Genomic DNA, 125,855 nt, shown 5'->3' with positions numbered 1-125,855 from the left:
TTGTGGTATTTGCTTGTACCTTTGGGAGAAGAAATGTCTGCTTAGATTATATACTTGTCAAATGAGCAATGTCTGCCTGCCAGTGCTAGCTTCCTCCACTGAAAATATCCTAATTAGGGCAAACTGCAGCAATGAGCTCTAATTCCTTCAGACCTGTTCTCAGCAGATGCTGTACACCTCCTGTGAATTGAACAGGAACAGGAACCAACAGCACTCAGTGTTGTACCAGGCTGTGTTCTTTGCTGGCTAAATGAACATGCCATTCAGCATTAAAAAAATAAAAATATTTATATACATTATACTGAATTTGTATCAGTGTCTGATACAAGAGACCTCACATCCTCAGCCAAAAGGGAAAATGGTCAGTGTGTCAGCATGTTCTGATATTGTAAATCCTATGTAAATGTGCTTAACCACCTCTCTAGTCCTCATCACCCTCTGATAATGGTGAGTGATGAAATTCTTCACTAGGCAGAGAAATGTGAGTGGCACTGGTGAACCATTAGTGATTTTACAAGTAAGGTGGTGCTGTTTCCCAGACCGTAATGCCTAAAAGAACAGGATTCTGAGAAAATCTCTGGAAAAAGGTTTGCACTTCCACATGTTCCCTTCTGTTAGCTTATGGGATAAAGCTTGTTTGCAAAACCAACAAGGAGCACAGAGTGACAATGACAGAAGAGGGACCCCAAATAAAATCCTGTCCTGGCTGCTCCCAGGCTCATCCCAGGGCCACCAGGCAATCAAAGGCCCACGGCACAGCCCCCAGGAGCCCAGGAGCAGGATTGCAGGCAGGAACACAAACCGAAGGCTTCCGAGGATTGACCCACCTTGCCCAGGACAGCCCCAGCTGATGCCCAGTGTGAAACCCACCACCAACAGCCAAGGGGTTGAGGTGACCTGGGAAGGAACAGGAGTGGCAAAATGAAGGGCACAGGGGCAAAATGAGCTGGTAGTAGTTGGCTGGTGGGTGCACTTGTATGCCCTATATCCAGCCAGCTCAGCCTGTCCCAACTGCTCACCTGAGTCCATTCTGAGACAGCTCTGTGTGTGCGCACTTGTGGGGTCTGACTGCATCACCTGGGGTCAGAGGTTGTGGGAGAGCCCAGGGGCCAAGGTGCAGTGACCATAGAAGTTTTGGGTGTGCACATGAGTGTGCAAGGGCCAGCAAGGATCATGATGGACTGGGGAAGAGGCTGGGATCCAGCAGGTCTCTGTGGGTGAGGGGACAGGGAGTTTGGCTGTGGGGCAGGAGAGTCCCAGCCAGCTTTGGGGGAGGGGGGCAGGGGGGTTGTACCTTGAGGGCTATATGGGTTGATACCAGCAGCTGGGAAGACTGGGACTGAGGAGTGTCTCCTGGGCAGACTGAGGATCTGAGCCAGTGGCCAGAGGACCCACCTGGTTCACCTGTGGAACTCCATCCTGCTCTGCTGGAGAGGGGAGCAAGGTGAGGCCCTCAGTGCTGCCTGTGTCTGTGTGAGTGCGCTTGGTTTCTGTTTGTGATCTCTGTGCCCAGATATGTGTGTAGGTACATACGTGCTGTTCTCTGTGTGTCTGCCTGCTGAGAATGTGTCTCCTGTCTTGTTGCTGGCTGGACCCAGGGATGTGGAGCTGAGCAACCTCCCCTCTCCCAGACTCTAGGCTCTGGCAGGGTGTATTTTCCCCTTAACGTTCCCAACAGACTTACACTTTTTTTGTTGTTGTAAAAGAAACAGTCAAAGATGCTGAGCACTCCCATCAGTTCTTCTCTGGAGATGGGAAATAACAACATCCTCCAAGAAACACTATTTGCACATCATACTAAAATATGGGTACAAGTAGCTGGATACGATAGAGCAATAATTTTCCCATCACTGTTGTAAGATGTGTTTTGTCCAATGTAAAAATCTATGTCTTCCTTAAACTACAGCAAAAATTACTTTACATTCTTTAGGACTTTTACTTTTTAATTTCTTTCTTGTTTTTTTAATGTTGTAAAGGTAGATTATTATTTATATACTTTTATCTTTCTGCAAGATGTTAGCATTGTCTGCCATCCTGTCCACACTATCATTTTATCAAAGGTAGATATTAATACTTCCTAAAAGTGAGAGTGTCCACTAGGGAAATACCTCTCTGCTGTATTTCCAACTCTGTTCTGCACCACAGATGTGGTTTTAAGCACTGTTCAGGAGCCCAAAACTTGAAGAAACTCTTACGTCTTCCTGCAAGGCACACAATCAAATTGGAAGTTGTTCTTTCCACAAAGAAAATGTGATTTGCAAAGACTATTTCCACAGTACTACACAGACAGCTAAAAATGCAATGTTCCTGTTTAGAGAAGGTAAGTTTATTTTTGTAGGGTGCTGTACTGAACTTCATCTTCACTCCAAGGTAGGTTGTGAAACGTTTTCAAAGAGATATTCTTGATGGTTACTGTATTTTGTTTATGTTGTGTAGCACAAAGAAAGGGGAAAATGAGCCAAATTAACTCAAACTGGACTTGCGTTATGCACTGGAAGCAGCTTATTAAACCCCACATGAACCCCCAGCTGTTGTTAAAACCATTGACCAGAAAACACATCTGTATTGTCTACGTCATAATTTAGCAATTCTGTTACTCTTCTAGATTCAAATTTAATACCATAATACTGGGCTTTTTATTTTCTTTATTTATTGATTTATTTTATTTTTAACTTAAATGTGCAAGTCCCTAAAATGTCAGACTGTTGTAATAAAAGCAGGTTTCTGGATTTGCTGACTGGTACCTATTTCACAAAAGTCCTATGGCTGAGGAGCAGATGGAGGCCTTACAAAAGTTCCCAAAAGAGGACTAGTGGAAGTTCTCCTCCTTGTGACCAAAGGTTGAGAGAGCTGGCATTCTTCAGCAGGGAGAAATCCATTGGAGGGGGGACAAAGGTAAGGGGATATGATTTATCACTGTATATCTACAATCCTGCTGGGAGGGAACAGAGATGAAGGATCCAGGCTCTTCTCCAGAGTTCTCACAACTCACCCTCCACTGGGTAAGAGAGAAGGAGTGGAAGGTGAGCAGTGATGCCTCTGCATGTTTTGCTACTTGTAGAGCTTGGATGATATTCACTGAATAACATCTCTGACAATAGATCCTTATACACAACAGAAATTCTCATAATAGAGAGCCTGTATTATATCTGCATTATAGATCCCATTTTAGTTTATAAATGTGAAGACACCACACCACACCTTTTTTTCTCAGTTATGACATTGTCTCCCTCTTCTGTTACGCTGAAGGTTTGGTCCTTTGTGTCACATTATAATGGCAAGTCCAACAAATACTTTTGCAACAAATTTTGTCTGCTGAATGAGATTTGAACAGCAGTTCTGTTTACAAATCTGTAATCTTTGTCCCCTTTTACTGTCTCTTCCAGGCATACTGTTCATGCAAAAATATATGTGAGATGACAAATATCCTACCCTCTTGCATTTGTCACATTACCATACTGGGTGCACAGCAGATGTTCACAGTTTGTTAGAAACTTCTATAGGCAAAGGTCATCTTTTCCAATCTTTGCATAAAATACTTTTCCCTGCAGTGTAGCACGTGGATAAGGTCCTCTACACTAGGTCTTTAGGACTTCTTAAAAGCGTTCATGAGAATCAGTTTTTGTGGGTAACTCCTGCATCCGACTGCATAGATTTTTGCAGAAACAGCCTTACAGTCGTGCTGTACTGGCTGATATAAGTAAGTCTTTCTCCCATTGAATTAAGTGTATTTATTGACCCTCTACTTGCCTCTGAGAGCTGTTAAGGCTTACTCAAATCTTAAACTTTCATATAGGTGTAAGCTGATGTACCCAGACCTGCCTGAACCTCTGGTACTTGCAGAATGGATGATCTAAGTTCTGCATTCACCACTAGATTTACCACTAAACCACCCAGACAATTTGATAACAGATGTGCAAATTTCATTTCGCTGACACAATCACAAATCATCTCCCTCTAAATTCCATCTCCAGCTTATGCCAAATGTGCTTTTTGGACAAATGTCTTTTTTATCTGGTAAATTCCCTGTGACTCAATAGATGCACTTAGCCTTGTGAGTGCAGTCCTCCAGACAAGCAAAGGTGATTGAAAATGGCTACAAACTGACCCTCCTTTCTCAGAAGCCACTGTTTATTTATCAAGGTGTTAAAGGTTTGTGTAGTCCAGGTAGTGATAATTAATAAAATTGAAAAGCTCTGTATTGGGTTTATGGCTGCTCATGACATGAATGTTCTGTGGTAACATGTTAGAATACTCTGAAACTAATGCTTGCAGTGAACTGTCAAATAGAGATTTTCCTAAATTAGATAGGGATAGGGTAGCAAAAACTAGTATCTGCAGTTTATTCTATTACTCTCTATAAGTCTTCTTACTGGAATTTTAAAGCAAAATATCCTCATTCCATGACAACATACAGGATACTGAACTCCAAACTTTATCTCATAGGAAAAAGAACAAGTCATTTTACAAATTGATTATGGTTTATTTGATCTTTGCCAAGCAGAATACCAAAACTAGATTTAAAATCCAACAAATAACCAAATAAATCTTTAGAAGTTCCTTAAGTGAAGAATATGTTATTATTTAAGCAACTAATCAATAACTTTTTCCCATCTAAAGGCATGTCTACTGACATGGATACAACTGTAAATAGTGTGCACCCACATGAGAGAATGCTGATGGGTTTTATCTTAATTTCTGATGCTTTAAATGATGTCTTTTATCAAAGCTTTTCAAAGTTCAGTGAAACTTCAGTCAGATGAAGATGCAAACTATGGAGATTGCACTGAGATATTACTAATTTTCAAACAAGAAAATACATGATTTCTTGAATGGCAAGCTTTCTGTGGGACTTGGTGAGGTATCTGCTATGTGTATTTGTATATGCTTATATAGACATATATCTATGCATATGAATATCTTTTCAGGTTTTGGTAAGAATCCCTTTCATATCTTCTGTACATGAAGATATGTACATGTCCCTACATGTACACATGTCCCTGATTAACTCCAGCTCCTGGAATTCAGATACACTTGACAAGAAGTGGACTTCTCACCAAATGAGAAACCACAGTTCTGTGTTTGGAAGTCATTACACATCTATTTCTTATATGTGTTACAGCATGACTCAAACAGGGATGCAGAAACTGGTTTTGCAGCTTAAATAATTTTAGATCTCTTTTTTCCTCAAGTCAACCTTATTCTCTTTAATTAAAAAAAACAGCTTTACCTACATTCAGTCTTGCAGTAAAATCAGTGACAGTCAACCAGAAAGGACCTTTTTTTCTCTATTTTAGCTACAGAAGTAAAGCGAAATAGCTAATCTGAAAGAAAATATGACAATTCAGGTTGTGGATGAGGACATGTCTGTCTTCTGATGGGATCTCTGAATTTTTAATTTCTTACACTTGTACAAAAAAAAAAAAAAAAATTATTGAACATCTGACTTTAAACATCTGAGTGTCCCCTATGTATTTTCTCTCAACTCTGAAGTCAAGAAGTGCTGTAGGACTCTGAAGACCTAAACTACACATGGCATAGTGAGGTGATGAGCAGGATTGTTTAAAACTTTAAGACCAAGTGCATCACTACTTAAGTGCATTAGCAACCTTAACATGAGAGCAGTCACCTGTTTGTATTTTCTTTCTTCATGTCTGCTTTTACTCCATAGAAATCAGGGGTTAGGTGAGACCAGGTCTCTATCATTAATGCACTGCACTGACTGCAAGCTCAGAGTGGTGTGGAAGATCTTACTATGGAGTGCAGGAAAACGACCATCTTCAAGATCCAAATTCATGTAGTCAAGGATGAGAAGTCTTCTGCCACGGCCCGATGGAAAGGAATAGGGATGCAACACTGCACAAAAGGTTCTGACAAGGTGGAAGGTCAGGGTGCAATGGCCACTTTATTGAGGGGAAAAAGGACTTATATAGGGTTCGGATGAGGGGAGGTTTGATAACTGGGGCGGAGCATGGGATTGACAGATCTCAGGGCGTCACAGGATTGGGGAATGAGGGAAAGGTGGCAGGAACTTGGGAGGAGTTGAACAGCGGGGACCAATGGGAGCTCACTCCGCACTGCGGCACTCATCGGCCAATCAGTGTGGGATGAGCGGGAAAGCAGGGGAGAACAAGGTGGTAAACAATTTTTGGCAGGAAAACCTGAGGGCAAGTTCAGACAAGCCCTAAACAATACAAACGAAAGTGATTTATACAGGAAGGGTACATAAAACATGGGATGAACTGGGGATTAACACAAAAGTCCATGATTTGTTGTCTTCTCTAAGCTCCATATAAGTCTCTCCAGGCTTGGAACCGTTCCCACTCACTCTGGTGTTCCTCTACAGTCTTCTGTGTTTGTCCTCTCCCAACTGAGATTCTTTCCTATTTCCCTTCCACACTTGTGGCTTTACAATCTCTATAGCTGAAAAGTGTATTGTTTCCAAAGCATTCCTTTTCTCTCTCACTATCTGTCTTTAAACTGGGTCACCTAATCTGTTATGGACAGCCACTACAGCCATAGGAAAAACAAGTATTTAAACCATTATCTGCTTATGTACACTGCGGGGGGGGGAGGGGGGGGGGGGGGGGTCAGGGAAGATAAATTCTCTCACTGTTTTGACTTTCACCAATAATAAAGGATGCTAAAATGACTCTTTTTAGACCTGGTGTATGTTAGGTAAGCCTTGTAAGCCCCACTCTGGCTTTTGTTTTGCTGTCTGACACCTTATTAGCCTAAAGAAGAAAGATGGGATGGCTCCCCAGGCAAGGGAAATGAAGATTAATAATGAGCTCCATTAAAGTTATTCTCTTTCTGTCATTCATATTTTTTTCATTCAATTTTCCTATTAAAAGTGAAAAACAAAGACAAGGGATGTGCACTTCTTAATTTTTTTCCTGCAGTCTCTGTAGATGGCTGGATGTTTCTCAGAAGAAAGATCCTCTGGCATCAAAATATTTGATCTTCCATTTTTATCCTGAATAATTTTCCACATCAGTAGAAGAAATAAAGGCTTCCTATTGCGACTTCAATGCATGCATATCAACTTCTACCAGGGCATGATGTAATAAATCAGAGGCTTTGGGCAAGAAATTCTGTGCCAAATGTCTCAGAGTTCATGTGCTCCCTATGTGGCAAAAAAGCAAGGCAATTCTTCCATAATTCTCTAGTTATTTAAATGGATTAATATGCCAATGTATTTACAATCAGTGCAAGTACTACTTACAAGATTATTTTTTGGTTAACAGCTAGACTTTTAAAGTATGTGTTTAACTCTGCTCATATACAAATTAATGAGTCTTAATTGCTTTTCTGAATTAGCAGGTGAGTAATATGAACTGTGTACTTTAAGTGTACTTTTAGAGTGAAAATTTGTGCCAGGGTCTTGTTATAAATACATTTTAAGTCCTGTAAGCCATAATAATTTTTTTACTAAGCCATGCATTTTTTTATTAAGCCATGATGACACAGCTACTATAATGCAAACTGAAGAAGAGATTACATCACAAATTTAAATAAACTGCCACGGCCCGAGGGGGTAAGGGATAGGGATGCAACACTGCACAAAGGGTTCTGACACAGCAGAAGGACAGGGTGCAATGGCCAGTTTATTGAGGGGAAGAAGGACTTATATAGGGTTTGGGTAAGGGAAGGTCTGATAACTGGGGCAGAGCATGGGATAGACATCTCAGGGGAATACAGGATTGGGGGACACGGAGAAGGTGGGAGGAACTCAGGAGTATCTAGGGAAGGGGACCAAAGGGAGCTCACTGTGCACTGCGGCATCCTTCAGCCAATCAGTGAGGGATGAGTGGGAAACCAGGGGACAGTAAGGGAGTAAACAGCTTTTGACGGGGAAAAACGTGAGGGCAAGTCCAGACAAGCCCTGAACAATACAAACCAAGGGGATTAACATAGAAATATATGTGGGGGTACATTAAACATGGTATGAAACTGGGCAATAACATGAAAGTCCGTGAATTAATAGCTCCTTCAGGCTCCATATAAGTCCCTCCAGGCTTTGACTCTCTCCCAATCACTTTGATGTTCCTCCTCAATAAACTGTGCAGGTAGAGTAGTAATATTAAGAATAATATACCAGGTAAAATTAAGTAGTATCACACAATCAAATATTGTTTGCATAATGACACTAGCAAGCAAAACCTTTTTGAATATTTTCTGGTATTGATATTATATTGGTAGCATTTCTAAATAAGTTGAAAATGTTATCTCCAGTAAGCGGTGACTGAACTAAAATACACCTAAGAACACAGGAGCATTAAGTACTACCCAGGTGGAAAGCCATTTTGTGTGCATATACATTAGAATTGATCATTTGGGTGGATGAGGGGCTGTCCAAGGACAGGGCTCAGTGAAGAAAAGCTCTTACTAAAATCAATGTAACTAATATCTGAAGGTAAATTACAAAGAACTTTTGTTATCCTCTCTGTCTCAAAAGAATGTATACCCCTAGACTGTTTGACAAAGAAATAGAAGGAGAAACTTGTTATTTTGAAGAGAAATTTACTCTTGGTGAATTGTGTCACCTTTGCCAGACATATAAGAGAAGCAGGAACAAAGGGACCTACTGAGAATACAAAATATTAAACCTTTGTTTTTCTTCCACTGGAATAAATTTTAAATTTTGGGGGGTGGTGGGGAGAATCTTATTCATGTTTTCTGTAGGAAAAGTAATATACTGATAATGAAAATACATTCTAACACTGATACTGGCAGTGACCATGGGAGAGGAAGAAAAGGCAAAATAGGAGAGATGTAAGATGTGCCAGAACATATATCTAATCGTGAAAGTGCAGCATGAAGGCTAGTATTTCACCACTTGATGTCACTGTAGCATATGATGTTTGTAATTCCTTCCCCAGCTCTAGTTGCTGTTGTTGCTTCTGTTGCTGCTGGACTAGTTTTCTATTTATTTATTTTTATTGTGGTCATTGCTGCTGTTTTTAATCAAGAGTGAAAGGCAGAAATCAAACCGGCAGGTCCTAATAGCCCTCAAATCTCACAATTAATCTTGTTGAGCATTAAACAAACAGCATAAAGCCTTGGGCACCAAACTGATTTGTGATAAGCTGATTCAGAGATGGGTACAACTTGCACAGTTCAAAGTTTGGAAATCTCTTAAATCTGCTAATGCCAGTACTGGTGAAGTTAGGTTCACAGTCCTCTTCCCTTTACATCTACACCCTTTTCCTTCTTCCTAAAAAAGCTGTCTCCTGAGACAGACACTTCTGTGCACCTCTTTCTCTCAATCACGTAGCATTTCACACAGAAACACTTCCATTTGAAAATTACTCAGACTATAAACTCGTTTCAGGCAGTGATTGTCTCTGTGCTATGGAATGTCAGATAAAGTTCCTACCTTTCCTAATGCCCCCTAGGTATCAGGAAAATGTGCTAAACTTTTAATGAATTGAAGAAATAAACAAAGAAAAATAAGAAAATGCCACTAAACTGAGAATATCCCGAAACTGAGGCTAGCAGATGAGGGTATGCTGTACCACTGATGGAGTAAATGTATCCCTTGATTCCCACATGTAGCCAGCTGCAAAATTACTTATCCAAAGGTTATAGACAGACAAATGTTTAGGAATTATTCTTTAACAGATCTGTCTCAGCTCCTTTCTCTGCTGTCTTTCCATGCCTGTTGTGGTGGGTTGACCTTGGCTTGTAGCCAGGTATTCACCAAGCCCCCTCTCTCACCCCCTCGTTAGCAAGATAGGGGGAGAAAATAAGATTAAAAGTTCACCATCCTCCCCATGCCATCCCCACACTTCAGCATGGACTCTCTCCCATGGGAGACAGTCTGTCATTAACTTCTTGTATGTGGGTCCTTCCCACAGCCTGCAGCTCTTTGAGAACTGCTCCAGTGTGAATCCTCTCCACAAGGTGCAGTCCTTCAGGAGCAAACTACTTCAGCTTGGGTGCCCATGGGCCAGGAGCCCTGCAGGGGTTGCAGCTTCCTTAGGGCACATCCACCTGTTCCAGCATGCGATCCTCCAGGGGCTGCAGAGGCACAGCTGCCTCACCATAGGCCTCACCACGGGCTGCAGTGGAACCTCAGCTCCAGCACCTGGAGCACCTCCTGCTCCTCCTGCCTCATGGACCTTGATCTCTGCAGGGCTGCTTTTCTCACATTTCTCTCACTTCTCCTTCTCACAGCTGCTGTGCAGTGTTTTTTACCCTTTCTCATACCTGCTACCACAGAGCTGACACCAGTGATACCAAGGGGCTGAGCTTTCCCCAGGTAGTCCACTCTGGAGCTGCCTAACACAGGGGCATCCCGTGGTCTTTTCTCACAAAAGCCACCCCTGCAGCCCACTCACTACCAAAACACCACCAGCACATCTGTCTTTCTGGCCTCAATTATTTGCTGAACACATATATCTTTGCACTTCACTCCAGTGGTCTCAAAGTAAGAAATGTAAAACAGAAGGCTGCAGTTAAAATTAATATTACATATATTAAGTGACTCGACTTCCCTAACACATAATTTTCTTGTTTTCAGTTTTGCCTTCAGACTTTGGCAGTTATGTTACATTGCCAAATTTATTTCTATCATCAGCCTGTGCAAGAGAGGCTGAAGTGAGGGATTAGCCATTGGCTTGAAGGCCAGTAAGATGACCAATGTTCAATTAAGTCCAGTTCCTAAATTACATAAATGGATCAATACAGTATTGGCAAAGATACAGCCTCTATGAAACTAATCAAATGGATCACAAACAGAAACAAATAACGCTCCTAATTATCTTATACCGTCATAGTGAGCCAATTAACATACATCCTAAGCCATGTTAATGTGGCTTTGGAGGATGTTAATTATATGCAAATGTTTACATATTTTGATGATTTGGAGAGAATGGATAAAGTAATAAATGAACTGGGGAATCTTCAGCAGGTCTTTACTGTCATTTTCAAACTTCATCCTTTTGCAGGGTGTCCTGACTGTACAACACAGACCCACCTTTGGGCCTGCCCAGCACCAAGGAAACCTACCAAAACCATTGCAACAGTCTGCCTGTGGAAAACAGCCTGGTGCTTTCCAGGACAGCCTGAAGGGCAAGACCCCACTACCCCAGACCGAGAGGCACCCTGGCTGCTTCTAGCAGGCTGCAAGACTTCTATGCAATTATAAGATTAAAAACCTGCCAGTATGCTCTCCTGTGCACCCAGACTCAAAGTGATCCATCATAAAAGCTACACTTTTTTTTTTCCTATCTTTCATAAAGCCCTTTGGATTGCTTGACTCTTCTGGGTGCTGTAAATTATATTAACTGGAGAGCGGAAAGGGAGGCTTTGTGAGATAAGGGTCTAATTCTCTTATTGCAGGATATGGTGCTTTTTCCCTGTTTATTCTTTTATTTCAGGATATGGTGCTTTTTCTGCGTTAGGCCTCTTGAGTCTCTATAGACCAGGAGTACGTGATAATTTAAGATCATACAGGTGCTCATTCAGGAAGCAGCTGACCTAAAAACAGGACTGTTTTTGAAAAGGTACTTGCATCTCCAATCTGTGTTGCTGATAATATTGTGGCAGACTGCAGAGACTGCCTGGGTCTCTTGCCTTGTAGTGAATGTTGGTGGCTGAGCAATAAACTACAAAAGAGACTGTATCCAGGTAGATACAGGAATCCACATTTGTACTCCATCTTAAAAATACCTGTGCTTTATTCAGATCACTGTTTTTTCTTCTCACATGCTGTCTCAAGACAGAGAAGCTAACAAGTTAGATGAAAGGTGCGACTGGTATCTCCTGTACTAAAGAAAATCCTGTGTAAGAAACTTGAAAAGTGCCAGAAAAGTATCCAAACTGCAGCTTTATGAGTAATCTTGTTAATAACAGATGTGAACTATATCATTCATTGACCAAAAATACTTTAGATTTATAGCTTTTCTCTACAACATTGAAATTCCTTCTGAAAAATACAAGATAGGTGGGAATCATATTTTCCCAGCCATTAGATTTATTGAGAAAATGAGCATTAGCTTGGGATTTCTGTCTACATGTTTTGTTTGCTTATTACTAAGAACTTCGTGTGTTTATTATTGTTAAACTTGAGCCCTGGTATTTTGACATAATAGTGATGAATTTTGGCTGTAACTGATCCTCAGGTCCAAATCTTTGCTGTAAGGAGGAGTCGTATGTAGAAAAGATTTGCTTTCAAATGATAACAGATTTGAAACCTGGGAATAGTGTGAAAACTGGGGAAAAGAACCCAAACAGAACAACAACAACAACAAAAAGCTGCTAAAAAAGTGCAACTGATGAATTGATATCTTTTTATTACATTGTTTAAGAACAGAAGAGATAAAGTTGTCTAGCTAAAACAGCGTGTTTATGCCAAACTGTATTTTGTACTTGATTTCAGTTCGCCCACCTTCACACACACATATACATTACTCTCAAACCAAGCAGGCAGCTGGCTGTATATGGAAGAAGATCACATAAGGTCTCTGCTTTGCAGAAAAACCTGGGAACTATACACAGGTTGTGTCCTGAGAGGTGGTATTAGCCTCGTGAGCTAAAGTGGCAGATTTCACTTGCAAAGTTGGATATTAATGTAATCAGTAGACATGGATTTGCAGTAATTTTCTTTGCAACGCTTTGACGTGGACTAAAACTATATCATTTGTCTGTCATGTCCTTTGCTATAAGAAGACATTTAAATACAGGCTTTTGCACTTAACCATGGAGGTTGGAGATTTCCTGTGTCAATACTGTAAACACACTTTGTGCATGGTACTGCTATTTTTTGTCATGTATAACTTTCATAATTCTGGGTCAGTTATCATGAACAATTTTGGTTGAAAAATGTCATCAATCAAACATCTTCTTCAAATTCTTTCGTATTTTTGCTCAGGGAAGTGCCCTACTACTCACAGTGTATTCTTGTCTTATCCAGATCTGAACCATTATTTCATTGTCTTAGATTTGTTCCAAAATGTACATCCTCATGCTCTCCTTCATTCATCAAGAAGCAAACAAAAACTCAGGGAAATTTTTCTGCAGCTTCATAGGGGTATATAAACTCACACTTCGTATTAATATTCATAGGGAACACTTGAGTAAGTAACATGGAGTTGTTCCTCTACTCCTTTTTCATAGAGGCTGAATGGTTTCTTCACTGGATATCAGAATGGCTTTCATATGCAAAAACCTCAGAACACTTTCTAGCTTTGTAGCACTGTCTGCTTGTACTGCCATTTATTCCAGTACTAGGGAGTGCAGTCGCCATAACAGTGCAAAAGCTTCTGGCATGTTTTCACCAGAGGTTCCAAAATCCAGGCCCTGTATGGATGCCAAATTAATGCAAATACTCTCATAAACAAAGAGGACAAGCATAGGCATTGGTGAAATGCAATCCCCAAGAGAAAAAGGTGTAACTATAGTGAGTAAGGGGAATTTGTAGCAGATAAAACATGAGCTAGAAAACTGTAAGCAAATGTATTCATTTAGACAATTTGATACTAAAGTCTTTTTCTCTTGGTAGCTACAAATCTTGTAAGCAGGTTGTGTATTCATTTGCAAGCTGCATAAACATATTAGATAAGCATAGGAATGAATGTTGGGCTGCTTAGTTAAAAAGTGATCATAAGTGCAAAAATATAACTGACTTCTCACCCAGACAAATCTACCTGTATGAGCTGTCACTTCGGCCTCATCTCTCCTCGGAAGAGAACAAAAGTGAAGAAAGGTGTCAGAAAGCAAAGAAGACTCAGGTAATGTAGAGCTCGTGTTGAAATGGAACGTGAATGGCTGTTGGTATCACAAGAAATACATGAAGAGCTTGAGAACATATGGTGTGCCTTAAAACAAGTTTTTGCATCTTTGAGTAGACCTGACCCTGGATTTGGCACCTCTCTTTTATAGATGTTATAATGAACTCCAAAACAGAAGTGTCCTCTTATAAACTGCTCATATTATGAAGCCCAGGTATATGAGAATGCTGTGTAATGCAATAATCAATTCCTTGTTGTAGATTTGCATTCATAAGAAAAATAACATACAAAACTGCTGCAACAGCTAAAAAAACAAGTCTTGGATGCATTTTCTTCTCTAACACTGGCTAGAAAAATGGAAAACTTGTTAAATGAGCAGTAAATAGAGTTCCTGCAGAACCCCCAAGCTTTTAAGGATGCTGGAGGAACCAGCTTCTTTTGTTTTATTACTGAAACACTGATAAAAAGTAGAGAGGTTTGGAGCCTTTCTGGAGGATTAAGGGGTTTTCTGAGGAGAAAGACGCATTGTGCTTGGCTGAGGTTTTTTTTATTCTGGATTGCAGCTCCAGCCACAATTCTCACACAGACTGTATATTCTGTAAACACTCTTTGTGGAAAGTATTACACTTTAATAACTGTTTAGATGTATAGGTGGTGAGAGTACTTTACTTCTAATTTTCCCATTAGCTTAAGGTTGCTTCAACTGCCTCCTTTTCCATATAATTCTTCAGTCATATATGTGAAGCTGTTAAATCATATTTCTGTGTGCAAATCACTGGAACAAGATCTTGACCTATAGCTTTAGTGCTTTTCAGGTAAAATATAAACAGTGCTTTGGTTTTAGATCATCAGCTTGTTGATTAATTTTAACTCAACTAGGAAAAAATAACAATCTTTGTCACAAATATATGAGCACTGCAGAAGTACACAAAGCAGCGGCAGAGAGAGAAAAAATCTTATGCAACAGAAAGTGAAGAGCTGCATTGCACTCCTACACAAATCATGCAGCAGCAGCTATACAAACCTTATTTGGTTTCTGTCCTGCCTTTTACTAGGATAAATTAGGTTTAATGGAGTCCTACTGGCAAGGGCAGGTGGGACATCAGGCTTGAGACCAGAGTCTGGTGAAACCAAGAGAACTTTATCCATTGGTTATTTACATTGGCTGCCTCCTCTGTCTCAAGTCTTTAACAGAAGTAAAAAAAATTTATGAAGAGGTGAACACCTAAAAGGCAGTAGGACAAGTTTTTCTTCTCTCCAACAACTGAAGAGAAATATTTCTATTCTGGTAATCAAACTGTGGATGGCCCAGTAGGTCATGTTATCTTGCTTGAGGTTGAAATATTCTTATTTCTCACTCATGCATTTGAAGTAATTATGCTATTGTTCTTGTAAAAGTGGCAAGATAATGGGACAGCCCATTTATCAAAGCTCTCGTTGTTCTCGTTATAGGGCCAGTTTCAAGCAACATTCACTTCTCCAAGCACACATAATACTCAAAAGATCCAAGATCTTGAAATGAACAAAGCTGCATCCTTTTCCTTTGTTCAGTCATGGTGTTCCGTACAGAGGGACTTCACTTCCAGAGGCCACCAAGACAAGTGAAATCAACATAAATGCACAAGAACACCTCGAGGTGCTGGAGAAGACAGAGCAGGGGAGCTGAACGGCCAGTGCAGATGTGATTTCCTCAAAATGTTTTGTCTTAAAGCTTATCTCAGGGTATGATGAGAACAAGTGGTGGGAAGAAAAAAAGCCTAACAGACACAGTAAATACAGCCATTAGGCCAAATAGTGGCAGTCAGATAACCTTTTAAGGCCAGTTTCTGAGGTGCATTAAAACTGCAACAGGAAAAAGGTAGGACTGGGTCTATGTCTTTGTGTCCAAGGTGTAACATTATGAGCAGTTGGCCTCAAATGTCTTCCAAGAATGTGCTGATTCCCACTGTGAATCTGGAGAGCTTCCTTTGGTGAACTGCAAACTTTCTGAAGACAGACTGTGGCTCTCATTTGTGTTTCAGTGGTTGAAACATCTGGGACACCCAAGGGCCCCTTGCAGCAGAGGAAACCTAAACCTGAATGGGTCCAGTGAACTGTTTCCATCAACCAAATATGGCCATTCCTCCACAATTTTTATGCGGGTATAGCCAAGAGAAAGAGAATTCCTACTCTGAACTTTGTCTTTTCTCTTTAGCAGGCTGTCCGTCTTGCTTTGCTTGAACTTAACTTATTTCTTTTTTTTGTCTTTATGCATTGAAAAATCACCTTTTGCTGTTGCTCCTGCTACATAAAATCAGCAGTGCATGCACAATTAACCATTGTAGGGTTCTCCAAAAGAAGTCTCCCTGGAGATCCCAGTAATGGGAATGGTTTAATAAACACAACAAAACTTTCATTTCTGGATATCTTTGACCAGACAGGCTGATTTTGTTACTGAATGTTACTGATTCTCTGTAGCGAGGATAAAGAAAAAAATTTTGCTTGGGTCAATATATTGTAGTTAGAATTCAGCTCAGTTTAGTTTAGTAGAAAAAAATACATGTTCATTGTTGTTGTTGTTGTTGTTGTTGTCGTCTTTGGAAATATGCCACTACAAAGTAAGATTTCTACCTGGAAAACCAGTAAGAACTCCATTTTTTGCCCCACTTCACTGGGAAAACATTCTTTGAAAAAAAAAGATTTCTTGAAAGGGAACTGAAGGAAGTAAACTGCAAATTTTTCAGTGTATCTCATATTCCTGCTTCAAGATGTTAGAATCTACAGCAGTGAAATGCTGCTCTATTATCCCAGACAGGTTTTTTCTACACGCACTGTAATATCAGCTGTGTAATTGCTATTTCTCAGTGACAAAGTCTCAGCAGACCATTTTTTTTCCCATAATTATGCATTTCAATGACAAAATTTTAACATACCCTTTCATTTGTCCATGGCACTGGAATCGAAAATAAATATGGACATAATGTTTTACCTTCAAGGGACAAAACATTTTTCCTTCATGAAATTGGTTATTTTTCTGTTCCAGAGAGAGAGGACAGTCAAATCCAGGTTCTTCTCAGAGACTCATCTTTTCATGGAATAATTGGATATGTATAACTGGACTTTGTGACTTGGACAGTCTGAAACACTCCCAGCAGTGCAGTACCAGAAGTCCAAGTCAGTACTTACTTTACCAAGAGCAACCTACACAAACCATAATTAAAAACTTCCAAAATTTTCAGGTTCATTTAATTCTTTTACAAGTACTGGAATGCACTGGGGAAAAAAAATGAAATATTTTGGCAATTTTAAATTGGTTTCCTGCTGGACTTCTTTCATCTACATGTGGCACATCTGTGTCACTTCAACTTGGAGAGCATTGTTACAAGTTCTGTTTAATGAATTAATAATTGTCTATTTATTTCCAAGTGCAAACATTTAATCCATAGTTTTAACATGCTACAATGTCTATAATATTGTATCACTCTTAGATAGAGTGACCAGGCTCATTTTTCTTTCCTGCTCACATATTTTTATCAGCTAGAAATTAACCTTCAGTAAGTGCTTTATTGAAACCAAACAATTAGTTGTCATAGTTCATTTGAAATGAAAAAGTATTTCCAGAATATCTTTTGTTTCACAGGACTTTTCAATTAAACTCTTTACTACACAGGCTTTGAGGCTGCTGTCACAAAGCACAGCAATGCTGTGAATAATAATAAAGGAAGTGTTAGGAAGAAAATATTAAATGGAAATAGAAAAGATGACAATTGATGATTAAATGAGCTCTCAATGAGATCGGGATTGAGATTAATTTATGGGGTGGCCCCCCACGTGTTCTATCACTCCCACTCTATAAACAGGACAGGTGAAGAAAATATAATGAAATTATCATGGGTTAAGATAAAGATAGATTACTTATCAATTCCCCTTAGAAGCAAAACAGACTCAATTTGGGGAAATTAATTTAATTTACTGCCAATTAATTGTAACAGAGTAGAAGGGGGGGAGGGCAGGGAAAGAGTAAAGAAAATGCCTACCAAAAAAAAACCAAAAACCCCCAAAAAACCAAACATGAAACAACAATAAAAACAACAACAACAAAAAATAAAACTTCCAATCAAACAAAAAAACCCCACTCACATTAAAACACCTCTACCCCTCTGTGCCTAAAAACCTAAAAGCTCTCCTTATGAAGACCTAGGAGACTGCTTCACGTCTCTTTCTTGAAAAGGTTGTTTCAGTATGGCCTCGGTTGAAGAGCCATGCAATTCTTGTGCCTGTACACTCATGTCTTTCAGTTTATGGCCACTTTAAAGGATTTAATTTTCACTGAGATTTCACAGTTGCATATTGCAAATGCATTGGAAGGGTTCAAGGCCAATACTCAATTTTCACTAACTAGCATCATAAAAGTCCTCTCTTAATGCAGCTATTTATGCTATATTTTTATATATTTGTATGTTTTTAAACTGTTTTGATTAGTTTTACCAACCAAGAATTATTTCATAGAAAAAATCCTGTTGAAAAAGAAAATATAGAAAATGTTCTTTCTGTTCTGTTTTCATATTGAAGATGTGGAGCACTGACACACTGCCTTTAGCTTAGGAATTCATGGCTTTTAAATAGGTATTTGCAGTGCTGAATTTAGAGTAGGATTATGAATACTCATGACATGTAACTGCGATTACCTGAAAAGTTTTTGCACTTCTTCAGGAAAACTAAACCTACACTGGACACATCAGATCATCTTTCATCCAGTGGGAGCACAGATGAAAAGCATCAGGTTACTACACCCCTCCATGAGGTTCGACTCCATCCCAATGAGCAAAAGTATTTCTGAATAATCCCTTTTCCAAATGGACATCCTGTTGGACTGGGATAAGTTGTGCTGCTGAACAGACTGTATAGTCTTACCTCCACAACTGAATTCTTTCCAAAAAATCCTGGAGGAGTCTTTTCTATTGTGAATTCAACTTGTGATGAGGTGAAGAAGCCATGACAACCTCAGTTGCTTTAATTAAACATATGCCATTAAATAAATTTTCTCCATCTCTTTGACTTGCTTATTAGGGCAAGAATGGAAAACAGAATGGATTTCACAAACAAAGCAGCTAATTAGGTGTCTCAGTCTAAAGAGACTAGAATTTTTGCTAAAGAGGATGAGTTATGAAATAGACCAAACTCCTCTCTCTCAGCAATTGTGAATCCAAAATTAAGGGGCTTTAATCGAGGAAGTGTGGAAAAAAACAGAAGAAATAACAACTCTTTATTAAAAGATATATATATATTGGCAACAACAGTAACAAAACACAAAAAAAGTCCTAAGGAATACTTCTCTGTCCCTTAGCGCAGTCCTAATCGCGGCCTGCAGGGGCGCTGTGGGATCGCTGGAGGTGCAGAGCCTGCAGTACCTGTCGTGGTCAGCAGGGGGCGCTGTTGGGCCCCGGCGGTCACCACGTGGGAAAAAGGGGTCTGGAGGGAGCGGTCCTGGACTGCGGGAGAAGCCGAGAAGGAAATGGGGGGCCCCTTTCCTCAATGGAAGGAAGGGATAAGAAAAAAAGTTCACCCCCCCAAGAGGACTCACTGTTCCCAGATGGTAGTGTTCCAAGGCTCTCCCCTCTTTCTCCCAGCAAGCACAGACCTCTCCGATGAAAAGAAGAAGAAACGACTCGTCAGTCCCGGCGGGAGTCACGAGACACTGGTGGCGCAGGGCCGGTGGTCAGGTCTCACCAGGACGAAAGAACCAGGAAAAGAGAGCTGGCTCCCAGGCTTTCCTCTAGAAATGCCTGAAAACAGTCCCCATGCCTGTCCTGGCTAGAGCACTCTGCTGTCTCTCTCCTCCCCCCCCCCCCCCCCCCCCCGAGAGCCCACAACACCATCTGCCCCACCCCCCTCAGAACAGAGCCAGCCCTCCCTTTCTCTCCAGTCTCTCTAAGTGGCCCATCAGCAGAGCCAGGGTACATCTGAGAGGCTGAGGGAGCTGGGGTTGTTTAGCCTGGAGAAGAGGAGGCTCAGAGGTGACCTCATCACCGTCTATAACTACCTGAAAGGAAGTTCTAGCCAGGTGGGGGTTGGTCTCTTCTCTCAGGCACTCAGCAATAGGACAAGGGGGCACGGGCTTAAGCTCCGCCAGGGGAAATTTAAGTTGGATATCAGGAGAAAATTCTTTACAGAGAGAGTAAACAGGCATTGGAATGGGCTGCCCAGAGAGGTGGTGGATTCACCATCCCTGGAGATTTTTAAACACAGATTGGACGTGGCACTGTGTTGGAGGAGACAAGGAGGAGTGGGAGCGCTATGAAGCGTGGAGAAAAATTTATAACCCTTAAATGGACTTTATAATACCGGACTTGACATACAACACCTATTATGACACCCACCGAATACGTCTGTTGTACCCCAGTTACTCCCCAGTTTGTTGTTATGATGTTATACAGTTTTATGTACCCCTGTTGTTGTTTTAAAATTTTGTCCACCATATTGTCCCCTTCTTCTTCCCTCAGGTTTTCCCGCCTTTTCCTTGCTTTCCCGCTCCTCTGCCTGCCATTGGCTAGGTTCTGGTGCAGTGCAGAGGTAGCTCCCATTGGTCCTTTCCCCCGGAGACATCCGAACCCCTCCTCTCCTGATCCCACTACCCAATCACCTTACTTCCCTAGTTGTCAATCCCATGCTCCTCCCTAGCCCAAGTTCCACCCCTTACCGAACCCTATATAAGTTGTTACCCTCCTAATAAACGTTGGCATTGCTTCCCTCACCTTCAATCGTGTGAGAACCCCTTATTGCAGTGCTCAACCCTATCCTTTATCCCTGCGGGTCGCGGCAAGTGGCGCCCAACGTGGGGCACGGTTGAAGGTCCCTTGTATCAAGGGAACTCCCGTGCCTTCACTTGGGATCAGGCAGCGTCAAGAGGGACGACTGTTCCGCCAACCCTCCCTCGAGCAGCAGACGGCTACAGATCCTGACGGTCGTGTGGGTCGCGCGCCAGACAGGTGAGCCTCGAGGGACATCCCTGACACCCACCCTTTACTCCACACCCCATAATTTGTTTTTAAGAGAGGAGTAACATCGGAGAGTGTCCCCACATTACACCATGGGTTTGACACTCTCCACCTCTCAGAAGTTTGTATATAGACGCCTCAAGGACTTCGTCATCGAGCACGGCCACCCGCTCGATAAAAAATCAGCCAAGGCGTTAGCGAGGTGGCTGGACCGCCAGGGCTTTGCCATACATGACAACATCTCAACAGACAAATGGCAAGCCCTAGGATATAATCTATGGCGGGACTCTGACAGAGGCAATAAATTGGCCAAGGAGGCGTTAATTGCTTGGAGGCTCATTCTGATGGTGCTACAGCACCAAATGATGAATGCGAACACCAGCCTCGCAAAGGACACAGTCAAGGACTTGGACACTAAACCCGACTCTAATGACACACAAAATGGCGGGGAGGACATGCACACGGACACCACCTTAGAAGATGGCGGGAGGGAGCGCGGAAGAAGAAAGCGTCGATCTCAAAATGGCGGCGAGGAGGGACCCCAGCAGCACCCAGAGAGAAGGGGGGAGGGTGAAGAGCGCGGAAAACAAGCGCGGGAAAAGAAGAGGCGGGCCCCCGTAGCTCCACCCCGTGGGCCGCCTCCCTCCCCTCCCACTCGTGGCGCGAGAAGTCCCTCCCCCGACACGCCTTCGGACACGCCCACTTCCGCCACCCCAATCTCCTCCCCAGATGCGTCACCTTCCCGGCACCAACAGGAAGTAGTGGGCGGGGCCAGGGCAAAGGCCAAGCCGGTCTTCCGGAAAGATGGCCGTGCCCGTAGGCCCCATAGCACCAGGGCCTACCCCGCTCACCGGGACTCAGATTATGATGATGGGTGGGCGCCGCGTTCCCCGGAGAGGCAATCCTCCGTTCCGGATATCTGGGAGGCCTTCCGGGAGGAAGCGGCGCGAGCCCAGGATGTTGAATTCCTCAGGGCATTTCCGGTCTATTACGAGGAGGGGAAACCCCCCGAGTGGAGACCGGTGTCCTATCCAATGTTGAAGGACATCAAAAAGGCAATCGTGGAATATGGGTTGGGGGCCCCATTCACTATAGGCCTCTTGGAATCCTTCTTCCTTCCATATACATTAATCCCCTATGATATTCGGGCCGTCATAGGAGGTCTTTTCACCACCGTTCAAGCCTCGGTTTTCGAGGCTGAATGGAAAAAAAAAATCGTTGCCTTTGTCAATGAAAAGATGGAAAGAAGGGGGATTCCAACCAGGCAGGCCATTGACATGCTTTATGGCGAAGGGAATTACTCCAACAGGGGGGATCAGACTCAATTAGACCCCAAATTATTAAATACAACCAAAGAATTGGCTTTAGAAGCAGTTAAAAGAGTGGCGGATGCCTACGTGCAAGTGCCCTCTTTTACGCTAATTAATCAGGGAACCAAAGAGCCTTTTGTAGATTTTATTACAAGGCTCAAAGAGGCAATTGCTCGGCAGATCCAACAAAAAGAATCTCAAGAAATTTTATTTAACCGATTAGTGATCGAAAAAGCAAACGAGGACTGCCAGAGGGTTTTAAAAATGCTTAAGGATCCCACCCTGTTGGAGATGATTGAGGCATGTAAAAATGTCTATTCCAACGCTAATAAAGCAAGGGTCATGGCCGCAGCATTTTCAGGGCCCCAACACTGCTTCGAATGTGGGGAAAAAGGGCACTTTAGAAAACATTGCCCAAAATACAGGTCGGAGCCCAACCTGCCAAACACCCTATGTCGCAGGTGTGGGAAGGGGCGCCATTGGACCGCCAATTGTAGGTCTAAGACCAACCTTAATGGCGAACCCCTCTCTCCAAAACCATCTCCCAAACTCCGTAAGAAAGTGACTTTCTCATCAATGCCCAACCTAAGTCACTGTCCCTGCGAGCAGTCGGGAAACGGGGAGCTGAGCGCCAGGGGGGGCGCGATGACACAAGTTGCCCCCCATTCCATCTTGCGCCAGCCACGCCCAGTTACCCCGTAACCCGACTGCCCCCAGCAGACCCTGTTCCCATTCGGGAGCAGTGCAAGACCCTACCATGGATTGTCCTACACGCTATTCATCCATCGACACACTTAAGTTCATACGAACAACTTGCAAGGGTCGTGCCATCTAACCCCGTTGACCCTGATTTAACCTACCTAATAACATCGCACTTTTCAGCAGTTGGCAAGGGAATTGTAGTTGTTCCCACTCTCCTGACGGGCTTGGCACACAACAACATTGCCATTTGTCTAACTGTGCATCTTCCCCCCGTACAGCTGGAGGACCGCTTCCCCGTGGCGAAGATGGTCTCCACCGAAGACTTGCTGTGCGTCTTATCGGCGGATGAGGAGAAGAGGCAGGAAGCAGAAAGGGAGGTCCTATGGACCACCACTGTAAAAACATCTCGCCCACTCCTAACATGTTTTATTTACTATCCACAGCCAAAAAGACCACAGCGAGTCAAGGTGGAAGGCCTACTCGACACGGGGGCGGACGTAACGATCATTGCTTCCAGGGACTGGCCACATGCGTGGCCAGCACAGACAGCTTACGTCCGTGTGAGCGGTGTGGGGGGAACACAGCACCCCGTCAGGAGTCGGGAAGTTTTGACCATCTACGGGCCGGAGGGTAGACCAGCGTCCCTCCAACCATATGTACTGAATATTCTGGTTACTTTGTGGGGACGGGACGCCATGGAGCAGTGGGAGCTCAAATTGGGCACCCTGACTCCAGAACAAAATTTTTAGAGGGGGTCACTGAAGTAAAGCAGCTCCCCAGACTGAGCTGGAAGACTGACACGCCAGTCTGGGTTGATCAGTGGCCCCTACCAACAAAAAAGCTGCAAATTCTGAATAATTTGGTCAATCAGGAACTAGAGAAAGGACACTTGGAGTCTTCCACCAGTCCCTGGAACACTCCAGTGTTCGTAATCCAAAAGTCCTCAGGTTCCTGGAGATTTCTCCAGGACCTGCGCAAAGTAAATGAAGTCCTGGAACCAATGGGAGCCCTCCAGCAGGGAATGCCTTCACCATCCATGCTCCCTGCTGAATGGCCCCTAGTGGTGATTGATATAAAGGACTGCTTTTTTCATATATTTCTTAATCCGGCTGATTCGGCTCGATTCGCTTTTTCAGTCCCTGCGATCAACTCTTGTGAACCTCATCGCAGGTTCCAGTGGCGTGTGCTTCCCCAGGGGATGAAAAATTCCCCAACTCTCTGCCAGATGTTCGTGGCAGAGGTGTTGAGGCCAATTCGGTCCCAATATCCGCAATCAATCATCTTCCACTATATGGACGATGTATTGATTTGCGCAAAAAATCAACTGGCAGTTGATGAAACGCTAAATTCCACAATCTCGGCACTAAAAAATAGCGGATTGGAAATTTCCCCTGAAAAAGTGCAAAGGGAAGCGCCATGGAGGTATCTCGGACTCCAAATTAATGCCAAAAACATTAGACCTCAATCCATAACAATTGATAAGAATGTCCGAACTTTAAATGACCTCCAGAAGCTACTGGGTGCGATCAATTGGATCCGACCTGTGCTGGGGATCACAACAGGAGATCTGCACCCCCTTTTCGAGCTGCTACGAGGTGACGCTGATCTGTCCTCTCCCCGTTGTTTAACATCTAAAGCTCTCGAGTCCCTTGCTACTGTTGAAAAGAAAATCTCCGAAAGACAATCATGCAGGAGGATGGAGGGACTGCCATCCTCCTTAGTAGTCATAAAAGAACAGAGACAGCCGTTGGCCCTCCTGGGCCAGTTCACCGGCGACTATAGAGACTTTTGCTTGTGGGAGTGGATGTTCCTCCCTCATCAATTCGGTAAAACCATCACCACTCTTATTGAAATGATTGGCAAGATAATATCGAAAGGTCGCACTAGGTGTTTGGAACTTAGTGGGAAAGAACCAAATTTTATCTACATCCCACTAACTTCTGAACACCTAGATCAGCTGCTGCAGACCTCCACTGATTTTCAAATAGCCATCGGGGGCTACCCGGGAGAGATTCGGCTGCATCTCCCGGCGTGCCCGTTCTTACAGAGACTAGTCCATCTCCCAATCCGGCTCAAAATTATACAATCTGAAAATCCAATTCCGAATGCAAAGACTATTTTTACCGATGGCTCTGGGAGAACCGGGAACGCCGTAATAGTGTGGAAGGAAAATAATGATTGGCACCAAGATATCCACAAAGTTCAAGGTTCTCCTCAGATAGTGGAACTCTCGGCAGTTGTACGCACCTTCCAAATTTTCAGTGGTGAGCCAATTAACATTGTTTCTGATTCGGCGTATGTAGTGGGTGTGGTGAAAAGAATTGAAAATTCCTACTTAAAAGATGTTACAAATCGGAGTTTATTTCAATTACTAACCAAATTGTTGTCTTTAATAGAAAATCGTGAATTCGGCTATTACATCGTCCACACCCGCTCACACACCACTCTACCCGGTCCTGTGGCGGAGGGGAACCAACTTGCTGATCATCTAGCAGGTATGGTTGTAACCCCCAATTTATTTCAACAGGCGAAACTCTCACATGAATTTTTCCACCAGAATGCGCGATCGCTGCAAAAACAATTCGGACTTAAATTATCTCAAGCGAAAGAAATCTTAAAGGCTTGCGCTGACTGCCAAACATTTGCACCAGTCGTCCCAGACGGAACGAACCCAAGGGGTTTGTCGCCCCTGGAGATCTGGCAGTCAGACGTAACCCATGTGGCCGAATTTGGAAAACTAAAATATGTGCATGTGTCTATTGACACATTTTCTAAAATGATTGTGGCCACCGCGCATCCTGGGGAGAGGAGTAGTCATGTCAAAAAACACTTCCTGTCTGCATTCGCAAGGATGGGAGTCCCAAAGCAGGTTAAGACAGATAATGGGCCCTCCTATGTGTCTGCAGACACGAAGAAGTTTTTTGAACAATGGGGGATACAGCATACCACTGGGATTCCCCACAACCCCACAGGGCAGGGTATCGTGGAACGTGCGCACCAAAACGTTAAGAACATGCTCAAAAAGCAGAAAGGGGGGAGTATTGGCCTCTCCCCCCAAGAAAAATTAGAGAAAGTAATGTATGTTCTTAACTTTCTCAACATGATGGAGGACACGGAAACTCGTGCAAGCAAAAGTCCTGTAGATCGCCATTTCAGGACCACAACATCGGTCCTAACAGACCAGAAAGCCAAGGTGATGTTTCGGGACCCTTTAACAGAGAAGTGGACGGGCCCTTTCCCCTTAATCACCTGGGGGAAGGGCTACGCTTGCGTTGCAGGTCCCGACGGGCCAAAGTGGGTCCCTGCCCGACGAGTAAAGATCTTCCGAGAATCAGCGACGACCACCACCTAAGAAGAGACGCTTTGCAACACGATGCTTCATACATCACCTCTCCAATGGATCCTCCTCGTAACTACGATCATCCATCCCGCGGTTACCATCCCGATTCAAGGATGGATGGAGCAACCATCGCAAAATTTATGAGTAAAGCTGGCCAAGGCTACAGGCACTGACACCTTATGCCTAGCCTTGACCAGCGCAGATAGCCCCTTCAAAACCTGTCTGATTGGGATCCCTGTCACCCCATCCGAATGGCCCGCGTTTGTATCACAAACGCGGGCCCAGGGACCCCTAGAACTAAACTCCCCTAACATGGCGCAAGCTATATCATCACTCACCTTCGCAGACGTCCCTTTTCAAGAAATCGATCTTTTAGGTTCGCTCCCTTCCACCGCATGCATTATTTTCCACCGGTACACCCAACCTGTTCTGTTCACCCCTCTTAATGTCTCAGCCTACAAGCCCATCTATAAAGGGACACACTCTCCGTGGTGCAATGGCTCGGTGGCCACTACCATACCCACCGAGCACATCCCACGGAACATGAGGCTCCCTAAGGGATTTTTCCTACTGTGCGGGGATCGGGCATGGCCAGGAATCAGGGCCTACCCGGAGGGAGGTCCTTGCACAGTAGGAAAACTTGCCCTGTTTAATCCGGCTAAATTTTATTTTGAAAATCAATTAGTGCACCAAAAAGAAAGAGCCAAGAGGTCCCTTTCATTCTCTATGGGCGCTCCCCTCCGTTTTCCTAAACCTGTTGCTCCCAAACCCGCTGCTTCCAAACCAATCGTCGTTTCTAAAACCCTCCCGGAACCTGAACCGATTCGGATGCAAAATTCTCTCCCTGCACCTCATGTGAATCTTGGAAGGCCACAGTATTGGCCAACTCCTCTGCCCTTCCCCGAGGATTGTGACTCCAATATTCACATTTGGTCCAGAGTGAGGAACTTCTGGGCGTCTTTCCCTATCCCTGGGATAGGGACAGCGCATGCCCTCTCTCTCCTCACGCACCTTGGCTGCTGGTTGACCAAGGAGGCGAACGCTACCACCCAGGCGATAGAGGGCCTGCTCGAGGACACCCAGAAGCTAAAAGAGGTATCTTTACAGAATCGAGCCGCCATTGATTTCCTTCTCCTGGCACACGGTCACGGGTGCCAGGAATTTGAAGGCATGTGCTGCATGAATTTCTCGGACCACTCCGAATCTATACATCAAAGTATCAACCAGCTCAAAGGATTGGTCCGGGAGATTCATCAGGACAGAGGGGGCGGTCTCGATAGCCTCTTTGATTGGATTCAGTTGCCAAATTTTCCCCCCTGGACAAAGAAACTTATTATGCTCGCTGTTTTGTTTCTTTTTGGTTCGGTCTCTGTTTGTGTTCTTTTACCTTGTCTAGTGGTCTGTCTGCGGAGGATGTTACTTAAGACCATCGAAGCTAACATAACCGCCGTTGAAAGAAATAAAGAAGGGGGAGATGTTGGAGGAGACAAGGAGGAGTGGGAGCGCTATGAAGCGTGGAGAAAAATTTATAACCCTTAAATGGACTTTATAATACCGGACTTGACATACAACACCTATTATGACACCCACCGAATACGTCTGTTGTACCCCAGTTACTCCCCAGTTTGTTGTTATGATGTTATACAGTTTTATGTACCCCTGTTGTTGTTTTAAAATTTTGTCCACCATATTGTCCCCTTCTTCTTCCCTCAGGTTTTCCCGCCTTTTCCTTGCTTTCCCGCTCCTCTGCCTGCCATTGGCTAGGTTCTGGTGCAGTGCAGAGGTAGCTCCCATTGGTCCTTTCCCCCGGAGACATCCGAACCCCTCCTCTCCTGATCCCACTACCCAATCACCTTACTTCCCTAGTTGTCAATCCCATGCTCCTCCCTAGCCCAAGTTCCACCCCTTACCGAACCCTATATAAGTTGTTACCCTCCTAATAAACGTTGGCATTGCTTCCCTCACCTTCAATCGTGTGAGAACCCCTTATTGCAGTGCTCAACCCTATCCTTTATCCCTGCGGGTTGCGGCAGCACTGAGTGCCATGATCTAGTAAATGGACTGGATTTGGACCAAGGGTTGGACTCGATGATCTCGGAGGTCTTTTCCAACCCAATCAATTCTATGATTCTATGATTCTATGATCTTTTGTGAGGCTAATGACCTCCCTTCCCCCCCTGCTCACTCCGTTTTCCCTTGGAGTGGGGCAGGGGAAGAAAAATTCCCCTGAATTTCTAATCTATAACATTAGGTTACATTTTCTGAAATCTGTGCACACTGTCTACGCAGCCAGTAAATGGTAAACAATGGGCTGTAAACAAGGATTGTCTCGAGGAATCCCAAACAAAGTCACTTATTGCTGCAAGAAGTATGGAACCACCCACTGGAGCAGGGGAGGAGTAATTTCCCACAATTTATGCAACCCAAAATTTAATCAACTTGGTTTAAATAATACTGCACATTTTGTTGTCATAGATATGAAAAGTATTGGCTACAAACTCAGAAAAACTGCAGTGTCATAGAGTAAATTTTCTGCAATCAGAGCTGGCTCTTTTGATCCATCTTTTGAGCCTTATAAGCCTCATCTTTTGAGCCTTATCTGGTCCTACATTGATGAGGCTCCAGTCACATGAGATTGCAGTAATATAGACAGCAGCTACAGTTTGCAGAAAGCAGGATTGTGCTTTGTTCCACTTGATCATATGAGTTTTGGGCATAATTGGAGGCAATATTTTGAAGGTGATATTATGCTCTTTCAAAGGGTGTTTTTAAAGCTTTCTTTGTTAGCTCAGCTGGTTTTGGGAAAGGGAAAACTGAAGATGTGCAAAATAGGACATCAAGGGCACCATGACCGAGATCAGTGTTTAAACAAGAACTTCTCTGTTGATTCTCTACCAGGCACTGTAGGTGCCTACTGTGGTGAGGTGGGAAAACAAAATGTCCTTTACAGCTGAACCTGCATTAAAGATGGAGATGGGAAGACATGTCTCCATACAGAAAATTCATATAGGAAACCCAGATACAAAGTTATGAATAAACTGGCTTTTGTTTTGGGGGGGGGGGTTTGAGTGAACTGTACTGCTATTCGATTTATCTTCTTGGGCCTGTTTCTGGACATTTTATGAAGTGCTTAAATCAACTCCTCTTGTCAAGTGTAAACTGAAAGTTGTGGGGGTTTTTTGCTTTTTTTTCAGTTATGCTCACATAGAGAACTCCTTCATGCAAACTACTGGAAGATTACATCTCCCTTCTGCCACATTTTAAGACTAAGCTTCATTCCAGAAACGCTTTGTAATTCAGATAAATCTGCAGATATGATTTAATTGCAAATATGATGAAAAATGTATCATTAAACTCAATGGGAAATGAGCTGACAACAACACAGGGAAAAAAGCACACTCTGATTTATCTCATTTTCACTAGATCTCTTGAATAATCCTGAAGCACTGCAATAGAAGTGCCATGAGGGATCAGATTAATAATGATGGCAATACAGGGAAGGAGCTTTAACTGTTCCTGGTCTTTCTTTGACTTTGTGCCTATTTTTCTTCCAAGTGTAGACAAGGGGAAATTTAGGGCCAGGAGCGAAATTTTTAAGGAAAGTGGCCATCCAAAGATGCAGAAAAACATCAAGTAGTGTTTTCAAAGGCCTCACTGGGTAATGGATAATGAGGATGGCTGTTTGATAATGACAGCTGGCTTGCAATGATTTTCATTGCAGTGAAGTGTCCAAGCACTGCAAATTAGACCACAAAGAGGATTTAGAATAAGGCACTATAGTCCTGATACTTTGCAGTCCTCAGGTAAGATGATCTAAAATGCATAAAGGAAGAACAGTGTCCTTGAATAGGCTTGTTAAAAGCAAGAGTGAAAAACTGCATCTCCTAAATATGTTAGGTTTTCAGGCCCATGCCACTAAAAGGTTAAATGCTTAGCTGTGATCAGATAAAGATGTATCTCTTCTCAGGAAAATCACACCTGTGTTTGTTTTTTTGGAGTCAAATGCATAAAGATTTTTCCAGTAGGACTAATTTATCCACTATGCTGTTTTATCTTTTAGTAAAATTAACTTATCCAGCAGCTGATATGTGCTCAAGAACTGTGAGATATCTGCCTGCATATTTCTTTTTCTCAATCAGTAATTAATAACAAGGACGCATGTGTCTGTACGTGTTTCTCCCTTGTGTGTGTATGAACATTTGTGGAGGGGGAAGAGTGAATAAACTGAATGCACATAGCAACAGTTGTGACTACAACTGTTTGCTCTTCGCTTTTAGTGGATAGGAAAATATTAAGCAGCTAACAGTAGTCAGTAATGTCTCCATTAGTATTAAAGTACTTCACAGCACAAAAAGAGAATTAGCATAATGCCAAAGAAATTGGTCAGTCTCCAGCAGTCCTTCAGAAACATCTTGTTGAAAAGGTTATTTCTTTGTCTGTAACTTTATTTCAGATATGTGTATTACTACAGATTCACTTCATAATACTTCTACCAGTGTACAGTGAAATACATGAACAGAGCAGATCTTTAAAACCAGGCAGAAATAGCTGTTTAAGCAGGCTTTCTGTCAGATCCAAGGATGCAAATTAATGATGCTTAGGACAGTTTCCTCTTTATTTCTACGGCTCCAGAAGCTGACCTTTGGACCATGAGATGCTGAACCTCACAAGTGGTTTTATTTCTGAAAAATGCTTTCACAGGCAAAAATATAATTGACCCTTTGCAACATGATCTCTGTCCTCTGAAAAACATGCAAAGAACTGCTATAGAACTAGGAAAGAAAAATAAAAACCTCATCTCCTTTTCAAATTGTTCTGATTAACACTTGAGAAGAAAAATATCCCCTATATTTTTTATGTGCTCTCATTCATAACAGAAAGAAAATGTTTAAAAGAAGTGATGGGCCATACGTGAAGTGCTGGAATTCTATGAAGCATTATCATGAGATGCAAAGAACAGCACAGATTTGCCACTAGATGCCTCTCCTTCCTTCTTGGTTCATTCCATTTCCTGTGACAGGCACACATCAGAAAGCTCTTTTGACAAAGGTGAATACCTGCAGACACTGCAGGGTTGGCTGCCATTACAGCAGCTGTTACAAAAATGTTATGTCCATATATCTTTGTCAAAACCAATACTGATGTATTAACTGCCTTAAAACAACAAGCAGTTTAGCAACTAATCTTCAGAATAGGCAGTTGAATACTGTTGTATACTGGGGTGACCTTTATGCTAGAATAATCCTTAAATAATGAATTGCCATCTGAGGTTCAGTGATTTTGCTCATTAAGTCTGATCTCACATTTGCATTTAAGAGGTCCCATCAAAATTCCTTCTCTACTCCACACAAATATGCAGAATGTGGGAGTATCCCTCAAAAGGGACATCTTCTTTAATTGTTCAGTTTTGTCTCATCCTTTGATCTTTCTATAGATGATACACAGACATGCTTATACCTAGGTGTTTAAAATTACTGTGGTTGAACTCTCTGCTATATGATGGATGGATTCCTGAGGCTTTGCTCCAGGAAAAGGAAAGCTTGGTTGTAGTACTCTATTTGACATAGGCTCCTCATTAAGATAAATTCTTCTCACATTTCCTTGGCAAAAGGAAGTTACTCTTTCCTGATATTGCAGAGGTGATGTGGGTGATCCATTACTGGGTGGCAACAGCTTTGAAGTAGGAGAGGAATGTTGATTGGAGAGCTGGTTGTGTTCATTTCATAAACTGGTGTCTGATCACCCCTATAAAGCTGATCCATTTCTATATCACAATGACAAAAGGCTGAGGATTGTATATTAATGTGTGTATACAATGTGTTTATATATATGTGTGTATGCACTTGTGTATAGATTTATATAGAAATGCTATACTTACACATATTTTTTAGAAACAAGGATGACAACAGAATATCATTAAAGACTGTGCTTTGCATTTGATTTTAGAACATTGGAACATCCTGCAGCAATGGGGAAGTATCTCAGTATGTGATGGTGTCCTCGTGATCTCAGAGGAGCTCAGGTTTCTGGGCCAATGATTTACAGGTGATCAGGACTTTTTCTCCTCTGACTCTAGAAAATCTGAATTATGTTGTTCTTTAAAAATTGGCATTCAATTGATTTTAAGAAGGCAAGTAGGAGATTAATCTCAGGGGAACTGCAACTCTGGCTGGTGATGCTGTTGTTTACAGAGAGCTATTTTTTCTGGTATTTTTAAAAGTAATGTTATGCATTCTGTCATCTAGGAAAGCAGCTCTTTAGTGGCCATGAGAGAAATTCTCAAGATTTCCTGCACAAATTGGTTTTGATCATAATCTTCTCTAGTACTTTATGTTCTCACATATTTGTTCTACATGTGAGCATTCGCCTTTCAAACGTCCTCATGTGCTTGGAAAGGCTGTCACCCAACCTATCTCCAACTTAATGGTGGCAGTTCAACTGCATGGAAGCTTGTTGGTTCCTGGATGTCTGAGTCAGCAGTGCCCTGGCAGCCAGGAGGAACAACCTTGTCCTGGGGGGCATCAGGCAAAGCATCACTGGCTGGGCTAGGGAGGGGATTGTCCTGCTCTAACCTGGGATGGCCGCACCTGCAATACTGGGGCAGTTATGGGCACCACAATATAAGAAAGATATTAAGCCATTAGCAAGTGTCTAAAGGAGGGCAGTGAAGATGGGGAAGGGCCTTAAGGGGAAGCTGTGTGAGGAGCGGCTGAGATCATTCAGTGTGTTCAGCTGGAGGAGACTGAGACCTCATTGCAGTTACAGCTTCCCCACAAGGGGAAGAGGAAGGGCAGGCAGTGATCTTTTCTCTGTGGTGACCAGGGACAGGACCCGAGGGAATGGCCTGAAGTTGTGTCGGGAGGCTTCTTCCCTCAACAGCCCGGCTGGGCACTGAACAGGCTCCCCAAGGCAGTGTCACAGCACCACGGCTGACAGAGCTCAAGAATCGTTTGGATGATACTGTCGGGCACATGGTGTGACTTTTGGGGATGGTCCTATGCAGGGCTAGGGACTGGTCTCGATGATCCTTGTGGGTCCCTTCCAACTCGTCGTATTCTGTGATTCTGTGACTAAGGGATGCAGCTGCTGCGTGTACCATATTGAGGTGTCCATTCTTGCTGATCAGGCTTTGAAAGCATATAAAGAACTCACATGAAAGAACACCCTGACTTAAGACAACCTTAATATATATCCCACATTTCGCAACACTCGTGCCGAGGAACCGTGGGCCACACGAGCCGCTGGCTTGGGCTTCCATCCACCGCTGGCCTGTCCCACACGAGCAGACCTGGCGCAAAACGGCGGAATGGCCCGAGACGGGATAACAAACACCCGGAGTATCCCCGCCCCGGATGGACGTCAGGTCCGCCCCGACGCTGCGCTCTGCCCTTCCGCCGGGACATGGCGCTGGAGCCGCGGTGCATGGACGGCGACGTGGAGGACGGAGAGCTGTCCGGCTCGGACTCGGACATGCCCGGCGCCGGCTCCCCCGGGCAGGTGAGCGCGGCGGAGCGGCGGCCGCGGGAGGACTGCGGGAGCGCCGCTCCGGGATGCGCCGGGCGGGGAAAAACCGGGACGGGGCCTGCCATATGGGGAGGCCGCGGAGGCCGGGTAGGGACGGGGGTTTTCCCGGCTGGGAGCGCTTTTGCTGGGCCGGGAACAGGCTGGGGCGGCCGGTGCGTTGCCGGGAAGGCGCTGGGACAGCGGGCGCGGGGACAATGGGGACAATGGGGACGAGCCCCTGTGGACACGCATGAGAGCCCTGAGCGCCGCATCCCCGGGCCCAGCAGACCTCTGGCATCCTTCTGACTCCAAATAGAGGTAGTGGAAGGGATTCCTTCGCCTTCCTGATGTCTCCCGTCGTTTTCACGTTGTGTGCTCCCCACGTGGATCGCTGCATCTAACTCGGGGGGTCCCCAGCGCAGGAGGGACATGGAGCTGCTGGAGACAGTCTAGAGGAGGCACTAAGGTGATCAGAGGGATGGAGCAGCTCTGCTGTGAGGAAAGTATGGGAGAATTGGGGTTGTTCGGTCTGGAAAACAGAAGGCTATGGGGTGACCTAATTACCCTAATTTATAGTGCCTGGAAGGGCTACAAGAACGATGGAGAGAGACTGTTTACAAGAGCATGGAGTAGCAAGACAAGGGGGAATGGCTTCACGTTGACAGAGTGTAGGTTTAGATGATATATTAGGAAGAAGTTCTTACCTGTGGGGGTGGTGAGGCCCTGGCACAGGTTGCCAAGAGAAGCTCTGGCTGCCCCATCCCTGGAAGTGTCCAATGCCAGGTTGGACGGGGCTTGGAGCAACCTGGACTAGGGGAAGGTGTCCCTGCCCATGGCAGGGATTTTGGAACAAGCTGGTCTTTAAGATCTTTTCCAACCCAAACCATTTTGTGATTCTGTGAGGATATGAGGAATATTGTTCAGAAAGTATGAGGTATTTGTGGTGGTGTGCAGGCAGGGAAAGATTTCAAAGTAAGACAGTTCACTGTGTGACACTGTATGTATAAGGAACTTTATTTTCTTCAGTTTTTTTATTTGCAATATACTTGTGAGATCTGAAGCCCAAAAAAAGTTGTTACAGAAGTGTTAGAGGGTTTTCTTGATTTCTTGTGGTGTTAAGGATTTTTGCATTACGTTTGAAGTTAAAGGTTTCTGTTCCATAACATGATAAAATAAGTTGAATACTTCTGTTTTCTGTTTGATAATAGAAGGAAGAAGAAATGGTGCCATAATGTTGACAAAAGCAGTAAGGTTAAAGAATTTTCATTTCACCTGAAAATGAAGGAAGAGATGTTCTCTTTTGTTCTCTCTTTTAGAGAACATTAGATGGCATATAACTTTATGATGGGAAATTAGTTAGAGAATAGCTGGAATTATGTATAAGGAAAATTTTTAGCACAGAAAGCATGGCCTAAAGTTCCAGCAGTTGGGAATAAGAATTCAGGGTTATGTTACCCATGGTGTTTTTGCAAATTGTGCCAATTGCAGCAGGTTTAGCTTTCATGATTTAGTTTAGCTGTGAGAAAACAGCATTTCTTGAATATAGTGTATCAATAGAATGGGGTATTTTTGGGGGGTGTCCTAATTAATAGGCCATAATTAAACTACAGTGTATTGTTGGTTTAAAGGAGAAAAAACCTGTGATTCTGGAAGGTACTGCTGTCCCCAGCTGGATATGTGCTGTCCTGATGGAACCAGGATGACAGTACACAGTTAAATTCACAAAAAAATTCCCAGTGTTTTGGATTTAGTTTTGGGATTTTTTGGTCTTCTCCCTTGAGACTCCAGAGAGAATATTAACTTCTATGCTGTTAAACTTCTGGTAGGTTGCTGTGGTGTTTTGATATTTTACTCTTTCTTAGAGCTGCTGTGCACGTTGTGTCTTTGTCCAGTTTGAGAATATTCATGACTTTTCCAGTCTCGTAATAATTTTCATTCAGCAAAGTTTGCACTAAGCAGATTAGCAACTCCTGGCATGTGTTTCTGTGTCAGCCGTGCTTTCTTTCATATTGATATCCATGCACTCAAAATGCAGGAGTTCCGTAGGATGCCCCTGTCAGCTGCGGTCCAACAGATGCTCACAGAGGACTGCACAGCCACAGGAGTCAGAATTCAGGTTTTTTTAGCTAATCAAACCTTTTCTGATTTACACAAATGGTTAAACTAATGGACATTTGGTTTTTAAATTTCAGAAATCACATGATGGCAGTGATCCGTGCAGGCCATTCCAGAGCAGCATCTCATCCAGTGCACCGAGTGTTCCCTATCGGACAACCAAGAGTGTGGATTCCAGTGAGGAGAGCTGCTCTGACTCTGACGATGACAGCTGCCTGTGGAAACGGAAGCGACAGAAGTGCTTCAACTTCCCTCCTACCAAACCCGAGCCCTTCCAGCTCAGCCAGAGCCACCAAAAACAAACTGCGCTGCATGGCAAGAAGGTCAACAACATCTGGGGTGCAGTGCTCCAGGAACAGAATCAAGATGCGGTAGCCACTGAGCTTGGGATTCTAGGCATGGATGGCAGCATTGACAGGAGCAGGCAGTCTGAGACTTACAACTACCTGTTGGCTAAAAAGCTGATGAAGGAAGCTCAGCAAAAGGAGGCAGAGACTTTGGATAAGGAGCTGGATCAATACATGCATGATGACAAGAAGACATTGCCAACAGAAGGGGAAAACGGGCAAGGCTTTCTCAAAAGGAAGCGCCCCATGAAAGATAGACTGGGTGAAAGGCAAGAAATGAAATACAAAGGAAGGTATGAGATAACAGAAGAAGATTCAGAGGAAAAAGTGGCAGATGAAATTGCTTATCGGTGAGTTTGATAACACTGTGTCTTCACTTCCCTAAGTATTGGTAGTTGATGGAAGAGTGAGGAAAAGCTGCCTTACTGGTAAATTTGTAAGATGTCCTATATTACGTCAGATTACAGAAGGCATGAGTGCCTTATGTGTATTTCCAAATACTGGGATAAAAATGCAGCACTGTGGCTGGTGTCTTGTAAAAACATCCAGTTAATAATGTCTATTTATTTTAATTTTTATATATATTTTTAAAGATCCACAAAAACAGTCTGTTATTTGAGGACAAGAGCAAGGAAAAATATTCCTTCTTGTTATACAGATTTAGTAGTGGAGTTTTTTTTAGGAAATACCCCATGAGCAAAGATGCTTGTTTGGAGTTGGCCACCAGTGCAAACGTGCTGTAGTCACCATGAAAATCTGTCTAAGTTATAAACCTTTAAATCTGTAGATTTAAACCTTTGAATCTGAGATAAACTGCAGTGTTTTAGAAAACACAACTTCTGAAATACATATGTTTTCTACATGGAACATATTTGTCTGAAAAAACCTTTTGCTGCTGTTGTAACCAAGGGCTACACCAGTGTCAGGCACCAGCACTGAAATGAGTCCTGGCCTCTTTCTGCAGTTCTATGCTAATTTATGGTCACCAAGCTCCAGCCATGAGCACACTTACCACCATCCAGTCCTTTTCACAATCCTGCTATTTGGTTACTGTCCACTGAGCTGACTCAGAAAAATTATCTGTCCAGAAGCTTGTTGATTTTTTTTTTTTTTTGAAGAGTTAACTTGTAAACAGATTTGTTTCCTGAACCAATTTGCTGCACCATTTCCTGACAGCAGTGGATTGATGGTGTGAGGGAGGGCCCATGGCTGCAGGTCACTCTTGGTTAGATTGAGTTGAACTCCCACAATCCTTTTTCAGTGGTGCAAGGGAAAAAACGTAAGTTAAATAGGGAACAAGACTTGGAAGATTTACTGACAGTTAGCATGACATTTAAATAAAACCTGGATTTTAAATGGTTTCAAACCATTGTTGTGTTCATACATGTGCTACTTGTTTCAGCAACTGCCATTCCTACAGCAATTAGACAATTATTAATGCTGTTTACAGTTCTTGTTAGGTTCTCATTTATTAATTTGGAAACTTTGAGCATATCTCTTGTAATAAGCTCCTCTTTGCTGTATTGAGATTTGTTAAAATAGGACAGAAAGCTCTTTTTTTTTTAACTGTTTGTAGCAATGGCATTGTATCACTAGTGTTGAAGTTACAGTGTAATTTTTTTCTTATTTGCTTTTTATAGGTTATAGATCAGTCAACAGACTGATTGTTATGTAGGCTTGTCTGAATGGCACATGATACAGGGAAAATTTACACTTCCTGTTTTCTCCAGTTCTTGATTTAACTATAAAAATTAATTTTAACTGTTAAATGCACAACACACTTTTATACTTTAATTTCAGAGGTTTGTACATGTCTTTGCAGTTTCATATTTGGTTTACAGTTTCATGCATCAGTAGAAGAATAATCACTCAATGTATTTCCATTGAAACAAATTTTAAAAATGCATGCTTTAGGGAAAAAAATCCTTCAGAAGCTCAGTATTCTGATTCAATATCTGATTCAATCATATCTGATTCAATAAACCACTGAAACACATTTGAATGTATAGACTCCTGAGCACATTTTTATGTCCCACAGAGTGAATTATTTATTATGGAAGTCCCACAGTCAGTTTTTACTAAGAAAATATCCTGAAAATAAATGTGCCTTTTTTTTTCCCCACTCTGTTCAGACTTTGTGAGCCAAAGAAAGACTTAATTGCTCGAGTGGTGAAAATAATTGGGAAGAGAAAAGCGATTGAGCTGCTTATGGAAACAGCTGAAGTGGAGCAAAATGGTGGACTGTTCATAGTGGTAAGAAAAATGTCACTTTTGGGGTTTGCCAGAGGGCAAGGAGGGCGACAGAACTCTTGACTTGTAGAGCATTTTCACAATGCTGTTTTAGCTCTCTCACACTGGGAGAACCTCTCCCAGAATTTTATGGCCTTCCCTTGCCATGAAACTCCCTCAATAAACACTAATGTAACTGTACAGCAGGTTTTGAGTAAACAATAAGGTGAGTGAACCTGGAAATCACGCAGTTTTTTTGCCGAGAATGGTATCTGATTTGAAGTTCCCTCTCTGGAATGGAAACTGTTGGCTTTATCAGAGAACTATTGGCCTGTTCAACAGTATTGATACGCTGAGTACTGATTGCTGTTACAAATCATGGTAGAAAATCCTATACTCAGTGGTTAGGTTATCAATTTCTTGTTGTGTTTTTGTTCTTGTTAAATAATGAGCTTCAGTGCAGAAGCAAAGAAGGAAAAAAGTGGGTGAGAACTAGTAAATACTTTCAGACACTTGTTTACAATTCACAGCTTTTAAGTTCTGTCACTGGAAGTAGAGAAGAGGGGAAAAATGAGTAGGGGCACACAAAAAAAACTAAACAAATTGAAAAATACCATCACCTCCTCCCCTGAAAAAAAAGGCAACAAATTCCACCTGTCAAATTGTATTAGAAGCTATTCTGTTGTCTTGAAAGAGTAAAGTACTTGTTAATAAGTGTTTACAGAGAAGATGAAAGGACATAGCTCCTAGTGGCACAGGTTCCTTTGGATGCAGATCAGAGTACATTCTTCGAAAGGCAGATCATAAGAGACATCATGAAATGCAGATGATAAAAGGAGGTGGCATCTGCTGTTTCAAGAACCTACTTAAAAATTGACCCTCTCTGTTCTTAGAATTTTTAGATTGTTTTTTGCATTGTTATTTAGCAGAAAAGTATCACATTTTACACAGTATCATCCAGGTTTTACTGGAATAAAGGTTCAACTTTATACTAAAAAATTGTAATTGAATAACAGCATGATAATTACCACTTATAATTTACAGAGGTTTCAAAGCTGAGCCCATTCCGTGATTTATTACAGCACATTGCACATTGCAGTGTTGTAACACTGAAAAGCTGCTTGGAACTAAGATGTGGTGGGAAGAAATTTTGTAGTACATGTTGTGTTTTGTATGCCTTAGGCAGAAATGCAGAATCCTTTGGACGTGCAGATAAGATGTCGCATTGCTGAGCACAATTATTAAAAAACTTGAGATCAACATAATTTTATTAAATTAACTTTTCACTTTTTACTGGGCTTGTGTGTTAGGAATGCTCTGAATATTTAACCTAGTGTGTACACCTTGTTGCAAATAGTGAGAATATTACTCGCATTTTGTTTCTTTACTACCAAAATCAGATTTAGTGTGGAGTTCAACAGTTTGGCATTACATCCTAAAGGAATTTTTTTGTAACTTCAGAGTTTACCTGTCCATATTTTGTCTTTCTCATGACTAGTTCAGTCACAAATAAGACACAGACAGGGCTATTTTTATGTAATTCCTAAAATATCAGAATTTAAATTTGCTTTATTCTGTCTGAATACAGTATTAAGTGTTGCCCTAGAAGCTATTTTTGTCAACACTTAGTACTAATCTTACTGTTTCTAATTTCCTCTCTCCTGTTAAGAATGGCACCAGGAGAAGAACACCTGGGGGTGTTTATTTAAACCTGCTGAAGAACACACCTAGCATCAAAGAAGAACAAATCAAGGTAAAAATATCAAGAGTGCAAAGGAGTTGTCCAAAGTTGGGGATTTTTTTCAACTAGAAATGTTATTATTGAAACTGTCTCTAGCAAATTTAACTCTGTATTCCAAATAAACCAGCCTTTCACATTCAAAATGCAGTCAAAAAAAAGACCCACCTAAAAATTGTTGAATTGCCATTCACACTGGCCAGGGAGAGCTCACTTTTACAGGCTCCCAGTCACAAAAACCTGCTGAGAAAGATGACACTGAAGAGATAAACGTTGGATTTTCCTTAATCTGGATATACCTTATAGCAATATTATTCATGTTTTGTTTCTCCCTTTGGAGCTCTGTTTCATTGTGTATGGTTTGAATGGAGTTCTCTTAACAGAGTATTTTTTTCCTATTTAGCTCCAGCTGTGGCATCAGACAGTATTTCTCATTAAATCAGATAATGGTCTGAACTGCTCACTGGCCTCATTTGTGGTGCTCACCAAATAAGTTATGTAATCATGTAAATATTACTGTCTTTCCTTTTAGGGTATGAAATAGACTGAGATAGTATTTTCTTCATTGAATTAGGAGAACTTCTAGGGTTTTTTCATGGCATTTGCCACTTTCATATGAAGTTTTTTTAGAAGAAAGACTCATTTATTTTGCTTGTAGGTGGCTGCAGCTGATCGCTCTATAAACCATCCTAGCATCTTGTATTTGGAATTGGGAAATAAGTCAACATACATTGTGATTGTCTGGTTTATGTTTGGAGAAAAAAAACGGGGAAAAAAGTACCCACCATCCTTTCATCACTTGCAGTGGTCACAAAAAGTTAAAAAGTTGCAAATTTGATCACTTTATTCCAAAAAAGAGAGGATTGATGCGATTCATAAATTGTTGAGAGTAAAGATCATGAGACGTGGACTCAAATTTCAATTGTGGAGGAAAGTTTTCTCTGGTTGTCTCAGATTCTTTGGTCATATTTTCTTTACAGGTCCCTCTATATGGCAGCACAACCCCCTGGTCTGCCACCCATTCCTCCCAGTCTTGTACCACCAGCAAAATTCAAAATGAAAACTTACCGATACGTATACTCTCAGACTGCTGAGAAGTTATGTAATAAAATTATTTATGGAGAATTTTACCTAAGTGCAGTCTATTCTCATACTTCTATAAATAAAGCATTGTGCTGGTTTAAAAGTTAACCAGCAGGGGAAATGAACTCAACTCAAAAGAGAGATTATAAGTCAGAATAACAATTTAATAAAATAATACAATAAATACGATTATACAGACAAGCAATTTGGTTTTAGCCCAGAAAACCCAAATGTATAACCCAGCACCCTGGGACATGAACAAAGTGGTGTTCCTTGCCCCCCCCCCCCCGAGTCCAAAGTAAAGGGAGAGGGGAAAAAACCTGCTGGTGGGAGAGCTGTTGCAGTCTGGTCAAAAGTGGTGATTGCAGTCCAGTTGAGAGCGGTGAGCTGCAGTCTTCCTCTGGATCCCACGAGATGTAAAAAGGTTCCAAAACTCCGAGTTTATATATTCTCCAGTTCAGGCAGGAGTGCTCAGTCCTTCCCTCAGAGCGGGGAATTCCATAAAAGGGTCTGAGGACAGGAACATCTTCCTATCTCGCAGGCCTCTACTGACAACAGTTTCTGGGAAATGGCATGGAAGGCCATAGAATACACAGTCCTGGGCTGCACCCATCCAGTGATGAATTGGTCCCAACTGTTCTAACTAGGACAAGCATGTAGCTTAGTTAAATATTGACCAGTATTTGTAATAATTTTTTCTTTTTACTTTACATTTAGGAAATACTAGTAAAATGAATGTGCCAAACTTTTTTTTGTTTGCCTTTTTTTTTTCTCTCAAGGAAATATTCTATCTGGAAAACCAAAAGGAGTATGAAAACAAAAAAGCTGCCAAGAAGAGGAGAATGCAAGTTCTAGGGAAGAAGATGAAGAAAGCCATTAAAGGGCTTAACCTGCAGGAATATGATGATGCATCTCGTGAGACTTTTGCTAGTGATACAAATGAGGCTCTGGCTTCCCTGGATGATCTGCAGGAGGGGCATCATGAAGCAAAGATGGAATCTGAAGATATTATTGAAATTGATAACGCTCATGATTTGGAGATCTTCTAGTTGCTAAAGTTCTTGATAACAGTGTCTCTATGAAACATATTAAATGAGCCTTTCTTATAATCCCATGTTTTCATAAGCTGCAGAAACATGGGAAATATTTGATGCTGAAGAGCAGGATATGATTCTTAGCTAAATTTAACAGCATGAAAGACTTTTAATTGTCCTAGTATTTGTTTGCTGAGTCCTCAGAAACTGTTAAGATTTTCCTAGATAAGAGCCCTGCATCACCATGTTTGTTCTTTTGGAAATTTTTTTTAGTCACGTTAGGTTAAGGAATTAAGGCTGTGTTTTAACCAAATACTTCACATTTAATTTGCTGAATCTAACAAAAGTGAATAAGTGAGCAAAGCTGCTCACTACAGTTGAACAGAAAAACACTAATTATAAAGTTAATCTGGATATAAAATATCATATAGTCTTAATGTATTCATGGCTGGGCTTCCCGAACGAAGATTTGGGAAGGCTCTAACCACATTTGTTACAGGCACGTTGGTGACAGACATATCCGATTGCAAAAGGCACAGTAGAAAGACTCCTTAGATGGTGTATTCTGCAGAACGCGGTTCTTTCTGCGTTGCCTTTTCTCCTCGAGAGTGATCCTGCATGTGTTCTCAAAGGAGACAAATCGGGAGGCCTGGAGAAACACCATCTATAACGCAGTCTTAATGTGGCAGTATGTTGACAGAAACAGTATTTATAGGATTAAGACCTGTAAAACAGATTGGTTTGAGAAATACACTTAATTTCAGTGGTCAGTGACCTTTGAATAACAATCTTGTAAATAAGCAATATTGAGCAACGTATGTTTTAGATTTCTACAGCAGTTTTATCCTTTGTATTTTAATAGTGGCTTCAGCTTCCTACTGATTTTGTCTAAACGTTTTCCATGATGAGACATGCAACTCATATGGATCTTTTTGTTTGAGGACAAATCTAACTGAATGCTTTCTGAGTAGTGAGATTTTACTGCACTGTGTTCCCCCCAAGGGTCTGTACACTGCACATGCAGATACAAACCCTTTACCTTGCAATTCTTGTTCCTGTCCTTCTCCCATGTGCTGTAAGATAATGTGCAGCTTTCAGAAGATTTGATGTTTTCTGATGGAGACTCTTAAGAAAACAATACAAAAGGGGATTTTTTTTTTACTTGATTTAGAAGACTCTTGTGTAGGTTGTAAGTTTATTTGAAGACAATTTTTATTGTTGAATGTTGTTTTTAATATAGCCAAACATGTGCAACACTGATATTTATGATGCTTAAAATTCTTTGTCACTAATAAGTTGTGGGTTTTTCGTGACTAGACGCTATTTTCCAGTAAAAAACATTTCTGAAAGATTACTGAATTAATTCACTTTCAACCCTGTCATAGGTTTAAAAAGAGATGTTGGAATTTTTTTTCCTAAGGTCCTGTTTTCCCCACACACACCCCTGCTCCCTTCCCCCCATCTGTTTCTTCCGAGATGGGAGGAGTTGAGGAGGAGGTGGGACGGAGCAATGCTGCACTCCTCACGGGAGTTGGAGGAAGGGGGAGATTCCTTGGAAGAGCAGTTGCCGGGGCATGGCTGGGGAGGTTTTTTTTGTCCAGAGGTTTTCTGGTTTTGTCAGCCGACCGGACAGAGGGGGCCGGGGGGGGCAGTTTCAGCCACCTCCTTTTCTTGAGAAGAAGATTTTTTTTTCCGCACGGGACACCTCACGGAGAACGACTGAGAGAGAGAGACCGACCCATCTCAGACTGAGGTATTCTGCCTTCGGGACTGCCCTTGGGAAAAAGGAGCCTTTCACTGCTGGCTGTGAAGCCTTCGGGTCTGGGCACAGGTGGCTGCGAGCAGCCTTTGAACTGCCGGGACAGTCCTGCCTCCCCCGTTCCCTTCCCTTCCCAAACCTTGCCTTCCCTTCCCAAACCTTCCCTTCCCAAACCTTCCCAAACCTTGCCAGACCTTCCCAAACCTTCCTTTCCCAAACCTTCCCAAACCTTCCCTTCCCAAACCTTCCCTTCCCTTCCCAAACCTTCCCTTCCCAAACCTTCCCTTCCCAAACCTTCCCTTCCCAAACCTTCCCAAACCTTCCCTTCCCAAACCTTCCCAAACCTTCCCTTCCCAAACCTTCCCTTCCTTCCCCTGCCCAAGGTTGCCGCGGGTTTCTTTTCCCACACCATCTGGGGAATTGGGACTTTGTTTTGTTTCTTCTCAAACTTTTGATTGCACTATTTGTCGTTTATTCAGATTTTGTTGATAAAAAGCTGTTCTTTTCCACACTTCCACCTAAAGTTTCTTAATTTCTAAGTTATAATCTTGTTACACTAAGACAAACCCAATTTCTGCACATCAGTTTTGTTCACCTGGAGTACCTGGATTTCAGAAGGAAAGCATAGCACTAAAACAAATAATGAAGTTATAATAGGGAACAATTCAGTACTGTCAAGAGTGGATATTTAAAGGATTGCAGCATTTGAAGAAGGAGTTCTTACACATACAGCACATTCCATTACCTGCTTTACTAATTTAATTAGAATTTTGAATTTTCTGCTTTTTTCTGTTCACATATGAGAGCTCCTAATTTTTAAAGTTACTCATCAGATGAGCAGCATATCTTCACTGGTAGAAGTTGCTCTTGCTGAAATAACAAAGTTTTGTATTTGTTCATGAAATGTCCTGACAAATCTATAATCGTCAGAGTACTAAATGATAACTCATTGTACTGTTTAATTGCTTTAGGACTGCACGATTTTATATTGGTTTAGGGAACTGTGTGTGGGGATGTATTAAACTTTTTCTGGATAGAATCGGCAAATTTTAATGTTGGTTTAAGCAAATTTTTTATTGTTATGTAATTTGCACTGTATATTTTTTTAATGCTAGTACTTTTAATGTTGATTTCCCAGGTAAGGGTTAGCGAAACAATATGTGAAGTGTTCTCTTTAGCAAAAGGAAGATGATGCAGACATTAAGCTATTAGGGAGGGTCCAAAGGAGGGACAGTGAGGATGGGGAAGGGTCTGGAGGGGACGCCTTAAGAGGAGTGGCTAAGAGCACTTGGCATGTTCAGCTGGAGGAGACTGAGAGGAGACCTCATTGCAGTTACAACTTCCTCACAAGGGGAAGAGGAGGGGCAGGCACTGATCTCTGCTCTGTGGGGACCAGGGACAGGACCCGAGGGAATGGCCTGATGTTGTGTCAGTGGAGGGTTAGGTTGGATATCAGGAAAAGGTTCTTCCCCCACAGGCTGGTTGGGCTCTGAACAGGCTCCCCAGGGCAGTGGTCACAGCACCAAGGTTGACAGAGCTCAAGGAGCGTTTGGTGTTACTCTTGGGGATGGTCCTGTGCAGAGCTAAGGGTTGGACTCGATGATCTTTGTGGGTTCCTCCTAACTCAGCATACTCTGTGATTCAGTTTCCTTTCAATGTCTGACCAACCTTTGCTTATCTTGTGTTTTTTCTTTATTTGCCTTTCAGCAGAGTCCTTTTAAAAGTAAGCCAGTTCAAAATGATGAGCAGCTAAATTCTTCATTCCTGTTTTCACCAGCGATTTCCATTTCTTTGGTATTAAAAAGCTTAATTAAGGGCTGGTGCTCCCCTCTCCGTCCTGCAAAGACCCTTGCCCTCCTCCCTGGGATGCAGCTGCAGTGCCCACACCATGGCAGAACTTGGGGCCTGTGTCAGCAGTCTTTGAGCTGGAGCTGAGGAGCCCAGTCTGGTGCCCAGAATTCAGATGAGAAAACAGTGATTTTTTTTTTGTATCGCTACAAAAAATAATTTATTAATGATTTAGTTTTACTGCGGATCTTCAAAGCATTATTTGAAGTATAACTGCAATATTACAGATTTTCCTTCACCTTCCAAATAAGATGATCTCATTAAGATGTTTTTATGTCTTCCAGGCTTATTAAAATTAACTGCTTTTGTCAAAATTCTCAAGCAAGCATGGAATGACCTAGTGCAAGGTGATAGAAAAAGGAGATGATTGCATTAATTATGACGATTCCTGTTATAGAGAAGTCGAATTCCTTGTATTTTGTTAGAATAAAGGTGTAAGGAGTAGACTGGATAATAAAAAAAATAACTGAGTTTTTTAAAAGCTGTTTTTATCTGTCGTGAAACTTCAGTATGACAACCCTCATTACTTATCCCCTCAGCTTGGGCCATCCTACAATTCAGAAGAGTCCATCAAAAGCTCTTTATTTCAATGTACAGAAAAGAATTCATTACTCCTGTGAACACAAGCTTGCTTGGTGTCCCACTCTTATTGGTCAGCAGCACCTCAAAAGATTTCAGAACGTTAGTAGTTTCAGAACCACTGTGGTACTTCAGTGTTTAGAAAGGACATATTTGAAGATTTCTCATCTGTCTATTTGCAGTAGTGAGAGATGCCACTTTTTGAGAACTGTGGGAGCAACACTCAGCTGTGATAGGTTCAATAGGGCCCAGCAAAATACATTTCCAGAATCACAAACATCTTGACCTATATACTGACAAAAATGAGAAATGAGTATCTGAAGTTGTAGCAGGAGACTTACACACAAGTTAGCTATTCTAGTTACTACCTTTTAGGTTGTATTATTATTATTATTATTATTATTATTATTATTATTATTATTATTATTATTTTACTAATATTTTTATTATTTAAAGTTCCTTAAAGAAAAAAAAAGCAACACAACATTTTTTTTACTGTTAAATAAGTACAGAAAATTTTTTCTTGCCATGAAAATTTTCCTCAGAAAAAAAAATGTTTCATTTCTTTTCCCTTGAAAACTTGTTACTGATTCAGAATATCAGAATGGTTTAAAATGTCATCCCTTTGAAAAATATTCTCATTTTTCTGCAGAAGTTGCACTTTTTTTAGTTTGCCACCTGGGTTTTTCATTTGTTCCATTAGATGTTTTTATTGGTTTTTTTTCCAAATAATTGTACTTATTTTACACTTGCTGTTTAGTTACCACTAATGAGTTTTGCACTGACAGCTTTCAACCACTGGAATGTCTTTATTCAGAACTGGGTGAAATACATACTGGGTCTCTGAAACACAGAAGACCATTCCTTCCTGGAGCACCAGGAGAGACCTTGCCATGGAGACAAAAGAAAAGCCTTGGGAAATTTTAATTGCTGATATCCTAGCACGTTCCCATTTTTCCAGATGTTGGGCAACTGTGGTTGTCAGCTGTTCCAGATGTTGGGCAACTGTTTTTTCTTCTTACAAACAACCTGGAACAGAACAGTATGTAATGTTTAAATGCCATCCAAAATTGTACCAAGCTGTTGTGTGGACTATTTGTCCTAGTTAGGACAGCTGAAACCAGTTCATCACTGGATGGGTGTAACCCAAAACTGTGTATTCTGTAGCCTTCCATGCTATTTCCCAGAAACTGTTATCAATGAACCATTTACACCATCTGCACATAGATACTGGGAGTGGTCTGCAGACCACCGGGAGCAGAAATGCATGAAGATCTCTTCCCCTCCCATGCCCACCATAGGAAATGTGGCCCTCAAGCTGGAAGATCAGATTTGTATTGTTGATCCTTGGTTTATTTCACCTTAATTCCTCATCCATGCTGGGGTAGCGAGCTGATTTTTCAGAGAACTTGCTTACTGAATGACAGAGGCAAGAACAAAACATGATTTCAGTCCCTGAAGCTAAATGGAAACAAGCAACTATTAATTTTCTGTGGTTAACTTTAGGGTGTTTCTGCAGGGATGTGGGGAAACTTCAAGTATTATTTTATGAGCCAAATTATTCTATGAAAGGCAGTTATTAATGAAAGTTATCGGGTCAGATCACTCTTGCTGAAGCACTGAGGACCTGTTCAATAAATCTCTGCATCCTACTATAGATTCTTCTTTCCAAAATCATTTGTCCTGTACATACCCATGCAAACTAAGAGATGCATGTGGTTCATCAGAAAGACATTGCTGGTAAGAGAACCCCCCCAGTTCTCCTGAACTGTGGGGCTGCATCAGCACCCCAAAACTCCAATGTCCCCACTAAAACCCTATGCACTGGGGGGCTGCCCTCTTACTTTCTGCTGGCACCCACAAGAAGAATGTTTATAATGATGTTACAGGTAATTTCCAAGGTAACAACCTGCTGTTGGGGTTTTGGAGTGCTGATGCAGCCCCACAGGGCAGAGAGCCCTCTCATTCTCTTCCTCCCCTACTCTAGTCTGGAAGTGGTGTGATTTATACAACTCTAGGAACAGTGTGGTTTATTCACATGCAGTGTTCTTACAGGTATCTGGAGGGTTTAGGGTCTGGGAGGTTTCTAACCTTCCTCTGGAAAACAATTTAGTGGTTTTTTGGTGTGAAAGTGCCTCATTTCCAGCAACCCATGGAGACTGTTATCACCAATTATCAAATAATTATTCTGCAAAAATATTTTTATAGTGTTTGTACCCCAAAAAGAGCAGTTGGGATGGAAGGCCAACCTTCTCCAGGCAGGTCTGGGATACAGGCTGGCCATAGTGGGGCAACTAGGGCCTTAGGGAGACCCCAGATTTTTGCCCCTTACATTAGGGGACATGGAGCTCATCACCTATATAAGCACTCGCCTCAACTTATAGAATCTGGGAAACTCACTGTGCCTGCTATTACCTGTCAGATGCTAGTTTGGACTTGGGACAAGTGTTTCATTTTCTCTCCAGTTTAGATTTAGGGCAAGTGTTTAATTTTTTCTAAGATGTTTAATTTTGCACTGACTCACACAATGGGTATGTTTGGGATTTTTTTCTCTGACTCTAAGGGGAAAAGAATCTATTAACTAAAATGTTGAGTTTGATTGATCAGACAAATCCATATAATTAGTCTTTGAAAACAAAGCCACAGTCTCATAGAACTAATTACGAAGTCACAGAAGTTGGCGACAATTGAGGTATTCACTAACCATGCACTTACAAAGTCAATCGGAGTTGTCCTGTCACCAGCTACAGCAAAGCCCTCTCATGTACTAGTAGGGTTAATATTTCTGTAATTTCCTGTCAAAAAGTTTTTTTACCAAAAACTAGTACTTCTGCATATGCATAAGCCATCTGTGCTAACAACTGGAATCTCAGCAAGGAGATTCTGTATTTGTGGTCTGGTTTGCAGCCTGTTCTGCAGAAATGAAACTTTTCCAGTTTTGCACAGTCTTCTTTAAAGTGAGCTTAATCAGATCTGTGTAATTATGAGTTCCTGCTTCTCCTCTGCCTTCAACTTTCTGTCAGTTTCTTTCTCTGTCTTTTGGGGTTTTGCAATCACTGTGGGAAGCGACCTCAGCTACAACTAACAGCCATATCACTGCACCTCCCCTGTGGGTAGCTCAGCAGAGCAGGTAGATAATTCCCTGAACTATTCTCAGAGAAATAAACCTCCCACCCCATGTGTGCCTTCCTTTAAACTGTGCATCCCTGTGTGGCTTAGGATCTGTCTAAGCAAGGCGAACTGAAGAGTGATGATTTAGATAAGGAAAACCAGTGCAGTGAGGGTCTTGTGATGGTTTTTGTCTGCTTCTCTTTTTCCTACTCTGCTTCTCCTGCCCTTGTTCTCCACAACCTTTCAGCCTCTCACAGGCACATACAGTGCATCCGCACCCCAAATATGTTTATTCATCCTGTTTTGTCTTCTCCTGGAGAAAGATAACCCACAGAACACTAAAAATACCCTTCTAAAAATTTTTTCTGTGCGAAAGGTTCATCGGGAATGAGAAACAGTTTCCATTGTATCCTAACAGTAGTTTTAAAAAAATTGCAGTTTTGGGGGGGGTTTATTTATTTGTTCATTTCCATTTCAAATATGCATTTATTTCAACAATATTGATAGCTCTATTTGGATCCTGGTAATTTAATATTTTAAAAGTATTTTTTTGGGCAAGGCTTCGAGTTATGCATGAGGGAACCTATTAGGTGCAGTGTAGTCATACATGAGTTATTACTACACAGAGCAGCAATTAGAAGCACATGGACCATGCAGCACTTACAGTTATCTAACTGGCACCATTTTTGCATTATTGAAGCCAGAAACCAGGGAGGAGTATTACTATGATCCCATCTGTTCATGTGAGGAGCCTGCAGATTTTGCTGTCTTTCTAAACAGCTGCAGACACTGCCGTGGTCCCTCCTCCGGCCGTGGCAAGATCTCAGGGGTAAAGTAAAATAAGACACCGTATCCTAGGCTGCTTTTTCCCCAGAAATAGTCTCCAGTCAGCCCTACAAAAGCAGAGAAAATTAACATTTTTGTTAATCTTGCCAGAATTGCATAATGTAGCATTTATGATATATATGAGATAACACAGAAAGAAAGGGAATCTCCTGAAATGGACCTTTCTCAGTATTAAAGTGTAAACTTAATTGGACTTTGAATCTGGCCCTGGTATGGTGCCATTTATATTCAAACTTTTTTTGTGCTCTGACATCATGAAAACACTGAGAGATGTTTCACTTGTTTAGCATGAAATGTTGCTGAGAGGAACAGCCGTTCTGTAACTGCTGCTGTTACAGAAAAACTTTTTTTTTTTGTTACTTTGTTTTGTTTCTTGAAAGCACACATTGAAGCATGTACTCTAACTTCTCTTCTTTAGGAGACATTACCCAAATGGAAACAGTGTTTTCTCATAAATGAGATAACATAGTTAAAATATTTGCCATTTCTTCTTTAGGAGAATATTTGAATCACTGAGGTAACCCTCAGAGTACAGACACATATATAGATTCTCATCCACTCTAAAAGTAAATATGTTATAAATAAAAATTATTATATATGTAAAATATTAAAATTATATACATTATATATTATTGTATTCTATATACTTATTATAGAAAAATTATATATATATTAAAAATCTATTTTAGCAATACAAAGCTGCCAACACTAAAAATGGCTAGTCTACTAGGAATTACTGAATCTATGCTAATTTCCCACAAACTTCTCCAGATCCTAGAATTTTATTTAGATCACCGTACAAAGGAAACCTTTGCTGTTAAATGGTGCGTGTTGGAAGCCTTTTGTTTAAAAATGTCTCAGTGAAACAGTTTCCATGTTTAGAAGAGGTGAGTCCAACAGGTGTAATCTGCTGAGTCCGTAAGTTGTGTACATGGCCCATATATACAATTTACGCTGACTGTAAAATTAGCAAACTAAAATGAAAGTTACTAAATCATAGCTGCAGTGGCATTTTGAAGCCATGGCACTGGATCTGCAGCGGGTTCAGGACTGGCACTCACAGACCGCTCTGGACACAGGAGATACATCACACACGTGCCCTGCATTGGGCCAGAGCTGCCAAGAATAAAGAAGAACAATGTTGATATTCAGTTTTGTAAGTCTGACATCAGCATAGGCACGGTTCAGAGGCCAATTCTTTTCTCACTTCCTTTTTCAGCCCAGTGCAGCAGGATGAATTCAATCACACAAATGGCAGCAAGAAATCTCAGATGAAAGCAAATGGCAGGGAAATCTGGCAGCATGATTAACTTGCTTCTTTCTGAAAGATAATCTTGCTGCTGAAATCAACAAAATATCATATTCTTTTAATAAAGATATATTAATAGGTTCAACTATTACAATTTTTTATGTGCATAGGGAGTACTACATCAATATTTATTTTTTTAATTAGATGCAAGCAACAACCTGAAAACACAGGCTGGTGAAAGGTAAGCATGAAATTGGCAAGATCAACATTTTTTTTTTCACTAGGTGATTACAATGAGCAAACTGATCTGGCCAGCCACTTCTACTACAATGTTTATTTCCACCTCATTTTTATAGTATTAGCCAACCTAGTCTTCTAAATAAGCACATCTGGTTTAATCTCATGTGTTAGGCTGGGAACATAAAACGCAATGGTTTCAACAACAAAAAGTTAAAGCTTGAGGCTTCTGAGTTAAAAAGAAGGCCTTCTTACAAAGAGTTTGGATTTTTAATATATCCTTTTGATTTGGGAGGTGAAATGAAACACATCCTACCCACACCTCTGTTCGTAAAAAAAAAATTGTTTTCTTCAGGCACAACAACTGCGAAACAAATACTGGGGGTGGGGGGAGGGGTAGGGAAGGAATGATAAGACATATTTTTATATTTAAACAAAAGTCAGTGATTTAAAGCCCAGCGCTAAAATAAATCCTGGAAGCAGACAAGATCAAAGCCAGCACTAAACACCTGCAGAGTGCTCAGTTTGTCCAATAACAAAACCTCCCAAAATTTGTTCATCCATTGTACTGCCTGTGAACACAGATCCTTTCACACTAGTGCCAGCTGCAATGTAAAACTACCCTGGGTTATAATCCTACTTTGTCGTCAATCTTATGTTCCAGCAGGTGCTGTAGAGTTTTTTTCCCAGCTTCTATCACCCTTTTTATCCAGCTTTTCTATTTTCCCAAAGGGCTGGGAAAGAGCAAATTCTAATAACTGGCAGGGAAGGAAAAAGGAGAAACAGATAATGGTTTGTGTCAACAAAGGCATCAAGTGGAAAAAGGAGCGTTCCCCACTATGGCTAAATTACCTTTAGTTATGTACACCCCTGTGACTAGAATACTACTTCTTTTTACTTTGAAGGTATTTCAGTGGAAATTTGCAAAAGGATTCCCGCTTTTCCTGCAGAATTCACCTTGAACTTGAAAGTGTCTCTCACTTGCAACCGACCTTCAGGAGCCAGACTGACACCAGACAAGGAATATGCAAATGCTAACTCCAAAACTTGGGCTGATTCAGCCTGGGGAATTGTGTTTTGGATACTAAAATGAGCAAACTCACAGAGTCACAGGATCCATTAGGCTGGAAAAGAGCTCTGAAGTCATCAAGTCCAGCCTTTGACTGATCACCACCATAACCAGATCAGGGAACTGAGCCCCACTTCGTCTTTTCTTAAAGCACCTCCAGGCACAGTGACTCCACCACCTCCCTGGGCAGCCCCCTCCAATGCTTTACCACCTTTTCCACGAAGAAATTCTTCCTGACGTCCAGCCTAAACCTCCTCTGGTGCAGGTTCAGTCAGGGTCCTCTCATCCTGTCTCTGGGAGATTTCTGTGTATAGAACTCCCTGAGAGAGCCCAACACTGGGCGCTCAGGCAGGACCAGGAGTCAACATCGTTTTTAAACCACAGCAAGAAGCCTGCAGGTGAGGGAGGAGTAAATTTGGGATAAGAAATGTCTGGTGCAGCAAAATCCCTTGTTTATAAGTGATTTGTAGCCACATCACCAAACGAGCACATTTGAACATGCACAGCTGAAGGTGAGCCCAGCTGTGCCCAGGTGGGCAAGAGGCCAATGGTCCCTGAGCTGTCCCAGCCATGGTGTGTCACAGGCCCAGGGCAGTGCCCGTCCCTGTGCTGGGCAGTGCTGGGGACACACCTCGAGTGCTGGGGGCAGTTCTGGGCCCCTCAGACAAGAGAGACATTGAGGGGCTGGAGCATGTCCAGGGAAAGGAACGGAGCTGGAGAAGGGTCTGGAGCACCAGGAGTGGCTGATGGAGCTGGGGGGGCTCAGCCTGGAGAAAAGGAGGCTCAGGGGGGACCTTCTTGCCCTCTGCAACTCCCTGACAAGAGGGTGGAGCCAGAGAGGGGTCGGGCTCTGCTCCCAGGGAACACGGGACAGGACAAGGGGCCATAGTCATAAACTGTGTCAGGAGGGGTTTAGGCTGGATATCAGGAAGAATTTCTCCACAGAAAGGGTGATTAGATATTGGAATGGACTGCGCAGGGAGATAGTGGAGTCCCCATCCCTGGAGCTGTTTAAGGGGAAAGTGTACGTGGTACTCAATGCCATAGTCTGTTTGACAGGGTGGTGTCGGGTCAAAATTCGGACCTGTACCCTATGCGCTCTTTTCCAATCTAATTAATTCCGCTATTACGTGATTTACAACCGCACAGCCAAAACAGCGCATCTGCCCGGAGGCCGCCGTGCCTGGTGGGAGTCCTGGGGGTCCCGAAGGGGCTGTGTGGGGACACCCAGGGAGCCCCCTCAGCGGCGGTGAGGGGTCGCTTGGGGGTCCCTTTGTCCGGGTCTGGGAACGCGGGGCGGGCACAGGCAGAGGGAGCGCGCGCCGGGGAGGTGGGCGTGGCCTCGATGGAGGGGGCGTGGCCTTCGTGGCGCGCCCGGCGGCCGTTGGCGGGTTTTGAATTGATCCCGCGGGCGGCGGCGCCCCGCGATTGGCCGGCGCGCGGTCAAGTGGGACGCGGCGGGGGGCGTCGCGGTGGGGCGGGTACGCCGCCATATTGGAGCGGCGCCGCCGAGCCCCGGCAGCCGCAGCCAGAGGAGGTGGCGGCGGCCGTGGTTCCAGCCATTTCTCCGCTCCGCCGCTGTCGTCTCCCCGCCGCGCTTCCCGCATGGCCGACCCCAGCCCAGCCGGCACGCCGCGCACCCGCCACCCCGCCGCCGCGATGCCGCAGAGCCCGACGCGCATGTCCCGCCTGCGGGAGAAAGAGGAGTTGCGGCAGCTAAACGACCGTCTGGCCGTGTACATCGACAAGGTGCGTAGCCTGGAGACGGAGAACAGCGTGCTACAGCTGCAGGCGACCCAGCGGGAGGAGGTGCGCGGCCGCGAGGTCACTGGGCTCAAGGCAATCTACGAGGCGGAGCTGGCGGACGCGCGGCGGGCTCTGGACGACACGGCGCGGGAGCGCGCCAAGCTGCAGATCGAGCTGGGCAAGATCCGCGCCGACCACCAGAAGCTTCAGGGCAGGTGGGCAGCGGGGAAGGGCTGGGAGAGGCCCCGGCGATGTGGGGATGGAGATGGGATGGGGATGGCCGCTCCCGGGTGTACCGGCGGTGCGCGCCCGCCCGCGGAACCGGCGGGTCCCGATCTGGCTCCCGCGGTGAATTCTCGCCTGGGAATGAATGAAGGAATGAATGAGGCAGAGGCAGCGCTGCCGCTCCGCCCCGGCGGGAAGCACCGTCCCGGAGCGCCGCCCCCGCCGGCAGCAGGTCCGCCGGTCCCCGGAGCATCCCCGGTGGTGCGAACGTGGGTCCGGAGTGCGCCAGGAGGGCGCGAGTGGGTATAAAGTGAAGCAGGGGGAATCTAGGTTGGATATTAGGACGAAATTCGTTGCTGTGTGGGCGATGTGGCGCTGGAGCGGGTTACCCGGGGAGGTTGGTGCTTGGAAAATCGGATGGAGCGCTTTGGTTGCCAGCCGCAATAAGGGAGAGCTTAGAGCACCTTCCAGCACCTAAAGGAGGCTGGAGAGGGGCTTCTGACACGGGCATAGAGTGGTAGGACAAGGGGTAATGGCTTTAAGCTGAAGGAGGGCAGGTTTAGATTGGATACTGGGGAGACGTTCTTCTCTGTGAGGGAGGTGAGGCCCTCCGGGCTGCCCAGAGAAGCTGTGGCTGTCTTATCCCTGGGGCTTACTTAAAACAAAAGAGAACTGTAATTCCTGTGCGTCTTGCTGACTGTTCAGATGTCACAAAAGGCAGATTCGTGTACACACATCCTCCAGATTGCCTACCGGCTTTACGCCTTTGTGGCACAGTGCCAAGATCTCTGCTCTTGCAGTGAACTGATTTGTGACACCAGATTTTTGCTCCTTACACATCTGACTCGGTTCAGTTGTTACTTTCCTTCCTTGTTTGTGTTCACCTTAAATTCGATTTCTTTGATTTTTCTGCTGTAGTTTTAGGCCCACTTGGCTTGTAGCTTTAGTCTTGGAATCACAAGGTTTATGAGTATTGCAAGAAAAAAAACCCCACTCTGGAGTTGCTAATCTTCTTCTCCCATTGTGTAACCTGCTAATTTTGTTAAATGTGCTCTCAGCCCTGATTTTTCATAATGAAAAAGATATTTCGTGTGCGAACCAGCATATTGATGTTTTCATGTGTCTGCAGACAGCCCCAGTATGTTTTGGACTTTTGACTTGTTATTTAAAAAAAAATAAAAAATCGTGAGCTTTTAATAGGGAGTCTGGTCTTGAGGTTACCTCTCAGTGCCCCATGAAGGCCTTAAATCAAAGTGATTGTTGACAGTGACAGGGAAAGCCAGGTGTAGCTGCAGAAAGGCACTAAAGTGACATGACTCAAAGGTCAAGCCAGGAATTTCCATCTGTTTGTGACTTTTTTGAGGAAGACACACTTCTGTCAGCTTCTCAAAAGGGTGCATGTGGAGGACTGGGCTCTAGTGCACTCTGTAGTAGATTTCCTTTCTGTGGCTGGAACCAGGCCATTAATAATGTAAACGCAGAGGTCCTTTGTATTCTGTTTTACTTTGTCCTGTGATGGAATATTTGGAGGGGAAAAAAAAAATGACTTCGTAGGGGAAAGGGGTTGCTCTTATGCTGCAGCTACAGTCTCTTTTTAAAGAGTGAAGTCTTAGTGCTTGATAGCTTGTCAGTACTTGTCCCAAAAAGTTCATCTTTGTGCTCCACAGAACACAGAGTATAGATCTGGACAACTCCTGAATAGTCTAGTAAAACAAACAATTAATGCTGTTTAAGGCTGCTGGATTCCACTTGTATGTGGCTGTTTGGTGTTGTTTGTGCAATTTTTTATGACATCTTTGAGTATTTTTAAGATGGATATCTCAGCTTATCTGTGATTCTATTTACAAAGTCTTAAAAAGGAGCAAAAGGGGTTTTTTGCCTGAACTGGAGCACACTCCCTGATGACTTCTTAAAGCTGTGAAGTTGTATTATAACCTGATGAAAAATACTCTTAAAACACAGATGTGCATGAGAGTGCTGTCAGGTTTAAGAGTTTGCAAGGTAAGATGAGAATTTGTGTTCTCAAGAGAATTTTCCTTGCCCTCTCAGAAAGCATAATTGCAGTGAGAGGTATGCAGTGGCTTTAGTTTAATTATGAGTATGTAGTAGTTTGGATCTAACAGAAACACTTGAAAAAAAAAGTTTTCAGGCATGCTCGGTTCACGTGGATCAGATATCCTGGTACCCATGTCATAAGACTCAGATTAGCGATGGCTTTGGTTCCCTTGAGAACCAGTGAAGATAAATGGTGGAAGAAATAGCTCTCAAGATGTCTTTGGTCTGTGGAGGGAGTACAGATGATTCCCCACTGAGTTGTCTGAAGCTGGTCAATATGATTCGTGGTCTATCTGGTCTCCCTATCCTGTTTGAGTATTTTTGCAGGTGGTGTTATTGTTGCCCCAGACACACGTGCAACTCTGCTTTCTCTAGTTAGGATGACATTCTTCTTAATTGCTTGATTGATTTATTTTATCCCAGTCATCATTCAGCCCCTTGGCCTCAGTAGTGCATCAGACCCAAGCTTCTAGTCGCTTTCAAAGCGCTGCAGGACTTTTCTTATTCTTTCTTTGCAAAAATTAAATTTAAGGCCCAGTCACCTATTTGCTGACTTTGATTTCAGTCTGATTTGCTGACTTCGGTGTCATATTTATGGTGTGATGCACCATACTGTTCATACTTTTAATCCCTCAAGAAAAACTGCATTTGTTTCTATAGCTGATCCTGCTGTATATAACAGGCTTGTTGCATACACTTCTTCTAGAGTGCCTGCCATGCAGTTGGTACTGCTGTAGCAAAATAAATACGAAGGCTTTCCTTGGTATGTCAAATCTTAGAGAACTAGAGGGAAAAAGTGAGGAGAAAAAAAAAACAATCTCTCTATTTTTGTTGTGAGGAGGGCATGGGGAAATTATATGCGTAGTTGTAAAAGTGAAAAGAAGCTTGTCATGGGTAGAGTGAAGATAAGGGAAAATAAATCTCTATATCTCAAAACTTTGGGGAGTGGGGGTCAAAAACTAAGTGATTCCAGTATCGGGTATAACTGGAATATTTTATTGAACGTGAGAACACAATTTAAGGGCCTTTGGGGTTGGACATGTTAATGAGGAGGACGAGCTATATTAATTAGGGAATTACACAAGTGTTACTGCAGTTTAGCCAATAGGTTAATTTTTCTCTCAACCAGGATTAAAGGGATTAAGGGGTTTTAGACATAGCCTGATAGAATCATCTCTAAGTCCTTTTTGATTTTGCTGCAGGAGCCAGAGTAATCCTTATAGTTGTACTTCAGCAAGTCTTATGAGGAAGGTCCAAATCACGAGATTCTTGTCAGCTCTAGTTGCCCAAGGTTTATGGTTCAAATTGATCCGATTCTTTTTTGCTGACAGCTGGGTCTGGGCCCCTACAGTGGGGGGAAAAAAGATGTAATTTGAATTTAGATGTATGGAACTCTTGGATAGCTCTTGGGAGGAGGAGAAGAGGGAGATCTCATCTCTTCTCTAATATGTGAAAGAATTGGAAGTTACCGGTTTCACAGTATTTCCAGTTCATTTTCTCTTTGTTGATTAGGCAAGACTGTACTGTATGCTTTGCCATTGGTGATAGCTGTTGTAAAGACATCCCTCTACTTCGTTCCTTTAAATAAATAAATATTTAATTGTGACTGCCACTGTTCTGCAGTCAGGGGCTGTGGAAGACATCAGCTGTAGTTCAACAGCCTAAGCTCATAATGGTGATTGAAACTGGTCTTGGGAACTTCATGATCTTTACTCTTGCTTCCACAGCCATCCACTTTGTGTTGTGTAACTGCATATTGCACTGAGTTGAGAAACATGGCTGGAAAACCAACTGTGATCCTGCTCACTGCCTTGGCTGGTACTTCACACTGCTGCAAATTTCATATTTCCTTGAGAAAAGGGCAAAATATACAATGCATGCAGAGCAGTGAAATACATGATCCTCAGGCAAGTCATAATGTCATCATTTAAACAGCAGATACAGGAATAAAGCTCCCAATTGTTCCATCACTCCAGCATCCAACAGGCTGGATAAAGCTTCCGCTTTTGAGTGGAAGTGTGTCATGCTTTAATCATGTACAGCAACTGCAAACCAGGGAGAACTATAGGGCCAGAATGGTGGAGGATAAATTCTGATGTGTAATTTGAGCAATTAACTTGACAGTGGCTTACATTGTGAAGTTTGACACAGCTGTGTTACCTATTCATGTTGAACAAGGGCAGTTCACAAAGTCAGGCTGCCTGATAGCTGTTGTGTTATTTGGTCTGCTTATGGAGTAAATTTCAGGGTAGTTTTCCACTAGTGGAAATTATTTCCAAGATAAGAATAATATTTCCAAGAATGTTCATTATGGGGACTTAACAAAATCAAAATCCCTGGCTGGATGTGTCTCTATTCTGATTTGTCATGTGAGGAAATCACATTGTTTAGGAAGCATAAGCTGGTGTTATGAGTTCTTTTAGGAAATCCCTTGTTTACATTTGTCTTGGACAGGCAGAGATTTCACTGTGGCAGTTTTCCAATGAAGAAGTGCATCTGCTCTGGAGATGGTGTGATAAAAGAAACTTTGAAGGAAATTACATGTTTCATTGAAGATGTTGGTAAAGGAAATAATCTTCCTTTATTATCTTCAGGTGTTTGGTAGAGTACAAGTGTTTAAAGCAAATGTAATTGTGGCAAGGAACTAGTACTATTAATTTTAAATATTAAAGAGATTATCTGTCTGTCTTGCTGTGTGTCTTGCATTGGGATTACGCAGTAAAATAAACACCAGTAATAGCTTCCTATCAGCCTGTGGCTTGAATTACTGTGCAAGTGTGGCACTTTGCAGCTGCTACCCTGAGCAACTACACAGACCCGTGTTGTCTTAGTGCAGGCAAAGGTGCACCTGTTCCAGGGTTTTCCATGGTGCATGTGTGGTACGCTGTAATGAGCTAGAGGAACTGTTTTAAGGAAGGTGACTTAAAATTTCTTTTGAAGTGTATTTTCATTATTGTAGGTGATCTTGGAAAGTGAGGCAAAGATTGGAGCCTGGGGAACTATGGAGCCTTAATCTGAAATCTGTTTTGATACGTACCAAAGAGCACCCAAGGAGTGGGGAAGTAGAGTTATTAACTTGTTGCACTATAATTTGAGCCACTGAAATGTAAGACTATAACTGAAGTTATATTTTTAATTAAGCGTGTGTTCCATTCATTGTAGGACATAAATATTTGGTCTCAAATATGTGGACCTGTAACAATAACCTGGTAATGGGCAGTGACCTGATACATATGTGCTGCATGTATGTAGGTTCTGCTTAGATACCTGTTTAGAGTAGTGGGATTCACATAGATCACTGTTTGTCCAATTACTCTTATTTTCATGTTGATCTCCATACAAAAACTTGAATGATCTTAGACATAAGTTTTATGTTATTTTATGTTATGTTATTTTAAATCACTTCCTTGCAAAACACAGCCTTACTGTTTTGTCTGCCACAGGGGAAAAATACAGAAAACTGACTGGTAGCCAAGTAAAACATAAAGCATTAATGACTGTAGTTTTTCTACCTTTATTATTTCTCTACAACTGGAGTGGAAAACCAACCCAGTGTGCAATACATGTAATTTTGTATGGTTGTAAGTATAGGCTTGTAATTATTTAGAATTACAACACTTAGTATCTGTGTCTTGGCTGAAAACCAGTGTTTTTCAAGGAGGATTTTATTAATGTTGATAATGCTTTTAACTTCGTGATCTGATTCTGTAAGTACTGGCAGAAATGAGTGGGTGAGTGTGGAAGATGGGAAAAATCTGCTTTACCGTGGTGGCATCCTGCACTTGGTCAGTTTCAAAGGAGCATTTAAATTGTACCTCCTGAAATCTGGCTACTGACTGCTTACTTTGCATTAGCGGTGTGGTTTGTCTGGCTCCAGAAGGTCAGTTCAACTTATTAAACTGGTAGAAAATGATCCTTTTCTGCATGGCCTGAGATCACAGGAAATTCTAGGTTGCTGTAAACAATTCCATGGATAAGAAGATCCACACACTTTGAAGTCAAAAGAAAGAAAACCAAGCTGCTGCTTTGAAGAAGATGTGCAAGTCAAAAATTATTTCTTTGATTTTATTTTCCTTTCATGACTCAAACTACTTGAAGGAGTTCAGTTCAAGCTAATTTCTGAGCACTATAACGGGAAGGTGTTTGAGGTTTTTTTATTTGTTGTATTCAAATGCAGCTTTGGCTTTCTGTAGAGTCAGAAGCTAGCTATTGTCAAGAGGCTGAAGTTCTTCCTGGTGAAAATTAGTAAGTGTAGGGGTGAAGTATATGCTGTATACATTAGTTGTTTGTTTTTATAAATCACACAGGCTTTTCTGATCTTCTTTCCTTCTTTCCTGTATTCCCTTTAAGGCTGGGATGACACTGCTGAGATGCTGAGATTTCATCTGGCTTTCAGTGTTTGAAGTGTTGAGCTCCAGTTTGTTTTTTTTCTGAGAGTGTGTTCAGATGAGCTGCCTTACAATTAGACCACTCATGACACTAACAAGGCAGTAGTGCTTAATTTTAATTCTCCACCCACCCCCTTCTGTGGCTTCAGTTGCATTAAATTACAGTATGGCTTCACAGCTAATCTTGTTGTAAACAAGCAAGGAAGGGCTGATCTAACTGGTAATTCTTTCTCTAGTGGTACAGATACTGTTTAATTACAGGTTTTAATTATGTTTTTGTTGCTAGTCCATATTATACTTCATTTTTCTCTGCTGACCCGTTGGCAAGAATGTTCTTCTCAGCTGCCTACCAGCTTGTAAAAGCATCAAAAAGGTATTGAATCAGTGCTAGAGGCTGAAGTGAGTTTAATGGGGATAAATGGGAAAAGTACCCCATCGCAACTGGTCCAGAGGCCCCTTGCATCCTTGGCATTGATTACCTCAGGAGACCCAAAAGGGTATCGATGGGCTTTTGTTGTAGCCACAGTGGCTACAAAGAATTTTAAACAATTATCGACCCTGTCTGGCCTCTCAGAAGATCCTTCCGTTGTGGGATTGTTACAAGTCAAAGATCAACAAGTGCCAATGGCCACTAAAACAGTACATAGACAATATCGAACAAACCAAGACGCTGTGATCCCCATCCATAAGATGATCCGAGAGCTGGAGAGCCAAGAGGTGGTCAGTAAGACCCACTCACCTTTCAATAGCCCCATCTGGCCTGTACGTAAGTTTGATGGAGGATGGAGACTGACTGCGGACTATCATGGCTTGAATGAAGTCACCCCACGTTGAGTGCCGCTGTGCCAGACATGTTGGAGCTCCAGTACGAACTGGAGTCCAAGGCAGGGAAGTGGTACACCACCATCGATATGCAAATGCATTCTTCTCCATTCCTTTAGCAGCAGAGTGCAGACCACAGTTCAACCTGGGGGGCGTGCAGTACACCTGGAACCGACTGCCCCAGGGGTGGAAACACAGTCCCACCATCTGCCACAGACCGATCCGGGCTACACTAGAGAAGGGTGAGGCTCCAGAACACCTGCAGTACATTGATGACATCATCATATGGGGGGCACAGCAGAGGAAGTTTTTGAAAAAGGAAAGGATTATCTTTGGCTTGGTTTCAGCACGAAGTCTTGTGAGATAGGCTCTCTTTTCCATGTTTTGAATCAAGCTTTTCCCAGCAGTGATCGAACAACAAAGGCCTACTCTGGGCCCTCATATTTCCTGTTAGGTGATGGAGATTATTTTTTTTTTTACAGATATACCATAGCAAGACACTTTTATATCCCTCTTTTTCCTACTTTACTGCACACCTTCCTTGCATGCTGAGGTTCCAGCAGGCTTGGGTGGGAGAGGAGGGACACAGGACAAATGCCTCACTGAATAATGCAGAGAGCTGGAAGTAGGAACCCATGTGTCCAAAACCTAAATCCTGTGCTCTTGTCTGAACTGTCTACGTAGCTGTGGGTCTGAGAAGCGAAATGTCAGAGAAGGGACTGGATAAGAGTCGAGCTGCAGGAATGAAAAATTTGAGAAGGGGGTGTTTGTGCACGGTGGGGGCTCTCACAGCCTCCTTGTCCCTTGGGTGCTCCCACAGGAGAGCAGGTGCTAATCCCTCAGGATCGGGATTAGCCAGTGTTAGCGCTGGCTGTTAGTCTGTTACATAAAGGCTGCCATGTGGTGGCTGTGGTGCTCAAATGTCCAGACATGGATCCCATCCCTGCATCCTTATGCAGTGCAAGCCTCTGTGAATACACCTCTCCTGAGCACAATGTCAAGTTCAGGTCATCTTGAAAAAGCATCTTTTAAACCTTAGAGTCTCTCCTCTTAAAAATTGTGTTGATTTTACATTAGTTTTGTTTTGTTGAGAAATTCCTATTGTTTCCTATAAGCAGTCCAGTGATTAAAAGAAGTAGTGGGTGTATTCTGAATCTTGTTCTTAAGAATCTTTATCCAATTTTCAGGTCTTCTCAGAATTATGTTATTAATTCTGATTTTTTTTGTTTGGTTGGTTGGGTTTTGTTTTTGTTTTTTTGTTCACTTCTGGAAAGAAAAGTGTGAGAACTGATGAAGTGCTTGCTGTGGTATTATTGAGTCTGAGACTGTCCCTTCCTGTAAAATGTTCATAGTTTTGATGATAAGCATCCTATCCTTCTCTATGCTGCTGCCCTTGCTAGAGAAACATGGGTATTCCAGGAAGAAAAAGAACAAACTCTGAGGTTGGAGAATTTGTGTTGCACATTTGAACATGGCTGCTTATGCTCTCAAAGATCAAGAAACACTTTGGTTTCTGAATATGGATTTCTTTTCCCTTATTTTTAATAGTGGCCAGTTGTAGCCAATTTGTGGAAAATTAATTTAGTCTGAAGAGCATGGGGTTGTGTTTATGTGGTATTACTTTTTCTTGTTTGATTTCTTTGAACAATTTGTTTGGGTGAATAAACATCACAAAATTGTTTGACCACTTGTGTAGACACAAAAACTAATTCGAAGGTAATTTGAAAAGCTTGTGTGCTTGTTTTCATAAAGAAAGACAGACACCTTTACCTTTGATAAAAACACAGTTTTCCCTTTTGTGTATGTTTCGTGGATTCGAGGCTCTTGACTTTCCTCTATAGGTTTCTACAGCCCAAGCAAAATATTAAGCTGCTGTTACATCAGGTGAGAAAAGCAGAACTAAGGAGTTGATTTAAATGTGAGTAAATTAAGCTAAGACAAAATGTTTTTGCCGGTTGTATCTCAAGTTTGAGATGTAGATTGGTTTATTAGTCAGCAGTCAACTTCAGAGGCATTTCTAGACTTTCTTACCACTTTCTCTGGTTTATTCCAGCTATGCAAAAAAGGAGTCTGACCTAAGTGAAGTCCAGGCTAAACTCCGAGAATGTGAAGGTGCCCTCAATTCTAAAGAAGCTGCTCTGGCCACAGCCCTTGGTGATAAGAAAAGTCTGGAGGGAGAAGTTCAAGAGTTGAAAACTCAAGTTGGACAGGTGAGAAGACGAAATCTTTAACCATCACCATTAGCCCTGGAAGCAGTGTTGAGTAGGCTTCTGAGTTCAGTACTGTTCAGTTTATTCATAACATGAATGATGGAATAGAGTGCTCTTAAAATTGCAGGCTCTGAAGTGGCAAGAGATGGTACTTACGGGGAGGAAAGCAGGTCAAGATTCAAAATAAGGTTGACATGTTTTAGAAGTGAACATTTAGTGTTTAGAAGTAAACATATAGAAGTGTTTTAGAGAGACAGACTGACTTCAGAAAGATGGATAACAAATAGCTGACAAGTATCAGTTTGTGATTCTCTCTGCCCTCCTTTTGATTCTGCCTGTGGTCCTCCATCTTCTGAGTGTCTTAGAGAGCAATGAAGAAAAAAAAGTCTTGTCCTAGAGAGGAGTTGAGGAGATCAGGAAATTAGTATTTGCCATGTATTAAAAATGAAGTTTTGTAGGGAAAATGGATAAATAGCATTTTAATGCCAGTTACCAATGTGAAATATCTAGAACTCACTTCTGTAAGCAACTGCAAAAGTGTGTGTGTGTGGGGGGGAAGGCTTTAGTAGGGTAAATACTGGGATTTGATTGTCCAGTTCAGCCATAATGTGTAGTTTTCTGTAGTTCTGTGTAGCTGAGGTTATTGTGTTATGTGAGTTCTGTTATGTAATTGTTGTGTTGATTCTTTTATTTCTTAAAGCTTGAGTCTTCTTTAGCTGCTGTCAAGGACCAGCTTATACGTGAAACCTTACAGAAAGTGGATCTTGAAAACCGTTGTCAGAGTCTCACTGAGGATTTGGAATTCCGTAAAAATATGTATGAGGAGGTAAATGCTTTAGTCTCACAAACTAACATTTTTAAAGGGGAGAAGACAACTGGGAGGTCATTCCAGGATTCTAAAATAATTTAGGTTGGGAGGGACCTCAGGAAGTTTTCTGAACTCCTACTCAGAGCTCACTGTTCTAGCTGGAAGACTTCTAACTTCCTTTTTCTACAAAAAATATGTTAACTCTGGGCTTTTGTGATAAAATAACTTCATATATCATGTTGTTTCATGTTAAGTTCTGACCATGGTATGCAATGTACATGTCTTTTCATAGTAATGAGAAAGTAGGTTAGTAATTTTTCTCATAATCCCTCTACGAGAAATGAAGTGAAGAGGGACACTCAGACAGGTGCTGTGGACTTGTAATGGTTTTAATTTCAAACCTTTCTAATAGGATGCTTTAGAATAATGGAAACAAAAGTTGATGAACAGTTGTCTTTTACAACTTACTCTTGCCACCCTTTCACTAAAATCCTTGAGGCTTTCCAGGAGGAACCTTAGGGAAGTAACAATGTACCTAAACTTTATTGTCTTTTGTTCCTTGTGCACTTTTCTTTGCTGGTAGTATTTTTGTCTCTGTTCATGTTATTGGAATCCCATTTTTTTTGAAGGGGGGGATTGCAGGCAAGCGTACAAACAAATGAAGAAAATGCTGTTTAGTGAAAGTGACTGTTCCATTTCACAACTGCACATCTTGTGCAAGCACAAAAGATACCTCAAGAAAGAGCGATGTATTTCTAAACTCATCATATTGCGGTGTATTTGTTTGAATATGCAGACAGCTCTCAGAAGGAAATGTGACTTTACATGCGGATGGTATCCTAGCTCTTATTTCAGTGACTGGCTATTGCAAAATAAGGTGCTTATTTATCTGTGCAGATCAGACTGGGGAAATGGCCCTGTGTTTCTACTAAAAGTTTCAATGTCAGACTGATCCTGTGCTGATCCACAAGGGTAGCTAAAACCTGTATAACTCCACTCAGCAGATAGTCATCTAAAAATTTTGTCGTGTGTTTACTGAATGTTACTCTGTTTTTCTGGTTTTCATAGGAAATCAATGAGACAAAAAAGAAGCATGAAACTCGCTTGGTTGAGGTTGATTCTGGGCGTCAGATTGAATATGAGCATAAACTGGCCCAAGCCCTTCATGAAATAAGAGAGCACCATGATGCACAAGTGAGGCTCTACAAAGCAGAGCTTGAGCAGACTTACCATTCCAAAGTGAGAACTTATTTTCATACAGTTGTTTGATGCACTTTGGTTTTGTTTTACTTAGTACCATAATTACTTGCATTTCAGAGTATTTTATTATGGATCTTGGCTTAAAATTACTGTGCTTTTGAATGTGAATTTGCATTTTCACATCTCATTTTGGGAGCAGGTTTAGTCCTTATGAAGAGTAATAATAATATAAGAGTAGGACGCATATTGTGAAGGTGAACTGTGGAGGGGAAAAGGGATTAATGCTGGGATTACTGTGAATTCAAGGAAAGGTCATGTGTTGTTATGTATCATACTGAACTTTGACAATCAATCAGGTGTCCCATATTTTGTGTAAAGGTTATTTCATAATAGGACTTGCTGAGAAGACAGCAAGAGTAGGGTCCTCTGACCCAGTACAAAACATTTGGAAGTTTTACCATACCCAGTGACTTCTGTTTTTTACTCTTCTAGAGGGAAAGTGAACTCAGGCTGAAATCAGTTATACTTCTTCATTTCCTTCCTCTGCTGTTATTCCGCAGTTATGTCAGGAGGCATCTTGATGTCTCAACTGAACCTGGTTTCTGTGACTATACGTATTGGAGTTAGTATTTTTAAAAGGAAGGTGGGATGTGACAGCAGAAAAGTTGATACAAACTGAATTTAGTAACACGGTTTTCAGTCTTTTCAGCCTGCTTATCTTCAGGGCTTCTATCTGACTTGGAAAAGATGATTTAAAATAAGATCTAGCCAAAAGTACAACCTCTCATAATGAAGGCTTTTTTGATCCCTCTCCTCAGGTACATTGTTTCTGTATTTTTGGACTCCTATTAAAAAAAAATTATATTCCAGTGTATCATCAGCAAGTTCAATAATAAATCTGTGATGCAGCTCAAGTGTGTGTTGTGTTGTTCAGCAGGAATGAGGTAGTTATTTTTAAAAAGTAAAAGTATTTAAGATTGAAGTTGTGATTGAGCGAAGCAGGTAATGGCTTATGGCACTGGTGCTGTAATCTATAGACACATTACCAATTTGCTTATGCTGGCTGAAAATTAACAGGTTTGCTTGTTTTAAGACAGTTGGTAATTTCAGTTTGACTTCTTGTTAAACACACTCAAAACCAGTGCTACAGTAATTAAATAAACATTTGCCAGCAGGAAAACTGAACTTAGCTTCAGCAATGTCTATGAGGGAAACTTTCAAGGTTTTAATCCTAGCATAAATATTCAGACTACTGTGATTTTCAGGTAGGGCCACACTATATTTAACCCCTGAGAAAAGAGATGTCTCACTGTGTTAGAGCACCACAGAGGAACTTCGTGGCTTTAGTGTTGACTATGTGGTTTTGAGTGATTCATCTTCCTTTTAGCAAAAGCTGCTTTGAAACTGATGTCTTAACCTGTTCTACTGCAGCTGGAGAGTGCCAGACTGTCTTCGGAGATGAACAGCTCTGCAGCCAACACAATCAGAGAACAACTGAATGAAAGTCGGTTGCGAATTGAGGGTCTATCTTCCCACATCACCAGCCTTCAGAAGGAGGTAAAAAGATGTTTGTGACTCTCCAGTCCTGCTAATTACCATTGTTGGTCTTTTTTATTAAAGGACTTTCTTTCACTTAACTTATAAGTATGTTCAGTATCATGACTTTAATTTGTCTTCTGTTCTGTACTTTTTCAAATTCCTTAATGTCTCCTTCCGACAAACTTGATTTTTCTCCTGTGCAGTATTCTGCTGCAGAGTATTTGAAATATGGTGGTGTTAAATGGCTTTTGTGAAAATTTTTGTGGATAGATGGGGCAATTTTAGACAAGAGAGCTCTGTGTTAAAAGTTCTTGACATTCGAAGCAATGTAATTCTGTAGTAATTGGACAGCCTAGTGTAGGATTCCACAAAGCAACATTCAAACCCAGAACTGGAATATACAGTTTCTATTCACTGTCTCTTTTTATTCTAGATCTTGTTTGAATCTAGACCTCTAAAAAAACCCCAAAAAACCAACCAACCAACCAAACAAAATAAACCCCATGGAAGCGATCTTACCCGGATTCAGATGAAATACGACACTGAGTAAATACATCAAATAAGTTGAACATTTGTAGAGCAGGGTCTTGAGCAGAAACTAATTATATTTAGATCACACCCAAAGATGTATGACACAATGTCATATATTCAGTATTAATTTGATTGGAGTACTAGAGTAAGTATACTATGAGAAGTATTAGGAGTTTGTTCTGAAGTGAGCTTTTGTAACTTACTAATCATTTGAAAATGCAACAAAATTTCTTTTTTGGAAGAATATGAATTGTCTTTGATCCTTTCTGTGATACATTTTGAATCGTATTCCTCCTGTTTAGTGGACTCTACTAGGACATGAAAAGTCTGTGTATTTTGACTGAAAAATATAAATGCAGAAGACATTATTTTATAATGTTCCAAATAAGTTCACAGATACTTATGTATGAGTCTTCCCAGTTTTCCTGTTCTATAATGAAGTTACTCTCTGGAAAAGAGCAGGTTAATGTAATGAATGTGCATGAGGTTACAGAGGAATCGGGTTGAAAGTTTTGGCCACTTAAATCTTATTTCTGCATTTAGATTAACATCATCTTTTGATGGTTCAGTTAGATTTGGGTTTTTTTTTAGTTAATTACCTGTGTTCTGTTACTTTGGGAGCAACAGCTACATTCAGAGAACTTCTGAATTTGCAGAGGTAACTTCGAGGCTATTAAAATCAACCTCTGTCAGTTTGACTGTGATTTTCCACCAAAAGAAACATTTTCCTGTGGGGTTTGGGTTTTTTGGGTTTTTGGTTTTTTGGTTTTGGTTTTTTTTTTTTTTTTTTTTTTTTTGTAGATTAGTGATGTCAACCAGTACAGTTTTGTTTTTTATTTTACTGGCACTAACTTCAGTTTGGTTTTCTTGGAAGGAAACTCTTACCACTGGTGCTGGTCTGGTTTGATTTGCCAACGCTGAGCGCTGAGGTAGTTTCCACTGTGATCTTCCATGTGACATTTATTAAATTTCTTATCTGACTCTTAACAACCAGTTACACTGGTCCTTTGTCTCAGACATGTAGAGTTCTCACTATCTCTGGACTGTGATGACTTCCTAAATAGAGTTCATGCATAGCATGAACTTGGTGATTGTGGGGCATTGGTTCCTGTGTCTGTCCTTTAAATTAAAAAAATCTGAAGACACTATCAAAGAGAAGAAAGCAAGCTTATGGAAGGTAAACCTTAAATCTGTCATCACTTGGCCTTTCTTTGATAAGCATTCCATTTGGTATGTACAATATAAGGTTCTGCTGGCTTGAAGGGATTTTTGATGTGACAAATTAGCTTTCCTGTCATAAAAAAAAAGGAATGCTTATTGCTGAACTTTGACAATGGGCAGACAGGCTTTCACTGACAACAACCCCCCTTCTTTTAGTGGCACCTCCCTCCCAGAATTGGAATTGGCAGCAGTAAACTGAGGTGGGGAGCAGACGTCTGAAAGCTAAAGAGCAATTACTGCAGAGTCTGAAGTAAACTGAGCTGAACTTTGATCATGGATCCAATTAGGCTGGAAAAGATCTTTCGGATTGAGTCCAAGCTGTGACTGAACACCACCATATCAACCAGACCATGTCCTTAAACACCTCCAGGGACAGTGACTCCACCCCGGGCATCCCATTCCAATGTCTAATCACCCTTTTCTTTCTGTAAAGAAGTTCCTCCTAATGCCCAACCTAAATCTCTCCTGGTGCAGCTTAAGACTGATCCTGTGTCCTGCCCAGCACCTCTTAAATGGTTTAACTCTTGAGCTCAGTTTTTCTTTCATGAGTAAATTCAGGTGTAGTAGTATATTTCCAGATTTCAGAAAAATAGAGCAGACAGTCACCTCTCAAAGTATGTTCTAAGTTTCATTGGAACTTGAGTGTTGAGATGTTATGTTTGTAGTAGGTGGAGTGGAGGGTGAATTTGAATTCAGAAGCAGGGGAGGATGTGCAACTTTGCATTCTGAAATTCATGTTGCCTGAATAGCAGAGCACATGAGGGTTTCAGTGAGGTTTCCTTTGCACCACTGTGTTTTCAATGCTTTTCTAGTCTAGAGCATGGCAAGACAGAGCACAAGAACTTGAGAACAGCTTGGCAAAGGAACAGGAAAACGCCCGCAAACTGCTGATTGAGAAAGAGAAGGAAATTGCTGAGATCAGAAATGTCATGCAGGAACAACTGAGTGACTACCAACAACTTCTGGATGTTAAACTGGCACTTGACATGGAAATCAATGCATACCGGAAATTGCTGGAGGGTGAAGAGGAGAGGTACTAAAGAATGTAGCAACAAATGGTGGTATTCCTGTGTTCCCCTTACTTGTCTCTTTCTCTGTTAAAAGGCAGTTCCTACTGGTGCTTGACCACAGTTTCCAGAGCACTGTTTTTGCCCCTCCTCTCTGACAGACTTAGTTCTAAGTCCCCATGAGTCCTAGGGTATCAGACCTACAGCTCCCAGGGCAACAAACACCATTTTTTTAGTTAAGGTTCAGCATGGATGTTGTAATTAACTGTCATTTGTACATCTTGTTTAGTGCCATGGTTAATGTTCTTTTTCAAAATTATTAGAAGGTTAACTAATTGTTAGCCAAATTTCCTTAAGTATAGAATAATTTCAATGAAATAATGGCCAGTATGATTGTCCAGCTTATCACTTAGCTGCATTTTTCCACATCTGGCCTCAGAGTTCATCAGTACTGAGAATTTTCACCTGATGTCACAGCTGTCATTTAAAATAGTTTGGTACTTCACTGTATTCTGAGCTGGGCGAGGCTGACACCTCTAAAGTGTGGGGATGAAACAGCAAAAGCTTTTGTGCCATCTGGATTTTTGCCTAAACTTCCTACAGTGGCTTAAGTCTCCCTAGGGTTTTTTTTCTTTTCAGTCTTTAACAAATGCATAGAGATGCCTTTGTGATCTTACTGTAGTAGTCTGTCAGTAGTCCATGCTGCAGGAACCTTAATCAGTTGTTTGACAGCATTTTATTCAAGTCTTCAGAAAGCATTTCAGGCTTCATTTCTTCATCTAAGATGCTTTGTTTACTATATTACTGTATAATTCTATGGGAAGAAGAGGAGATGGTGGAAATGGTGGAAAAAGTAACACCAAAGTGTGATTGTAGAATCGTGGAATTGCTAAGGTAGGAAAGACGTCTAGGATTGAGTTGAGCTGCTAACCCAGTACTGCTGTGGTCAGTGTGTCGCACAGGTGTTTTCAACACTTCCAGGGACGGTGGTTCCACCACGTCCCTAGGCAATGCCTGTCCACCCTTTCAGCGAAGAAATTTTTCCTAATATCCAATCTAAATCTCTCCTGGTACAACTTTAGCCATTTCCTCTCACCCTTTCCCTTATTACCTGGGAGAAGTGGCCAACACCCACCTCACCTCAACCTCCTGTCAGGGAGTTAGCTGTAGAGAGCAAGAAGGTCCCCCCCACTCCAAGCCGTCTTTTCTCCAGGCTCATATGGTGTGTGCATCTCTTTTCACTTTCTTCAATACAGGTTGAAACTCACCCCAAGCCCATCCTCCCGGGTGACGGTTTCCCGGGCTTCGTCGAGCCGCAGTGTCCGAACAGCTGGAGGGAAGAGGAAGAGGATTGATGTGGAGGAGTCTGAAGCAAGCAGTAGTGTTATCATTTCCCACTCAGCTTCTGCCACTGGGAATGTGTCCATTGAGGAGATAGACGTTGATGGAAAATTCATCCGTTTGAAGAACACCTCTGACCAGGTTGGAAAATCCACATTTACAAGGAGTGGAGGTAGAAGGGCATCCTCAGCAGCCTTTCAGCTGTTGGGCTTCATCTTGATTTACTGTCACTAAGGAGCTAGTGTGTCTCAAAATAAGCTTTCACACAGTATTCTGGACTGATGATGACTTCTTCTCAATGATTTTAAATGCTTTTGTTTTATTGCTAAGTTGCCCACCCACCAAAGAACTCTTCAGAGTTCTGCATTGCAGGTGGCCTACCTGTAAATATTTACAGATAGCACTGTTACTGACAGGAAATACTGCAAGCAGACATCAGGCTGCTTTAGAAGCCTGTCAGGCACTTCCTCTGCCTTAAAAAGCTCCAAAAGAAATGCATACAAATACAAAAGAAATTAGTTGCCAATGTCCTTTGTATTTGCATATAGCTTTTCTGAATTGTAGTTTTCTTTCTTCCTTGGCTGCATCCACAGTTTTTAGGAGCCCTCAGTTCCCATGCCAAAGCCACCTCAGTTATAGTGACTACTGAGATTATTTGATTTTGTTAATAGGTTGGAGTTTGTATTGGGGAATTACACATATCTACTCAAATGAAAGAATCCTTTGATAAATAAGGATCACAACTTTTCCTTATGTTGCCCTCAAACCAATCCTGTTATATTAAGTATATTTCCTGCTTTCCCCTTTTCCCCTCTGACATTACTTGTAATTTCTGCCCCCCCTGCCATCATCTCCTGCCTAGGATGTTGGCTGAGAGTGATGACTTCATTGGTGAATGCAAAAAAACCTTGACAACTGCCTGGGTCTATACAATTTTGTGTCTATGTGACTCAGTTCAGGCAAGTCAAAAACTACTTCCAGTGAATCAGAACCTGCATTTTTTTTCCCTTTCTGAGTTTTTTGAGCTTGTATTCCCCTCCTGCCACATACACCCACTTGTTTACCACACAGATTTCTCCCCCACACCTTTTATTTAACTACACATTTTCTGTTTTGTTCCAGGTGGTTCACAATTTTAGCACTTTGCTAGGGGTCACAGCCTTAGAGGTAAAACACCCTACATGCACAAATGAATGCTGATGGAATATTTGGGGGTTTTTCTCTCTTTTCTTAGGATCAACCTATGGGAGGCTGGGAAATGATCCAAAAAATTGGAGAAACTTCTGCTAGTTACAGATGTACCTCAAGATATGTACTAAAGGCAGGCCAAACTGTTACAGTAAGTTCTCAAGCTTCAGCTGCTCAGTTTAAATGGACTTCAGGCCAACTTGTGTGTCAGTAAGACACAAAGGTTTTTGTTTTGTCCTTTCTGTGTACATGGTCAGAAAATAATCACCTGTATTTGTACGGTGCACTGGTTATGTCAATTGCTGGGACAATTGATACTGAGCCATATTTTTCAGAAACTTGCTTTCTACATGGAACAATAATTTTCACCATATACAGGCACATTTACATATTCAGAAGTCTCTGCATTAAAAAATGTGTTTTATTTTAAGAAACTTTGGAATTGTGTAAGCAGATGCCTGTACTTCCTTAACTGAAGGGATTCACAAGTGTCACTTAAATGAAAATACATTAACTCAGTAAATAACTTGGAAATGTCCAAGACTAGCAAGTAACATTCATGTGTGACTTCTGTTAACAGATCTGGACTGCAAATGCTGGAGTCACTGCAAGCCCTCCCACTGACCTCATCTGGAAGAACCAGAATTCCTGGGGTACTGGTGAAGATGTGAAAATTGTACTGAAGAATTCTCAGGGAGAGGTAAGGTCGCCTCAGATGTGTTTAAACTTGTCTTTCTGTGGTGCCATCACCTATGAATAATACAAATACAAGGTGGAACCATTGTTAGGACTTTACAAAGGAGTGTACTGCAGTGTTTAGTAAAGTTTTCTCCTTTTGCTTTCCAGCCAAGCACACTTTACCTCTGACTGTCTTAAACTGCAGTTTAGAAATGCAGTTTAAGTGTGTGGTTTTTTCTCTGTATTGAGTTTAAGCAGTAGAATTACTTGTTCAGATACTGCCCTTATGCCAGGAGTTGGGCAGTGCCTTAGAATACACTTGAAAAGAAAAGGTTTTAGTGAACTCTTCAGTGATTTGGTTTTTTAAATTAGTTTTCCTTAAAACTGTTTATGAGGAATATTACAGTGGAATTCACTTCAAGTGATGAGGAATTAATTCTAGTAAGGTGTGATTTAAAGCTTTGGCTAGAACAGTTACTATGAAATACTGAAATTGAAAGAATATTTAAATACACATATAAAAGAAAGCAGATTTTATAAGAACTTGATGAGGGTTCTCTTAGAAAAGACTTTTTAATCATTAAGAGATTTAAAATTAAACTGTTAGGAATGCTGTTTATGCACAGCTGTATCTAAAAAGTCTGTAGACAAAATGAGTACAAGTAATTTTCTCAACAGCTGACACTTTCCTTTCTCAAAGTCTAAGTAGATGAGCACCAGACTGTGGGGATGTCAAATCTTAAAATTCTGTTGCAGGAGGTTGCTCAAAGGAGCACTGTCTTCAAAACAACAGGACGTGAAGGGGAAGATGAAGAATTAGAAGGATTTGAACCTCTGGAGGAAGAAGAAGAACTTTCCCACCAGCAGGTATCTTGTCTTAGGTTAACAAGGTTATTTAGGTTGAAAAATGGAGATATGAGTCATGAAGTCTTTAAAAAAATCATAAAAAATACCATATGTGGGTGGGGTTTTTTATTTTGGTGTTGTTTTTTTTTTCAGCAGTAATTAATGAAAGCATGGAGCTGTGTTATTGAAAGCAGTGCAAAAATTTTACTTAATATATTCCTTTGGAGAGAAGATTTTTCTTAAAACAAGGTTGGAAAGTTTAAAGATGGGGATTTTTTTTCTTCCTTAAACTCTATTCCTGGCAAGATTCCCCCCATGCTAAGTGTTTATGGTAAAGTTTGGCTTAAGCAGGTAGACCTAAATTTATGTAACATTTTGAGAATTTAAATCTCTTTGTCTCTGATAGAGAAAATTATGGTAGTGTCTTCTGTTTACATATTTTCTCTGATAGAGAAAATTGGAGATTTAAAGACACTGTATGAAATAATGTCTGCTGCACGCTGAAAAAAAATGCAACTCTGAAGGCATATGTAAATGTACAAAAAATGGCTGTGTTGAAAATCATATTTTTTGGCAACCATGAATTTTGACCTATACCTGAATCATAATTTTGTGGCATGTAAAATAGTCAGGTTTTTATTGCAGCTGTGCAGAAGTACTGAAGCACATCCACCTGCTCATGTGGTTTCTGTGATTGTATAGTTCATCTACAGTGTGTGTTTTAGTAGCTTTACTTAAGAAACATTATAGAAAGACTAGATTTCTTTAGATAAAAACTCTTAAGCTACTTGTATATGCTCCCTGCTATATTGGCCACCTGTCTAAACTCAGTGATGCTTTTTGACATGAGATCCAAATATGGCAATTATTTGTTTTTCTGATACCTGTCCTCCAATACCTCTCATAGGAAAGGATATATAACATTCTTTTACTTCCAGGGAATAACAGGTTGTTTGAGACCCCCAAAATCCAATTCCCGAGTCCAAGCCCCCTCCCACAACTCACCCCAGTGTGAAATGTGTTTTCCAGACACAACACAAGACTCAATATGGGTGGAAGGGAATTATATTACAATCACTACACCAATAAATATTATAATACATTATATATACAATCTTAACTGTCTCTCCTATGATAAAGCAGTATTTACAATGGATCAAATCTCTTCTCCCTCCAATAAAAGTCCAGAAGGGAAGAAGGAAAAGGTCTTTTCCACGGTCAGGGCAGCAGCCTCTCTTCTTCCATGCAAGATCCATAGCTGGATCTCTTTCCATTACACACAGGGGGGGTCTCCTTTCACTCCTCTCGGCCCTTCGACTCCAAGCGAAGGTTTCTCTCTCGTGGGCTGCAGTAACCGGGACAAGAAGGCTCACTTCACCACATCATATCACGAAGTTTGGGGGTCTTCGTGATGGTCCCTTTACTCAGGGGGTTTACCCATAAGTCAGAACATCTCGGGCAGCTTTCAGTTGAAAGCCTTTGCCTCAAGAGTTCTACTAGAGCTCCTGTGCTCTGTCTCAGGCTGCCAGCTTGGCAGCAGCAGTGGGGGCGCAAGGTCACTCCCTCCACATTCCATTTGGCCATCCCGGTCCAGCTTCCAGGACGCCTTTGAGCTTCGTAGCTCCTCTCTCCAGTACTGCTGCATTCCAAGACTCCCCTCAAGTGGGAGTCTACCACCCCTCCTCTCTAGGAGGTGTCTCAAAAGGGGTTTTGGGGGTTTTTGGTTCAGTTCTTACCCCAAAACTCTGTCCTTAGAGCTTAGTTCTCTCTCTCTCCACTAGAGATCTCTGCCTCTCTGCTTAGCTGCATGCTTTCTTCTTATCTCTTGGATTTCAGCCATAGCCTCCGTTCTCTGCTGTCTCTGCTGCCGTTCCTGCTGCTGCTCACAGTGGAGAAACTCCTCCAGCTCTCAGCTACAGAACTTGGCCCAGTTTAACACTGTTCCAAGTTCTTGTAGCCCCCCTGCTGGGGGCTGGAGGGGCCTGGCCCCCAGCGGAGCTACTGCCCCTTCTCCTCATGGCTTCAGAACATGGCCACTCTCCTCTTCAACTACCTCATCATCCTTCTTTTCCGGTCTGGTGTGATATGTTTTAATTAGGCAGGAGCGCTGATTGGGTCCCCACCAAGAGAGACACCACCCCCTCAGGGGTTACCATTTTTAACTCCAGGGTGAAAACCCACTTTTTTTTCCTCACCACAACAGCTTTGCATACTGACTCCTGTTTATCCCGTGCCACGCTAATAATTTAATATATTAAAAATATACAGTATATTATTTTGAGTAGCAAAATATTTTACTGCCAGATTTATTTTTTTTGTAATCAAAGATGATTCTCTCTGTTCACCACAGGCAGAGCAAAGGGCATCCAGCAGAAACTGTCTGGTTATGTAACTGCCAGTCATCCAGGTTCCTCTAGTCAAAGTAATCCTTGCCTACAGAACAGAGCCTTCTCAGAAGCACAACGTTATTTTCTGTCTGTGAATTTTGAAGCTGCAAGTTTGATGGCCTTAAATTCCTTTGCCACTGAAAAAAGGAAGGTTTGTAGAAGTATCTTGACTTCCTCGCAGGATGTGAATTGTTGACTCCAAACAAATATACTGTTTGGAAATTAATGTTCCTGTCTCCCAGATTCATATGCCAGTCTCTTTTTATTGAAACCTTGCTGGAATAGAAATATTCCAGTGTGTTTTGGGGATCGATTTTATTAGATTACACCACTCTAGACTAGTTATTATTGACCTCTTTGTATTTAGGTGCTGTTGGGGATTGGTTTAGAGTGCTTATTCTGCAGGAGGATTCATGTTACATCTTGTAGTTGTGTTGTTAAGATAGCGTTACCAGCTTAAATTTTCCTGTGTGTTTATTTAACAAATAGAAGGCTCTTTTAATATGGATTGCCTTACTTGTTTACAGTTTTTAGGAATGAGACCAAGTCCCTAGGGATCTAGTCTACATTTGTATGGGAAACAGTTGTAATTTTGTCAATGTTGAAAGTTTTTTCTGTCCTTTTTGCATTATTCTGATGTCAAAAAACTTTTAATAAAGTATCTCTGTTTAAGTTGCTGTGAAGTTTTTGGAATTTGTTTCTTTCTAGAACTGAGCTAAAAGTTGAATGACTCTTGAATACTTGAAACTGATAAGGCTTTGAAGCGGAAGAAACATCCGTGTAAATTGAACAGTGGCTTTTGAGTTACAAAGATTTCTTCTGAATAATGAGTAGCATTACTTCAGATTTGGAAAGTTAATTCTTTAGAGCTTGAATATAGCTCTGCATAACTTTCCATGCTTTGTCTTTCCTCACAGATTAATTCTTACTGGACTGGTTTTTACTACATCATACAATCTGAGCAGGTTAAACAAGCAGAACAGTAACATAAAGAAAAATTCGGAAGTACTGTAAATAGTTATCTTTGATATAGTCTGATGTATTTTTCAATGCATGGCCAGACCTTCTGAAGTTAATTGAACTTTTTTTCTAGAATTAGTCTCATAGCAAACTTTATGGCTTTTTAACATCTTTCATCTTGGATAAGTTCCCTTTTCTGGTGAACAACATGGTGGCATTTCAGCCATGTGCCAGCAGAAGGTGAAGGGGGGTGATGGGCAAGGGTTATGCAGATAGATGAGCATTGGGTATCTAATTCTTAGGTCATGGTAGGAATCTCCTCCTGTATAATCAAATATTCTTGGTTATAGCTTTTATAGAACCTGGTTTTTGTCACCTGGATGATGAACAGTGCTGTAACTGATCTGAACGTGTAGATAGGAGCTGCTACTTGAAACTATGATTTTTTTCTACAAGGAGGTCGTCTTACATGAATCTTGTTAATGCTGTGGTAAATCAGCACTCTTGTGATGGAAGACTGAAAGAAATATGGATTTTAGAAGACTTTTTTTTTTTTTTGCTGTTACAAGAATTTCTGTAAACAAGCACAAAGGGTGTTGGGAAACACAACTGTCTCTTCTGTGGAGTGTGTGTGTTCACTCTGACCTTTAGAGTGAAACATCCTACCACAAGGTGGACATCTTGATTTGCTTTTATTTTTAGGCAATACCACCACAAAACTTCCTACACTTCCCTGCAAGTTCCATAACTTCTGAAAGCACTTGATCTGAACTGCTTCTGTTCTCTTACTTTCTCCCCATCCTCCCACACTGAAGTCCAGAGGTACATATTGATGAGTGCAAGGTGGGCTGGACTGAAAAAAATCATCCTCAAGCTTGTGTAGGGGTGTGTATCTTGTGCCACTGTATGTGGCAAATGCCAGTTTTTAATGGCAATTATTTTTTGTTTCCTCCTCTGTCACACAATGTCTAAGAAACCACTTGTTTCTGTTAGTTTGGGACTGCAAAGTGCACCACCTCAGCTGCTGTGGTTACTGCCATAATTACACCAACACAGGTAAAGGTACCTGACCCCTGGAATATGAGCTCCTTGGCTTATGTGCAATGTTATGTGAAATGCGTTCATGTTTTCTGGGAAAACATGAAAATTTACTCAGGAAATGAGCCAGAGAAGAAGAAAACAATATCCTAATTAACTCTGTAGTCACATTCAACTTGTGATTAAAATTTTGGGAGGTCTTTCTGTTATTACTGCTACAGTAATACGTAAATGTTATTTTTAGGTACATTCAGCCCTTTCTAGAGTTGGCAAAGATACAGATTATCCTTGGTACTGATCTGTTACACAGTTGACATAAGGTACAAATTCCGTCATCCTGCACGTGAAAACTCCTCAGTAATTTAATGCTTGGAACTAAAAAAAAAAAACCACTTTGCCAGAAATGTATCTGCTCAAATACAATTCTTCCTGTGGAAAATGGGAACACTCTTCCAGCAAGGTAAAGCATTCCTGGATGCTTATCCTATCTCTATAAACTTTGATTTTTTGGTCTGTTTCACAGAAAAAGCAGCAAACCTGTAAACTGCATTGAGTTTATAGTGGTCCTTATAAAAACCCCAGTGTAATCAAAATTGGTACAAATTAGTTCACAGTGTTGTTGACTGTAGCTTTGTGCTAAAAACTGTCTTTGACTTTTTTCTCTGCTGCATATACCTACATCATAATTGCCCAAGCAGACAGCACAATACAGACAGAAAAATTAATATGTAAATAATGTAAATACTTTTGTGTTCAATAGATGCTAGTTATTAATTTATAAATTAAGCAATTTTAAAGGTTGGTCTTAGTTTAGTTTCTCCATGAAAATTTGTCTTATCACTGTAATTTATAGTAATTATAGCAATTTGAGAGTTCCTGGATTGAAAAGGATGTTTATTATTTGTGAAACAGTGCCTTTTATATGCATGCTGCACTGTAAGCAGTATAAGTACTTCAAGTAGGAAAAAAAAATACTGCTGCTTGTGCAGAAAAGCCACATGGTAACTGACTATGAACTATTTCTCTCCAGGCAAAGAAAACAAGTAGTTCATGGAGAATAGAAGCTTTGAAAGGCCTTGTCCAAAACAGGAACTGGTGATTTTTTTATAAAGGCTGTGTGTGATGGGTGTGAATGCTTATTTAGCCTTTCTGGTTATATGATCATTTACCTCTAGGAAATGCTAGGACACTCATTTTTAATACTCGACTAGACTCATCACAGGGTTGTGGCAAAGCTTAGTTATTTTATCTCAGGTTTGCTTAGCGTGTGTTTATTGCTCAGAGTCCTTTGCTCCTCTCCTAGTTTCTCTTTAGTGAGTTTGCATAAAAACAGGACTTTTTCTCTGTGTGATTAATCCCAAAGAAAGGTTCCATTTGGGAATTAATAAAGGAAGGTACATTTCAGCTTAATTTGATTGATTGATAGGATTTTCCTACAGTTAACAATTAATTCTTGGATGTGAGTTTTCATAGAAAAGTTGTTTTGTACTTTTGTGAACAAAAATTAAGGGCAAGCAAGTCTGACTTTCTCCATAATATAAGTTACGGAATGAAACTGTAACATTGGTTTTCTCTGCAACTGCAGCATCTTGTTTTTGAAGGTGTGGTGTGTTTTGTTGTTGCTCTTAAGGGCACGTTGTAGATAGAATGTCAACACTGATTCTGTATTTTGGCAAGTTTTATTGGGAAAGTATTTGGTATGCTTACAATAGAGTTGGAAGAAAACCACAATCAGTTCTGAAATCTTTTGATACCAAAGAGAGGGAGAGAAATGTTTTGTAGCATTGCCACAAACAGATGTAAGAGATTAATCAGTAAAAGATTTAAGAACTGAAAACAATTTAAGAACCTGAAGATGTACCTCTTTGATTTTTTGAAAAGGCTGTCTTATGGGGAAATGCATGTGAAACTAAATTTGAGATGTGGAATAACAATGGATTAGTGTGGTGTCATCTTCAGTACAGCTCTGTTCAGTATCTTTATTGATTTGGTCAAGGGGGTCATGAGTTCCCTTAGTAAATTCACAGACAACACCAACTTGGGTGGGAGTGTTGATCTGCTGGAGGAAAGGAAGGCTCTGCAGAGGGATCTGGACGGGCTGGATTGATGGGATGAGACCAGCTGTGTGAGGTACAACAAGGGGAAGTGTCAGGTCACAACTCCCTGCAATGCCAGGCAAGGTTGGGACTGGATATTAGGAAAACTCATTCACTGAAAAGGTGGTCAGGCATTGAAACAGGCTGCCCAGGGAAGTGGTGGAATAATCATTCCTGGAAATGTTCAAATAACCTGTGGATGTGGCACATGGGGACGTGGTTTGTGGTGAACGTGGCAGTGCTGGGTCAGTGGTTGGACTTGATGATCTGAGAGGTTTTTTTCCAACCTGAATTGTGTGATTCTATGATTTTGCATTGTCTAGTAGTTTTTAAAGATACTTTTGAGTACCGTAAACCAGTATTTGGCAGTAAATAGGCAATATTGTTGCAAGGAAAATGGTTGTTTAATTAACCAGTTCTGTGTTAAATGGAGCTTGGTCTCATAAAAAGTAACAAAGATATTAAATAAATTCACAGTTATTTTTTTTAAAAGGGAGAGCTTCTTTAGCTCTTTTAGTGCGTGTGCCTTCCCCAGTACCTATTCTCATATCAATTTGTGATGGTATCCATTGTATCTAAGGCTAGTTCCACATTTTGGCTGCGAGTCCCTTTATGCACTGAATTGCCACATTGCCCTGTGTGACTTTGTACTGTGAAACTGGTGCACAGCTGTTTCAATAAATTAAATGTAAATGACAGTTTAGGGGTCTCAGTTTGGCAGAACTATACAGCTGAGTAAAGAAAAAAATCACCACACCAAAACCTGAAGTATTTTTAATGCTGCTTGTATTGTGACTTTCTTCCAGCTGAACAGAAAGCTATGGAATTTCTAAATCTTTATGTAATGGGATAGACTTGCAAGGGAAAAGACTGTAGAAGTAAAACTTCTTCACTTCGCATTGCACTCACCCCATTTATACTGAACCATAATAGGCTGCTTTTATCACCTGCAGTGTAAAATACTGATTTGAATACTGATGAAATACTGTTCCTTCTATATAAATTCTTACATGGAAGAATTGCCATGTAAATGGCAAGGCCAGCTGCATGAGAAGAAAGCTTAAAGTTGCTGAGAAGCAAACTAAGTGACATTTTAAAAAAAAAAAGGAAAAAAAGGTGGTCCCTTATCCTTTCATTGTTCAACTTTTATTTTTTGCTTAGCTGAGAGCTCTTTAGGGATAGTGATGCCTTAAGCCCCTATTAGTTTTTTATTTTTCTAATTTTTGTAAGCTTTATAAGTTTTATAAGTAGATTTTAAAAGCAGCAGCCCTCACTCCCTTTCCCTGTAGTACAAGTAGTTTACACATTCCTTAACCCTCTTACTGTGCTCCCCATATCAAATCTACCCCTGAATTCACTGGCAATGTTTAGTCTCTTGTCAAGGCAAGGCCTATACCGTTTAGAGAACACCCATATCTAGGCCTGAACAACAAAACAGAGTCAAAAACTAGGTGACTATGTACCCTTTGTGCTCTGAAGATGGTGAAGATGATGAAGAGGTGGTCCCGAAATACACCCCCGACTCAATTTTAAGGGGGTGGACCCGGGGTGGACACACTTGGGATTGGAGGGATGCTATTATAAAATGTAACATCTCAAGCACAACCGGTCTTGTAACATCTATTGCCTTAGCACAATTAAACCCTTTCCTTATCTCACCCCTAATTAACTGCTCCTGAGGTTTTTTTCCTTTAGCACCAGCAGAGCAGGCATCAATAGCATAACAAAGGTGTTATTGTACTGCCAGCAGCTTTGCTAGCTGTGGCTCCTGCTGCAGTTAATTTAGTCTTTCACATCTATTCAGACAAAAATGAGTGTTGCTGCTGTAGGATAGTTGCTGTAATGATCCAGTTTTAAAGTGGTTTTGGGAGAATAGAGATCATATGTGAACAATTTCTGTTGCATTCCTGTGAGCCTTGCAATGGCTGGGTGCAGACAGTAAAAGAACTGCATAGCTAAATATGGCTACAGGCGTTGGAGTTAGAACAAAGGAGGCTCCCTGCCAAAGTTAAGGTGGAGTTTCAGGAGGCTGAATGTGTGCCCTCATCTCCTATGGACACCTGTTGTGGTCCAATTAGCAGTGGACAACAAAGTATGTTTTCCTTATGTATCCAATGCTGTGTGAAGAAGAATCACGCGTCTGAGTGTAATAGGCAGTATATAAAGGGTCTTTCTTCTAATAAAGCCGACATTTTGCTGATCAAATTGGTCTGTGAGTAATCTGTCCATGCCTCTCCACCGATAAAGTGGTTACTGGAATTTTGGACTTGGTGGGGCAACAGCCTCAACTAGCTGGAAGAAAAAGCAACTCTCATCAGGGAGATTCTTCTGTCAGTGAGTCTTTAGTTCAGAACAGAACTGGGACTAATAAGTAATCACCCAACTCCCTGTTCTCATGTTTTAGGAAAAACAAGGAAGAATACAAGAATGCTTTTTTCCATGGGTTTAATGCAACTGTAAGTGTCTGACTGGATCTTTTCCAACACTTTTTTTCCCTCAAGAAAATACATGGGACTGCTACTGTGACTTCACCAGCCACTTCTGCTGTACTTCTGCATCAAGCACAGAAACTATATTAGTAATGTATTTGCTAAACTGGACCATACTTTTCTCTCTGGCTGCTCTGCAGCATACCTTCTTCAGATAAAATAAGCTGTCTTTAAACAAAAAGTAAAACTTGAAATATGAGCTGGGCCAAGTCACTGTGGTGATCTGTGTGCATATAACATGCACCTTCATTTGAATAATTGCTTTTCTAGTTGCCACTTAATTCCATGTCCTCCTAATTTTTTGCTTCACAAAACAAACCCAGTAATAGTACTTGCTAAGAATAACACTTCTTTCATGGGCCAGCTTTCTGGGGCATCTCCCAAAGAAGCAAAAGCAGTAACAGTTCTGAAGAAAGCTTATCTGAAGCAAAGGTATAGGCATTAAAACCCTGTCTGACAGTGTCCTCATCCAACTGGATCTGCTTTATTTCTGTGCCCAGCAGGTTTTCTTTTAACCTGGAACTCTGCTAAAGTGCAAGTTCAGTCTTCTCCCCACATAGTTAAGTGACCTCTGGGAAGAGGGTTTATTAAAAAAAAAAAAGCACTACAGGTTTTAGGCTATCATAGAGTTTGTGATATCCATGTATTCAGAGTCTTGTATAGTTTTCTCTAGAAGAGAAGCAGTTATTCATGGCCAAATGTGACCAACCTCTCACCTTATTATGAGTATAGATCCGCAGTTTCATGATTTTCCTACATCTTGCTTTTAAAGTAGTTTTATGTCAGAATGAGGCTATTATTGCTTTACATAGTTAGTTGTTTTTTATATCTCCATGAAACTGACAGTTACAAAGAATATCGTTAAATAACATGCTTTCAGCTAGACTGGTCCACAGACAGAATAAAGATAACAGATTTGGCTTTGTGTACTAGGCTTTTTTTCTCCCACAGAGCACACACAACATCAAATAAGTTCATGTCTGATGGTAAAGACACATAATACCTTGAACTTTGAGTGACAAATTATTAGCCTTCCTGCTATGTCTTCCTTTTTGTTTTCAGTTCCTACAGAGTTTGAAAAACAAAGCACATGATGGCATTGCCATCTACACACATTTCTAAAAAATTAAATCAAATTCGTTGTATCAAATTCTAGTTCTAGCAGCATCTGCTAGTAAAATTTTGTGTAATTATTTAAAATAAGTCTATCTACATAACTGTGTCTTCCGAGAGTAAAGAATTGTTGAAGAAATTTGGCATAAAATCAAGGGGAAATAGATCATGTCATCCAGGAATAAGGTCTAGTCTTTGCACTCCAAATTCAATTTGGTCACCACAGTAAGCTCTGTATTAATTTTTTTTAAGAGATGCCTTAGTCTTAGTGCTACCATGAGAGGTCAGGGTTTCCATACACTGCTAAATCTACCTGTCAAGCTGAAAATTCTGCAGCTTTAAAATAATGCTGTTTTTTATGCAAGATGAGTTCCTGGTTCCTAAAACTTTTCTGAGGAATCTCATTCATTTTGTACGCAGAGTTGTCCTTACAAAAGTAAATCTTAGAGTTAAATTCAGCTTGGTGTAAATGCAGAGTGAATTGTTTGAATTCACACCAACAGAACATGCACTTCACTGAAGAATGTGGTGCCTGATTTGTTGCTTCTACGTGGAAAAAGTAATTTTTTTTTTTATCCTGAGTCCTATGTACCATAATACTTTTGATTGGAAGATTACTGCAATTTGTGTAATTTCTCTCTTTTGCACATGCTGAATTTTTTACTGAAGAATGTTCCTATCAGACCTTCTCTGCCAAACAGAAAATAGAGAAGATATTTTTCTAATCACTTTATAGCATTTAAATAATATATAAATTTGTAGAACTCATTACAGACAAAATTTAATAATCCAAATATTGGTATAATGGACCTGCAGATAAAACTGAGGGAATGCCATTGCTGTACTTTTGGAAACAATGCAATATTGGTTACTGTCTAGCTACCTAAAGAAATAATACTGTAGGAATATGAAATTATAAAAAGAAAGCACTTTTAAAACCTGTTGTCCATTGTTAATTACCAGAGTTTAATACTTTAAACAATAAAAAAAGTTTGCATCGCTCGATGATGCAAGAATTAACACAGATTTGTAGAATCCATACAGTACCTGCTAAATAAACAAGTTTGGCAGCTTAGCAAATATCATACAATTGCAGCATCTGTGATTTGGATTGAAACAGTAGTTCAATCCTCTGCAAAGAATTTGTAGATGGGAATAGCACGCTCCTGGGTTCTGGGCAGTGTCTGAGTTTAAGGAAAATTTTCTTAGTGCTTGGCCCCTGTGCAGACCTGCCCAAATCAAATGATTGTCTCCTTTGAGTTCCTTTTGAGGGGCTGTAGGCCCAGCAGGGACTGCTGGTTGTGGGGGACGTGAGCAGACTTTGGGGTGAGCAGAATCACCCTCTGATTGGTCTGACGCCATTCATTGTAGAGCCTGCAGTGATACCTGAAGGACACCTGGGGAGAGAACAGAGATGGGTTCAGTCACTGTGCTCCTCCAAGGATTCAATGGGACTTGGAGGGAAGTGTCTTTGGGCAGAACAAAAAATTGAGAAGCAGCCTAACAGGCAAAAAGTGGTGAAAAGATGAGAACTACCCTGTAGGTGACTCGTGCCTCAAGTTGCCACAGCAGAGAAGGAAAGCAGCCTGTGCCTCACTTTCTGCTGTTGCCTACCTGTTATTCCCCTTTTTTTATAACATGAACAAATCAGACATCCTGCCTCTGTCTTTCCCAAGAACTAGAGTTGTTGACAGACACAGTGAGAATAAGTTTAGGATGCTTTCATGCTGTGGTTTAAAGTGACAAACAGTGCAATTGGATGGATGGTGAAGGCCTGCAGGCACGTAAACTCTGTGCAGGGTCATGTGTTCTACCTTGTAATGCTTTATTGCTGAATGCATCAAAGTCAGGATTGCACAGAGGTAGCAGATCAGTGTGAGCCATCTGACAACATGTGTATCTCAATTTCTATTGTCTCTGAAGTTTTTTTATCCACCAATTTCAACCTTATTGTGGAAGAGGAATGCCTGACTGCTATGGATGTGCAAGATAGCTTGGCCCTGTGTTTTTAAAAAGTAGTTTACTACTTATTTTAGCGACAGCCAGGTGTTGTGGGAGTTGTATTTGTGTGAGATGATGTACATGTGCAGTTTAAAAAAAACCAACAAAACAACAAAAAACAAATTGTAAATTGGGTTGGGACCTTTGGGGTGAAGTGTCTTGAGCTGTGGGCAGAAGGGACCCATGCAGTGAATGTATCCTTTCCTTGTTGCAAAAGGGTGCTTTTAACTAAACAAATTGACTGTTCAAAAACATCCTTCAAGGGCTAAAAAAATATTTTGTTTTTGTTTTATTATACCTTTATACAGCTGTGTGCTGTTAATGAGGGAAACCTATAAAGCTTTTGTTTACTAAGCAGTTTCCCAAAGGCACCTCTTCAACAGATGAATTGATTTCTCACTTTACATTCCCCTCTAGTCCCCCTGAAGGTAAAGCATCCTGCTTCTCCCTTCTGTGGAGCCTTGTATATAAAAGGAGAAATCTCTTGTAAAAAGACAGTTCATGTGGTGTATCGAGGAGGGTAAAAACACCCAAACATCTGCAAAGGTGGATCCCATGCAAAAGACAATGACTGTTCAGGAGAGTGAAGCCACAGTTTAGGCTGAATTTTCAGGTAGCATCACATAAGATTCTTTGAGTAAGCCAGGCTTTAACTGCTAAGTTATCACAAGATACACTAGTTAAGTTTTTTTACAGAGGGTTCTTGCCTGGGGCAGTTTCCAAGTGATGTCAGCTACTGAATTTCAGCAGTCCCAATTATTCACCCTAAATTGTTACACTGGACGAGAAACTTTTGAGATTCTGAAAGAAAGACTAGATTTTCTTGGATCCTTGACACATTAAACTCCCTTCTTGGTCTCTTCAGTAAGACAGCAAAGGGGGTGTCTACCTTTCTAACTTGGTCTAGCCGTTGTTTTAAACCAGCAGTTATGCTGTGCTGGAAGCTAAAGGATCGCATCCTGCTCTACACCAAGCTGCTACTTGATTTTAGAGGAATTAAGACGACCTGCATGCAAGAGAAAGCAGAGTGTGGCCCTGAATTCTTAGTTTAAATAGCAATCTCCTTTTTGTGTCTGGAGCTTTCTTCTCAGGAGTAGTAGATGCTTTTTTTGGTGTGTGTACATCAGTTGCAGTGATTAAATATAGAGGAAAAGCAGCAGCAGTTTTATGAGTAACCTGTCTGTTTTAGAGGAAGGGATAAAACAGTTTCTTGGGTGCTAAAAACAGCATCTCTCCTGTTCACTGCTCACTGGGGTAATTGTAGGTGTGTAAATAATCTATGTGCCAGCTTTTGCCTTCAGAGAAGAAAACTGATTTACTGGAAATGAAATAAAGTTTTAGATTTCTTAATTTTCCCATGACCTAAAGGGGCATTATATCATGTTGTGTGTAATTCACCCCACAGCACCCAACACATTCCCTGCCATAACTAAGTAAGCAATACAGGATTGTCCCATTTGAAAAAAATTACAAGACAGGTTCTGGTGAAGAATTTTGATGGGATTAGCCTTCTAGCTTCAATCATTGAGTGATTCAGTGCCCTGAAGGGCTCCCTGCCTTGCCTTTCCCTGCTGCACACATTGCTTCCTTAGCCCATTCAGCTCCTACTGCTCTGAAGAATAGTTTAGAGTGGAATTACAACTGTCCACAGCTCAATGGACATCAAAGATACTGTATTTTGATTAAATCAACTAAGGTATGAATTTACATCAGGCTCACTATCACCATGTTCTCCAAGTGCTAGTAACACATTTCTCTCTATGCTTTTGAAGGGATAAAAGTGATAAAGTGAACAGAACAGATTTTTGCCACTTCTACTGCAAATGCAATAGACAGGAATAGGGATTAAAGTAGAGGTGCTGCAGTAGTCTTAATAAGCAAAGTCAGATAAGTTCACATGTCATGGTTAATTAAATCCAACTAAAAATTGCCTTTTACAACTTCTAACAAGTTTGGTGATGGTAAACTTAGTGTATTATAATTGACTGTAAATGGAGCAGCATTTGGGTTTCTAACACAGCCATACACAAACGAAATTTGAACCACCTTTGCTTGCATACCTGACAGACATATCTACACACAGCGCTGCAGAAAAAACAAGTGTGGCCTCACTGCTGCAGTAAATGGTCTGTCACAGGGCAGTGCTGCAGCTTCACAGAAAAGCAGAAACAACTAAAAGAGAAACACCACGAGGCAGAGGCAAAACTCAGCTTTCCCTGCTGTTGATTGCTGCCAACATCAGCCTGCAGTCCTCTGTGAGTGAGACAGGGTTTCACTGTAACAAATGTGTAAATGAGACAATACCTCTGACAGCTTTTTTGGAGCTAGTTGTGAGGTAGCATGGGGTTTTTTTGTTCCATCACCTTCACTTTTCCAAGCTTACTTAGGGCTCAACATGGGGGGTTTCTTGCAGTTCTCAGTGTGTCACCTCCTCAGAACCTTGTACTGATCAAAAACTGCTGGAAGGGGTCAGCCTTGTGGTGTGCCTGTACCCACTGAGGAGGAGGGCTGTGTGCTGGCCCTGTAGGATTAGTGGCCATGCTAGCAACACAGGCAGGACGGGCTGATAGACTGGCCCCACTCAGGGCAGCACAGGCTCGGATGACCTTTTCCTGTCACGAGCCGGCACCATCACACCAGCATTTCTGTGGATGCACCCAATCTGCATCCACCCTGCTCTTCTCCGTCCCACACCAGAGCTAGAGGTGTAGAATTTCAAACTCAACATTAACCTGGGGTTTTCAGTTAACTTGATAAACACTGATTTTGGCGGCTGTCCCCTCTGTTCCCTTCATTTCTGCTGGGCCAACTGTCTGTCAGTGCACTGGGGCCAGGAACTGATCTCAGTTTAACAACTTGGCAGAGATCAAGTGGCTCTTAGGATGCATTGGCATACAAGTGACTCACACTGGGGTGCAGGATGCAGTTTAATCTGCACTGCAAAGGCAGCTGTGTTTTTACAGACCTTGGTGTAAGGTGTGTTCTGCTGTGGACCTCCCCCAGCACCACCAGCACGGGGAATGAGGAATGAGGAAAGCATGGGATGCACCCATACCAATGCTTTTGAAATGTAAAGTTGGCCAGACGTTGTATTAGAATAAAATCTGAAACCCCCATGGCAGCCAAGTTGTTCACCTAAATCTTTTTTGTGCGCTGTACCTTCATATTTTCCACATTATTTTCGATGAAACTCCCCCCTGTAGCATCTGTCTTGAACTCCTTCATGTTACTTCCCTTCTCCCTCTTTCTATCTGCTTTGGTGTCTAGATTTCAGAATTCTGACCCCAAAACAAATTGCCTTTCTGGTTTTCCAGAGAACTCAAATGGTGTGGAACCAAGGGGGTTTCTTGCAGATGCAATTCACATTTACCAGTATGGAGGGTAAATACAAGCAACGCTCTGTGCAATGGCCCACACCCTCTACAGCACTCCCTAATTAAATTTCTCGATTGTTCTTTCTCTCATTTCTGTGAGTCAAATAAAAACCCCAATACTTACTAGGGTCCAAAAGAGGTAAATAGTGAAGAGTGCCACAGTGAGTGCAATGAGGCCAACAGCTTCTAGCCTACTACTAAAGTGCAGATGGTCCACTGCTCCTCGCAGGCATAACCAGCCAGAGATGGTCGCCAGTGGGGTGATAAACAAGAAGCACACTATGTCTCCAAAGAGAGTCCTCCTCTCGTGCTGGGAGCCTGGGTTCCTCAGCCACTGCAGGCAAAATGCAGACAAAGCAAGTATTAGCGCAGGAGGTAGGACATTTTACCCAAGGTGAGCTGCTTACTTGGAGGACACAGACCTGCCCCTTCGAGGAGGGAATGTGGATCACGCGTGGGACATGGCTTTGGCTGTCCACGGAGAGCTCCTGCCTGGGCTTCTCCCCCTCTCTTCCTGCTGGTGTCCACCTCTATCCATGTGTACCTACTGCATCATTTATTCAGATTCCCTGCCTTGAGAAAAGGAAGTGTTTTGCACAGAGCAGCCCCTGGCATTTGGCTCCTGAGCTGCTTGAGAAACCCCCTTCCTAATGTGTGATGATTCATATGATTTCCTTACAACTTGAGTGAGCAGAAAATGTTTCATATGTTGTATGCTATTTTAGGGTTTGGTTTGGTTTTGGGGTTTTTTGGGGGTTTACATGTTTTTGGGGGGTTAGATTTTTTTTGTAATATTCACAAAGCTATTTTCAACTTGCTTTCAGGTATCCACATGCAAGCAGAGTTGAATGCACACAAAGTTATTTTTACTATAAGAATATTAATCTTGCAAGAACAGAATGTCTGAAAGCCAACTGCTGAAGCAAAGGTTAAGACTGAACAGCTATCAAGCCCACACGCCCATATTTCTATAAAACAGGATTTAGATAGCAAAGGTGAAAGAACTTAAACCTATAATAGTACAATTGAGGCCTTTAGATAAAAAAAACCCTCATCACACAAGTCAATATTTAAACAGGAAGACTACCCAGCTCTGCAATTTTTGCCAATGTAATAAGCTGTAGAATTTGGTCAAACCTGCTCTGCAGCATCCTTTTATGGGTTTTCTTTGTGCTAGCAGAACCAGATAAGGCTCATGTATCCTTAAACTCTTTGGTAATATCATTCCTCCCAGTGTGTTACACATGGCAGTAGAAGTCCCATCTCTTTAGCTCCAGCAACTAAGGCTGGGGAAGCAATTTCATCCTTTCACCAGTTAATGCCCTTAATTTCCAGCCACCTTAGGTTTTTTTTTTTTATTCTTTCCTATTACAATGCTACAGCAGTGACTTGGAGGAGCAGTAGGACTTGAGAGTTTTGACAAGGCTAAGAGCAATGTGCAAGCTAATGAATATTCCTCATCCAGATATCCCACCTCTCTACTGTTTTCAGCCTGTGCTTCATCTTTGCCCAGTTTCCCCACAGCATGAAAATAAATACTGCATTTATCTCTCCATCTTTATATGGGGTAAATAAGAGTCAGGAAATTGACCAGGAGCTAACCTGGCACCAGCAAAAAGACACAAATCAGCAGACAAGTTTGTTTCAGCATCACCATCTCTTAGGACGAAATAATAAATAATCTACTTCATAGGATTTTTGGGGGGTTTAACTGCAACAGGCTAACTCAGCAGCCAAAGATCCACTCTCATGTGCAATTCAGCAATTCAGAAGAACACAAAAATATGGATCAGAAACATCTTTTTGCAGGATGCAGGCTTTTAATTTGCTTGAATACTTTTAAAATCCTAAGGAATTGGGAAGTGCTTCATAACTGTTCTGTACTACTATAAGCAAGAAGTTGTAATGGAAGATGCTAATTCTAGAGAGAGGCTCAATACTGTTTTTTTCCTTTCCTTAACCAGAAGTGGTAAGTTCACCTCAATGTGCAACTAAGCACCCACACAGCCACTTGCTCATTCCTCCATCCCACCAGTACGAGGGGGAGAACAGCAAGAGGCAGCAAGCAGAACTTGTACAAAATAAGGAGACATACCTTTACATTTGAACAGCTTTTTATTTTACTGCAGTTTCTAGAGAATGCTATGAAGTCATGTGTAAAAGGCTCGCACCGCTTTCTTTGGAACTTTCCATCCATTTACTTAAAAGCATCCCCAAGGGTGCATGGATAACATATCTAGGTTATATTTGGTTAGTTCTAAACAGAACTGATTGCAACCTCCCCCTTGTTCAATTTCCATGAGTACCTGTAATGTGAAACCACCAAGGAAATAAGAGGGACTGAAAGCACCTGAAAGTTAAGATTCTGCTTAAATTTAAAGGTGACTGCAAAAAGGTGTTGTGAAAAGTACTTGTTTAAAAGGTGACCAGGAATAGAAATGCTGAGCACTCATATTTCTCCTCCATCTCAGTAGGAACTGCAGGTGTTCACCACTTTCCCAGGGCATATTGAAATGCCACTCTCTCCTTATCTCGGTGCCATTGGTGACTGTCCACTGTAACTGAGTGATGAAGAACACACTGCAACATATGAGTCCATTCAGTGGAGCCAGCATCCTCAAATTGCAGTCTGTTGGGTTACTTTTGGCATCCATGAAGCTCAGACAGTGCAAGAAATAAGTCACAGATCTGAGCAACAATGCAGGTGAGGGAGCACACACACTAAAGTATTTGTTGTCCTCTCCACCCTATGACTTTCACGAGGTGCAGTACAATGCACTTGAATTCAGACAGCACTTTTTGGTGTGCCACCTTATGTGACTGAAAGTTTGAGCAGACAAAAATGGTGTGAGGCTGGTTTCACAGGCTGATGGCTTCCTGCAATCTTTATGCCTTGTGACATATGAACAAAGAGTCAAACCCAAGTAATTCAGTAATTAGAGGAGGCCAGGACAGGCAAGAGCAGTATTAAATAATAAATAAACCCATCACAATTCTACAGTCTAACCTTAAAAGCTGGAGGAATTTCATTAGCTAGTTCTGAAGTGGAAGTCAGATGCAAAGATTAAGTTATTTCAATGGCTATATGGATTTCAGTCACAGCACATATTTTTCTCCTGAAGTAGTGCACACCTATTTCTAAATCTGCCTTTGTTTAGACTCCAGGTTTCAGTCTTTTGTTTTGGAAATGTGCACTCAAGTTATTTTATAGCTAAAAAGCCAAATCAGCAAATCCTTTTGTGAAACTGATACCCACAGAATGAACCCAACAAAGCACTGAGCTGATTAATTAGTGTGACAGTAGGGTAGGAACTATCTTGCTGGCAAAGAACAAGATGTAAGGCCAGATAAAGCTGTCAGATCTGCACTATGACACTAAAATCTCTCCTATTAAAATGTGTCAATGGGCTCAATTATTTCTGCAATACTTCAAGACTCTCACAGTAATAATATCCATTTGGGGGGAAAAAAAACCAAAATGAGGTCATAAAAAGGGTCCTATTTGAAGTAAAATGTTGACCTGCCTGGCAAAGCTCCATTTTATCAAGTGCTATCCAAAAGTGAACAGAAGCCAGAAGAAGGGAGAACTGAAGGGGGACATCAGTGAAGTAAAAGCGCTACTTAACCTAATGTACAATGTTGGCTTGAGAAAAAATGGATAATAGTTGGCCACAAAAGGGTAAGGATCAGAAAAATACTCCCATCCTTCAGAGGATGCAGCTCTGGAATAGCCTCTCATGAGGAGCAGCATAGGCTAAAACCCATAAAGCTGGCACAGTTTTATGAAGGAACTTGCTTACATTTTGAAAGGGATTTTTGATTTACTGCATTTGACTTGAGAAAACACTGTTAACACACCTGAGGCTCCTCCACCTCACACACTGCCACATGTAGGCACATGCAAGGATTTATTGCATTTACTTCACAAAGCAGAGTTGAATTTGGAGTCTCCACACTTCCTTCAACTTGAATGCAAATTCTAGTGCTCAGAAACTTCATGTGGATTTGCAAGAGTCTCTGAGAGACTTTTGATCTACAAGCCCACTAATGGCTTCCAAAATATTACCTGGTATTTAGAACTGCACACGATACCAGATCTATGGAACTGTCAAAAATCCGCTTTCGAGTGAGAATGTAAAGAGATGTTTATTTGACAATACCAAACAATCTGAAACTCCTGAGATGAGTGAATTGGGCTTGGTTTCCTTTTAACAGGTTTAAACATAACTAGAGACAGGAGAACTGCTCCTCTGAAAAGGGAGACAGGCTGAGGCATCAGCACAAGGTGCCAGCAAAGCGAAGAACTGGAGAAGGAAATCATTAGAACAAGCAGCAACTGAAGACCAGAACACACAGGAGACATACACATTCAGAATTCATCCATCCTAACCAAAATCAGCTGCCAGCAGAAAACTGCTGTAAAACACCTACAAAATTTTGAGCTACTTCACCATTGCCAAAGGGCAAATCCTGGAAGTGCTCATATCTACAGGTCTAGCTTCAATTAGGTGACTCACAAATGCTAAGTAAAGTATGTACATAGTGTTTTTCCCAATTAGACCCTAAGGCTACACCCTGTTTCTGCTGGAGAGCTCTTCTAGTTCACTATATTTTTCTTGGAAAACTGATTTTAAAGAATCATTGCTGGAGTCACGCCAGCAGCAGGTTATTTCAATAGTTATTATGCATGAAGCTAGGAGGAGAGGACAAGAAGGAGTTATCTACTCTAAATGTATTTTTCTTTGAACTAAATTTAGCTTATGCACTTCAAACAAATCAGTTCATTTAGTCCTTTTCATGATGATAGCTCTGCAATCCATCTTGGTGAAAGCAGCCTGTACACAATCAGAACTGTTGGCAATTATTGTTTTTTCTGTTTTCATGCCAGCAGCGACCAATGGGAGCGTTTTGCCCTGGGCTTTCAGCACAGAAATACTGATATTGCCTGTTTTTTAGAATTTTCCTCTTGAATGAAGAACATTTTTAAAGACCAGGATGACTATGTATTGCCTCTCCCCCCTCCCTCCCAAAAAAAACAAACCAAAAACCCCACCCAAACAGTTTTGTTCTAATATTTATTTTTTTTTTACGTGAAAAATTTGTTTTAACATTTTTAGTGAAATTTTTGAGGCCTGGCTTAAGTACATGTAAATCAAAATAAAGCCTCCCAGACTAGAATGGTATGTATGCTTGTTTTCAGAGCAACTAAACATTTTGGGTGACTTGAATCCTTCCTGGACTAGTGTTTTCCTAAGGAAAACAAACATTTGACAGTTCCTTTTCAGTTGAGAAAATACTTATGTTTCAGTTTTTGGCTTTCCTGCTTAGATCAAACATTCAGTTACTGGCACAAAGTTATTGTCTTTAGCAAGTGCTTTCAGAAAGGCCATGGTGGCAGCTCACAGACATGTTTCTTTGATCCCAGAGACAGAGGCCTGTGTATTTGACAGCTAAAAACTAAGCTATTTGATCTTTATTGTGCTAATATTATGACCATTTTTCTATGAGTTTGCTGTTATTTAAGTTTAAACCCTATTATAACTCAAATTCCAGACGATATTTTAATTGTGGATGTCTGAATGAGCCAAGGCTTCTTTTCGAAATAGTAAATGAATTTTGCTACATTTGCATGGTTTTTGAAAGTGGAAAAAAATAGGTTTTTCATTGTAAGGATGGTGTATGATACACCTTTAATTTTTTTTTTGTTTTGTTTTCTGAAAAGAATAAACCACAGAGCACCTAGGGTTGGTTCCTAAGTGTAAGGAGAGTACTGCAGGCTGTTGCTTTCATACCATAACTCAATTTGAGTTATGACCTTGGGTCATTTGCCAGCTGAAAAACAGGAGAAAGAAATTGGGCAAGGAAGACAAGAGACCAGCACGGCTAAGTAGGGAACTGCTGATCAAACTGAAGGGCAAGAAGCACATGCACAGACAGTTGAAGCTACAATAGGTGACCTGGGAAGAACAGAGAGATGAAGTTATCTATGAGGTTGTGTAGGGTTGGGGTGAGAAAGGCCATGGAGAACCTGGAACTGAAACTGATATGCAGCTCTGGGGCCCAGCACAGCAAGGACATGGAGCTGCTGGAGTGAGTCCAGAGGAGGTACCAATGATCAGAGGGATGGAGCAGCTCTGCTGTGAGAAAAGGCTGAGAGAGTTGGGATTGTTCAGCCTGGAGAAGAGAAGCTTTGGGGTGACCTAATTGTGGCCTTCCAGGACCTGAAGGGGCTAACAAGAAAGATGGAGAGAGACTATTTACAAGAGCCTGAAGTGACAGGACAAGGGAAAATGGCTTCACACTGACAGAGAGTAGAATATCCTGGATATCAGGATATTCTGGATATCCTGGTTATCAGGATATTCTTGGTTGTGAGGGTTGTAAGGCTCTGGCACAGGTTGCCCAGTGAAGCTGTGGCTTTCCCATCCATGGAAGTGTCCAAGGCTGGGTTGGACAGGGCTTGGAGCAACCTGGGATAGTGAAAGTGTCCCTCCCCATGGCAGGGTGTGGAATGAGATGGTCTTTAAGGTCCCTTCCAACCCAAACTATTCTATGATTCTGTAATACACAAAGCTCCACCAAGTAGATGTAGAGTCCAGTTTCTGGATTAGACTTCTTCAACCTCTAAAAAAAGTATTAGTAATTCTCTGATAGCAAATAAGCAAAGCTTCCTATATTATGCTGTGAAATTTCTACAAAAGTTCTTGCAGGTCCAATTACACAATAGACTTTTTAACATTAGTCTGACTTACTTCTATTCTGTTTTACTACTATCCACTTGTATCACTTCTATCCACTTGTATCACTTACATTTCAGGAGATGTTTGTAACAGGTAAAAGATTTCAATATGTGTCAAGAATAAAAGATTTTGTGGAACTGTGGGAGAAGCAGTATTTCTTTTTATCCATATTACTCCCATTCTATTTTGCATGACTATATTCCCAATTAGAAAGAAATGCATGCAGTCAAGAAAATCAACAAAAAACAAGTTTTGCATTTTAATTCAAAAGCTAAGCAGATTTGTTATTGGCAACATATATTTTTTTTGTTTGTTTTCTGAAAAGAATAAACCATTTCAACACATTGCAAATGTCCTGATCGACAAGCTGAAATATATGGAAACAAAAATCATGATAGATAATAAATGCTTGATAGGACTCCAAAAAGACAGACGCAATAAAACTTTTCATCTTAGCACTTCTATTTTCCTAGAAAAGGCAAACTCTGACTGGCTCCTATTGGTGTCAGGAAATGCTATCAGCACGAAGGACAGAGATAGATAATAATGAGATAGTTTAGAACTCCTTTACAGAATCATGATGTCCAAAGAAAAGTCACCAAAACCATTATCTAAAACAAAAATAGCTGTACCTTTGAAAACCCCCAGCGTCTTCCCTCATCTTGCTCATCCTTAAAGAGTAGCATCTCTGGCTGTTCAGTCACTTTCTCCTGTGAACTTCCCTCAAGTTTTTTGTCCCTGATCACTATAAATTTAGGAATGAGCAGTTACAGATGTGACGGTTTCAAGGCACAGTTTGTTCACTGACAAGTAATTTTTGGTTTGGTTTTTTTTGGAGGGGAGGGGGCAGTGGGTTGCTCTTGTTTGCATTCTTGCTGTCAGTACTATGAGAAAGATTTGTGCTTGGGAAAAGTCAAGCATTGTAGCAAATTTTTGCTGTAAGGTACTTAAAACAGCTACTTAATTTCTTAAAGGAGAGAGAACAGACTGGTTTGGTCTCTGGATTTTTGCCCAATGGTAATGAATAGATCAAAAAAAGTGCATCTTGAAGAGTTTATGGATTTAAAACTATATTTATTGGGGAGTTTATTATTAATTTCTTTAATGCTTTCTTTAACTCAGACATACTTCTACTGGAAATCTACACGGCTGCTCCAAATTCTCCCTGTGTGACTTGGGTCTTGGAGAGATTATTTTCACATCTGAAGACAATAAGGTAGAAAAGCATCTCCATCCCTTTGCCCTTTTAATCTGCCCTTTTTTGGTCAAGAAGGGAAAGAGAACACACATCCTTAAATTATCTGCTCCCAGCCCTATCTGCTTATCTGCTCCCCAACCTCTGTGGACAGCAGCAGTTCCTCTAAACTTTGATTTGTGAGTTTTCCTTCCTGACTATGCTGAGTAACCATTTATCTTCCTTCTGGCTTTAAGCATGATCCTCTCAAAATCTACATGCAGCAAATCTGGTGTCTGTTCATTACATTAATTTAATGCTAATGACTTGCTTCACTGAGCAGTGGAGAAGAAAAATAAGTAAGAACAATCCCAAGAGATAAAAACAGCATGACTCAAAGTCTTGCACAAGAAGTAATTTCATATTTCCATGTAAGGCTTCTGGGAGGTTGAAATTATAATGTAAGCTTACCTTAACTACTTCATGCATAAATGTAGGTTTTAGATTTTTTTTTAATTTATTTTTCTTTACTAACATGAGCTCTATAGCCAGCAGCAAATTGGGGAAGAACTGAAGTTAATTTCTTCCCAATATTGTGATAAAGATTCTGACTTTATTTTTTCTCTTAATCATGCTATTTTGCTTATGAGTTTTATATTGTTAATTAAGTACTTTCTGTTTGTTTGCAGTAGATACCAAATCCTAGTTGGTTTAAAACATGTAAGTAACTTACAAGAAACACAAGCCTGACTCATATGGTCACATAATGTTTTTATACCATTTTTATATTATGGCTGGCTGTTTTCTAACATTTTATTGCACGTAAATACATTTGTACTACCTAGTTTTGCGTCTGTTTCTGTGCTAAGCCAAGTGGAAGCAACATAGATGCAATTTGGAAATTGAAATGAAGATGATACTTACATAAAGCTTGCCTAATCTTCATGCTGAACAGGAAAAGCAGCTATGTGAATAATGTCACACATTTCTAGAGTGGATTGCTTTCTGTGGATTGGCTGCATTAAAAAGGTTTATATAAAACAGGAAGGTCTATAACAGTCACTAATTGAAATTGCTGCCAGTTTGATTTCACTGTGCTGGTTTTGAGATCCTTCCAGCTTGTCACAAGGAACATCAGATCTATGCATACCAACCACCATATTATAAATTTCTCTTTCCTTCTATGTCTAGAGTTTCTGCTGCTTCAGTCTGGGACCTCTGTGTCAAACACAGACAGGATCTCACTGGCAGTGGGGGGACCAAGACCTGGGAGAGAGAAGGAGGGCTATTCAGGAGCAGCTGCTTTTTCCTTTGGGATACTCATCCTTAGGCACTTTGATAGTGAGATATGCACATGCCCAGGCATATGTCCCACACACCTGTAGTTTCCATTACACTGTACAGGGATGCTGCACATTTAGCACAGGGTAGAAGAAGTGGGTTCAGACCTTGACTGCACTTCCTGAGATGAATTTTGCATTATTGTGAACCCTGTGTATGTGGACAAGACCTCTTGGACTATTGGCAAATAGCTCCATTTAACTGACTGTGATGTCTCCAATCCCCTTATCCGAAGAACGAGCTTTGAAATCAAATGAAATGGCTAGACTTGCTCTGCTGATGCCTGCCAAGGGCTGCTGTTATCTAGCAAAAACGACTCCAAATGGTAGCTCCAAAATGAGACAGAAAGCTCCAGTGATTGGCACTGATGTTTCAATTTTCCATGGTAGAGCTTGGCAGGTGCCTTCCAGAAGGGAGATGAACTGAAGGACTCAGTGATCTTCAATATGAAAGCAAGTCTTTGTGTACCACAATCCGTCTCTTCCTTCTTTACAACAACATAGCCCAATCTCCCCAGCACTGCTGTGATGGAAGAAGTTCACAAGTGACGGGGAAAAAAGGAAGTCTGAGGTCTCAATGCTCTGAGAAGTCCCACCAGAAGCAGGGTCGGCTGGAGGGAGCACAACAGTTCCCATACAGTGCAGCCCATAATCAAGACAATTTAAATCTGAGCTGCTTTGAATTGCCAAAGGGCGAGTCACCAGAGCTCCTTTATCCGATACAACAAGAGGCAAAAGACAGAAATAATTTTCCTTGAATGCTGAAGGACTGGTTAGTCATCACCATAGTACCTGATTCATGGTTTGGAAACACAGCTCTTCTGGGGAGAATCATCTCAGTTAAAAAAAGAAGTGGGCCAATACGGCAGATCAATTGGAGGGGGAACCTTCAGGCCCTGGGTGCCAGCCCATTACCTGGAAGGTGAATGCTCTTCCCCTCGCCCCCACCATGTGGCCTGGCGACCCCCGTAAGGAGCTCACAGACCACCAGGGAGGGACAGACGAAAGAGGAAGTTTATTGTGGGGATAGGGATTTATAAGGCTTTTAGGAGGGTTAAAAGGGGACCAATTACAGGTTCAGGGTCTTACAGAAAAACCAATCAGGTAAAGAGTTAACAGCCAATAGGAAGGGGTTAACAAAGGCCAATGGGAACACCTCAGGACATCTTCCCAGGACACTCCTGTATGGGGGATAAGAGTCTTTCACAGAGGGTGTCGGGAAGAAGGAGCAGTGACTTTGCAGAAACGCAAAAAGCCGTTTTAAGACATGTTTAAACAACATTAAAAACTTCTGTTTCTATAACATTTGAGCTGTTTTCTTCTTTTTCTTTAACAGTCCATCTTTGACAGGATTTTTTCCATCCTACATATGGGTAAATCCATTGCCACAGGCCAAGGAGCTTGGCAAATTTGATGTTGGGAAGATGGATCTGCCTGACAGATCGTACTACCATTTCCTGCCTCTCTGTTTGGGTTTTAGGCATCAAAAATTTAGCAGACCGTACATTTCTTGGGACAAGCTTTTCCTCTAGACAAAAAATCCATGTCCTATGGCAAAAACTATCCTTGAGAAGTATGCAGTTGACCAGAGAGAAGCTTATGATGGAGAAAAGATATGACGTATGAAAGAGAAAGTGCAAGTCAAAATGAATGTTGTTTTTCCTTTGCTTTTCCTTGCAAAGAAAATCTAGGAAAAAACAGGCTGCTGCACATAATATAAGCTAGGAAGGAAAAGCAGAAGTGATCTCCTCGCATTTTTGTGTCCCATGCAGGAAGCAGGATACAGCTGTAGATATGTCCCTTGCATCAGAGCTAAAGATCTCATGTTTGAGTGCATGGCCTCACATCCTTAGTGCAACCATGAGCAACTGCCTAAAAGAGAACAAAAAGACATCTTACAACAAAATTTTATGCTTTCATTTCATAATGAACTAGTGGAAAACTAACAACATGGCGAGGGGTAGGGGGGAGAAATGCTGTGTTCTCATCCAATCACGATGTGCAGCAAGAAATCCTCTGCTGCTTCCACAATGATTTACACAAAGAAGAAGGAATATGGCTGAACAATTTGCTTTGCCACTTACTGCTCACTTCATTTCAAGTTCACTGCTGCTGCAGCCTCTCCTGAGCACTAACAGCAAGTATGATGTTTCTGGTTAAAGCAAGTGAAGTATCTCAATTTGTTTCCATTGATACAAATTTCTTCCACACCCATAGCTAAGGCACTAAAAAGCAGTGATCAGTCCAGCGAAGGGATGGGGAGAAAACACAATACTATGCTCTTTTCTTTTTTTTTTTTTGGTCCCCTCTAAGAAGGAGAATAATATATCTTTGAATAGTCAGAAATTCCCTTTTTTTCCTTGATGGAAGATTTCTAGGAGAAAAGATCAATACAATGACTGATTGCTTCAAACATTTTTATACTATCTGTCACTGACCCCTGAATGGGATGTATTCTCTACACGACACAGGGCCTGCTGAGGAGTTACTGGATGAGCTTCTATAGACTATGCTGTACAAATCACTTTATGAGTATAATAGTCCCTCTTGACCTCCTAAAATGCATTGGTACACGCATCGTTCACCTCCAATGAAAGGAGGACTATTTACCATTTCCATTATCTAGTTCAGGGGAATATTTGGAGAACCAATTATCTCACTAAACGAAGAGAACTTTGACACCACACCCCAAACATATACACATAATGGTGTTAAAAGCAGATGGCCACTTTGGCTTGTCACTCACCCGAAAATTACAGCAGATTTTTGCGAGAGATGGTCCCGCTATATCTGATAAACCTCCCTTCATGACCTCACACTCTAGGTAACACAGACAGACAGACAGTGAAGTGCTTTTAGGACAAAGAGGATAGGGGAATCTGGCTACTTGCATCTGATTTAGTCATGCTTTGGGAACTTTTAGATTTGCTGTAATTATTTGCATGGGGAGGTCTTTGCATTTCAAAGCATCATGTACTAAACAAATATAAACTTTCAGGACAAATTTAAATTACACTAGCAGAAATCAAGAATTTTGATTATCCTTCTTTTTAAATTGTCCCCTTACATGCAACTCAGTTACTCTTTGTCTCTGCTGCTCTCAACTATAAAAAATACATCTTCAATTTCCTTCTAAACTGAAAACATAGTCCTTTCACAGGATCACAAAGGACTGTGCTTTTTTATTACCTTTTCTGCAATTGCACACAATTGTCGATTACTGCACTAAAATACCGTGGGTGTAAGCAGCTGAGAAGCCAGAAAATATTAGGTAGTAAAGATAAAAGCATTTAACTGTTTCAGAAACATTCTCGCACATGGTTCTTATTTGTCCTCAGCTGAGAAACAAAAGGCAGCTTTATCATTTTTACTGTAATTATCATTGCTGTTGTTGCTATTATTTATTACTGCTTTGGCCAAAGAGAAGTCTCACTTCAGCAGGGAACTATCAAGCAACAAAAGTCTCCCAGCCCAGGGAGGTTTAGCTTTGCTTTTGACTCCTTCAAACATTATCAGCTCTGACCAGTGCCACATCCAATCTATGCAACACAAGCTGCATGAGGAGCTGTCACAAGGGAATAGCTTGGAGAAGCTGAGCTCTAAAACCAAACTGTTTACTTTGCACTGCCTCAGCATTGCTTATCTTTCTTCTCAGAAGACAAATGCAGAGTGAAACCACTCTTGTGCCAGAGCTGCAACCAAGAACTCTTTGGCACAGGCTCAGAGCAGCTGAACATCCAGAAGATGTTGCCATTTAAATTGGAGAATGCTCAGTTGTAAAGATTCTGCTGCTTAGTTGCTGACAGCCTGAGAACACTCAACATCAGCATTTCTCAAACTGAGACCAGCTTCCCTGCAGAGGTTGGAGTCCTGCAAGAAGCACCAAAGATGTATTTAGCACCAAATCCTTTCACCAGTTATGACAAACTTTATAGAACAACTAAAATGCACAGGATAGATATGTTGTCATGAACCCAAGCTCAGCCTGTAAGTGCCTATGTCACCAACTGGTACAAGAAGATGCTTCTCATTAATTTTGTCAAATGTTACTATTGTAATTCATTTTTAAATTCAAAAGAAAGCATAATTTTTGCTTTCTCTTTTTCCAAACTAGTACACGGGAGGACAAAGTTCATTAACAGTGTCAAGACAGTGACTTTGGGTTTTTAATTTTTTTTTTTTTTTTCTTTTTCTGAGGACCAAAAGGCCCCTAAAACCTGTAGAACTTCACGACGCTGCTAAAACATCTGTTGTTGGCAAAAACTGAATTTTCATTGATAAGGGAGAAACAACTGCCCAATTCACTGTTAAGTCTAGTACACAGGCAAGAGGAGGCCAAAAGGTCACTCACAAATGGCTAAACATGCCAGACACTATACAAGAACAATTCCTTCTTGTGGGCTTGACATGGAAACTACATTTCTAAGGCTCCTCAGTTTGTTACCTCTCTCTCAAAAGCAAGAACAAAAAAAAATTCCTGACCTATATTTAACATGCTGAGTCCTGACACTTGTCTTGCTTTCTACAGAAACAATTACTTACCTCTCTTCCATTTCCAACCAAGCTGTCTGATACTCTAGGAATTTGCTGCACACTATTTCTCAAATCCTCACTCAGGTTTGCACTGAAGCAAACTCATTGATCCTGTTCTTCTCGCTTGTTTTGATTCAGTTCAAAATTAGGGTTTTGTTATTCCTGCCCTTTCCCTGAGCTCCTGCCCTCAGACTGCCAAGTCCCAAATTCACAGCTCGCTGTGGCTTCCATGGAGCTGCAAAGGCTTTGTGATGCCCGTGCAAAACAAACATGATTTTCTCAGTAAAGCTGAGCTTTCACGGACGTGCCCCACGTACTGACCTCCACCAGTGGCCTGGGTTTGCGCTCCACTGCAAACCTGAAGTGGCAGAGTTCACAGCAGCTGGTGTTTGAAAAGGACAGCCAGTGCTCCAGGCAGCTGCGGTGAATGGTCCCCAGGGTCCCCGTACATTCGCAGGGGGACAGTAGGTCCTCGTGGCTGCTGCCCTCGTGGCAGATCCTGCAGATCAGCCGGTCATTGAAGGGGCTGTTGGAGGAAGGGGAGAGAAAATCACTGGTCAGTACACCAGGCTCTGTGCATGTCATGAATTAACAGTGCAGGAAACACTTGTAGATTGAGTACTTTGCTCTGTAATTACTACTCCAAGCTGCTGGGCCAACAGAAAGCGTAAAGCGAAAACACCAGAGCGGAAGGTGAGAGACAGATAACCGAGTGCTTCTGCATTTTTGTATTTCCCACCTCTTCACAAAGCAGTTGTGCAAGAAATCTCCAAGTGCATCAGGGAAGTTTTAAGTCTGCCTCAGCTGGGCAGCTCTTATGCTAGTGGTGATGTGTGTCATCACTCCTCATGTACAGGGTGCCACCTCTTATTCCAATGGTGATCCTCTGGCCTTTTCTTCTGCACTGCCTTCCCCCAATCTACCCACCTTCCTGGTGGGAAGTGCTAACATGCAAAGGGAGAGGGGTGCTCCTCCTGCCACTGATAACCTAAAGACTCTGATTTTAACTCTTAAGATGCTCTGTTTTACAGAGGAATCTTTCAGGAAAGAGGAAGGCAGTCCTTGGGTGGTGCCTGGGTGCAGTGGGAGGAAAGAGGAAGCAGGCTGGGAGCACCAGTGCTGCTGAAACATGGGGCCTCTTCACTGCAGCTTCAGCTCAGCTCCCCTGACTGCTGAGGTTGAGAAGGTCAATCTCTTGGTTGAGGTCTTGGAAACAAAAACTCTCCCTACCACATACACCAAGTCAGGTGATCTCAGAAATGAAGATTTTGTCACTACCACGGACAAAATGTCACTCTGGTTTGGGAAATGTTTAGGAAATGTGCCACATTATGTAGCATAATCACTATGATGCTGTCAGAAACAATATAACTTTCCTAATAACTTTTCTAATTAATTGTTTTAATTAACTTTTCCAATTAATTGTTTTAATTAACCATAAGCAGTGTGTATGTCCACTGTAACCAGCGTTCAGCAGGGTTTGTCATAAGCTGCCATTGTGAGAACACAGTTTGGGAAAATCACTGAAACTTTAGGTTTTGCTAAACCAACGTTGACATGCTTCAACAAACAAAGGCTGAGAGACCACAAGGACATTTTCAGATAAAAAAGAAACTAACAAAGACAATTTAGCAGTTGTACTGAAACACTCTGTATCTGGGAATAAAAAGATGATAAAAAAGACTGAAAGTCTGGATTGATTAGCCGAAATGAGAAATCAGTAACCATTAGAATACTAATTAATGAGAGAATTATGCAATTTATAGACAATGAATATTAGTTTCTCTGTTGGCTAGAATGTACAAATAGTGAAAAATTTTGAAAGTGTGTGTGCATGTGGAGGGACCCAATGTGCACCCAGCGCTGTGAATTAAGTAAGCCTGCTTTCTAATACTAAAAAAATTAGAGATTTTTAGATTTATCCCAACATTTTCAGTGACAATATTAGAATGAGGGTTCAATGACAAGTGCATTGTGGTAATGTTTCATGAAGCGCAGCACATCTTTCCTTCAGGCTCCCACTGGGCTCGCAGCAGCAGCTGTGGAAGGTGCATCCAGTACGGAAGGGCCCATCCCAATTTACTGTCCCCACGTACCTCTGGGTCACAAGCGTCCTCACGACGGAGGAGAGCAGCTGCCCATCTTTGGACGACACCTGCATGACATACTGAGGGCAGCTGCTGGCTGGGGCACCGCTGCCACCAGGCAGGGCCTTGCCCACAGGAGGCAGTGGGTGCTCTGGTGGGACTCCTGGCAGGTGACTGCAGCGGCTCGTCCTCATGGCGCTGGGCAGCGGGTCCCCATCTGGGCAAGAGGGAGAACAGGGTGGTGGTGTGGGGGGCAAAGGGCACGTCAATCCCTGTCTGCTTCCCCTGTGAGCAGAAACATTCCTAGCTCCCTGCCCCAGACTCCTGAAGCCTGCTCGGCAGCTTAAAACATTATGTGACACTGAAAAACAGTCTGTCCATCTCAGACACAGCAAGACAGAGCTCTCTGCTGCTTTTTTTCCCCTCTGCAGACTCCTAAGGTCACAAGCGATAAATGGAAAGACTGAACCATTTGAAATGTTTCCCTCGCCTTTGAAATGTTTCAAAGGACTATACAATCTTTACTTGTGCCCTTTTTAGCTTGTCATAGGTTTGAAAAGAGATGTTGGAATTTTCTTTTTTTCCCTAGGGTGCCGTCCCCGTGTCCTCCCCCCACCCCCGCCATCTGTTTCTTCCAGGACGGGGGGAGTCAGGGAGGGGATGGGAGCAGAGCAGGGCCGCAGGTGCGGGGCAGCACAGGGGCGGGGAGAGGAGAAGGGCTCACGGGAAAGCACGGTGACCGCAGAGACAGCTGGGAACTCCTTTGTTCAAGGGCTTTTGGGGTTTGGTCTGGGACCGGACAGAGCAGGAGCCCAGTTTTTGGCTGCCTCGTTCTCTTTTCCCGAGAGGAAGAGTTTTTCCACACGGGACACCTCGCAGAGAATGGCAGAGAGAGAGAGACCGACCCATCTCGGAGGAAGGTATTCTGCTTTCAAGACTGCCTGTGGGAAAAAGGACTCCTTCATTCCTGACTGCCAGTGCACAGGGCTGCGAGCAGCTATAGTCCTGCATTGCCCCCCAACCACCCCCACCGCCCTCCCAGGGTTGCCGCTGCTTTCTCCCTCCCACCTGGGGAACTGGGACTTTGTTTTGTTTCCTCTGAAGGTTTTTGATCGCACCATTTGTCGTTTATTCAGATTTTGTTAATAAAAAGCTGATTCTTTTTTCCTCTTCCGCACTTCCATCCGAAGTCTCTTAATTTTTAAGTTGTAATCTTGTTAAACTAAGACACAGTTTAAAGGCTGCTACAGTCTGCCAACGGGAAGAGTTATGTACTGGAGGAGAGAATGGCTGATGCACTTCAGATCCTCTCTGAAAACAATCCACTGGTGCTTAGTGTCTTCTATCACCAGCCCACAGCAGAGCGCAGACCTGGCAATTATTCCTGTGTAGGGCTTTAGTCACACAGACCTGCTTAATAACAGCCTGCACGCAGTGGTAATTTATGCCACAAGGTGAGGTAGAAATCACAGCTAGCTAGTTTGTTTCTTCTCTGCTTTGCTCTTTAACATATGTTTTGTATGGCACTTTCAGCTGTGGTAATTGGAAAGGAAGGGTTATGCTCACAAAGAGCCTGGGAATGTAAATTCCTGATACCTTGGTAGGATGTTCCTGGCTAGGCGAGGGGAAGCTGCATGGTTCCACAGGCTGTGTGCCTGCAGGATTCCTCTTCAGGTCAGCATTTGTACAGGGTGGGTTAATCCCTCTGCAAAAGGGAGGAAAAGACTTCCTAGCATGCCTTGAGACACTTGGCTACAGTCCCATGTAAACTTTGCAAGTTACAACTAGATATTCATATGTTGCAGAGTTTAACCCTCAAACGCATTTTGCATCGAATACCACAGTCACACCACAGTGTAGTACCAGCACTGCAGTTGAGAACTAAACATTAATAAACTCCTTTAGTGTTTCTCCGGGGCTTAAAAGAAACCTTGTAATTTGACTTCACTGGATTTGAATAATAGTGCTAACCTTCAGAAGCTCCCTGAATGGAAGTTTCTGGCAGTAAGATTTTGTAGGACTGATGTGGGTACTGGCTCAGTTGTACCATGCAAATTTTCACACAGGGACTCATATTCTTAGAAAGGCATCTAAAATGGGAAAATGCTTGGCAAAGTGTTTGTTTTACAGGATTATTTTAGCTATTTTCAAACCACACATACCCCAGAAAGTGAACTGAGACCGCTGATGAGGATACAGCATTCAGAGAATAGGGAAGGAAATCAGACTCCAGGCCTCATTTACAATGAAAAGGAAGCAAATGGCTGATTTCAAAACCATTAACATATAAAAAATTCAGACTTTTTAACGGGAATAAGAGCCAGGGACTTTCCAAGGAGACCATAATATTCAGCAACATTTTAGTTTTAAAATCCATGCTGAGACTGTTTGACAAGAATATTCAGCAGCTGAGTAGCTGCTTCATTAAACTTAAAAAGCCTAAGAAGTATCATGCTTACAGACCCATGCTACAGAATTATATATTTCTTTTCTGATTGCTTCACTGACCTCATTAAGTACAACAGCAGGTTTATAATTTTGTATAAAGTGATCATCCAAGCCTTTACAAACACATCCATCAATCATCTGCTGAGTTTAAGCACTTGCTGAAGCATCAGAAGAGCAACTAAATGCAAAGCTTTAAAGCACATGAGAAATAATGTAGCTATATCTCAGCAAGGATGTTAATTCAAACTTCTGCATGCAATAATGCATTTGATATCCCACGTTGGCAAAGCAAATACGCATAAACACTTTCTACTTTATTCTTTTTTTAAAAGAAATTTAGAAGTTACAACATATTTTTCTGATTTCAGAAGAACTATTTTCACACTAAATCAGTGTGTGTCCCTGAAAAGTAATACAATTATAGAATTAAATAATATGTGCTTAAATACCAAAGCCCATGATAAATTATGAAAATTAATTGTACTGAGAAGTACAGAGATCCTAAACAAATCGGAAGCCAAAGCTGTCATTAAGTAGTTGTAAATTTTACCTGCCACTAAACCCCAACATCAGTATTTACCCATGTGTATGTATTATGTTCTGTCAAAATGTTTTGCACCTGAAAGAGGTGGAAATCTGTCAAAAATACCGTAATAGGAGAGAGCAAAAAAAAGAAGAAAACCAGGAAGATGTGTTTGGTAGTATTTATGAAGTGATGCAATATTTAATTGGGGAAGACAGAATACCAATATTTATTTCAGATGCCAGAAAATTAAAAGAAAAGTGGCTGGATTTGGTATGATGAATGAATATTTGAAGAAATCTAGTAATTAGCTCTTTTTGTTTCTTTTCTGTGTCACTACACCCACTCATTTTGCACATCTGTTTCTACACAAAATCTAAGATTACCCTACTACTGTAATATTTAAATCAGATCTTTCCCTGTTCTTGTTTTTCTGTTTTGCCTTTGGTACCAGTCTCTGACGTCCTCTTCTCACTTCCATGACACAAGATTTATGGTCTTAAGCTCTGCCAGGGGAAATTTAGGTTGGATATTAGGAAGAAATTCTTTACAGAGAGTAATCAGGCATTGGAATGGGCTGCCCACAGAGATGGTGGATTCACCATCCCTGGAGGTTTTTAAGATGAGACTGGATGTGGCACTTAGTGCCATGGTCTAGTAACCATGCCAGTGTTGGATCAAGGGTTGGACTTGTTGATCTCGGTGGTCTTTTCCAACCCAGCTGATTCTGTGATTCTATGATTCTATGATTTTCTTCTGGGTGTTGAAAAATTCTCTCTTTTAGAGTGACTCTCCAATTTCAGCTCTTCCAACAATATGAAGCACATCCATCTTCCAACTATCTGCACTTTGCATGATCCTTAGAGAAAAATTACTATGCACAAAAGACCCATGGTTTAATTAAACTACTGTTATGGGTTTAGTTATAGCAGGACAGAAGGCAGGACTGGTTGGAAAACCTCTCAGAAGTTAAACACTTAGGCAGATAAGCTAATAGTGACTAAGGCACATCCCACTGCAAGTACATTAAGATGCTCCAGAGACTAAAACATGCATTGCAGTGACTGGATGACTTGCTGTGTGGTCCCTCAGCTTCTCCTTCCCACTGGAAAATGCAAAAGAAGAACCAAAAGTCTCAACTCCAGAGTACCGTGAAACTTCCTAGTTTTTTACCTACTAGGAAATTGTAGGAGGCATGTCCAAAGGTAGAGGGGACGTACTGGGGCAGAGAAGCCCAAGGGAGCTTGTGCCTAGATGGACAACCCCATTGGTTACAAGGTCACATGGTTTTAGGGGATAGAAGGGGGCGCGAAGTTTGAATACAGTCTCTTTGATTTTCACCTCACGAAGAGTGGACTGCATTCTTTATCATATAAAGACCCCGCTGCTACAGGAAATGAAGTGAAGTACTGTGAAGATGGGACAGACAGAACCTTTCTAAAGGAGCAGGAATCCCCAGGACACCTGCTAAAATCCTATTTTAGTAACTCTGACAGACATGAAATTTTCTGTGCATCATGTCCAAGACACTCATAATGGGATTGTTTTAAATATTTCTTGACTCTTTGCTCCACAATCCACCACAAAGAGCTTCAAGGATCCCCTCCTGGTTTCAATCACACTGGAGCTACTGAGTAAGGGAACTAGTGGAGTAACTGGCAGTTCCAGTTGTAGCCCTGGATGCTGTTCACCAACATGGGGGATAGATCCATAATTTTTTTCAGATTTTTCAGTTTCTTAAAAATCAGCTGGCAACTGTCAGCTGATTATTGCAACTTAGGAACCCTGTGCCATGGGAGATGCCTGAAGAGCAGGCACAACCTGGGATCTTGAGCTGCTGCCCCTGTTGCCTCTGGCACTCATAGCCATGTCCTGTCCTTTCTGCATTTGCTTCCCCAAGATGCCCAACTCATCAGCAACTTGTACTTTTTTATCTGGACTCAGCTCCAGTTCTGTTGCATGATCCTGTGTGTGTCTGTACCAGGGTTGTCCTTTGAAGTAAGAATAGCAGCTAAGGCCAGAACTCCTAATGGGAAATTCCTAGCATCTAAGGATCAGCGCAATTAGTACATTTGCTCTTGCTTGCTAAAAAATAAAGAAAATAAAAAGGTGCAGTAATTCTGAGTAAAAAATATCTTAAGTCCACAGGATGTGCACCTAAAGACCCCTAAGTCCTCCAAAGCAAAAAATTACTTCCTGCAACTTGAGAAGATGAATTCCTGTATCTGACAGTCACATGTGGCTTAGTATATACAAGACATGTAAGATGCTGCTTAACCTGTTCATTATGGAGATGTAAAGCCCTCACTGGCATTAAGCCATCAGTGACAGAGGCAGCATCAGGACACAGTAGTTCTCGAACATGGTGACAGGTGGAAGAGGCTGGAGAAAATTTTTGTTAAGGATCCATATAACCTAGTCAACAGCATTCATTCTGCAACAATTACACCACCACAATCTCCCAAGGAGCTATGAGAGACAACGGAATGGTGCAAGAAGAAAATGTAGTAATTGTTCACCAGTTGAGCAGGAGACATTTCACATTAAAGCACTTCAACATATAGAAAGTAGCACAAATCCCACTGATATTAAGCAATTTTACTCTGTTTCAGCCCACATTTTATTAATTTTTCATGGTGTAGGTAGCATTTTCTATTCAGGTAGTGTCACTGCAGAGAGCTCCAGGACCTTTTAAAACCTACTATGCAGTAGGCTGCATGCAAAGTGCAATTTTATAAACAAGCACATCAAAGAACTGAGTGCTAGTCTGAGGCACAAAGCAGTTTAGCATGAACAGTCCTTAAGAGTCTGCCCATGCATTTAAAACTTCACTGCCCACCCATAAATCAATGGGGTTTTGCTATGTACTGAACTTAAACCACTTCAACCATGAGCGCAATCAACTACATATTTGGCACTGTGGACTTGAATAAATTGCTTTATATGTCTGCACAGCCACTAACTTGGGTCATTTCCTTAGATTTTTTTTCTTTTCTTTTTTTGGTTGTTGTAATGAAAGATGCCACATGATAAATACATAAGTAGTTGTGCTCATAGCAATTTAGTCTTGCATTAATAAGAAAAAAGAGAGGATATAAATATGGCTTACTTACAACTTATCTGGAAATAGTAATGATAGTTTCTTTCAAAGTACAAGGAAACATATACCTTTTCTTTTCTAGTATTAGACTTTTCTAGCAGAAATGTATTCCCTCACAGAAGCTGGAATGCAAGACAGTGGATTCCCCCCACCCCTGAGTTGAAAAAGCTGGTGCAAGGTTCTCTGGAGCAACGTGAGCTGCAGAAAACCAGACTTTCCACAACTTCCCTTTGCATAAATGAGTTACACATGTCTACAGAAACTGGTAGAACATAGGAATAAATAAAACAGCCTAATGTGCTTTACTGCACCCTTACTAAGCATAATCATAGATGAGTGTTTCTTATATGCTGGCTTCCAAACACTGAATGACATCCTGTGCACTGTGCCCAAATGCCTTAGGTAAGGAGGACAGGAGTGTGAGTGGTAAAGGTTACCCTGTAAAAGGTAAAGAGACTAAAGAGACACTGTTCCAAAATAAGCGTCCTCAGTGAGGAATGATGTAGTAGTTTTGCTGAAACCTGGAGTGGAGGGGTCAAAATGATTAAGAATTTTCCATCTTCTTTACCCAATCTCCACTAGTCCATTTGTCAGTATATAACATCTCTTTACTAGGCTTCCTCAGCTGAGAAAGCTGGAGGCCAAGGCTTGTTTGCACCTATGTCTGGGCAACTACACTCATGCAGAATCCCTGCAAATGGAGGAAGGTGCTCACCCTAACATGTTCCTAAATTCCCATTTTTCCACTGCCACATCCACCTGAGAACCCCACTGTCTTCTTTCCCCACTCATGCCCACAAACTTCCTACTTATTCTGGCCCCATTTATTGGCCAGTTTTGGGGGACAATGGGACAAAGCTTCCCCCAGACAGGACCCTTCCCTCCTGCCAGCCTGGCAGTGGCTGTACCTGGGGAGTCACACCAACCCTCCACAGGCTGCAGCCACAAGGGCGTGAGTTAACCTGTCAGCAGAACCCCAAAGCTGCCTTTGTTAAAAGACCAAGTCTAAGGCCATAAAATGATCATTACTGCCAGAATTACGCTAAGTGCTGGGATAGTGCTGTCCCCCATTTCTTTTCATTGGCGAGTATGAACTTGGAAGTCTGCCTTCCCACAAAACCAGTGTGGTTCCCAAAGTCTGACCCAGAATGAATCTGAATGGTGGCTTCCCCCACAGGGGTGTGGGGTTGGCATTGCCCTGAGTCGCTGTTTCCTAGTAATTAATTTATGCCTTGTGTCATCCCAGGATGTGGCTTAAACCACAGTGTTTTCACATTTAAGCACCAAAATGCAGTGAATGAATTAGTATCTACTTATATGCTGAAAGTTTATAAGTTAATAGGCCCAGAAGCTTGTTTTTTTACATTAGAAGGTTCTAGATTCTCTAAATTAGGTCACCTTATACAGATGAGACAAGCAGATTTTGTAACCAAATGCCAGATTTGCGTATTTACTTCCTGGCCTAAAACCTGTAAGATGAGATTTTAATTTGTTCTCAACAAGTGCTGAAGGACAAGGAATCCCATGTCAAGTCCCTTAAAGCCAGGATTCAACTCTAATCATCAAGTACTTTGTTCTGAAGAGAATATTCTGAAAGAACATGCAAAAATAACTCTTCCCATTTCCACTGCAAGGCTGAAAGGAGGGCTGCAAACATCATATGAACTATTGCCCTGTCCCACATAATAAACCTCTAACTCTTCTTTATTTCCTACTCACTGGGGTAAACATCAGCTGAATTCAAATGATTCTTCCTGACCAGGCAAAGTCAAGCTAAAAATGACCTGCTTAAACTGCAAAAGGTGTAAAATACTGCTTAGCCTCATGCCTGGGGTCTGGTAATTAATTCTCATTCATGTAAAGCTTGTACAAATTAATCCTTTGACAAATGGGATCGGTTTTTTTAGCCTGTGGTTTTTCATGGCTCACAGTGGTAAAGTCTGCATAGATTTTTAGTGGGACTGTGACCAAGCAACTTGTCTGTACAGGAGCTTGAACGACACAGGACATGGGGAGTGCTGGCTGGTGATGGGGGCAAGAGCCTGAGAACTGCAGGGCAAAAAGAGCCAGCAAAAAGCAAAATATTTTTAATTATTAATGGTGGACACGTGAAGAAATGTGGCCACAGTATTTCCACAGACAGCTCGACTGAAATGCTAATTCTTTTGTTCATCATTACTAATTCAATTATTTGCACACTTTTAGAATATTTGATTCTTTGAGCTCTTGCAGTCAATACTACACACAAATATAATCTTATTACAATTATCATGTTTATACTTTTCGCTGTTGGTGGAAAAGCATGTCAATGTATGAAAGTTAGAAAAGATATTAAACCCCCTTTCAAATTAAAAGTAGAAAAGTAGAAAGTAGAAAATTGAAAACACTTCTCTTTTTGACAGCTCTATATTTTCATTCTACAGTTTAGCAATATTGCCTACATCAGTCTTGCATTTGATAACAAAACCTTCCATTAGAAGCTCAATGAATATAACTTCTCATTATTTCAGTTTTGAACCAGAAATAAAGATTCACATCCTGAATACCTTTGTTTTAATGCATTGAAATTTAACCTGAAATCAGTCAGATTGCTTCATATTAATTTATTTTTTCTTAGTCTTCATCTGCTTAAAAATTTAATATTAGTATTTATTTCCTGTACAGAGCACTCCTTCCCTTTCTGTGTGATGCATCCCAAGCATCTCACCCTGCGAAGCCTTTCAGGAGGTACCTCTGCAAGGTACCAGCATAAGTAGAAGCATCTTCTGATACTTTGTATTGAAGCCTGGGTGTATCAAGTACAATCAGAAGACTTCTACCTCTCCTTCCCCTGATACAATGAGACTGAGAACTCCATGGGGTAGATTCAAGCCTAATGTTTTATTCAGCAATGAATCAGCTGATGGTAGTCGGCAAATACATGAAACTACACTTGTATGTGATGCTTTGCAAAGCATGTCCCAAACAACATATTTACATGTACAATATATGCTTTTGCTTATTCTAAAACTGTGTGACCACCTCATGTGTTTCTGAAGGTGCCATCTAACACATCTCTTTCCCTTCACTAAAGAGAATTTACTTTGTATTATTTTATTTTGTGTTTTAGTTGGCAATTAAACCAGAATCATATTGTAAATTCACCTACGTCTCATCAAAACATTTTCACACATTTATACCACTTTGCATATCATAAAGCATCACTGATGGCACAGAAAGCATCCAGGAACATAGAAACACTAGAACTTGGCTGAGCATACTGACTCTGTTGCAGATGAATCTATGTGAAATTAATTGTTACCAGAGGGCAAAATAACTAAAGAGCTCCAAGTTTTTACCTTGGGGGCTGCAAAATTCTGCTGTTTCTGGAGATGTTGTGAACAGCCAGAAGCAGAAACTAAGACAAATTATTTGCCTTTAGCAATGCCTTTTGCCAACCTACGTCTCCCTCCAAAACATTACAAAATCTTAGAAAACAAGCAATTAAAGATTCTGTAGTTCCCAAGAGGGACAAGACTTGCCCTCCCGGCATTGCTTTACATGAAATGTAAAGTTTGAGGATCTGGCTTCAAAGGGGTCCCATAAAACTATACACTATTTAGTAGAATAAACAAGCACACCACATTGTCTATGCATAGCACCTTCCTTGGTTCACTTAATGCTCAGGTTTAAGCTTTTAAAGCACACTTAATGGTAATCCAAACATGGTGAGCAGATATATAAGATCAAATGACTAGTTCCCAATTCTATCTCCTTATTTAGTACATGATGAGCACTGAACTCTGCTTTGAGTGACAGAGAAAAGATGACACTTCTCATCTCAGGAGGCTTCTACACAGAGATGTCTCAAACTCAGTAGTAAATTGAGTATACAGATGATTCTGCTGGTTCTGGCAACTGGAAAAAAGCAGAGCGATTATTTTTAGCATGGCACTTCATTATCAGTTTAATGGCCTCCCAAGGTTTAGTAGCCTGGCAGGAATTATACCCTGTTAGAGGGAAACACTGAAACAAATTTCCTCATTTGGTACTATGTCTCATAGCTTTTCCCTATTGCTAGAAAGATCATTTTTCACCCTGTAATTTGTATGAGTCAATCATTTTTTGTTTTATGTTAGACTATCTCCATCACTTTTACCTTTCTTGCCATTGACTAGAGCATTTTTGAGTGGTTGCTTCTGGGTCTCAATTTTTTTTCCATAAATATTTTATAATAATATTGATACTGATGTCAAAAAACAGATCACTTTATGTATAAAGATCTTAGTAAACTAGTGAGTCTTGGTGAACTTTTGTCTCATCATTTTGAGACTGCTGCATTGACAAAGGTTAATTACATTCTTCATACCATCTAGGCATTGTTCTCAGTAGTCATAATTGCCCTTAAATTTGTTCAATTTTCCATCAAATGAATGCTCAATGTTTTTTGTTAGAAAGATTACATCCTCCAACAACTTTCCTTCCTTTCTAACTCCTAATTTATCTCTTACCAGAGCTACAGAAACAGAATGATTTCCTGATATCACATCATTCTAAAAATATATATATTAATGCTCTTGACATGATTTTCTATGTAATATTCTCCAGATGTGCAGTATATTTGTAGCCCTAGTGTGGAACACTGCATCAAAAGAGTGAGAAAAATGAATTGCAAGTAATCCAAAGCCTTGTACCAACCCCTCCTCAGCTCTTCTCCAAAGCTGAACAGTCCCATCCTTGCAATAACTAAAACACATATATGCCTCTAATGTTTGTGAGATCTGGATTTTCTGAGAGTCAGTATCTACTTCAAGCACATTACATTCCCAGCTGCTGATACAGCCAGTGGATGAATTAATTATGGATCAGTATTTGTGACCAAGTGTTCCCAGAAACTCAGATTTATCTATCTCATTGCATAGAGCCATCAGCTCACAACTGCCAAGCAGATCTGAAAAAAACTAAAACAGAGACAGGAGATTGACTGTTTCAGCCCCAAAATACTGAACAAACTTGGTCCCCACCAGACCCACTGTGGAGGCTGGTTAGGCCGCGGGCAGCTTTGACCTTGAGCTACAGCTGTAGCCTGGCAAAAGAACAAGTAAAACATCATTAAGGGAGAAAGTGTGAGAAAAAGAAGAAAAACAGCTGCAGATAGAGGAATGTGTTTGGACATGAGAAGAGAGACTGGCAACCTGTCAGGAGAGGAGATGGGGCACGTGCACAGAAGCTAGAAATCAATTAGAGATGAGATACAGGCGTGTGGACAGAGGAGATGTGGATAAAAAGAACAAGTTTGTTTATAATAAAATCCTTGCCTGCCAACTTGCTGTCTGAGTGCATCTTCGTCCGTCGTCAACCCACGCACTCAGGTGTCTTGTCAAAAGCAAAACAACAGGAGCCTGATGCTTAACAAAGACAACTAACTGCAACAGGGCAGCATAGGAGATGAAGGAGTCCAAATTTCACTTCTTTATTTTTGTGTGTGAGTGTGCAAATGGAAGGTGGCAACTGAATCATTGCCATTTGTGTCTTCAGGTCTTAGGGAGGAAAAAAACATACCTGCTCATATTCCTGACCATGCTGTGCTCTCCTAAGAAGAGCTCGCCAAGCCACTCTCCATCATTTACAAACAGTACTGGCTCACTGGGGAGGTCCCAAATGATTGGAAGTTGGGGAATGTTACACCGACCCACAAAAAGGGCTACAAGGAGGACCCAGGAAACTACAGGCCTGTCAGCCTGACCTCAGTGCCTGGCAAGGTTATGAGGCAGATCATCCTAAGAGCAATCACACAATACCTACAGGATGGACAAGGGATCAGACCCAGGCAGCACAAGTTTAGGAAGGGCAGGTCCTATCTGACCAACCTGATCTCCTTTTATGCTCAGGTGACCCACCTGATGGATGCGGGGAAGGCTGTGGATGTGTCTACCTGGACTTCAGCAAAGCCTTTGACACCATCTCCCACAGCATCCTCCTGGAAAAGCAGCAGCCCATGGCTTGGACAGGGGCACTCTGTGCTGGGTTAGGAACTGGCTGCAGGGCCGGCCCCAGAGAGTGGTGGTGAACGGTGCTGCATCCAGTTGGCAGCTGGTCACCAGTGGTGTCCCCTAGGGATCAGTATTGGGCCCAGTTCTGTTGAACATCTTTACTGATCATCTGGATGAGGGGATTGAGTCCACCATTAGCAAATTTGCAGATGACACCAAGCTAGGAGGGAGTGTCGATCAGCTGGAAGGAAGGAGGGCTCTTCAGAGGGACCTGGACAGGCTGGAGAGTTGGGCTGATTCCAGTGGGATGAGGTTCAACAAGGCCAAGTGCTGGGTCCTGCACTTTGGCCACAACAACCCCATGCAGCGCTACAGACTGGGCACAGAGTGACTGGAGAGCAGCCAGGCAGAAAGGGACCTGGGAGTTTGGATTGACAGGAAGCTGAATATGAGCCAGCAGTGTGCCCAGGTGGCCAAGAAGGCCAATGGCATCCTGGCCTGGATCAGGAACAGTGTGGCCAGCAGGACCAGGGAAGGACCCTGTACTCAGCGCTGGTGAGGCCACACCTGGAGTGCTGTGTCCAGTTCTGGGCCCCTCAGTTCAGGAAGGATATTGAGGTGCTGGAGCAGGTCCAGAGAAGAGCAACGAGGCTGGTGAAGGGACTTGAACACAAGTCCTACGAGGAGAGGCTGAGGGAGCTGGGGATGTTCAGCCTGGAGAAGAGGAGGCTCGGGAGACCTCCTCACTCTCTACAACTCCCTGAAAGGAGGTTGTAGCCAGGTGCAAGTTGGTCTCTTCTCCCAGGCAACCAGCAGTAGGACAAGAGGGCATGGTCTTAAGCTCTGCTAGAGGAAGTTTAGGTTGGATATTAGGAAGAAATTTTTTACAGAGAGAGTAATCAGGCATTGGAATGGGCTGCCCATGGAGGTGATTCACCATCCCTGGAGGTTTTTAAGATGAGACTGGATGTGGCACGGGGGCCCCCTGGTGGTCTAGTGGTTAGGATGCGGCACTCTCACTGCCATGGCCTGGGTTTGATTCCCGGTCAGGGAACCTCTCCGGGCAGATGGAGCTCGTCAGCCCTGTAAGGCCATCCATCTAAGAGAAGGTCACTCTAAACAAACCTACATCCTGAGGACCTCGCTGCCACTGTCCAAGCTTGCTCGGCCCCGGCAGATGAACCTCAGGATTAAAGGGTGGGCTCAGTTCAGCGCACACTGTGTCTCACCTAAAAAATCCATTGTGCAGGCTCGAAGGGTAATGACCTTTCCCAAATCTTCGTTCGCGAAGACTGGCCATGAGGATGCGGCACTTAGTGCCATGGTCTAGTAACCACAGCAGTGTTGGATCAAGGGTTAGACTTGATGATCTCGGAGATCTTTCCCAATCTGGCTGATTCTATGATTCTCTGATACACAATGCGAACAAGCAAATGGGGAAGGTCTGCCAATCACAACCCAAATGACCTGGAATAAAGATATCCTTGTACCATTTGATTTTAACATGTTGACATTTATAAAATGTGGCAAAATTGAGCCATAGTCACTCTCATTTTTCATTATTCCACTTCCATTAAGAGAAGCTTTTAAATCAAACTCTGTCTGAAACCTGTAAAATGAGTAAGAAAACGAACAAGTGGATGAGAAATCAAGAAAATCATGAAATCAAGAAAGCCAGAGGAACATATGCACACATAAAACATTTAAAAGAACTGAGAGAGTTGCCTGTTAATTTCTAAACCCTAATGGCAGCAGACCAAGACTACTACAGTAACATCCAGTGAAGCACTTCCAGTTGTTCTTTTCCACTGCACTTTTTTTGGTTTGTATAAAATGCTGGCTGTTTATATGGGCAGCACCTGAATGACAGGCAGTCAAATAGCAGCTAGAAATTAACTTTCTGTTTTATGTTACAGCTGAAAGCCCACACCAGCCTTGTGGCTGCCAATTACTTCCAGCTCAAGATGTATCCGTAAAAGGAGGATTGCCACACCTCTGCAACACAACCCTATAGTCACAATAAATGAGGGACAAATCATTCCTGCACAATGAAGGTGGCTTACAGCCTTGAAGTGAGATTTAAGAGCTTTATGATGGATGAGTTTCTCTTGTGCTATTGAAATACTTTGATCTGTTAGGTTTTAGAACACGTCTAAATTTAAAATAAGTTGCTGTAAGGGAAACTATGCTTTTATGTGGCAATTGAGCTGCATGAATTGGAAGGTTACAGGCACAAGCAGAAGGACAGGAGGAATGGGAAGATTAGCTCCCACATTCATCTTCCTGCCCATCTTGGCACAGATGCATGCACTAAGTCAGAGAAACCACAGCTTCAGCAGTTATGAAAAAGAGGATGTGGAACTTGCTGGGAGGAGAAAAGAAAGAGATGGGATTCAATTTTCAGCTTCTGAAGGTCTGATCATCTTTAGGGACTGGTCCTAGAAAACAAAGCTGATTCTGTGTTTTACTGATACTCCTATTCGCACTAAATTAATAACTCCTTCCCCTGCTGCACTAGTCTCCCTCACATATAGAGCTCATACTAGAAACTTATTTCCTGGGCATGCTTTAGAAAGGATATATCATAAACAATATGCTTGGTGATGGTCACAAGTTTGTCACAAAATCATGCTCTCCTGAGGATCTCTGTAACAGTTCATAAGGTCTCCTGTGGGACCCACAGAAGTAACTTCATTCTGTTTCAGAGAGACGTCAAGGGGAATCGGACCTTAAAGACTAAATTGGTGGTTCAAGCAGCCCAACAGATGAAGCCGTAAGCCTGTCCTCACATGAAGAGCTTAAACAAGGCCTGTATATTCACTAATTTCAGTTACAACCATGAAATGTTACACCCATCCTATTTTCAAGCATTTTAGAGATAAATGCATTTGATGCATCTCATAAACAGCCTAGAGCAGATAAACAAACAACTAACACTGACTCTGTGTCAGATTTACAGTTTTTATTTTTTAAGTCCTCAGAAAACCAATTACCTAAACCATAAGTTATTTAGGATACAACTAATCTTCCCAGTCTTCAGCCCAGTGAGGCTTGTAAAGCATCTGAATGAGGGGGACACGAGTATGATGGTGTGCCAGCCACAGAGAAAGTGCTTTCTGGTTTTGTCTCTCCAGTCCTGACAAAAGTCAACTGCCAAACTACACTGAGTACACCTCCACCAGTCAATAGGAACTGCTACTGGGATGTTATAGAAGAGCAGGGACCCACAGCAGTTATGCTGCAGTTTGCATTTTCAAATGCCAACACTAATAAACACTTAGTGGGTCAGATCCCCCGATTTACACGATCAGTATTGTTCAACTCCAGCTGACGGACATTTTCTTTGACTTAGGAAATGGAGGAGGGGAACTCCAAAAAGGCCTCAAAATGATGCCAAGGCAATGCCAAGACAAGTTCTCATGCAAGCGCACACACTGCTGGGAAGAACCACATAGATAAGAAAGGATTGCAGACTACTGTAGTTCCAACCCTGCCTCATGCTGTTCATCCTCTCTTTATCTCAGGCTCTGTTGAGATAAAGCACAAGGAGAACTGGAACAACAGAGCTTTGTTTTGATGACAGAAAAAAAAAAAAAGAGGAAGGTCTATTGCACTTCACCTGCAATCTAAAATCCTTGGATTATTTCATCTTCTTTCGTGTCACTGATGCTGACATAGGTCAGCACCTCACACTGACCATTCCAAAGCAGCAGTCCCCATTATGAGTGTGCAACTTATTAGGTGATAACTCTCTGAACTGCACATGGACCTGTAAGAATCCCAGCTCTACTAAAATAGTGAAATGGAGAGCTGAACAACTTATCCCCAGCTACTGCTCTCCCCAGACATTCCTACCTCACTGGCCATGCAGGTGTTTTGTTTCCCAACACCAGGAATTAGCTGTTCGTATTGCCCTGTGGTATACTTGTTTTGGCACAAACCCAAGTACTCACATGTGTAGGTGTGGTAACTGAATTAGTTTATTAAGAATGGACAGCAGTATTTAGACAGTGTTCAAACTGTACCACGCGATCTTTCAACCAAGGACATTAGAGCACTTCACTGTGCATGTGTCATAGAGTATCAAAGGAACTGCAAGTCCGATAATGCTTTGCAGCACTTCTCCTGTAATATGAATCCCTACATTTCCCCTTTTCTTATTATAATTACAACAAGTCACAGAACAATTTTTAAACTTTTTTCTTAAACATTTCTTAACACAGATAAACTTATCTTAACCATTATATTAACCAGGACCGTATGTGGTGAGGCCTTTATTAAGACTGGTAATAACTTTATTAGTTTGTGCAACCTTCTTAACTGTGCAATATTCAAAACTTTATTAACTGTACAACTTTCAATTATTCATGGTTTATAGATATGTAAGACTTTTTATCTGAGGGAATTAATATTGTACTTACTGTTATTTGAGAATAATTTATGTGGCTGAGGTGATAATGTTGTCTAGTTGTGTTTATAATTGACATATTGTGCTACTGAGTGTTTTTGAATCTTCACACACATATACACTTTTCCATTCATTCAGTGGCTGCTATTCACACGTTTCATTCTCACATGTACTGCATTTTCATTCTGTTTTGTTTTTAACTATAAGTTATAATTAGCAGTGGTTATTGTTTACGTGTTTCTTCTGGTTCTGTTTTATCAATTACTGTTTCTTTGTGATTTTTCTGTTTTGAAGAAGAGTTAATGTAAGTTTACATACCTAGAGAAGACCTATAACCCCTCCTCCCCCTTTTTTAATATTTTTCTTATTGTGTTGTGCGGTTTCTACTATTGTTGGTCTTGTGGGTGAGTGTGGTGATATATACATTATATATACATTACATATACATTTTTATATGGTTAAATTCAGTTATATGAGTGATCTGTGAATGGCAGTAAAGCATAGCTATTGAAGGTAAGTTTTTCAATTTCTGATCACAGTCTGTGTCTAGAATAGACAGGTTATCTTTATAATCTGCTCACACAGCTTGAAATCCAGTGTTCTCAGTAAGAAATCAGTCTATGTCAATTCTAAAGCAGACGGTCTTCAGGTTTTTGTTCATTTATCTCTTGTAGCTGTTTTTTACCTTTAAAAACAATCTTAGCAAACATGTTAATAACAGTTCGGTCAGTTTTCAATAGAAAATGGGCAGGAATAGATGTGAATCTGCAGTTTTTTCCAGCATTGGTTAAAGTTGGTGTATGGTGTGGACGATGTTGCTGAGGTTCTCCAGGGCTGTGGGAGCCCTTCACAGCTGGGGTCTATACAGGTGGTCTTAGCAGTTATACTGGCAGGCAGGGTGGATGTTTTGGTCCTGATGTCCTGCAAGTTGAAGCGCAGTCTTTGGAGCAGGCTGTTGGCATTCATACGTGCTTATGATCTGTGTTATTGGTTGCTCAGGCCTGCTTGCAGTGTTCTGGTTTTGTGGGGATAAACTCAAAAGGCACTTTTAAGGATTTTAAGCAACAAAGAAAGTTTCCCTCCCCTAGCCTCTCTACTATTCCCCCCGGCAACACAGAAGAACTTTTTAAAGTAGAAGATAACTTGCCAATTAGTAAAGCTGCTTTTTTATGACTTAAAGAGCTGAATATAGTAGCTGATAGCTGTATGTTCGCTGTGTCTCGGAGGATTACCTTTGTGTTGCTAGCTGTGTTCACTGTGCTGGTGAGCTGTTGGCTATTAGCTTGTTTTGCAGGGCTTGCAGCACTGCGTCTGTGCTCCTGGGAGCTCTAGCTGATGTGAGGCAGAGCCGTGGCGGGGCTGTGTGCCCGCCCTGTTGAGAAAGCTTCTGTTTAGCTCAATTGTTCTAAACATTGTATAACTTGTTTGCTACGAGCGGAGGCTTGGGCACTGGGTTGCTCTTGCCAGCCCGGGCCCAGGCCCCGCCTCCGCTCATCAAGAATACTTTTGAATAGACTAATACCCGCTATAGCAGAAGGAATTCTACCTGAAAGCCAGTGTGGTTTCAGAGCCAACAGGAGTACCACAGACATGGTATTTGTTCTCAGACAACGGCAAGAGAAGTGTAGGGAACAGAACAAAGGACTCTGTGTAACCTTTGTTGACCTCACCAAGGATTTCGATACTGTGAGCAGAAAAAGTCTATGGCAGATTTTGGAACGTTTAGGATGTCCCCCCAAGTTCCTTAAAATGATCATCCCACTCCACGAGGATCAGCACAGCCAAGACAGATACGGCGACACACTTTCTGAGCCCTTTCTAATAACTAATGGCATGAAACAAGGCTGTGTTCTTGCACCAACCCTATTCACAATCTTTTTCAGCATGATGCTCCAAAGGGCCACGGCAGACCTCGAGGATCATGACAGTATCTACATTTGATACTGTACTGATGGAAGCCTATTCAACCTAAAGTGACTGAAGGCTCATACTAAGACCTTAAATCATCTTGGCCGGGAGCTGCTCTATGCTGATGACGCCGCCCTTGTTGCCCACACAGAAGCAGCTCTGCAGCATTTAACATCCTGCTTTGCAGACGCTGCTGAGCTCTTTGGGCTGGAAGTCAGCTTAAAGAAGACTGAAGTTCTCTATCAACCTGCAACCTTCCATCATCCTCATATCACCATAGGCGAATCAGAGCTCAAATCAGCCCAGCAGTTTAATTACCTAGGTAACATCATCTCCTTGGATGGTAAAATTGACGGAGAGATAAACAACAGGTTAGCAAAGGCATACAGTGCTTTCGGAAGCCTCCATAAAAGAGTTTGGCAAAATAAACACTTGAAGAAAAGTACAAAGATCAGTGTTCACAGAGCCATTGTGCTCTCTACTCTTTTATATGGATCCGAATCATGGATCATCTACCGCCACCACCTGCGACTCCTAGAACTCTTCCATTAATGCTGCCTCCGTACAATCCTAAACATCCACTGGTCAGATTATGTGACCAATACGTCTGTTCTAGAACAAGCAGCAGTCACAAGTATTGAGGCCATGTTGCTGAGAACACAGCTGTGCTGGGCAGGACATATCTCAAGGATGAAGGACTACCACCTCCCTAAGATCATGCTTTATGGTGAACCTGCCACTGGCTGCCACAAGAGAGGAGCCCCGAAGAGGAGATACAAGGACTCCTTGAAACAACATCTCAGCCTTGGCCATATTGATCAACATAAGTGGTCTACTCCGGCCTCCAATCATGAGGTCTGGAGACACGCTATCTTTAACGCTGCTGTTTCTTTTGAGAAAGCACGCAGGATCACTCTTGAGGAGAAAAGACAGTGCAGAAAGAATCGTGTCTTGCAGAATATACCACCTAAGGAGTCTTTCTGCTGTGCCTTTTGCAACAGGACGTGTCTATCTTGTATTGGCCCTTTTAGCCACCAGCGTGCTTGTAACAAATGTGGGTAGAGCCCTTCCTAAATCTTCATTTGCAAAGCCTAGTCATGATTTCAGGCGCTGAGCCGTCCTCGTGGGGGGGGTGGGGGCCGCTGGCTCCTGCCTCTGCTCTTGCTAAAGTTCTTGCCACTGCTGTCCAAGCCACCCCAGAGCCGCACCCAGGTTGATCCCTGCCCCCATAGTTCTCATGAGGCCAGAGCCGGGCCATCCCCTGAGCTGTTTCTTGCCTTGCCACGCCCGCCACTCCCCAGCTTGGCGCGGGCGCGCCGTGGGAGGTACCTCTGCAGCAAGGCAAGACACACTCCCACCGCCCATTCCCCCCCACATGCTGGGGCTCCACGTGGGCTGCGTTCCTGCATCCCACTGCGCGCTGTCTGCACTGCAGGGTGGCCGCGCTCTTGCGTTCTGTTGCGCGCCGGGAGCCTCCGCACCTGGGGACCCCGGCCCCCCCTGCCCCACCATGTGCGCTGCTCTTCAGCGCGACGCAGGCAGCGCCA

General features: G+C 41.8%; 3 protein-coding genes across 3 annotated transcripts; 2 read left to right on the top strand and 1 right to left on the bottom strand.

Annotated features, from left to right (window-relative positions):
• The first annotated feature begins 33,423 nt into the window (after nt 1-33,423).
• PHAX (phosphorylated adaptor for RNA export) lies at nt 33,424-42,544 on the top strand. The gene is made up of 5 exons (XM_064642917.1): nt 33,424-33,562; nt 35,761-36,380; nt 38,163-38,283; nt 39,929-40,012; nt 41,860-42,544. The coding sequence occupies exons 1-5, from the start codon at nt 33,467-33,469 to the stop codon at nt 42,127-42,129; spliced, it is 1,191 nt and encodes a 396-aa protein (XP_064498987.1). The 5' UTR covers nt 33,424-33,466; the 3' UTR covers nt 42,130-42,544.
• Nucleotides 42,545-54,229: 11,685 nt separating this feature from the next.
• Nucleotides 54,230-77,681, top strand: LMNB1 (lamin B1). The gene is made up of 11 exons (XM_064642508.1): nt 54,230-54,773; nt 64,102-64,258; nt 64,959-65,084; nt 66,135-66,305; nt 67,698-67,823; nt 70,370-70,590; nt 71,821-72,046; nt 73,140-73,244; nt 73,674-73,793; nt 74,528-74,638; nt 76,968-77,681. The coding sequence occupies exons 1-11, from the start codon at nt 54,418-54,420 to the stop codon at nt 77,007-77,009; spliced, it is 1,761 nt and encodes a 586-aa protein (XP_064498578.1). The 5' UTR covers nt 54,230-54,417; the 3' UTR covers nt 77,010-77,681.
• Nucleotides 77,682-85,642: 7,961 nt separating this feature from the next.
• Nucleotides 85,643-107,085, bottom strand: MARCHF3 (membrane associated ring-CH-type finger 3). Its single transcript, XM_064642509.1, is given in 6 exon segments — nt 85,643-86,097; nt 90,200-90,409; nt 104,184-104,388; nt 105,959-106,166; nt 106,855-106,986; nt 106,989-107,085. Coding segments are annotated over 6 exon segments (996 nt in total). The 5' UTR covers nt 107,071-107,085; the 3' UTR covers nt 85,643-85,938.
• Between the last annotated feature and the right edge of the window lie 18,770 nt (nt 107,086-125,855).

This window comes from Pseudopipra pipra, chromosome Z, assembly GCF_036250125.1.
Source record: "Pseudopipra pipra isolate bDixPip1 chromosome Z, bDixPip1.hap1, whole genome shotgun sequence".
NCBI classification, from domain to species: Eukaryota; Metazoa; Chordata; class Aves; order Passeriformes; family Pipridae; genus Pseudopipra; species Pseudopipra pipra.
The sequence above is the reverse complement of the archived record's forward strand: the minus strand, read 5'-3'. Positions and strand labels throughout refer to the sequence as shown.

Coding starts and splice junctions, on each gene's coding strand:
- PHAX (XM_064642917.1), top strand. CDS start 33,467: ATGGCGCTGGAGCCGCGGTGCATGGACGGCGACGTGGAGGACGGAGAG. Junction 38,284..39,928: donor ATGGTGGACTGTTCATAGTG/GTAAGAAAAATG, acceptor TCTCCTGTTAAG/AATGGCACCAGGAGAAGAAC. Junction 40,013..41,859: donor TCAAAGAAGAACAAATCAAG/GTAAAAATATCA, acceptor TTTTCTCTCAAG/GAAATATTCTATCTGGAAAA.
- LMNB1 (XM_064642508.1), top strand. CDS start 54,418: ATGGCCGACCCCAGCCCAGCCGGCACGCCGCGCACCCGCCACCCCGCC. Junction 73,245..73,673: donor AGGCAGGCCAAACTGTTACA/GTAAGTTCTCAA, acceptor TTCTGTTAACAG/ATCTGGACTGCAAATGCTGG. Junction 73,794..74,527: donor TGAAGAATTCTCAGGGAGAG/GTAAGGTCGCCT, acceptor ATTCTGTTGCAG/GAGGTTGCTCAAAGGAGCAC.